The sequence below is a fragment of the Phascolarctos cinereus genome, unplaced genomic scaffold (assembly GCF_003287225.1).
Source record: "Phascolarctos cinereus isolate Bilbo 61053 unplaced genomic scaffold, phaCin_HiC Scaffold_9;HRSCAF=440, whole genome shotgun sequence".
NCBI lineage: Eukaryota > Metazoa > Chordata > Mammalia > Diprotodontia > Phascolarctidae > Phascolarctos > Phascolarctos cinereus.
The window spans coordinates 172,022,885-172,167,063 of record NW_027556402.1 but is presented as its reverse complement, the minus strand read 5'-3'; the positions used below and the strand labels follow the sequence as shown (position 1 = coordinate 172,167,063).

At 35.7% G+C, this 144,179-nt stretch overlaps 2 protein-coding genes across 6 annotated transcripts; both read left to right on the top strand.

Moving 5' to 3' along the window:
* Positions 1 to 33,006: 33,006 nt before the first annotated feature.
* Positions 33,007 to 92,488, top strand: ZCCHC4 (zinc finger CCHC-type containing 4). Of its 2 annotated transcripts, XM_020992370.2 has the most exons (13): positions 33,007 to 33,179; positions 34,475 to 34,593; positions 36,858 to 36,940; positions 42,264 to 42,539; positions 43,152 to 43,232; positions 56,321 to 56,393; positions 64,163 to 64,313; positions 67,940 to 68,040; positions 79,318 to 79,439; positions 79,706 to 79,781; positions 80,506 to 80,557; positions 82,724 to 82,868; positions 90,837 to 92,488. In XM_020992370.2, the coding sequence occupies exons 1-13, from the start codon at positions 33,029 to 33,031 to the stop codon at positions 90,970 to 90,972; spliced, it is 1,566 nt and encodes a 521-aa protein (XP_020848029.1). In that variant the 5' UTR covers positions 33,007 to 33,028; the 3' UTR covers positions 90,973 to 92,488. The 2 variants fall into 2 exon arrangements, with proteins under 2 accessions (XP_020848029.1, XP_020848033.1); XM_020992374.2 differs by lacking the exons at positions 42,264 to 42,539; positions 43,152 to 43,232.
* An 8,026-nt stretch (positions 92,489 to 100,514) lies between these two features.
* ANAPC4 (anaphase promoting complex subunit 4) lies at positions 100,515 to 140,767 on the top strand. 4 transcript variants are annotated; one of them, XM_078148824.1, is made up of 30 exons: positions 100,515 to 100,608; positions 100,737 to 100,862; positions 104,726 to 104,831; positions 108,250 to 108,382; positions 109,691 to 109,765; positions 109,907 to 109,933; positions 110,022 to 110,066; positions 111,144 to 111,228; positions 112,053 to 112,163; positions 113,859 to 113,942; positions 114,631 to 114,717; positions 115,262 to 115,326; positions 115,474 to 115,516; positions 115,901 to 115,977; positions 116,642 to 116,742; positions 116,821 to 116,872; positions 119,327 to 119,382; positions 123,384 to 123,430; positions 126,760 to 126,816; positions 127,174 to 127,230; positions 127,682 to 127,775; positions 132,130 to 132,227; positions 133,613 to 133,674; positions 133,753 to 133,791; positions 133,882 to 133,983; positions 135,084 to 135,158; positions 136,793 to 136,966; positions 138,514 to 138,637; positions 138,966 to 139,080; positions 139,349 to 140,767. In XM_078148824.1, the coding sequence occupies exons 2-30, from the start codon at positions 100,755 to 100,757 to the stop codon at positions 139,354 to 139,356; spliced, it is 2,307 nt and encodes a 768-aa protein (XP_078004950.1). In that variant the 5' UTR covers positions 100,515 to 100,608; positions 100,737 to 100,754; the 3' UTR covers positions 139,357 to 140,767. The 4 variants fall into 4 exon arrangements, with proteins under 4 accessions (XP_078004950.1, XP_020848011.1, XP_078004951.1 ...); XM_020992352.2 differs by having other exon boundaries at positions 138,966 to 140,767; XM_078148825.1 differs by lacking the exons at positions 138,966 to 139,080; positions 139,349 to 140,767 and having other exon boundaries at positions 138,498 to 138,583.
* Positions 140,768 to 144,179: the final 3,412 nt, after the last annotated feature.

The following is a 144,179-nucleotide window of genomic DNA, read 5'->3' as shown; positions in this document are numbered from 1 at the left end:
AGTTAAACAAGAAATTATAAACATTAACTTAATTCTAAAAAAAGAGTAGTTTTTCTAAATCTTTGGTGTTAATTTAATAGGAATGTTTAAGAAATATATTTTATTTTTTAGCTTGATAGCTCCTTTATAAATCTTGACATACGCTGGGGCATAAAGCAAATTCCAGCAAGTGCAGAAAAGTAGAAATATTAAATAGAGGGTTTGCAGGTCATAACACAATAAAAGTTATCAGTAAGGAAAAAAATGAACAAAAGGAAAATATTTAAATGGAGACCTAATGTTAGCTAAATAAGTCAAAGAATAAATCATAAATGATAAATGATTACATTAGAGAAAATAATAGTGACACAATATACCTGAATTTAAAGTATGTAACTAAAACAGTCCTTGAAGGGGAATTTATAGTTCAGAAATAGTCACATTAATGAAAGAGAGATATCTAGGGAATTGTGCATGCAACTAAAAGCATCAAAATAACTATCACAAAGCACAAAAGTAAAAATTCTGAAAAATCAGACATAAAATTAAAAACAAAGACTTTCAAACTTAAAAAGCATGGCTTTTTAAAAGATCAATGCAAATGAGAAACCATTAGTTAATTTTATTTTTTTAAGCAAATCTACATTACTAAGAGAAAAGAGAAGACCGAATCCCCTCCAAATGGAGACAAAATAAGGAAAGTTAGCAGAGACTACTATGTTCAAGTATATGTCACTGGGAGAGGGAGAGAACTAAAATGGATGAATATTAAATAATCATATTGACAAAATAGAAAATAGAGAATCTAAATAAATCAAAGTCAGAAAAAGAAATCAAGCTACAAGAATAGATAGGTAAATTATATCAAACATTTAAAGAACAAATAAATCTTATGCTTCATAAACAGTTTGCAAAAATAGAAAAAAGAAAATCTTTTTTTCCATTCTAATTTTTTAATTAATTTATTTTGATTTATCAACAGTCACTTACATATGCTTTTGAGGTTAAAATTTTTCTCCCCCTTCCTCTCCACCACCCTCCCCAAGATGGCACACAATCTGATATAGGCTATACATATACATTCCACATTCCTATTAAACATATTTTCACATTAGTGATGTTGTAAGTAAGAATTAAAACCAATAGGAGGAACCACCAGAAAGATGAAACAAAATTCAACAGAAGAAAAAAAAATAGCAAATAGTATGCTTCAATCTGCATTCAAACTCCGTAGTTCTTTCTTTGGATGTGGATAGCATTTTCCATCATAAGGCCTTTGGAGATGTCTTAGATCCTTGTATTGCTGGGAAGAGTTGATTTTATCAATATTAGTCATCACACAACAGGAAGAAATAGACAGCAAAACTATACTAGGGAGGACCTCAACCTCCCCCTCTCTGAACTAGATAAACAAAATAAACAAAAAAGAAGTTAAGGAGCTGAATGAAATATGAGAAAAGTTAGGTATGATAGACCTCTGGAGAAAATTGAATGGGGATAGAAAGGAATATACTTTTTTCTCAGCAGTACATGGCACATACACAAAAATTGACCATGTACTTGGGCATAAAACCTTACAATCCAATGCAGAAAGGCAGAAATATTTAATGCATCCTTTTCAGATCATGATGAATAAAAAGTATATGTAATAAAGAACCATGGAAAGATAGACTGAAAAATAATTGGAAACTAAATAACCTAATCCTAAAAAATGAATGGGTCAAACAACAAATCATAGAAACAATCAATAATTTCATTCAAGAGAATGACAATAATGAGACAACATACCAAAACTTATGGGATGCAGCAAAGCAGTTCTTAGGGGAAGTTTTATATCTCTAAATGCTTACATAAATAAAATAGAAAAAGAGGAGATCAATGAATTGGGCATACAACTAAAAAAACTAGAAAAGAACAAATTAAAAATCCTCAACTAAACACCAAATTAGAAATATTGAAAACCAAAGGAAAATTAAAAAATTGAAATTAAGAAAACTATTGAACTAATAAATAAAACTAAGAGCTGGTTTTATGAAAAAAACAATAAAATAGATAAACCTTTGGTTAATTTAATTTAAAAAAAGAAAGAAGAAAACCAAATTACTAGTATCAAGAATGAAAAGGGTGAATCCACACAAGGAAGAGGAAATTAAAACAATAATTAGGAATTATTTTGCCCAACTATATGCCAAAATTTGACAATCTTAGTGAAATGGATACATATTTACAAAAATTAAATTGCCCAGATTAACAGAAGAGGAAGTAAAATACTTAAATAACCCCATCTCAGAAAAAGAAATTGAACAAGCCATTGATGAACTCCCTAGGAAAAAATCTCCAGGGCCAGATGGATTTACATGCAATTCTATCAAACATTTAAAGAACAATTAATTCCAATACTATATACTATTTGGGAAAATAGGTGAAGAAGGAGTCTTACCAAATTCTTTTTATGATACAAATATGGTGCTGATACCTAAACCAGGAAGAGTCAAAATAGAGAAAGAAAATTATAGACCAATTTCTCTAATGAATATAGATGCAAAAATTTTAAATAAAATATTAGCAAATAGATTACAGCAACTTATCACAAGAATAATACACTATGACCAGGTAGGATTTATACCAGGAATGCAGGACTGGTTCAATATTAGGAAAACTATCAGCATAATTGATATCAACACCAAAACTAACAGAAACCACATGATCATCTCAATAGATGCAGAAAAGGCTTTTGAGAAAATACAACACCCATTCCTATTAAAAACACTAGAAAGCATAGGAATAAATGGAGTCTTCCTTAAAATAATAAATAGCATCTACCTAAAACCTTCAGCAAACATCCTATGTAATGGGGACAAGCTAGAAGCATTTCCAATAAGATCGGGGTGAAACAAGGATGTCCATTATCACCACTGTTGTTCAATATCATACTGGAAACGTTAGCTTTAGCAATAAGAGAAGAAAAAGAAATTGAAGGTATTAGAATAGGCAAAGAAGAAACAAAGCTATCACTCTTTGCAGATGATGTGATATACTTAGAGAATCCTAGAGAATCAAGTAAAAAACTACTTGAAATAATAAACAACTTTAGCAAAGTTGCAGGCTATAAAATAAACCCACATAAATCATCAGCATTTCTATATATTACCAACAAAGCCCAAAGCAAGAGATAGAAAGAGAAATTCCATTTAAACTTACTGTAGACATTATAAAATATTTAGGAGTCTACCTCCGAAACAAACCCAGGAACTCTATGAACACAATTACAAAACACTTTTCACACAAATAAAGTCAGATCTAAATAATTGGAAAAACATCAGTTGCTCATGGGTAGCTGAGCTAATATAATAAAAATGACAATTCTACCTAAGCTAATTTACTTATTCAGTGCCATACCAATCAAACTACCAAAAAATTATTTTATAGAGTTAGAAAAAATAATAACAAGATTCATTTGGAAGAACAAAAGGTCCAGAATATCAAGGAACTAATGAAAAGAAATGCAGGGGAAGGTGGCCTAGCATTCCAGATCTTAAATTGTATTATAAAGCAGCAATCATCAAAACTGCTTGGTATTGGCTAAGAAATAGAGTGGTATCAGTGGAATAGGTTAAGTATGCAAGACACAGTAGTCAATGACTATAGTAATCTATTATTTGATAAAACCCAAAGACCCCAGCTTCTGGATAAGAACCACTCTTTAAAAAAACTGCTGGGAAAACTGGAAAAGAGTATGGCAGGAACTAGGCATAGGTCAAAATCTCACACCATATACCAAAATAAAGTCAAAATGGGTTTATGACTTAGATATAAAGGCTGATATTGTAAGCAAACTGGGAGAGCAAGGAATAGTTTACCTATCAGACTTATGGAGAACAGAAGAATTCATGACCAAACAGGAGATAGAGAACATTATGAAAAGCAAAATGGATAATTTTGATTACATTAAATTGAAAAGTTTTTGCACAAACAAAGCCAATGCAACCAAGATTAGAAGGAAAGTAGAAAATTGGGAATTTTTACAACCAGTCTCTCTGATAAGGGCCTCATTTCTAAGATATATAGAGAACTAAGTCAAATTTATAAGAATACAAGTCATTCCCCAATTGATAAATGGTCAAAGGATATGAACAGGCAGTTTTCAGATGAAGAAATTAAAGCCATCTATACTCATATGAAAAAATGCTCTAAATCACTATTGGTTAGAGAAATGTAAATCAAAACAACTCTGAGGTACCACATCACGCCTACCAGATTGGCCAACATGACAAAACAGGAAAATGATAAATGTTGGAGAAGATGTGGGAAAATTGGAACACTAATGCATTGTTGGTGTAGTTGTGAACTGATCCAACCATTTTGGAGAGCAGTTTGGAACTATACCCAAAGGGCTATAAAAATGTGCATACCCTTTGACCCAGCAACAGCACTTCCAGGGCTGTATCCCAAAGAGATCATACAAATGGGAAAAGGACCCACATGTACAAAAATATTTATAGCAGTTCTTTTTGTGGTGGCAAAGAATTGGAATTGAGAGGATGCCCATCAATTGCGGAATGGTTGAACAAGTTGTGGTATATGAATGTAATGGAATACTATTGTGCTATAAGAAATGATGAACAGGCTGACTTCAGAAAAACCTGGAAAGACTTATATGGTCTGACGCTGAGTGAAGTGAGCAGAACCAAGAGGACTTTGTACACAGTAACAGCCATGTTATACAATGACTAAGATTGTTAAACTGAACCCTTCTCAGCATTACAAGGATCTAAGACATCTCCAAAGGCCTCATTATAGAAAATGCTATCCACATCCAAAGAAAGAACTATGGAGTTTGAATGCAGATCGAAGCATACCATTTGCTATTTTTTTTTCTTCTATTGGATTTATTTCCTCTTTCTGGTGGTTCCTCCTATTCATTCTAATTCTTACTTACATTACTAGTGTGAAAATATGGTTAATAGGAATAGCTTATATTAGATTGTGCACCGTCTTGGAGAGGGAGGTAGGAGTGATGGGGGAGAAAAATTTAAAACTCAAAAGCTTATGGAAGTGATTGTTGATAAATCAAAATAAATTAATTTTTAAAAAAAGAGTGATGAGATCATTGTCTAACTCAGATGTGCCAATAATGGTCCATGGACCTTTGAATCAAAGGTAGTAGCATTTATTCTTTTCCTCTTCCTCATGTGGGCTGGTGATCATTGCGCCCAATGCTATAGCAGTCTCCTTGGGTTTATTCTTAATTGCTCCTTACCCTTTTGTGAATCTTTAATTGCCCCAACCTCCCCATCAGGTTTATCTTTGATTGTTTGTGCCTTTGGTTATCCTTGATTGTCTTTGTTCACCCCGAGCTTTCTCAATTAGGTCTTAAGGTTTCCTTTGTGTGAATTGAAACTCACCTATAATAAAGGCTTATTGCTTCTAACCTTACCAACCAACCCATCCTTTCTGTGAAAGACTTGATGTCACCAAACAGCTGCAATGAATTGGATAAGTTTTTTTAATTCAATGTGGACACTTTCTTTCTTTAATTATGCATATTTGTGAGAAGAGTTTTTTTATTCCTTTTGTTAATTTGGCAGGAGCAAGGTGAGGGTGGGAAGGAGAGAAAATGAATGCTTGTTAATTTAAAAAATTAAGATTTATTAACTACTTTTCATTTTAAATTTTGATAATTTCTCTGATCTCAGTAATCTCTTCTTATATGCTTGTTTTAGGTTTATTTATTTTCTGATTTTTAAATTTCTAAGTGACGCTCACTTTATTTAATCTTCTTTTCTCTTTTTAAATGCAATATTCAGGGAAAATAATTATTGCCATTAATAAATACTTTAGCTGGATCCAATACATTTTTGTATGTTGTATTATTATTGTCATTATTTTCATATAATTTTAATGTTCCTGTAAATTGGTCCTTGTCCTGATCACTCCTAAGTCAGTATATTTTTAGTCTTAATTTAACTATGCATCTTTTAATCACATTTCCCTTATTGATTACTATTCTAATTGATTAATGATCCATAAAAATAGTATTTACAATTTCAGCTTTCCTGCTTTTATTATAAATTCTTTATGCTGTGGGGTAGATAAATATTTGTAAATGGCCAGTGCACATATGAATAAAAAGTAAATTGTCTCATAAACTCCTAATAAATTCATCATATATTTTTTATGCTAATTTTCCAGCATTCTGCACAATTCTTCATCTTTTGTATTTCATCTTTCTATCTGACTTAATAATAACAATAACTGGCACACAAAGTATTTTGAAGTTTTCAGAGTGCTAGGCTCATTGTTTCATCTGACCTTCACAAGAACCATATAACATAGGTATCCCTCCAATACTCCAGTGCATGTGACTGGATCTGGGAGCATAACAATATGGGTCCTCCCACTAATAATGTAGAATTCATCAACTCTCTTTCACCCTTTATTTTCAGTTTTATTAGTTGCTGAATTTTATAAGGTCTATCTCCAAAGTATTTCTCTCCTCTAACCTCCTCTGATACACTTATAGGCATTACCAAAGCTCATATCTTCATTACCTCTCACCTAGACTGTTGCAATAGCCCCCTAATGAATCTCCCTACCTTATCTTTTCTCTGTCCAATCCATCCTCCACATAGCTACCAAAATGATTTTCCTAAAGCATAGGCCCGACCATGTCACTTTTCTATTCAATAAGCTCTAATGACTCCCTATTTCCTCTAGGATCAAATATAAACTCCTTTGTTTGATATTTAAAGCCCTTTAAAACCTTGCTTCAGCCTGCCTTTCCCTACTTATTGAATATTGCTTCCCCCACTATTTGGTCCAACCAAACCAGCCTTCTTGCTGTTCCTTACACAGGATATTCCATCTCCCATCTGCCTCTCCATATGCACTTTATTTTGTGCTTTGCAATATTCTCCAGTAGATCGTTCCCCTTTAATTACCCCCCTTTCTAATATTCAACTTCTACTTATATATTAGTTCCTTCTCTACTTCCTTCAAGCATACTCAAGTCTCCTCATTGATAAAAAGACTGCATTAGACCTTGCCATCCCATCATCCTACATCTCTCATCCTTTTATCAGCCAAAATTCTAGAAAAAAAGTTGTCATACTTGCTATCTTCATTTCCTCTTCTCTAATTCATTCCTTGATCCTTTGCAGAATGGCTTCCAACTTCATTAGTTAAAATTGCTCTCTCCAAAGTTTTAAACAGTCTCTTAATTACAAGATCTGATGGCCTTTTCTCAGTCCTCATCCTTCTTGAGCTATCTTCTGGAATTGACATTGATGACCAACCTCTTCTCTTGGATATTCTCTCCTCTTTTCATGATGTTATTCTTTCCTGGTTCTTCTCCTACCTATCTAACTGCTCCTTCTTTTTCTCCATGTTGGCTCATCACCCAGATCATGCCCTCTAATGTTAGATGTTTCCCAAGGCTCTGTCTTGGGCCTTCTAGAGAGCAGGAACAAAAATCTATTTTGTTGCCCTTGTCAGCTCCCACTGGTCTAATTATGATCTCTATGCATATAACTCCCAAATCTATATGTCTAGCCTAGCCTCTGCCCTGAGCCACAGTTACCTATTGGACATTTTAAACTGAATGTTCTGTATTTCAAACTCAACATTTCCAAAACAGGACTCATAATTGTTCCCTCTAAATATACCCACCTTCTAAACTTCCCTGTTTCTGTTGAAGGCTCCACTCTTTTTTTTAGATAACATGAATCTAAAGTGGACCCAGTCAGTATTATTTTGTGATTTCTTCTAGCTTCATTCAGCTCTAGTGAATAGCAGTGAAGGAGGAAAATGGTGGGAGTAAGTCAGGGTTGAAGTTTGGCAAAAATGATAGGGATTAGGATAAAGAGATGAGAGACTCAAAGGATATTGTAAAATTGAGATGGTTTGCTAAAATCAAGATAGAGAAGGAATGAGAATATTGCCTTTCAAGGGTAATGAGAGAAAATGGAGATCATAATGAAGATAAAGATCAGAATAAAGAGTTATGAAGTATAGGGAAAGATAGAATGATAAAAGATTATTATCTGAAAAGGAATTTCAGAGTTCATGAACATGGAAGTGGAACAGTTGAAGGTAATGGCAAGGTCAAGGGTATGACCATTTCCCTGTGTAGATAAGTGGAGTGGAGGATTGAGTTATGGGAACTATGTAGATTGAGACAATAGTGATGCAATATTGGAGCTAATTTATTTCTAGTAAGCAGGAAAATGTAAATTAAACAATTTTGAGGTTCTACTTTACAGCCATCAAATTGACAAAGATAGTTAAATATGACAAAATTTAAGGTTGGCATGGATGTGAAGGAAGAAAGGCGTTCTCTTACACTGTTAGTGGTGTGAACTGTTGAAAAACTTTCTGGAGAATAATCTGGCAATACACAGTAAGATTAACAATACTGATCAAGGTCTTTGATTCCATTATTAGGACTATGGCCTAAGGATGTTTTTAAAGATAATTAAGAACCCACTTCACTTAAATACTTTGATAATCTATGATTTCCTCAGTGTGGTATTTCCTCCACGGAAACAAATCTCAACTCTTCTATGATTTAGTAGATGGTCTATTATGATTTAGTAGAGTTGCTGTTAGATTGTGAATTCCTTGAGAGAAAGGGCTGTTTTTTGGGGTTTTTTTGCTTTTCTTTGTATCCCTAGCATTGAGCAGTGTCTGGCACATAGCAGGCATTTAAGAAATGCTTGTTAGTCTGACAATAACCAAAAAATTCATCACCCAGCTAATGACTTCCGTAATGCTAATGAATCTCTCCTACAACCTATGTATCAAATGGTGGGGGGAAGGGGGGTAGAGGAGATAATGGCTGAATAAAGTAAGCTATAAAAATGTAATGGAATATTATTATACCACCAAAGTTGAAAATATGAGGAATACAAAGAGACATGAGGAACTGTGAAGTGATATAGAGTGAAGAAAGCAAAACTATGTAAACTATAATAATTGACATAACAATAATGACATTAATAAATGTACATGAATTTTTATTTACCTTATCTGATTTGAGCATCACAGAAGCCCTGTGAAATAAGTTCTATAGATATTGTCTCCATTTTGCACATGGGAAAACTATAGCTCAGAAAGGTTAAATGATGTGTCCAAAGTCACACAGCCAATGAGTGTCAGATGGTGGCATTTGAACCCAGGTCTTACCAAATTTAAAGTCCAGTACTTTCCACTACACCACACCACATCCTGCTAAGAAAAAAGAGAGACAATGTAAAAGTTTGGAGTTCATGATTTTGTGGTTGATTGTATTTCCTGTTTCTGTTCACTTATTTGTTCCATTTTTGGTTGAAGTTGTTCAATCTATCATAAAAAATTACTTAAAATAAACCTGGAAATAGCAGCTGAAGCAGCTTGCCAATAAGGGTTGTATGTTTTTCCTCTCCTGAGGTCTTTGTGCTATCTAGCAATAATGCTTACATACATATGACTCTGAGGCTTTATGAAGCTTTTAGTGGCCTTAAGATATTAGCTGAGAAGGCTGTTTTTGCCTTTCCCAAAGAGAAGATAATAACACTCAGAAAAAAAAGTAAACATCTATGGTAAGTTATATAGCTGCTTCAACTTGTTTAACAAGATTCATTGATGTTTACAATTTAATTTCAGCCAGGAAGAAAAAGCTCTTGTTCATTGCAAGTACATTTATTGAGTGGCAGATTCTGGAACAGTACAGTATTAGGAAGCTGTTAGATACTGCAATTGTTTTCTTTAAATTGTGATACTTAAAAGTGAATCACTAATTGCATTTAACCAATATATTAGTTGCAACTACATTTGGTGAGTCTATATATAATATAAATTTGGCTTTAATGTTTTATTGGTGTCTTTTGTTATTTATAATGTCATTGTCATTTTCTCAAACCCTCTCATATCAAAGAGAAACAGTTAAGCCAAACAAATCAATGCATCAACCTAGTAGAATGTGCAACATTCTGAATTCCATAGCATAAAATTCAACAAATGACTCAATGGACATTTTAAAGTACTTACCGTGAAGTCTTGTGATCGAAGCTAGGGATACAAAGACAAAAAACCCAACAATAACAAACCAACAGTCCTTGCCCTCCAAGAACTTACATTCTACTGAGGAAGTAGCAGAGGAGAGTACTACATAGCAAGTATATATAAATAAGTAAGTGGCCCATGGCCAAGATCCCACCCTCTAAGGACTCTGGGCTCACATGGACCTGAGTATAAACCTGGGATCTGACCATAAAGGGTCACTATATCTCTATAATAGGGAGAATGGCCAATAAAGACCCAGTTCTTAAAACATATACAACATTCACATAGGAAGGGAAAGAGCAAGGGAATAAGTATAGAGTGCCTACATACATATTGACTTTACAATAAGCATTTATATAGGCCTATATATGGGAAGTATAGGGTGTTCAAAAAGGACTAACACTTCTGGTGTGAGGGCTTGCCAAGCCCTTTTCAGGGCTACTCATCCACCTTTGATGTCTACCTAGCACTCAGCTCTCACCTGTGGCTCTAAGAAGCTGTGGCATGCACAGCAACCATACCCCAATGAACCATCTTGGCAAATGGAGTAAACCAGGTTGAGCGCAGCTGAAGGGTCTCAAACCTGTCAGTGAGTTAGAGGGGTGTCTCCATAAAACATGAGAAGACTTTTTCCCATGGAAAGGACAGGTGAGAACAATTTGTTCTAAGGACCTGAAGGTGGTTGAAGCAGACACTGTAGAAGGTTTAGAGCTTGGTCAGACATTAAAGACACCAAGCTCATCCACCGCATGCTGGGCCATAATATTTCCTTCCCACACAGCTGTTGTGAACATCATAGAAGAAGGCAGCAGCTAGATGGCACATCTGATAAAGCTCCTGACCTAGAATCAGGAAGCCTCATATGAGTTCACATCCTGCCTCAGACACTTACTCATCCACTCATTCCTCCAGGAGAAGTCTTCACAGCCATGCAGGCGGCTGAAGCATGCTCTTAGAGCTTGGTCAGATACTGAGAACACCAAGATCATCCACTGCATCCCAGGCCATCACCAGTCATCCTGACTTTTGTCTTGCCACTGGACTTTGATGACTCTGGAAGAGACAGTGAAGCTGATGACTTTGTGCAACTCTGCCTCACTTAAATCCGATTCACTGTCCAGTCAAAACATCACCCCATGATGTCACTGGTCCTCTTCCAAAATGAAGGACAAACAACAACATATAAGCCCATATATGTATATATATATATATATATATATATATATATATATATATATATATATAGAGAGAGAGAGAGAGAGAGAGAGAGAGAGAGAGAGAGAGAGAGGCTTTTTATGTTGTGTTTTATAAACATTATCTCATTAGATCCTCACAACGAACCTGTAAGACAGCTGCTGTTATTATTTGAGCATCACAGTAGACCAAAATATTTCCAATTCATTTTCATAGACCCCTATTCTTCCAAGAATAGTCTATCCTCCCTGCCTCTCAGTTCCTAATCATCTTGGGAGCAGAAGCAGACCCATTCACTGAGGAACAATAGAAAAGCCCCTATATCCTCTCTGCAAGGTGCAAGGGCTACCCATATACCTCTATAGGAGTTGCCTTTCATACAAAGGTCCAGACCCTTCAATCTCATCAGATTGATTGGCCTGGACTCTGAAAATGAATCAGAGGAATCTCTGATGAGGAGCTTACATGCATAACACAAGGTAAGTTGAGGAAGGAGAGAGTACTAACCACAGGGAAGGGGAGCAGTCAGAAAAGGGTTTTCACAGGATATGGGGTCTGAGCTGAGTCTTAAGAAAAAGATTTTGAGATGCAGAGAAGAGGAGAGAATGTATTCCAGGCACGGGAAATGGTTGATGGGACTACAGGGAGACAGCAGATGGAGTGTCAAGTTGGGGGAACAGCTGGAACATATTCCACCTGTGGTAAAAAGTATGACACAAGTTTACACATCCTAATATTTTGAATTTATTGCTGGAAGTGTTCATTTATCATGACAGCATCTTTCTAATGCATTCAGGGGCAAGTCTTATTGCCCTTATATTACGGCCAAAACACCTGAGTCAGAGGAATATCATTAGGGCTGGATTACCTAGAAATTCAAGGCAAAACCTACAATGTGGTGTTGTAGAAAACATACAGAGCCTGGTGAGAAAGAGTCAAGATAGCTAGGTTCTATTCTCAGCTCTGCCACTTGCCAGGTATGATTTTGAGCAAATCTCTTAATGTCTTAATGTGTCAGTGTCCTCACCTTTAAAATGATTCTGAACTCTCCATATTTAATATTCTCTATGACCCAAGATCAATTTTATTACCAGTTTTTTCTTCCTTTTTTTTTTTTAACCCATTTTAAAAATATTTAAATTGTCAATTTTGTTAGAGTTTACACAGTGAGGTCTGAATCCAAACCTACTTTTCTCCACAATACTGTTTCAAATTGTGCCTACAGTTTTTTATTTTGAATTTGTAATTAAGTTTTTCTTGGGTGAACAAAAATTGATTTTCTTTCTCCCCCACTTCCTGCATTGAAAAAGAAAAGCAAAACCCTTGTAACAAATATGCATCATCAAGCAAAGTAAATTCCCACATTGTCAGTGTCCAGAGAATACAGGCTATCCCAAAAGGCATACGGCTGTTTTAAACTTTAATATGACTTTTGGGACATCCTATGTGTTTTATTCTACACCCTGAGTCAATCATTTCTTTTTCAGGAGGAGAATACAATTGATATAATGCACAATCTGCTATTTGACAGTTTTTCATTGTATCCTTGAGGATAAATGACCACAAGAGTGTTAATAGATTGCTATATAACTGGAGTGACTTTTGACCCTACCTGGTCAAAAGGAGGCCAAGCACCTCACGGCCCTGTTCCTGAACAATTTATCTTACTCTTGACCACATTCCTCAGCCCAGCTCAATCATGATTCTGTTCTAGAGTTCCTCTATTTCCAGAACTTTACTCTTCCTTGGTCAGTTTTTTCCTGATTTCATTGCTTTCTGGTACCTAGCTTTGTTATTCTCTGCCCTTAAAATCAAATAGCTTGGTCCCTTCTGACCCCTGAACTCAATCAGACACCTACTTTTTCTCCTTCCTTTCTATTCCTCCCTTCTCCTAGGGAAAGATGCCTGGTAGTAAACTTTTTCCTTGGTTCCCTTAAGTTATTAGCCATGTGTGGTGGCCTGCTAGCTGGGGGTCACTGTTATATTTCTCTCAAAGCCCCTGTTGCCCTCTCATGGCTCCTAGACTTACAACTGGCCCAGGCAGTCTAATGGTCAGATTAACCACCTGATCTTTAATTGTAACTCTGTCACTGACAAAGGAACTCAAAACCACATTATATAAAGAACTGAGAATTTCTCATGGAGAAGAGAAGGCAGTAGGTGTATACTTACTGCAGTCTTTGAAGAGTAGTCTCAAGAATTAGACAATCTGAGTAGCACTAGAAGATAACTAGAACCAGTGGATAGAAGTTTCGGAGGAGTTGATCTGGGCTCAGTGGGCATGAAATGGGCTATCTCCTAAAATAAAGAGCTCCCATTTAATCCAACCCAATGCAATAAGCATTTAATAAGAGTTTAACACATACAAAGAATGCTAGGGATAGAGACAAAAATGAAAAATAATCCTTCCCTCAAGGAGCTTACATAATATACTGAGGGTTACAACATATAAACAAATGACTGTTATGCAGGTTAATTGGAGGCGGGAGAGATGACTGTCAGCTAGGGGTAATGGGAGGAGATGTCATGGTAATGTAGGAGATATCACAGGAATTAAACCTGTCCTTAGGGGTGTTCAAGTGAGTCTGAATTACTCATGGCTTGTCAGGGGTGTTGTGGAGGGGATTCTGCATCAGGTTCAGGGTTGGACTTAATGATTTGTGAGGTTCCTTCCAACACTAAAATCCTGTCATTTGGGCCAGGTTAAACTATAAACTTGTTGCCTTAGTGTTTACCATTTGATTGGGGAAAAACCACAATGATGATAATTTCTGAATCTGCTCAGCTAGTCATTTGGTCCTAGATCACAGATCTGGAGCTAAATAAGACCTTAAAAATTATCTATTCCAAGACTCTAATTTTACAGATGGTAAATATGCAAATCTTTAGGGCAAGGGTGGAGAGTCTTTTTAGGGGACTAAAAGTTCCTGCCCATATTCAGGGTGCCCTTAAAACTGCACCAAGACCTTTGGGACATTGCATATACATCAACAGAGATAGCTATAGCAGATGGAGTGTCAAGTTGGGAGAATAGCTGGGACGTGTTCCACTGAATGACGAGTTTACATATTGTAATATCTTGAACTGCAGAAAGGAGCTAATTCACACTTATTTTTCTTCTTTATGGACCTATATTAAATTCACTTGATTTTTAAATTAATAACTGTTAATTAAGTAATAGCTGTTGTTATATAGTTAACAATAATAGCTACCAATTTATATTGCCCCTTAAGTTTCACAAAGCACCTTACAAATACTATCTCATTTCATCCTCACAACAATTCTGAGGCAGGTGCTATTATCCTCATTGTATGCAAGTAAGGAAAGTGAGGCAGACTAAGGTTGTTACTTGCCTAGGGTCACACAGCCAGTAAGTATCTAAGGTCAAATTTGAACTCAGCTCTGCCTGACTGCAAAGCCAGGGCTCTATCCACTCTGCCACCTAGCTATCCAATAAGGAATGATTCTCTGGTGAGGGTTGGCAGAAGCATACCAGAGGAAATCTAGGCAATGAAAAAAATAGCAATAAAATTTTATTTTTAAAGGACAGAGGATTTTAAATATTTTTAGGAAGTATAATAATTATGAAAAAACATACAGTGGAAAGAGTACGAGTCACAGCTCTTCTGAGACAATTTTGTAAAATGGTGACGATATTATATGTAGCATTGATGTCATAAAGTTGTAAGTATCAAGTGAGATAATATTGCAAACCTTGTAGTGGCCATGTGAATAACACTACATAAATAATTTGCTATGTAAAATAAAATGCTATATAAATAATGGGGGAAAGAAAGAAACTGCAAGAAGGAGAAAGCATATTGATGCTCCTCAAATACCTTAATTTCCTGCTTACTCAGTCTACTCAGTTCCAGCCCTTACTCTTCCTCCCATCTAAGAGTGTGATGGTTGTAACTCTTACCTTGTCTTCGCCAAGAATGTTCCATTTCCAGTTTTATAAACTCCAAAATTCCCTTATCTGTTTATAAACTTCAAACCTTAGTTCTAAGGCTTCATTCTGAATGAGGTAACCAGAACATCTGACTAGAGGTGAAATCTTCTTTGTGCTGCAATAGCAATGATCACAAAAATAGCAACCAGAAGCTGGACGAAATCCAGCTGAGGGTCACGTGGAGGGTCTTCCCCACTGTTTTAGGGCTTCACTTTGACATCCTACTGGAGAGAGAACTCCACAGTTCTCTGCCTGTTTAGAAAGGATACTTCCCAAGATATGAATTTTGCCTTCAAGGGCTATTGGTTTCAGCTCCAACTGCATTCCCTGTAGTAAAAGAAGAAAGGAAAGTCCAGCCACTGCCACTGTAGCTCATGGCAGGAGATATGTTTATGATGATTTCATAGCACACCATAGCTGGAGATCACTGAATTACAACAGGATGAGTGGAATTAATGAACAGATCATGTTTGATAACATTTGTTTTGGCACTTAGAGTAACTACTTAGGGGTCCTTGTTTACAACAACAATGGCTTCCTTCAAGGTCATGGTTAAATCTTTTATCATTTAGGCTTTCATCATCTCAGTGCCTTGACTTTTTCCTTCTACTAGATGAAAACAGCATATTAACGTCTAGGGAAAAAAATGGTTTCAGATGCTTTGAGATTAAAGATTCATACTTTATTACAAACTTTCATGAGTCCATAAGGAAGCATTTATTTCATGAGAAAAAATTAAATTGCTTTAATGGAAGTTAGCTAACCCAATGCAGCAGTTGAGAAAATGTGGGAAAACCTTCTCTTAAATCCCCTGGGATTGAGACAAACCAGCAAAGATATTTCTGGAGATTTAAAAAGACACTGCTTAAGGTTTGGGTTTGGAATTGGGTTATCTAAATGTTAATCCTGGTTTTTTTTACTGATTGCCTTGGGCTAGTCTTTTAGGTGAATGTCATTAACTTGGAAGAGAATTAGCCCTACTCTGCAGTCCAAATCAGGATTGGTTTAGAGGAGCTATTATAACATTTGCCACAAGTGTCAAAGAAACAATTACAATTTAGGCAAATACAGTCTTGAGGTATGATGGGTTTTATCTGAGTGTTCCTTGGTAATGAATAACTTCTTTCTACTGTATAAAAAGAAAACTCACTGTGACTTCTGAGGCATAGCATTCAATTCAATTCAACTAATATTTTATTAGGTTCTTACTATTTGCAAGGCACCTTGCAAGGTCCTAGGTCTGCAAAGGCGATTAAGGCATAGTCCCTTCCCACTAATATTTTACTTTCTAGAGAGAGAGATTAGAAGGGACAGAAATACCTATGATAGAAAATGGCATGTAAATTCTCAAGAGAAATATAGACAATGAACTATGAAGATATAAGGAGGAAGAGATCCTTTTTGGATGGGGGCTTTGGAGAAGGTATTGTGCAGGTAATGGCACCTGCTGTGGACAGTGAAAGTTAAAAAGGATTCCAACAGACAGTGGAGTTGGGGAAGAGAGAGAGAGACAGTTCCCATATGGAGGCTGGTGTGAGGAAGGGCATTAAGGTGGAAGAGAAACAGATTTGGAATTACAGTAATCAGCTCAAGAGGAATAGTACGTTCTCAAAAATGAAATTCTGAGGGCAACAGAAATGATTCTGAGGAAGGAAGGAAACATTTATTAAGTACTGACTATGTGCCTGCCAGGCACTGTACTAAGCACTTTACAAATATGCTATTACTTTTCCCATTTTACAATTAAAGCAACTTAGGCAGACAGAGGTTAAGTGATTTGCCCTGGGTCAATGTACTATGGAAGTAAGGTCAAGTGTCTAAAGATGAATGCATGAGAGTAACCAGCTGGGCAAGTATAGTGTTAGGACAAGTAGAAACTTGGAAGGAGCTGAGGCTAATGATAAATGCTAAGGGAAAAAAAAGGATTTTTTAAAAGCTACATTTGAACAAGAAGAAGATTTTTAAAAAAGGATAGAACTGATGCTCATGATGAATGAAACGATATAATGAAGGAGAAAAAGCAAATCCATTCAATTTTTATGAAGGCGAATGATTTTCAGAAGAGGAAACTGAAAACAAAAATGGTTAACAAGGAATGGAAAACCTGAACAACTGAGAAATTGAAAGAGGGGATCTTGTTGCTTTTAATGAGTTTAAGTCACCAATCCTGGATGAATTACACCAGGGGTTCTTAACCTTTTTTGTGTCACGGACCATTTAGGCAGTACAGTAAATGAAGCCTATGGACCCCTTCTCAAAATCATATTTTTAAATGCACAAAATACACAGAATTACAAAAGAAAGCAATTACATTGAAATACAGTTATCAAGAAAATTTTCCTATCCAAGTTCACAGATTACCTACAATCTCTCTACCCCTTTAGGGTCTGGGGACTCTAGGTTCTAAACTCCCGAATTACATTCTGAAGGAATTTCCAGGCATGATTGTTAAGCTGTTAATGATACTCTTTTAAAAATCATGGAGAATGATAGAGGTGCTACAGGACTGAAGGTGGGCAAATTTTTAAAGAAGAAAAGAAAGTAGATTATCCATAATATAGGCCATTGAGCTTGATTTTAGGTCCTGTCAAATTGCATTAATAGAATACATCAATAAAGGATTGGTTTGTGAGCACTTAGAAAGAAAAACAGTAATCACCATTAGCCAATGTGGGCTCATAGTTGTTCCAGACTAGCTTTGTTTTCTTTTTTGACAAAGTTATTATATAGGCATATCAAGTATACACCATGGACATAATATATCTGGAGTTCAGCAAGGTATTTAAAGAAGTCTTTTGTGATATGGAAAGATGTAGACTAGCTTACAATTTTATCATAGTCATATACATTTGGAAATATTTGGATAACGAGAGTAAAGAATGGTGATTGAAGGAATGGCATCTAAGGCTATAACTCTATTATTATTACTAGAGAATTTCCTCTAAGACCTAGATGAAATTCTCTAATAATAATAATAATATAGTAAGCATTTCTATAGCACTTTAAAGTTTGCAAAGTGCTTTACAACTATCTCACTTTATATTCGCAACAACCTTGGGAAGTAGGTACTATTATTATAACCACTATACAGATGGGAAAACTGAGGCAAATAGAGAGTAAGTGACTTGTCCATGGTCACACAACTAGCAAGAGTCTGAGGCCAGTTTTAAACACAGGCCTTCCTTTCTTACCCTGGAGGCAAATTTTGATTCAATATAAAGGAAAATTTCCTTGTAATCTGAGCAGCCCAAAAACTGCACAGGCTGCCTCAGGTGATGGTTTCCTCATTTCTGGAGGCTGTCAAGTGAATGCTTGATCACTTTTCAGATTAGAGATGTTGAAAAAGGAATTTCTATTCAAATATGGGTTAGAATAAATGACCTCTCTAACCCCTCCCAACTCTGAGACTGCATTATTCAAATCCAATGGAATGAGTGAAGGGGAATATGGAGAGATAAAGCTTAAATGGTAAATTGAAATTAGACTTGAATGCTAAGCTATGAAAGTTGAAATTTTTTGGTAATAGTGAACTATTGAAGGTTTTGGAGCAAAGAAGTATTATAATTAGAGCTATGCGTTAGAAAGATTACTCTGAGTTAGTGGTTTAGTATTGTAGTAGTCCTCTTTACTCTCCTTTATTCATGTTAATAATCTTTTTCTAGGGGTAATGATAATAATAATAATTGCTATTTATATGATGATTATAGTTTACAATATATTTTATTTTGGAATAATTTGTATTTTTGTGATGTTTTTTAAATCTACATAAGAATAGTAATTACATAGGAAAATTCACTAGGTCTCTATGAACGAGACTGTTCATATATCATATCATATCATATCACATCACATCACATCACATCATATCACATCACATCACATTACATTATATCATATCATATCACATCATATCATATCATGTCATATCATACCACATTATGTTATACTTCACAGGGCCTGCTACATAGACATCTAGTATTATATGAAAAAACCTCATTGATCAAACTGTTAGTAATCCTTGCCTAGGGTAAATAATAAAGTATAAGATGCATTCTTTCATTTTCTATCCCTTGTTCTTACCCAACCAAGAAAAATCATATTTCACCAATTTCATTATTAAGTTATGTCCCAAATATATGCTTCAGGAAGGTTTTGGCAAGGATGAAATAAGATTAAGTATATTGCTGAAAAAAAATATTTAACCTGGTATGGAAAAGAGATTGTTTGTTGTGGGGAATCAGAGGGGAGTGTGCAGAGAAAGGTATGGTTCCAACTCAGGATCCATGGGAATAGACCTAGTCAATAGTCCTGAGAAGGGTTGATGGGGGGTAGTAATGATTCAGGATCCTACTTCCCCAAACCATATCTATTCTGGACAAAGAAGCAACTCCTGCCTTTGACAATAGTTCAAGTAATGCATAAAAACATAGAATCATGGGAGAAAAAAAATAACACTGGATTCATACTCAGGAGAGGCCTGGATTTGAATCATACCTTGAGCAATTTAGTTATGTCGCCACAGGCAAGTTATGTAACCTCCCTGAGTCTTAATTTCCTCATCTGTAAAATGGTTATAAGTAATATTCCATTGAATATTACATATGATATAGAATATAATGTTGCCAGTTCTACCAATGAGAGTAGTAATAATAACTCTCAGGGGACTGACTGATTGGTTCATTTAACAGTGATTTACTAAGCATCTACAAGGTGCAAAATATTGTTACATACTGAGTAACAAATATGAAAATATTTAAAACATGGTCCCTTGTCCTCATGAAACTTGCACACATTCAGAGAATGTTACAGCTGGATTAGCACTTAAATATGCCTCTAACTGTATGACCTTGGACAAAAAAATTACCTGGGCCTCAGTTTCCTCAACTGCAAAAGGAGGCTGGGCTAGATAGCATCAGAGGACCTTTTCAGTTCTAAATCTATGATCCCATGATTAAATAGTCCAGTGGTTTCCAATTTTCTTTTGTTCTGCAAATCACTTTCAACAACAAAAAGGTGTTGTGAGCCCCCAGAATAATTTAATATACTATTTGATATACTTAATATTCTTTTAGAAATTGTATTAAGTGCTTACAATAACTACAATGATAACCTTTGTCCCCAAAAGCTATAAATTAAAACTTACATTATAATTATAACACATAGTTATGAAAACCCTAAATATAAAATTATGAAACTGATTATAAAATAATTACAAATATTTTAGTGGGAATGTTCTATAAGAATTAGAAGATGTAATTCAGCAAGACCTTATGTACTTACTTTTATCTGCAAGACTGTTATTTTACAAATTTTGTTGAATATAAATAATAATTTTAATGAAGTAAGTTACAACTTGGAAGGTATCTAACAAAATATAATAATCATATATAATTTTAATTTCAATGTTGGACTTTTATTTAAACAAAGGCTTGCAATATTTGGCTCAACAGTAGACAAACACAATCTTAAATCTGGTTCCACATTGAATTTATTTCTGTATTTTGATTTTAAAACAAATTGAACATTACAGCTGTCGGTCAGCTGAGAGAGTAAGGGTGGATATATAGATCTGGGAATCTCCTGCATAAAGATGATAATTGAACCTATAGGATCAAAAAGAGAAGGGGGTCCAAGACATAGTCTTGGGGAAACCCAAGGTTAGAGGGCATGTCATGATGAAGAACCAACAAAAAACATTAAGAAAGACAGATAGGAAGAGAACCAGGAGACAGTAGTGTCAGGAAAACCTAGAGAGAAGTGAATATCCAGAAGAAGATGATTAACAGTGTCAAATGTTTTATCAAGGAGGCTTAGGATTGAGAAAAGGCCATTAGATTTGGAAATTAGAAATCATTGGTGACTTTGGAGAGGGCAGTTTCAGTTGAATGATGAGGTTGGCAGCCAGATTGTTGACGGTTTAGCTGAATGGGAGATCAAAGGAAGTAATGGTACTGATTATAGATGGCTTTCTCAGGGAGAGAGGCAAAAGAGTTGTAGATTCTAGATAAGATTTGTACATTTGTAATCATCAACACCTTCAAAAAAAAATTGCTAAGTGTTGAACATGGTGAACACCAAACATTACAAAGAATGAAACTGATTATATTTTAATATGCAGTTAGGTAAAATTAGTTAAAATAGCTTGGCCAGGTATCCAACTAAGCAAAGGCATCTGAAGGGCATGCAAAAATGAAAATGGAAGCACAAGAAATGGAAGAAAAAGGGAAAAGGAAAGTCTTTAAAAAATATTACAACAAACCTTTATCTATCAAAAAGAGCAGAATCAATATACTTGTCCCATAATATTATAGTCCCTTAGGGGTTCACAGAAGAAGTAGAAATCACAATAAAAGAATAAACAGGAAAAGTGGACTGGAATACATATATGCATGTATGCATGTGTGTTCATATACATACAATATACCTGTATAGATGTGTGGATGTATTTTACATATATACATATACATGCATGTATGTGATCCATGGCAGTGACCATCCAGTTGCAAGGGCATTTATGGACTGATTTACAAGATATATAAAGCAGGTGAAACTACCAGAGGTGCATAGAAAAAATATCAGATCATATTGATTCCAAAAAGAAAAGGGAATTGATTTCTAACTATTAGCCTATATGCCTAATCTCCCAACCATATAAAAGCTTTTTTTTTCATTTTTTTTCATATAAAATCTTTATGAGGATCACCTGTACAAGAACTGAGGTCATCCTTGATGATAATTTTAGTAGGAATCAAGCAGTGTTTTGTGAACAATGTTCAACAATGGACTACATCTTGACCATCTTACAATTGAATGAAATACGTAGAGAATATAAAATACCATTGTGCTTATTGTTTGTTCATTATAAAAACACCAAAAACATTCAGCTTGGTAAAACAAAATTCTACAAGGTATTTCTCATCCAAATATCAGGATCATTCAAGATTCCTTGGAAGATAATAATAGCAGAAATAACCCTTTCAATAAACTACCACTAATGAACATCAATCAAGGCATAAAACAGGAAAAGAAAAGTATGTTTGCCAAAAACATCCATGACTGTGATGGAGGAGATCCAGTTTAGAGTCTAGGTTGAGGAGTGGTTTTCTGTGAATGATAAATTCTTCCAGATGCTCCTATTTGCAGATAACTTTTTGTTGATTGCATCAAGCCCCAAGATATTGCAGAACATCCTGGAATTGATTTGTAGTCACTCAAAGGAATTTGGCCTATGCATGTAGACAGGAAAGACCCAATGGACACAGACTGCAACATGCATCTGAATGGACTGTCTTTTTTTTTCTGTGCTGTATTGCATTTTTATTCATTTTTGACACCTCTGCTCTAGCCCATCTGGAGCACCCCCTTCCACTTTGTTTATTTGCTTATTCGTTATTTATTTTTAGAACTTATATTTTTAAAATTTTGAGCTCCAAGTCTCTCCCTGTCTTCTTTCCTTCCCACACTCCTTGAGAAGGCAAGCAATATGATATCCATTCTGTATGTGAAATCATGCAAAATATTTCCCATATTAGCCATGATTTAAAAAAAGGGTGAAAAATGAAGAAAGTGAAAAGGTATACTTTAATCTATACTCCGTTTATCGGTTCTTTCTCTCTCTCTGGAGAAGGATAGCATTTTTTTTTAATCATTGGTCCTTTGGAATTGTCTTGGATCATTGTCATGATCAGAGTAGCAAAGTCTTTCAGAGTTGATCATTGTTACAATATTGCTGTTACTGTGTACAGTATTCTCCTGGTTCTTCTTACTTCATTTTGCATCAGTTCATATAAGTCTTCCCAGGTTTTTCTGAAGGCATTCTACTTACCATTTCTTATAGTGCAATAGTATTCCATCAAAAACATATGCCATAACTTGTTCAGCTAATCACCAATTTATGGGCCTCCCTTCAGTTTCCAATTCCTTGACACCACAAAAAGAGCTTCTATAAATATTTTTATACATATAGGTACTTTTCCCTTTTCCTTGATCTCTTTTTGGGATATAGACATAGCAATGTTTTGCTGGATCAAAAGGTGTGCACAGTTTTATAACCCCTTGGGCATAGTTCCAAATTGTTCTCCAGAATGATTGGACCAGTTCAAAATTTCACCAACAGTGCGTTAGTGTCCCTATTTTTCCACATCACCTACAGCATTTTCTGTCATGTTAGCCAATCCAATAGGTCTGAAGTAGTACCTCAGAGTTGTTTTAGTTTGCATTTCTCTAATCAATAGTGATTTAGGACATTTTTTAATGTGGTTATTGATAACTTTGGTTTCTTCATCTGAAAACTGCCTGTTAATATCCTTTGACCATTTATTAGTTGGGGAATGGTTCTTATTTTTACAAATTTGGCTCATTTCCCTATGTATTTGAGAAATGAGATCTTTATCAAAGAAACATGCTGCGAAAATTTTTCCCCAGTTTCCTGCTTTCCTTTTAATTTTGGCTGCATTGGTTTTGTTTGTCTAAAACCTTTTTCATTTGTTGTGATCAAAATTATCTGTTTTACTTTCCAGCATCCTCTCTATTCTCTTGTTTGGTCATAAACTTTTCCCTCGTCCATAGCTCTGACAGGTAAATTTTTAAATGCTCCCCCAATTTATTTATGATATCAACCTTTATGTCTATATTATGTACCCATGTTAACCTTATTTTGGCATACAGTATGAGATATTGGTCTATGCCTGGTTTCTACCAAACTGCTTTCCAGCTTTCCAAGCAATTTTTGTCACATGATAAGTTCTTATTCCCAAAGCTTGGATCTTTGGGTTTATCAAATACTAGATTACTATGGTAATTTACTACTATGTATTATATGTCTAATCTATCCCACTGATCCACCACTCTATTTCTTACCTAATACCAGACTGTTTTGATGATTACCACTTTGTCATATAGTTTAAAATCTAGTACTGCTGGGTTGCCTTCCTTCACCTTTTTTTTCATTAATTCCCCTGATATTCATGACCTTTTGCTTTTCCTGATGAATTTTGTTATTATTTATCCTAGCTTTATAAAATAATTCTTTGGTAGTTTGATTGGTATGGCGCTGAATAAATTAATTAATTTAGGCAAAATTGTCATTTTTATTATATTGTCTCAGTCTACCCATAAGCAATTAATATTTCTCCAGTTGCTTAGATCAGACTTTATTAGGGTGAAAAGTGTTTTGCGTTTGTGTTCATATATTCCTTGGGTTTGTCTTGGTAGGTAGACTCCCAAGTATTTAGATTGTCTGTAGTTATTTCAAATGGAATTTCTCTTTCTATTTCTTCGTGCTGGACACTGTTGATGATATACAGAAATGCTAACAATTTATATGGGCTTATTTTATATCTTAAAACTTTGCTCAAGTTGTTCATTGTTTCAACTATTTTTTTAGGTGACTTTTCTAGGGTTCTCTAAGTAAACCATCATATCAGCTGCAAAGAGTGATAGTTTTATTTCCTCATTGCCTATTTTTATTCCTTCAATTTTTGTTCTTGTCTTATTGCTATGTCTAGCATACGATACTGAATAATAGTGGAGATAGTGAACATCCTTGCTTCACCCCTGATCTTACTGGTAAGTCTTCTAGCTTTTCCCCATTACAGATAGTGTTTGCTCTTGATTTTAGGTAGATACTACTTAACATTTTAAGAAAGACTCCATTTACTCCTATGCTTTCTAGTATTTTTAATAAGAATAAGTGTTGTATTTTGTCAAAAGTTTTTTCTGCAGCTATTGATATAATCATATGATTTTTATTATTGATATGGTCAATTATGCTTATCGTTTTCCTAATATTGTACTAGCCCTTCATTTCTAGTATAAATGCCAACTGGTGCCAGTATATGACTTTTGTGAGGTAGTTCTGTAATCTCCCTCCTACTATTTTATTTAAAGTCTTCATTAAGGAAATTGGCCTATAGTTTTCTTTCTCTGTGGAACAGGTATTCTTTTTAATTTTTTAAATTTTTTAATTTATGCAGTAAAATAAGCATTTGCATAACAGTATAATAAAAAAGATGATTGTATATGAAACTACAAATCTATTATGTACAAATTGCTATTTCTTTTAAATAGATGATGAAATTATTATGTAAATTTCTTTTTTTTCTTCCTCCCTACTTCCCCCACCCTAGAGATGGCTACCATTAAACACAAATAGGTATATATGTAAAATTATTCCATACATATTTCTATTTATCAGTCACCCAGAAAGAGTGAAGGGTGATGTACAAAGTGCTTCACTGGTACTTTTGTGATATCAAAAGAAAGTCAGTAAGGCCTTCAGCATATTAGGTGGAGCTATTGTTGAAAATTTTTGGGAGGACATAGATGAAGATCACATAGAATCACATAGAATAGGCAGACATTGATGAGCTGAGATTTGCATATTGGAGGGAACTTCTAATCAATGACATCACAGATCCATTTGAGTATTTGAGAGAGACAGGAAAGACCCATTCATTAAAAATGGACAAAGTGAAGGAAAATTTGCTGTTTTACTTTAAAGTGAAAATTGGTCTAAAATCACAAATATTTTTAGTGGGAAAACATGATATATTTCTTCCTCTTTGACATCACATAACTATGTATAATCCATGTTGTTTAGGTCTTAAACTCCTTGAGTACAGAAATTTTGCTTACATTTTTGGTAACTAAATATTTGTTGACTAGTTCCAAATTGCATCGTATGATTTATCCTCAGCAGGTGCATATTTTCAAAGTTTTCAAATCCAGTTATTAATATCTATAAAGTTTAGGACTATGCTTTGAACATGGAAGGTGCTTAGTATTAGTAAATTTAAGGAAGAAAAAGAAGGAAGGTAAGAACAAAGTAGAGACTTTTATTTAGTTATCTCATTATTTACAATCTTCAGAGTCTTATATTTGGAGTCAGAATCTGTGTACAAATCCTGGTTCTGCCATTTAACTACTTATGTAAACTCTCTGAGCCTCAGTTTCCTCATCTGTAAAATGAAGATGTTGGACTAGATGATCTTTCTAGTCCCTTCCCTAGTTTGAAATCTATGATCCTGTGGTCAGTTATCCGAGGTCTATTCTAGCTTTAAGATTCAGTAGTACTTACTCTAAGATCTAAAAATATATATATATTGCTTGAGATTTGAGTGGAACTAACTGGAATGAGACTTTTAAAAGAGAGATTCATCTTCCTCTATTTGAAAATAACTGTTTTAAAAAATGCTTCTTGTGTGTCCTTGTTCCATAACCTGTTTACCCTCTGTGACTCACATTTTATGCTTGTGGTCACCAAACTGAGTTGCTGACAACAGGCCACTTACCTCATCCTGATTTGCTTTTATCCTGGCCAAGGACTTTCTGTTTTCCTGAATCACCCTCCTAACATTCCATTTCCTTCTTCCCCATTGCAATCAATAGCTCTTTTAAAAGAAAATGAGCTCTATCTGGCATCAGCTCCTTTCCATTCACCTTGTAAGCTTTCCTTCTCTTTCCTCCTGATGATTAGCACCCACTCCTTTGGATTTCTACCCAGAAACTGGCAGACCCCACTGGAGATTACATCTTTTTCTTTAGACATTCCATTTATAGGATTTTACATTTTCAAAGTACCTTCCAATTACTATTAATTTTTATTCCTCATATTGAATCTTTGAAGTAGTGGAATATTGTAGACCTCCTGATAAGGAAAAAAAAAAAAGCAGGCATGCAGTTCTTACATGTTGCATTTTAAACATATTTTTCACATATTTCTTCTCTATTAGATCATGGCCTTCACCCTGGCAGGGACCTTGTCTGCTGTGCATTTTGTAGAATGTAGTCTCCTTTCCAGCAGAGACTACTTTTTGTTTTCTCTTTATATCCCTGGTGCCAACACAATGCCTTCACTGTACACAGAAAGTATTTAATAAAGGCTTATTGAATTTGACCAGATTTCACTGGTTCTGACAACTTACTTTGGTTCTGACTCTTGGGATCTTGTGCTATTTATTTCTTCTCTCCAAGCCTCAGTTTCCTCACAGGCAAATAATACTTTTACTCTCTGCTTTGCAAGAGTGGTGTGAGGAAAGAGTTTCTGTAAATCTTAAAGTGCTATATAAATAAGAATTGTAATCATTATTTCTGTGGTTATTTCCCTCTGATGTCTTCTGTAGTACTTTATAGGAATTTTCAGTAAATATTGGGCTAATTAGGAGATTTAATTAGATTGTATCATAGAATTATAGTGTCAGGAAGTTACTTAAAGAACCTTTACCCTGATCTTCTCATTGTATAGGTGAAGAAACTGAGGCCCAGATTTTTGGTTATACGACTAGTTAATGGCAAAGCCATTAGTAGAACCCAAGTCTTTTGACTCATTGGCCAGTAGTCTGTGCACTACAGAACACTGCTTTTGAGGCAAGGTTTAAAAATTACTTCACCTCTGAAAATTAGCCCCAAGATACCTGTAACTTCACAAGCTTGCTGTGTTTTCTCTACCAGTGTGTACAAATATATAGGCTTCTCATGTACCAGGGAAAATCAGGAAGACCTAAGTTTAAATCTGGCCTCAGCTATTTACTAGCTGTGTCACACCAGCCAAGTCAATCAACCTCTTTCTGCCTTAGGTTCCACATCTATAAAATGGAGATAATAATATAGCACCTATCCCCCAGAGTTGTTGTGAGAATAAAATGACATAATATTTGTAAAGTGTTTTGCAAACCTTTAAGTGTTTATAAATGCTTACTATTGTTATTAATAGGCATAACTAATGAAATCAATTTTAATCAACAAATCACACTTTAACCTATGCCTCTTAATTTTCTGTATGTCATATTCCAATCTCTTCAATCATGCTTCATCTTCCTTGAGAAATTGGCCATGACTGACTTCAGAAAAACCTGGAAAAACTTGTATGGTCTGATGCTGAGTGAAGTGAGAAGAACCAAGAAAACATTGTACACAATAACAGCCACATTGTGCGATGACTAATATTGATAAACTTAACCCTTCCCAGCAATACAAGGATCTAAGACATCTCCAAAGGCCTCATGATGGAAAATGTTATCCACATTCAAAGAAAGAATTATGGAGTTTGAATGCAGATCGAAGCATACTATTTGCTATTTTTTTCATTCTGTTGAGTTTTGTTTCCTCTTTCTGGTGGTTCCTCCTATTGGTTCTAATTCTTACTTATAACATCATTAATGTGAAAATATGTTTGATAGGAATGTATATGTATAGCCTATATCAGATCATGTGCCCTCTTAGGGAAGGTGGTGGGGAGGAAAGGGGAGAAAAATTTTAAACTCAGAAGCATATGGAAATGGTTGTTGATAAATCAAAAGAAATTAATTTTTTAAAAAAGGGTAACATGCTTCACCATCAAAAAAAAAAAAAAGAAAGTGGCCATGATCTTTATTCATGGCCCTTGGTTAACTAAAATATATCTAGGAAAGTTGAAATTTTAATTTTTTTCGTGCTGGAAAACTGTAGATTTTTTTAAATAAAAATGTTTATTGTCATTTGTTTTTGTTAATTCTGAAAATTTTTCTTCAATAATTTCCAGGATTTTAGCATCCAGATTATTTTGTTTTTCTAAATTTTCTGGGATGTTAACAATTTTGTTATTGTTATATCTTAACCTACCCTCTACATCTGTCCCTTGTATATGTATGTTTTTCATTTCTTTCAATAAAGTTATATTTGATAAATTCATTTTCCTACTTTGTCTATGTTGTCTGCAATTTTATTTTTCATGAAAGCAAGTCTTTTGCTTCTAATTTTTTTCAGTTACATTTTTCGTGTTAGTCTTTTTTTAATGATTTCTCCCAAATTGGAGGATGTGTCTTTTAATTAGACATACGTTTCCTCTTATGATTTTTTTCCATGTCTCTATAAGCTTTTCTTTTATCCACTATTATACTGTCCTTGCCAATATTAATTCTTGCTTAAATTCATTAAATATGTCATCTGTCTCAGGTGCATTGTGGTTTTTTTTTTTGCCTTTTTTATGTGTATTGCTTCTATTATTTTAGTTGTTTCAGTTATTCCATAGCATGTTTTAAAAATAAAGTATATTGTCATTCTATTTTTGCTTTGATCATTTTCTACTTTGATAGATTTTAATTATTTTTAATGAGTTTTTGGGAATCTGTTTTTCTTCCCTTTTTTAAAAAGGTCAAATCAACAACCATTTCTTTAGCACTTACTATTTGCCAGGCTCTGTGCTAAGTGCTGGTAATGCAAAGAAAGGCAAAAAACAATCTCTGACCTTAAGAAGCTCAAATCCAATGAGGACAGATGAGAATTTGGTTTCCTTGGAAGCTGTAACTCAGGCGTGGGGAACCTGCCATGTCAAGGACACACATGGCCCTCGAGGTTCTCAAGTGTGGCTGTTTGACTGAATCCAAACTTCACAGAACAAATTCCCTTAATAAAAGGATTTGTTCTGTAAAACTTGGATTCAGTCAAAAGGCTGCACCCAAGTTAGAGTCTAACTCTACCTTTTTCCGTATACCTCATCCATTCCCTAGCCAAGAGTTTACAAGTTAAAATAACAATAATAGTTAATTTATATAGTGCTTTAAGGATTGCACAGTGCTTTGTATATACTATCTCATTTAATTCCTACAACAACCCAGTGAGATGGGTGCCATTATTATTCCCATTTTACAGATGAAGAAACTGAAGAAGAGAAAAGTTAAGTGATTTGCCCATGTTCACACACCTAGTAAGTCTCTGGGGCAGGATTAGAATTCAAATCTTTCTGACTTGAGTACTCATTATGCTACCGATTCAGCTACTTTTTTTTTTGAGCTGTAATTCTTCTGGAGAAATTTCCAACATCATTTCTTTTTAGAAATTACGGTAGTTTGAAACCATGAACATGGAGTCAAAGTGGAGTAGTTTGAAGTTCTGGACCACACATGGTCTACTAAGCAGGAAACAATGATGTAGCAGCTATACTAAGAGGAAGTGACCCCCAGAATAATAATAATGATGAAGATGATAACAATAATTGTAATAAAAATAATGCTAACTTTTATATAGTGCTTACTATGTGCCAGGCACTATGTTAAGTACTTTAAGATTATTATTTCATTTGATTCTCACAACAACTCTGAGAGGTAATTGCTATTATCACCCCCATTTTACAGATGGCAAAAAGAGGTTAAGTGACTTGTCCAGGGTCACGCAGCTAGTAAGTGCATGAGGCTAAATTGGAACTCAGGTTTTCCTGACTCTAGGCCTACATCTATCCATGAAATCACCTCTGTGCAAGCGAGCTGGAAGCCAAGACCTGGAGCCAAGGGTGTAACAGACCCAAAAGCAGTCCACAGAAAGCATGTTGAGAGGAAGCAGTTTCTTCATCCCACCCACACACCCAAAGGCATAATTTCAGCTTCTCCTCATGTTTTCCTCAGAGATTTCTTTCCCATCCTCCACCTTGAGAGATGGAGAAGGTTGTACCTCCTTGTGTATGGAATCAGAGAAAGGGAAAGGAAGCTAGCAAGCATTTAAGTGCCTACTATGTGCCTGGTGTTGTGCTAAGCACTTTACAAATATTATCTTGTTTGTATTCTTCTACTTACTTTCTTGTCTTTATTTACACTATTTAATTAAATGCTCTTGCTGTTGGATTAGCTCAGCATGGTCTGTAAATAGAAAAAAAATTGCATGAGTTGGGGCTTGGAGCACGATTTGAGAAATTTATTGCCCAAAAGAGTTCACAATGAATCTGAGAAAAACAAGCAAGAGTTTTTAGAGCCTGAATTCTCAGAGACTTTAGAGGTCCAGTGTTATTATAATCACGTTAATTTGGTTGAGTCTCCTTCTCCTCTATGGGACTTGGCCTCTCCATTGTTAAAAATTAGGGGGTTAGTCTAAATTATTGGTTTACAAGCTTTTTGAATGTGCAGAATTTCTCAGAAAAAGCTAGGTGGTACAGTTGATAGAGTGATGGGCTTGGAGATAGGAAATTGTTCATTCGTGTCCAACTCTATATGACTCTATTTGGGGTTTTCTTTGCAAAGATACTGGAAGGGTTTGCCATTTCCTTCTTCAGTTCATTTTACATATAAGGAAACTGAGGCAAACAGAGTTAAGTGACTTGTCCAGGGTCACACAGATGATAAGTGTCTAAGGCTGGATCTGAACTCGGGTCTTCTTGACTAGCTGTCCTGGAAACAGGAAGGCCAGAGTTTAAATTCCATATCATACACTTACAAGTTGTGTGACCCTGGGCAAGTCACTTAACTCTGCCTCGGTTTCCTCAACTGTAAAATGGGATAATATTAGCACCTACCTTTAAGTGTTGTGGTAAGGATCAAGGAAATCATATTTGTAAAACTCCTGGCACATAGTAGGCATCTATTCAGTGCAATAAAAAAAATTAGTATCTTTAGATAAAATGCATGACTTTAAAAATGAACTATATTTTTAAAAAATTCATCACAGCCCCTATATACACTTCTAAAATATAGAGGGATAAAGGGGAGGCAGCTTTGATATAGTGGTGCTATACTAAGCTGGCCTTGGAGTGAAGAAGACTCTGAATTGAATTCTGTTTCCAACACATACTAGTTATCTGCATTGGTACGGGGTATTTACTCCCCAGGGGCTCTCTAAGCCAATGAAATCGAAGGTCTGGTAAAAAAAAAATGTAGGTGTGGGACATTATTCAGTACACAAAAGTATGTTTGTACATTTATTATATTTATCCCTTCCACATTGCGAGTCAGTATAAAAAATTAAATGGGAATTTTGGGGGAGTATTGTGGAAGCCACAAGCAACACATGAAGACCAGCAGCTGACACAGAAAAAGTTTAGAAACTCAGAAATGCATAAAATATATGTATAGTATTATATAATATCAACCCAAATTTTACAATGAGGTACTGTAAACACCCCATTTAAAAAAAAAAAGAATGAAGAGAGGGCCAAAAAATTTTACATGGATTTTCCAGATTGCAAGGGCTATTGTGGAAGGTATAACCACATACTGAATCAAGTATATCTCTGTTGGCACTAAATAAAGATCAAAATAATGATGCTCATCACACACACACACACACACACACACACACACACACACACACACTCACACACACACAAACGGTTTCACAGATACTTTGTAATTATTCTCTAGTGGCCCACTGGTTAGGAACAACTGAGCTCACCAGGACTCAAAAGTATAATGTGGTAGCCACAAAAGGTAATACCATGTTAGTGTGCCTTAAGAGAGGAATAAGCTCAGGGCCAGTGATGAATGGGACAGTCCTGTTCTCTGCCCTAGTCAGATCCCATTTGGAGTCTGGCGTTCAGTTCTGAGTTTTTGTTTGTTTGTTCTCTGAGAGTATCAATGACATCAGCAGGGTGATATCTTGATTTGCAAGTGAATTGGATTTAAGTGAGGCAGAGCTGTGCAAAGTCATTAGCCTGGCTCTCTCCTACAGTCATGGAAGTTCAGTGGCAAGACAGAGGTCAGGACAACTGGTGATGGCTCCCAGGATATTGATTGCCTACCGAATGTCCACAGGAGGAAAACCATGACGGTGATGGGCCTGAAGCTTACGTCCCATGGAGATTAGTTAAAGAAACCAGTTAAATCTCTCCAGTTGCCTCTACAATACGTTTTGCTGTACAAATTAAAGGTATTTGGGACACATTCTCAGAAATAGTGAAGTACTATATATTTATCTCCTTTTAAAAGGGGAGCCAGGAGCCTCATTATCTGCCCCTCCATTGTCACCCTAGGGGTAGGAACGCGACGACAGGAGCAGCCCTTGCGGCTGTCGTGACTCCTCCAGGTCCCGCGGGGGCGATGTTTAGCGGCCGGCGACGCTCTAGCCTACGCCTAGCGGCACATCGTCGTTGGTAGCTGAGGCTTTCGGGACAGTAGCGGGAAGATGGCTGCCTCCAGGAGCGAGGAGGGAGCTACCATGGCGAAGGAGGAAGCGGCGGCCGCGGTGGAGGAGGGTCGGGCACGGGGGAGGAGGTCAGGGGTGGAGGTGTTGGTTTCCCAAGACACCTCGGACCCCCCTCCTCAGTGTCCCCACGGTGGGTCCAGGAGCCGCTTCGGCCGGGCACGTGTAGCTCATGGGACGTGGAGGGGTCTGAGGAGTCGGGTTTGTCTCTATGGCCAACCCCCTCTTCTCTGTGTCTGGTCCCTTCACTCGAGTGTAAGAACCTGAATGGGTAATACGTGGACTGCTTGGACAAGTCACTTCACATTTATGGACCTCAGTTTCCTCATCAATAAAATGAAGGGGTTGATTTCTAAGAAGGTCCCTTTCCATAAACCTTGTTCTGCCCCATGCCTTTTAGCTGGAACTGTTCACAATTGCCAAAGGGCAACGTCCCAGGAAAAGCTTCCAGACTCTACGTTTGTTTTTGGCAGGGATATTAGCGATTTAGAGCCCCTCTCAAGCATGGCTAGCATGGCTTTACAAGCATAGGCTTTCTGCTCATTCATGGCAGAGCAAGCTGGACAGGAGAAGGGGGGCTAGGTGCCGGTGACGTCCTTGAACTATTTGTCAGCAACGCCACAGGTTCCTGCTTGTGTTAGGCTATGGGAGAGAGCAGAGTGGGCCAGGGAGCAAGACAATGAGAAATCTTCGCTTTGTAGCCACTGTCTCATAATGAGAATAGTTCACGGTTTTTTATGGTGTTGTACAGTACAGTATACAAATGTTTCTCACAGCAACCCTTAGTGCCAGCACTGATATGCTCAGACAATCCTGGTGTGATGGACTTGGAAGTCAGAAAAAACTGGGGATGGGAGAATTGAGTTCACATCTGCCATTTAATAGCGGTGTGAGTCACCTAAACTTTGAACATCAGATTTGTGGGCTGTAAAATAAGGATAATAATTACACTATCTGGAAGGATGTTTTGAGGAAAGCGTTTTGTAAACCTTAAAGTGCTTTACAAATGTGGATTGTTGTCACCATTTTACAATAAAGAAGCTTCTTTCCACCTCACTAAGCGTCACAGAGTGGCATTCATTTCTAAATGTGTTCAATTTTCAAAAGATGATATGTTTAAATTATTCGTGCCTGAAAATTGTTCCGTAGAAATCATAAATTAATCAAAATGATAGATTTAGCATGATGGGATTTAGTGTCTCCACAGGTGAGAAAATAGTGATCTAGGAAGGTTAGATATTTTACCTAAGGTCACATAGCAAAACTAGGATTTCAACCCACAGTATTAAATTCCAAATGCTCTGCAGTACTGCCTTTTTAACAAAAAACCCTAAAACTTTCACTAAAGTGAAAACTAGCAATTTAAATGGAGCTCTAGAAATGTTTCTTATTCATAAGCTGATGATGCTATTAATTTTTCTTCTGTAGGTCCTACTCTTCTGTTTGTAAAGGTGAACCAAGGTAAAGAAGAGGCTCGAAGATTTTATGCTTGCTCAGCTTGCAGAGATAGAAAAGACTGTAATTTCTTTCAGTGGGAAGATGAAAAGGTATGACGGTCTTTGGAGATATGTTTTTTTCATGTTTCCTGTTATGGCAAGATTGTGCCTATAGAGAGGAAGCTGTATAGCAGATAGAGTTCTGGACTTGCAGTCAGTAATACCTGGATTCAAGGCTGATTTCTGAAAATAGGTATATGATGTGACAGAGAGCCTCTCTGAGCCTCAGGCAACTTTTTAAGACTCTTAAGTTATAACTAGGATCACAAAATCAGTTCCTAGACTGGGATTTCCTACACTGATGAAATCATGGGTCCTTGATGTATTGATATGTGGGACAGTTGTACTGAGAATTCCTAAGAATAACATATATTTTGAATATGGATGTCATAAAGTATTAGCATTGCAGGGGACTTTATGGATCATGTTTTTAAAGATAGGGAAACTTGTGACCCATAGGTATTAAGTGATTTGTTCAAAGTAACATAGCTACTTAAAGCTAAGATTAGAACTCAAGTCTCAGATTCACAGTCCAGTGACATTTTCACTGTCCTGTGATTTAAATTAAGTATGAGAGATCATAGGATTTAGAGCTGGGAAGGACTGTCAAGGTGATGTGATCCAATCCATTCATTTTACAGATGTAGAATCCGAAGCTTAGAGGCTACAACGATACTTGTAATACCTACATATTACAAGCTTATTGTGAGTTTCAAATAAGATAACCTATGTGAAGTGTTTTGCAAATCTTAAAGCACTACATAAATGGTAGCTATTATTATTATCACCTAGGGCCACACAGGTAATAAATAGAAAAACCAAGATCCAAATCCAGGTCTTATGATGTCACATCAAATACATCACTTTCCATTATACCATGAACATGGTGCCATAGCCTTTTATTGCTAGAGATTAGAGTTAGTGAATTTTTATTATTGACAAAGATATTAATTACTGGTCAGTAAAATTGTCTTGAAAATCTAGATCTCTTTCCATCTTTTAATGCTTGAGTAAGATTTAAAATCCATAGAAAGATGATATAACATAGATATTTATGTAAGTACATAAGATGATGTGATACATATAATACATAAGATTATATAACAATACAAAATAAAAGCTTTCGATTATTATTTTTCTCTGTTTGGCTATGTAAATTCTATTTCCTTTCACCAAGATTCTGGCAAGCAGTCATTCCTTGAAAGATAAAACAGTTAACATATACAAAACTAGGATTAAAATGAAGGCCTCCATCAATAGGATTCAGCCTTAAGGAATCAAGAACTCATTCTCTTAAAAGGACATTTAAAGTTGCAACAATATCAGAGTTAAGAAGAATCCACACCTTCTCAACCTGTCATATTCTTACACACAGAGAACTTGCTGGAGACCTTCCTTTAGCTCTTTTTATGTTGTGCGAGTTCCAGTGTTAGTACTGACTCTCCACATTTTACTCCCTTACTCTCACCATATGAATTTTAAGAATCATATATTTACTGAATGTGGTCTTTTACAGTACTTCTTTCACATTTCGTTGTTGGAACTATAATGCAGTCTATGCCCACTCGTTTCCCCGTTGCCCTTTAGGTAATCTGTAACTTATTTTTTCAAGATTATAGTATTCCAAACTACATCATTATTGGGACATCACGGTTATTGAAAAAGATAAGTTTTTGTGTTGGGCAGCAGCTTAGGATCATTAAAAGCACACTTTAAATTTCCCTAGTGCCATCCAGCTGCTCTCTTTCTCCTGTTTAGTTCTGGGCCCAGCTCATTGTTTTTCTGCGCTGCCTGTCATAAATATATGTACTGATGTACTAACTCAGTAGACTGGCTACTATTTCCCTAAAGAGAAATTGAGGGCTGGTCATGACCATGGCCAACAAAAAACTCCACTTTCAGTTATGCTGAAAATGCCTTGTGATTAATTTCCTATGATTCATTTCTGAATTTTGAATGATAAATTCTAGTTACATGAAGACTGAGATAATGGAAAGAATGTTTGTGGCATAGAAAACAATATAAAAACTCTTAACACTTTTAAGGAAAAGTTTTTAGCATTACTGCTTTAGAACAAGTGAATCCTGTTTACAGTTTTTCTCCAGTCAAACAAAAATTCTTACATGAGTTAATTTTAGTGCTTTCAGAGGTTAAAAAAAAGGCCTTCCTAAGTTTCTTACATTTCTTTTTGAAATGAATAGACAATGCATTTTAACTTTAAACTTTATGTTTCTTCATGTAAAAAAAATGCCTGCAGTTTAAAATAGTTGAATATTTGAGAATTTTTGTTTACATGATCTGTGCTCTTTTTTCAGTTGTCAGAAGCTAGACTTGCTGCCCGAGAAATTTACAACAGACGTTGCCAACCTCCCCTGTCCCACAAGCAGTACATAGAAAGGTGCTGATATTGTATTGCTTTTAAATGTTACTTTAACTGTAACCTCTTCCCTTAAAACTAACTACCACTGTGACCAAACCTTTAAACAACACTAAAATATCATTTTTTTCCCCCTGGAGGCTAGGGAAGTGAAAGGAGACCATGAAACTGTAAAATATTTTACTTGGTGAGTAAGAATGGATTAGTGGATTTTATTTGGGGCTAGGTGGGATAGGATTGAGCAGCTAGATGCTGTAATGAGCAAGTATTGGGCCTGGAGTTAGGAAGACTCATCTTCCTGAGTTCAAATGTGACCTCAGACACTTCCTAGCTGTATGACCCTGGGCAAGTCCCTTAACCCAGTTTGCTTCAGTTTCCTCATCTGTAAAATGAGCTGGAGAAGGAAACGGCAGACCACTCCAATATCTTTGCCAAGAAAACCCCAAATGGGATCAGGGAGATTTGGACACGACTGAACAACAATAAAGCAAGATAAGATTGAAAAGAGGTTAATGTTAAGTTTGGGATGGTTATAAAAATCTAGACAGTTTTGTTATTTTTCTTCAGTGATAAGGATCTTGGTCTACTGTTGTTAGAGCTCTTAAATTTCTCTTCTCAGAGTGCAGTACTTTGAGGAAAAAAAGGAATTACAGGAGATTAGCTGAAGTTTGCATACTTGATGCCTTCTTTTTCATGTAAAGTGCTCTCGTGAGATATGAAATATTGGATAGGAGAGGAGGGGAAGTAAAAGACTCCCAGAAGGAGAGTGTTTTAGCTGTTTACAATTTGGTAGTATTCTTCCTTGAGAGTAGTTTTCAGTTTCTTTATGATTGGTGGTATCCATAACCTTTTTACTTAAAATACTTCTGTTGTCAGCTTTTTTGTTAAACACTTGGGATTCCACAGTCTAGTGCCAGGATGGACCTTAAGAGTATCTGTTTCACCTGCCTTATGACATCTGTGTCGAAACTGAGAAATATTTAGTGACTTGGTCTGGGTCACACAGATAGTAAAGGAAAGAGTCAAGATTCAAACCCTGGTCCTCTGATTCCAAATCCTGGCTCTTTTGCCTATTCCTTACTTGTCACCCGTTATGTGCTAGATAGAGTTTTAGTCTTCAGCTAGAAGGCTGATGCCTGCAAAAACTTATAAACCAGTAGAGGAGACATTACACATACAATGATAGTATAGTTGAGGGTAATATGTGATAAGTTCCATATGAATAATCAGTTAGTAAGCATTTATTAAGTAACTAGTCTGTGCCAGACACTATGCTAAGCACCTACAAAAAGGAGGGTGTGGGAATCAGAGATTTTCAGGATCAAGTGCTATTTCAGCTGACTCTAAAGGATTTAAAAGTTTTTTGATAATATAATTTCATTAATTTGGTTTCCATTAATTTGAACTTTGCTAATTTAGGTATCTTATCACCAGAAGCTTGGCTGTCAGGTGATTATTGTTTTGATCAGAACAGTTCATGAAATTCTTTGCTAAGGTATAGAAGAGTTGTGATCTTCATAGGTTAGGGAGGTTCCCATATCAATGAAAGAAATCATTACTCTTTTTAAGTATTGAAGGATTCGGATGTAGAATACATGATTTACTTTGAGTCAAGAGTTTGAAATAGTTTCTTCTAAATTTTGGCTTTTTCTAAGACTTAAGAAATTAAGGATTTCTTTAGTGTGCTTTGGCTTGCTTCCTTCCGGTAATTCATTTTTGTCTGTATGTTATGCAGCTTTGATGCTTATGATAACATCAATTATCACAATGGGGTTGTGATTTTTGAATTGTAATTCTTTTTTCAAACTTATCTGTGCCTATTCGTGTATTTCTTTGCTTGAAAAGAATGAAACCAAATTTCTTTTAAAAGATTCTATGAAGGAGAATGTTCTCTAAATCAAACTGGTCTTTCTACTCATTCTTAGTTAACAAGGTTTTCTTGTGCTTTGATTAAATAATTTAGTTTTAAAATTATGGCAAAAAAAGTGATGGTAGGTAAAAAAGTTAAAACCATGTGTTACCTAATTTGTATTAGGGAGATGACAGTATTGCCCGCCTCTCTGAGTTCCACCAAACAGAGTGAGGATCATTCTTCTTACCTCTTGAACTCTTGGGATGAGTTCTTAAGTATAGTATTTATTTTTGTGGTTAAGCAACAGCTTTTCCTTTTGGTTTTCAGATTGCTTCTTGAAGGTGTGCCATTACGCCCTTACCAAAGATATTGACACACTCTCACTGTGACCTATAGAGTCCTAGTAAGAACTTACATGGATGCTAAAATCAGCATTAATTTATGTGCATCCAGATAGCTTTATTTAGTTGATATTTCATTTGGTTGTTTTTTTTTTTCATTGCTCATTTAAACTCGGATTTTCAAAGTCTGCTATTAGGGAAATACCATAAACATAATTTGTCTACTCCGGGAAAGGCAAATGGAACATCAAAAGGAGATCAATAAAAATGACATTTCAAAATGCTAGCCTGCAATTTGTGAATCATGCTGAGCTGAGCAGCAGAATGAATGTTTTTTTTTCCTAGGTATGTGTAGTAAATATGAATAAGGAAGGAAAATGGAATAATCAACAGTTCTTCAAATCTTCACATTTTTCTGACCAAATTTTTAAAAACCTGTATCTGATTATCTTAATTTAGTGATTTATTCAAATGATTACATTATCTTGAGAGAAGGAAAGCATACACAAGAAATATCAATTAACAATCCCCCCCAATAATAAAACTAGTGCCAATAGGAATAAATGAAGTTTATGCCAATAGGGATAAATATTTTCTAAAAAAAAAGCACAATAAGACTCATATGCTATAAACTTGGAATAATATCAAAATAAAAACATTTTAATGTAGCTAGTGATTTGAGTGCAGTTCCAGATTTTTTTCAGCAGTCTCATGGTTTAGCAATGTGCTCTTTAAAGAAATGGTCATTGTATGTCCCTTACAGACTTTTAGTGTAAACATTGAAACTGACGCTGTGTAAAGACTTGGTCAGTTTTTTGCTTGGATAGAGACTTAGACAAAGCTTTTGGCCTTTTTATTGTAGAAAAATACCAATGAGGGAAGTTCTTCTGCCTGTGCAGATCAGCAACTGTTTTACAACATATGGTCTTAGTTGTTTGGAACACTGCTGAGTGATTTGTCCAGGGTCCCACAGCCATATGTATCAGAGGTGGGTTTGAACCTAGGTCTTCCTGACACTGGCTAACTCTCAGTGTAATATATCACACCCTTTGTAGAGGAAACAGACGGCTGTTATTTAAGTAAAGGCAAGCACTCATTCTATAAACTAGTACTGAAGATCCCACAGCTGAATTGAATTTGGATAATATATTCATGTTCCTTGAACATTAGATTAATTTTTGGTTATTCAGAATTTCTCCATACTGTACATTTGTTCTGTACATTTGTTCAAGCTTAGTAGGAAAGTCTAGCCCCTCATTCTACAGGTGAGGAGATTGAGGTTCGGAGAGGTCAAGTCCATGTATTTTGCCTAGAGTAGCACAGCTAAGTAAACATCTGAGGCAGGCTTCTTTCTGACTCCAAGTCTAACACTCTGCTATACCATGTTGCCTCAGATAGCTAGCTTTTCCTGTCTTACCTGAGGAGGTTCTAGAATTCTCAGATATCATGTAGATTGGTCTTATCTGTTGAACCTAAGGAAGGTCATGGGAGAGCAATGTGAATTTTTTTTTTTTTTGGTGGCTAGAGAATGGGGCCCTTGGCAGATTGTTCATCTCAAGACCTCTGATCAGTTCTAAGATTTTGTTAGAAACTCCTTGAGGTGCTGATTGAACAAAAGTATAAAATTGTAGGTGAAATCTGCTATTGGTTTGCTGAGTTCTCACTTCTCCCTTGATTTTAATTACTTAGTGGCCCTTTTCAACCTACTGCTGCTTCAGTTCTGAATTACTGAAGTTTCTTCTGATATATGGATAAGGTCATCCAAAGGGCAATTCTAGAAACAGAAACATTTGTGTTATTGTCATGTCAAACACTGTGTTGTATTAGAAAAAGGTTATCAGATTTGCAGTCAATAAATCTGGGTTTGAATCCAATTTCTTTATCTCTTTGTGATATTGGTGTAAGGTGCTTTACCCATTGGGTCTCAGTTGCCTCAGAGTATTGAACTAGGCAGTCTCCAAGCTTCAGCTCTGAATTTGTTTTTAAGGTTTTTTGACATCGGTGCTCCAAAGAACCTCTGTCAGTGCCAAGGGTGGTTTGACATAAGGCTTGGTGCTTAGATGAAATTGGAATTGATTATACTGACTTTATGTTTAGTTCATTGTGTACCTGGTGAAGTCTCAGTAGTTAGCTCCACTGAAATCATAAGAATTTACCCAAACTCTAGGGATCCTTTGGAGGACCAATTAGATTTAGATTTAGATTTAGACATTTCTAACCATCTGCCATAACCCTAGTGGATTTGCTCTCTCCCTCTCCTCTTTTCTCATAGGTTAGTGAACCCTGAATTCAGGCACAGTGCCTGGCCCATAGTGAGTGCCTCATAATTGCATCTTCTTTCTTTCACTTCAAAACTGATGTGCATTGAAAGCATGAAAGCAATCTAAATTTTTTAAACACTGACAGTGACTAGTTGTTTTTCTCTTGGCCAGCATCTACATGAGAACAATAAATTATAAGGAATGTCAATTTTAAAAGTGGATGTAAAAATGATTGGAAACGTCTCATTTGGGCCATATGACAATTTCCTTAAAGAAAAAAAAAATATCATGTCAGCTCTTTCCAGGGGTAGACTTTGAACATGATCTGGATTATAATCCATTTCTATCTTCTGGGACAAAGGGTTGGGGAACATAATCACCTTTTAATTGGGCTTCATCAATATTGCTGAGAATAGAATTCCTTTATAGCAAACATCTGTTCTTTAGAAGGTTATTATTCTTGCTAAGTATGCCATAAGAGCTTGAAAAATGACCTTAACTTTTCATTTTGTAATGACTAACACACTGAGTAAGACTGTTTTAACATTTAAAGCCAGAAATACATAGATTTGTCAATAGTTTTAAGCATTATATTTGTAGTAGTGACCTGAGTTGGAGTTATATATTAAGTTCACATTTGAAATAGATATTGATCTTCACTCAGTGGCTAAATTGGGGCATCTTCATTCTTATGAAATTGCTGATTCTTTTCTACTTTGTAGTTATTCAACTAGATATAAATTATAGCCAATGTATTTTTCTTTTCCATTTTTCAAATAATTATTTGGGGTTTTAAAAAGTACTTTTTGAATATTAAAATATTAATAATCCAGTGTCATCCATAGAAACTGACTTAAAATTTGTTCATCTTGTTGAATTGTGTATTGAAGATATTGGAAGTTTATTGAGCTACCCTTATCTCAAAGAAAGTTTTGCCGAAGATGTCAACAGTTACTGTTACCAGATGATTGGGGAAAGCATTGTGATCACCAGGTACTTTGTGATATCTCCATTGCTCAGTTAAAAAGACCCAGTCAGCTCCTGTATCCACTGGAGAATAAGAAGACAAATGCTCAGTATTTGTTCACAGACAGAAGTTGCCAGTTCTTACTAGACCTAATTTCCACTCTTGGATTCAGGAAAGTGCTGTGTGTTGGAACACCAAGGTATGTTAATTTTTTAAAAATTCCATCATCACTAGAAACAAATCTTTATGGAGTACATGACTTGCCACAGGGCATATGAGATATATAGTATAGTTCTTAACATGAAGTAGGTGGTAGCAATCTATTGTTCCTTTTAGAGAAACACCTCTAGGCCAACAGGGTGGTAGATGCCAAAGAGTTAATCATTTTGGAGATTTCATATATGCTATCATATTCTCTAACATAGCTATACTTGCCAAATGTTGATCAGGACATTGAGAGAAAGGAAAGGTATACTTAATGTTCATTTTTATTTTTTTTATTCTTTTTCTTCCTCCCTCTCCTTGGAAAGGCTTATGTGTTCTCTCTTATTTATGAGATTTTTTTTGTCTCTGCTTGGCTTTTGCAGTTTCAGAGTTCTGTGTTTCAGATAAGGAAAGGCCACTGTCTTTTAAAAATTAACAAAACTGATAAGTTGATTTTGAAAAACCTGCCCAAATCCCATTGCTTATTTCATTGAAAGTTTTGTGGAACCGAGCTTTCAAACATTGGAAAAAATTGATCATTTCAGCTTTTTTAGCTGTCTGTGGTGTTGTTAATTTCTTACTAAATTGCTTTCATTAATTGCTTCAGGCTGCATGAGCTGATCAGATTGAAAGCATCAGGCGACAAGGAGTCTGACGTTAAAAGCCTTCTGCTGGATATTGATTTTAGGTAGGTTTACAAGACATGATATTTGTTCTTTTTTTCCAAACATCTCCTAGTTTTTGCAATTTTCTTTATTTAGTTTTTTTATTATCTCTGTTTTCCCCTCTAATTGGGTCTCAAAGGCAGTAGTTGTTTATAAGATAACTTTTTGGTTGTTGGACACAAAAACTCGATCCCTATTCTGTTATATTTTGTATATTGGGAGACAAAGTCTGTTCCTGTGCTTTGCCTAATCTGTTTCCTGCAAAACATAGTTTTGTCTTGTTTTTAAAGTTTATTATATTTTGGCTTCCTATTGAGTGAAACTTCTCACTCATTTCATTCTGAAGTGAATGCTTGAGCTCCTTCTTACTTAGCCAAGAATTTGTAGAATTTTGCTTCATCACCAGATCTTCAAGTTATATCAAAACATAAATTTTTTGGTCCATTTCATCTGGAGAAGAGTTTATTTCCCTCCATTGGCTGCTTATTGGAGTGAAGGGGAAGACCAACTAGAGAATAATTGATTTGCTATGATTTCATTTTCTGGCTATTGCAAACCTTTTTGTTTCTTCTCAAGTCTTCCATGGCACTCCCTCCCCTCCCTCTCAGATGAGGGCTTTGCTATGTACTTCACTGAAAATATTGAGCCCATTCTCTAAATGGTCTCTTTTCTTCCCTTTTCATGTCATCATGCACATGCCATCCTCCTCTATCTCCTCCTTCAGGAGAGGTGGCCCTCCTTCTTGCCCAAAGCCAACTTCTCTACATGCACACTTGATACCATCTCCTGTCTTCTGCAGCAGATTGCTCCCGCTATTATTCTGATTCTCTCTATTTTTCAGTCTCTTGAGGTCTACTGACTCCTTCCCTGATGCTTACAGACCTGGCTACATACCTCCATCTTTAAAAAATTCTTGCTTGATCTGACCACCCCCACCAGCTATCATTCCATCTTTTCTTCCATTCTTGGCTAGACTCTTTTTTTTGGCGAGGCAGTTGGGGTTCAGTGACTTGCCCAAGGTCACACAGCTAGTAAGTGTCAAGTCTTTGAGGCCAGATTTGAACTCAAGTACTCTTTTTTTTTTTTTGGCAGTTGGGGTTAAGTGACTTGCCCAGGGTCACACAGCTAGTAAGTGTCAAGTGTTTGGTCTGAGGCCGGATTTGAACTCAGGTCCTCCTGACTTCAGGGCTGGTGCTCTACCCACTGCACCACCTAGCTGCCCCGAACTCAAGTACTCTTGACTCCAGGGCCAGTGCTCTATCCACTCTGCCACCTAGCTGCCCCTTGGCTAGACTCTTGAGAAAGCTCTCTACATGCAGTGTTCTTGTCTCACTTCTAAACCTGTCCAGTCTGCCTTCTGACCTACAACTGCTCTCTCCATAGTTGCCACTCCTAGCTACTGTCTCCACACTAAGTTTTCATGACATCGTTCTCTCCTGGTACTCCTTCTATCTGTCTGACCATGCCTTCTCACTCTTCTTTGCTGTATCTTCATCTAGGTCATGTGCACTAAATGCTTATATCCCCCGGCGTTTTATATTGGACTCTCTTCTTTTCTCCCTCTATCCTATTTCACTTGGTGATCTCTTCAGCTCCCAAGGGCTCAATTATCGTTTCTGTGCAGCTGATTCTCAGATTAATGTATTCACCCCAATCTCTCTTATGAGTTACAGTCACCCATTTCCAGCTGCCTGTTGAACATCTTGAATTGGATGTTCTATAGGCATTTCAAACTCAACAAGTTCAAAACCCACTGTATTATCTTTCCCTAAAGTTCTTTCTTCTTCTCAACTTATCTTGTACTGTTGAGGGCACCACCATCTTCTGAGTCACCCAGGCTCAAAACCTCAGTATCATTCTCAATGCCTCACTTTCACTCATCCCACATATCCAATCTGTTGTCAAATCTCGTTTCTACCTTCCCATTGTCTCTTGTATATCTCTCCCCTCACACAGTCACCACCTTGATGTAGGCCCTCATCACCTCTTATCTGTTTGAAAAGCTATTTCAACAGCTCGACCTTCCTGCTTCAACTTTCTTTCCGCCTCAATTTATTTTCCACTCAGCCCACAAAGTAATTTTCCTCATGTGTAGGTCTGACCCTGTTGCTTCTCTTTTCAGGAAACTCTGGGGCGTGTTACCTCCAGGATAAAATATGAAGTCATTTGTTTGGCATTTAAAGTCCTTAGCAGCCTGACCCCTTGCTGACTGCAGTTTTCTTCTCCATGTGCATGCTCTGTAATCCAGCCTTGTTGGTCTCCTTCCCAGTCCTCACACATGACGCTCCATCTCCCAACTTAGTGCCTTTGCACTGGCTACCCTTCATACCTGGAATATTCTCCTTCCTGTTCCCTGCTTCTCAGGTTCCCTGCTTCCTTCAAGGTTCACCTGAAATCCTACCTTTACAGGAGGACTTTCTCAGTCACCCCATACTGCTAGTGCCTTCGCTCTAGAATCACCTTCCATCTATGCTTGTATATATCTTGTATGAAAATAGTTATTTACATGCTATTCTCCCCCTCCCCCATTATAATGCAAGCTCCTTAAGGGCAGGGGCTGTTTTTGTCTTTCTTTGTATGCTCAGCACTTAGCACTGTGCCTAGCATATTGTAAACATTTAATAAATGTTCTTTCTCCCTTCCTCTCTTTCCCTCTCCCTCTCCTTCTTCTTCTCCATCTCTCTCCCCCCTCCCTCCTTCTCTCTTTCTCTATCTCTGTCTCTCCTTTCCTCTCCCTTCCTCCCTCTTTCCTTCCCTCCCTCCTTTTCTTCCTCACTCTCTTTCTGAGGGACTGAGGTTCAGGAGAGAGACAAGAGTTGGATATATAGACCTTGAAATCTTTTGCATAGATATTATATTTGAACATACAGAATCTAGGAAGTTCTGACATGACAAACAAAAAATACAGTCCTTATCTCCAGGTACCTTACATCCTCGTAGAAGACATGTAGAGGAATGTTGAAAAGTATGGGATACTCCATACTTGGAGGATAGCTACATGTGGGAAAGGAAATTGAAAAGCCTGGAGAAGGAGGAGTGAAGCCAGGAATCAAATGAGCATGACCTGGGCTCCTCTTGAATGTGAATGGCTCTCTGGGCCAAGGGCTTAACAGTCAGAAGAGAGGACCACAAGGAAATGGAATGTGGGAGGCTTGAGGAGGGAAGAGAAGGTTTGGAATAGCTTCCAATGGGGAATCAATTAGGGAGGATTGCCTTGTTGCAGCGTCTGTCCCCGTAATGCACTCTTTTATCCCCTTATGCCTCAGAGAATCCCTGACTTTCTTCGAATTTGATTGAAGTGTCACTTCCTGTAAGCCTGTGCTGACCTTCCCAGTTGCTAGTGCCTTTAATCTCAAAATTCCTTGTATCTACTTCATATATCTTGCATTTGTTTATGTGTGTGAGTGACATTTCCCCTCAGTAAAATGGGTGCTCTTTCATGGCAAGGAATCATTTTATCTTTGTATATCCAGCCCCTGGCCCAATGCCTTAATAAGTACTTTTATTATAAAGCTGTTAGTGGGCACTTCAACAATGCTTGTACAGAGGGGAGAAGGAGTCTGAGAGGATGGAAATGATTTGTATAAGGTAGTACAGGCAGTCGGTGACAGACCTGGGATTTGATCCTAGGTCTGCAGACTTCAAATCCAACATTCTTTGCCCTCTATGGCATTGCCTCCCTGTCATGGAAAGACAATGACATTCAGTGTGATTCTTGCCATGAAACCTTGGAAAAGTCATTTTACTGCTCTGGGCCTTAGCTTCCTTATCTGTAAAAATCATCTCTTAGGCCCTTTCAAGTTCAAAGTCTGTCATCTTTTAGCTTTAATAACAGAGGCACAATCAGAACTCAAGTGCCTCATTTCAGTAACTTGGCTTTGGGGCTTCTGTAGTGTTGTAATGTTACAGGTATTGCTAAGCAGAAGCATAGAAAATGTCATTCATCAGAAAAGGAAATGGGCTTATCTTGGAAAGAGTGAGGGATAACAGACCTACTTTGAGTGCTCCCCTGGTGCCCACATACTATGTCAATACTCAGAGAAAGATTCCCATCATATTGAGTGGATCCTTCCTACAAGAATGTGAAGAAGAGCACCCAGGATATGGTTGAGCGGCTGGGCTGCAAGCCTCACTGTTGGAGGGAGCAACCTATGTCAGCGAGATCTTTGATCACTTGAGTATCATTGAGTGATAATGTAATGTGTTATTCTTGCATTTGAATTTAAGTTGTACAGTGATGATGATTTTTCTTTAATGTTCTCAGGACTATAGTAGCTTTCAATTTGGTCTATTCTGTGGTGTAGGTTGAAGAATTCCAAAAAGAAACCAGAGGGAATTCTAATGGCTTATGAGCATAAATAGTATCAAGCAACTTGTTCAAATTCTAAGAGCCTTAAATTTTCCCATGAGTCTGATTTCATTTTTATCCAGAAGACTAGCATTGACTTTTATATAATGTTGTAGAGAGTGGATATTTCCTCTTTAATCTCTTGCTTTGTGACTTTTCCTCTTTGCAAATGTAGTCTAAACTTGGTTTTAACTCAGAGAGAAAGGGTTATTTATTAATTAAGAAATATTCCTCAAGATATTTATCTAATTGGGGGCAGCTAGGTGGCGCAGTGGATAGGGCACTGGCTCTGGATTCAGGACGACCTGAGTTCAAATGTGGTCTCAGACATGTAACACTTACTAGCTGTGTGACCCTGGGCAAGTCGCTTAACCCCATTGCCTAGCCAAAAAGAAGAAAAGAAAAGAAAAGAAAAGAAAGATATTTCCTTAATGAATATTTCTTTTAAAAGGAGGTGGGGGAGAGAGATGGTCAGATTGTTATAAATATATATTCATGTGTTAGAAACAAACAGATTCAGGTCTATCTTCCCTAATTTTTCAGCCCATGAATGCTTTAATTCTGGGGAGATGTCGTTTAAAATTTATGGCAGCCCCAATTAGTAGAAACACATTTGTAGCCACAGATGAAATCAAACTATGGATCAGCTTAACACTCTGTGATTTAAGTATATAGTCATGTATAACTTTGCACCAAATCCCACGGTGCCCAGGAATTGCATGAGGGATGAGGTCATTCCTAACATAGCTCTTCCACCAAAGCAGAGCTTAGCTCCAATTTATCACTATGGCACAGGGTGATGCTGGATCCTTGAAGGCTGGTAGGTTCTATCAAGCTTGAAATTGTTTGAGTATGCCTGTCATCCAAGGGTCAACTTGGCTAAATGCAAAAGAGGCTGATCACCAGGTTGGCAACAAGGGCATGAGTTTTTTGACCACAGCCACTCTCAAAGATCATTTATGAGGGTTTGTGATTAGCACTGATGGAGGGAATGCCCAAACCAACCAAATCACAGATCCTCGGAGTATTGATATACCTTGTGTGGGTAGCATCAAGCAGTTCTTTTGCCACTGCAAGTCGTTGGGTTTTGTGCTTTGTAGAAAGTCAACTCAAGGGCTGCTTAGACTGATTACAATTTCATTTTGGTCATATGGATATGGCATAAGGATTCTTTTTTGGGAAAAGTAGAGTTAATATTTGCTACAGGATAGATTCCTGCAAGCTTTAATTATAAATTTAGCTTAGAAGATATGAAACTGTATTTGGCAACCTATCATCTGAATATAGTTATTTTTGAAAAATGAATCTCTTAGGTTGATCTCATGAACTAATTTCATTCAGTTCTTGATTACATTTCCTGTGTATAGTACATGTTTCACATTTGGTAACGGACTCTTATTTAAAGAGAATGAATGGCCAAATTAAATGAATGTCCTTTTGAGTGGCTTTCTAGTGTATTCATCCCTGATTGGTTTTGTTTGCCTTATTCAGTGTAGAGAATAATTCTTTGTGGCCAATTTCATTTTAAGAGGGCATTGTTGAGTGATTTTTCATAATTTAAAATATGAATAATTATGCCCACTTGTTTGTAACTTGATGAAAGCTTGGAACTGAAATCTTGGCTTCTTCTTTTCCACTGCTGCCTGTAATATTTTGTCCAGGTGCCCTATGGTACTATTTTTATTTAGTTCTTAATTTAAAAAAAGACCAAATGGATGTTATTAAAAGAGGGTATTAAACTTTTTATGAGAGTGGGGAAAAAAAAGACGAGGTTAGGTAATAGGAAAAGATGCCTTTTTCTAGACTTTGAAAATGGAAGAAAACTATCAACTATAGGATAGCCTTCTTTCCTGTTACTCGTTTTATTTGTATATTACCTATTAGAAATAAATAGGTTAAAATTTAGTTAAATCATTATACTAACATCTTTGTTTATGAGATGGTGATTAACAGTGGCATTATATTTGTTTCTTCATGTCCACTTGAACAGTATTTTAAATATTTTCCTATTCTTTAGGCCCTTTGTTCATTTCATCAGTGTACAAACTTTTTGTAGTCAGTAGATATGTTAATATTGTATTCAGAAATATTAAGGGATATTATACAGAGAATGGTGATCAGTTCTTTTGGATCTCCATTGACTACAGAATGAGAGGAAGTAGGTTTTAACCACAGGAGAAAGAATATTGGTTAAACATGATGAAAAACATGGGGATAATGGTATTAAATTAGCATGACTAGGAAAGACTAAGGGTGTCTAGCACAAGACCCATTCACCAGTAGCAAAGCGGGATCAAAGGTTCTCATGGCGTGATATCAACAATTTCTGGTTTTAAATCAAGTAAATAAGGACTTCCTTTGATCTTTTCAAACTTTCCACCTGAGTCTTCCATTCAACAAGATGATTAGACCTTGAATATGGTGATCTGATTACTGTAGAATTAGGATAGGATATGGATCAATCAGGTACAGCCTCTGAGGAAGGCTGCAAGATAGACCCAATGGCTTCCAGAGGGTTGTTTGGGTTTGTTTTTTTTTAATACTGATTATTTTCAAAGGTATATGTTTTACTTGAGAATGGCAGAATGATGTAGTAGATGGAGGATTAGCATTGGAGTTGGGAAAACCTAGATTTAAGTCTTGCTTCTGACATATACTCACTTTGTGAACATGGGAAGGTCACTTAACCCCTTAGTGCCCCAGGCAACTATAAGATTATGGTAGGTAGAATGACTTTGCGTACTGAAATTCCTCATTCTGGAATTCCATTCTCGAAACTCCTTTTTTCACAGATCTGAGGGGAAAAAAGTTGAACTTTAGAAACTATTTAGAATTTTTAAAAATTTCTTCAGTACTTCAATAATGCTGTGGTTTCATCCTTTTGGGTACTCTTCCCAGTGGTGCATTTCACAACTCATCCATACTTTTTTATCTTATGTACTTCTTTCCATATTCTTTCATAAATCTTTTATACAGGTTTTCCTCAGGCCACTGAAGGTCTTCCTTTTAACTTTTAAAGGTCTTTTAACATTTTATTCCATTTAACATTAACAATGTGAAACTTGAGTTGTTCATCAATCTCGTTACATGACTAACTCATCTTCTTTTCCAGTCATATGTAAAATCATCCTCACAAATATCATATAATAATGAAAACACATATATGGATCATTCATTGCTAATGTCCTCTTGGTCATTTTTTATAATAATATCATCCCAGTCATTTGATATATTCCTTTCTTTTGAGATACCTTGAAAAAATTGTTCTCTTGATGCTTTCAAAATCGTTCTCTTGCATGAATTATTCTAACCTTTGTTTAGACAAGTTGCCCTTCCTTGCTTCATTTCTTTAATTGCCATTTCTACTTCTTCATATGGTATACATACACATGTATATACACACACATATATAAATGTATATATATATATGCATATATATATATATATATATACACACACATATATATGACTTATGTGACTGAGGCATTAGAAACCAAATAAGATGGTTTATCTGCCATTAAGGATGAAATTGCTACAGAAATCCTGGAAGATCTGTTTTGTTTTGCATCTGTTTGTTGTACTTTCAGTTTAATCTACCAATACTCTAGATTCTGATTTAATTGGGTATTGTGTCAACTTTCTGTAACCTTATTTTTCCTTTCATTGCTTTTAACTGTTCTGTGAGGCAGTATTGCTAGTAACTGTCCACCTTCTAATTAGTTTACAAATAAGTATATTCTAAGCTAGTGTTTTCTTTGGCTCCATGGTGTCTCTCTTTGGCAAGATGATTTAAACATTTGTTGACTAAGTTCCTGGGCCTCTTGTGATAATAGTGACTATTTTATATTGGCTAAATATCTATAATAAATGATAATCAATTGACATAGTTTTCTTCAGCTATTTACTATTTTTGAGTCAATAGCTTATTTGAATAGGTCTGATTGAAGCTATTATAATCGTATGTGGTATCTTCATATCATCTTGGTCCCAATTTGATATTGATTTTGCCCTTATCAGTAGGTAGTCTGTGATCTGACTGCACACATAGAGATGATTCAGAAATGAGTCCTTACTTTGTAACCAGTTGTTTCCTGTCTGTTGAATTATTGAGTTTCCATTTTTTAAAAGTGTTTGATGCTTTTTTCGTGAGGCATCTTATTCCTCTTCTTTAGGGAAGTGTTCATGATATACGACTGTGAGGCTCCCAAGTGCAAGCCTTTGGCCTTTGTTTCTTAATTCTGAACATTTTTTTTTGCTGTCTTCTCCGTGCCCACCTTCATTCACGTCAATGTGATCAAGTATCACAGTGTTTGGTGACTTGGTTTGGAAGTTCTTGTCACGTTCTTTACAGAATTCCTTCATCCTTTGCAATAGATGATGGCACATAAGCTGCAGTTATCTTCACAGAGGGCTTTTGAATTATGCCCATTATGTATATATACTGTGTGGTGAGATGGTCAAGTATCTCATGAAATGATGCCTTTTGATGCATGATGAGGCAATTCTTCTGTTTGCCTCTTCGAGGAGAATCTGTCAGCTGTATATTTCATGTAGATGTAGCTTCTTTATGTCTTCTGGCTTTATTCATAGAGAGAATGTCAGTACTGAAGTGGTTCAGTTCCTGTAGCAGTATGTCACCTCTTTGGTTGTTGAACAAAGGTATCACATTTCAAGTACCAAGAGTTCAATGAATATTTATAAACAATGTGTAATTCTTTGGACTCCCTCCCCCTGCCTGTGTTGCTTTTCTACCACCCATTGCTGGAAGTGGAAGTTAATAGGGGAGAGGTGGAGCTCTTAAATAAGCTTGAAGGACATTGATCATATAATGGCTTAACCCAGCAGTGATGAGTTTCTCTATTCTTAATTTGGATAGTCTTGTAAATCAGACACAGGCTGCCTTTTGGACTATACTTGAAGCATTTCCAGCTTGGGAGAACTTGTTTGAGTTTGTGCTTTAGTGGCATAAATTTTGAGAACCCAAGGTCATCCTCACACCACTGGGAGGCCTTGTAGTAGGACTTCTGTGAGCTTAACAAAATTGTCATTAAAATTGTAACGTTCATGTGAAGTAGTTGCTACAGGAATTAATTTGATAAACAAAAATCAATCAGTCAGCAAGTATTTGTTGAGCCTTTACCGTGTGCCAAGCATTGTGCTATATGTTGGGAATAGATGGGAATAAGGGTTTAAAAATGAAACAATATCTGCTCTCAAGGAACAGATATTCTATCTGGGAGACAACATATGTAAGTATAGACAGAATAAATACAAAATAAATACAGAGTAGTTAGTGAGGACACTAGCAAGTTGAGGAATCAGGAAATAGATCATGTAGAAGATGGTGCCAGAGGATTCCATAAGGAATTCCTTATGAGGTTTCTCAAGGTAAAAATGAGGAAGGAGGGCATTCCAGGCATTCAGGATCACCAGTGTGCAAAAGCTTGGAAATAGGAGATATTGAGTACTGAATGCAAGGAACAGATAGAAGGGCAGTTTGGCTGGATTGTATAGTCAAGTCAAGAAGCATTTATTATGCTTCTTGCCTGTTATGTGCCAGGAATAGTGCTGTATGAGAAACAAAAGGAAGGGGATTGACTTATGAATCTGGAAAGGTAGGTTGGGGCCAAGTTGTGAAGAGCTTTAAATGTCAGAAGAGTCTAGAATCAAATAGGGAGTCACTGGGGTCAGTTGAATGAGGGGAGTAACATGTTTAGCTTTGCTCTAAAGAAAAAAATCTCTTTAGGATAGAGAGCATTACAGAATGTAAAATGAATAATTTGGATTACATTAAATTAAAAAGATTTTGCACAGACAAAACCAATGCAGCCACAATTAGGAAGAAAGCAGAAAACTGCGGGTGGGGGTGGGGGGTGAGAATTACAGCAAGTTTCTCAATAAAGGCTCACACAGTTTCTCACACAGTGAACAGAGCCAAATTTTTAAGACTACAAGTTCTTTCCCAATTGATAAGCAGTTAAGTGATAGGAACAGGCAGTTTTCAGATGAAGAAATCAAAGCTATCTATAGCCATATGAAAAAAATGCTCCAAATTACTTTTGGTTAGAGAAATGCAAATTGAAACATTTCTGAGATACCACCTCACACCTATCAGATTGGTTAATATGACAGAAAAGGAAAATGACAAATGTTGAAGGGGATGAGGGAAAATTGGGACACTAATGCACTGTTGGTGGAGTTGTGAACTGATCCAACCATTCTGGAGAGCAGTTTGCTCAAAGGGTTATAAAACTGTGCATACCCTTTGACCCAGCAATACCACTACTAGATCTGTATCCCAAAGAGATTTTTAAAAAGGCGAGGTGGGGGTGGGAAGGAGCTACCTGTACAAAAGTATTTATAGCAGCTTTTTGTGGTTACAAAGAATTGGAAATTGAGGGTATGCCCATCAATTAAGGAATGGCTGAACAAGTTGTAGTATATGATTGTGATGGAATACTATTGTGCTGTAAGAAATGATGAGCAGGGTGTTTTCAGAAAATAAAATGGAAAGACTTACATGAACTGATGACAAGTGAAGTGAGCAGAACCAGGAGAAGAGTTTGTACATTGACAGCAGTATTATACAGTGATCATTTGTGAATGAATTAACTATTCTTAGCAATACAAAAATCCAAGACAATTCTGAAAGACTCATGATAAAAAATGCTACCCACATCCAGAGAAAGAACTGATGGAGTCTGAATGCAGATTTAGGAATATGATTTTTTACTTTTTTCTTTTCTTTTTTTTTGGTCTGTGTTTTCTTTCACAACATGACTAATAAGGGAATGTGTTTTGCATGACTACACATATATAACCTATATCAAATTGCTTGCCATTTCAGAGAAGGAGAGAGGGAGAGAATTTGGAACTCAAAAATTTTTTTAAACGAATTTTAAAAATTATTTTTACATGTAATTGGGAAAAAATAAAATATTCAAAATAATGTGGGGAAAAAAAAGAAAAAGAAAAATCTCTTTAGCAGCCATGTCAGTGATAGATTAGAAGGGCGAAAGACTTGAAATAATAGGTTTTTTCAAATTTTGCAAAACATTCAATGGAAGTAAATACCAGAAGTATTCCATCAGTAATTTCTTGATTGTTTTCCAGGGGAAACAGTCAACACATTCAGCTTAAGGTTACTGAATAAATGAGGTATCCTTCAAAACTTTAATACATCTGATTAAATTGATTTCATCGGTATGGTTAGTCCCTCTATTAATGCATATTGTAATTTTTTTTATATCTTCTTATCCTTTTTGGTTCTCGTTCATGTTTCTCCATATATAGGTAACCAAGTGTCCACCCAACGTGGTCTAAGTCTTTTTACATTTCATAGGTCCCACTGGAACACCCATCAGAAAATGAACATGCCCTGCTTTTACGAGATGTTGTCACTTGCTTTTGCCTTGTGTCCAGTCCACTTTTTTTTAATAATCCATTTCCTAGATTATATTTCATATGCCACTTCTTGAGTGTAGGTTATACCTTGAAACAAGTTGCTTATGTTCACCATCCATTTTTCTGTTATTCTTTGAGTCTTCTGCTAATTGATTCTTTGAAGATTGCAGCATTCCATGATCTACAGCCACAACAGGATCATTGTCACTTGTGGGAGAATGTTTATGTTAAAAAAAATGAGTCTTTGTGTTCAGACCTTGCTCAGCTTCCCAAATTCAATCTAGCCCATTCTCCAGCTCCTTTTTAATTTTGCCCTTGTACAGTGCCCAGATATATTTTTATTAATGGACTAATTTAGTGAACTAGCCATCTAACTATATATTGTATCTGGGTGATAATCATATTTTATACTTTTTAATTTTTCCTATATGGCTTGTTAGGCTGATTTCTTTTAAGGAGGCCCAGTAATGCGTTACACTCAGCACAGTATCTTGTAACCTCGCTATTCTGTTGGAAATTCCTCTTTTTTGGGACCTTGTCCAAGATATCCTACCTGATACCTTTGGTGAGGGTATATCTCACTGTTTTATTGCTTATTTAACAATAATCAAAGGAACATTAAACAGTTGTTCTTTTCTAAAAAGGTCTACTAATTATGCTTTCAAATAAATAAGAGGATTAACTGTTAGAAAGTAAAATAATCTAGTTAGAAAATACATTACTCTTTCTAGGTACTGATTGCATTGAATATAGTATGTACCAACTTTTTAATGTATTGATAGCCATTAAATATAAGGCTGAGCTGATTAATATTGGAAAATAAAAATGTTGGTGTTGAATATTTTTTCATACTTAATCAGAAATGAATGTGACTAACTGATGCTAATCAAATGTAGTGGTGCAGTGTTTTCTAAAGTTCCTAAATATGTATGATGTAAAAAAAAAATTCCATTTTTATTCACTGTCACACCTTGACTTTAATTTGTGTAATGGGCTCAGATAATTTTTTATATTCCATCTATTTACTAGGTAGAAGGAATATTTTCATGCTCTGTTATTCTTTAGCTTTGCCACTGACTTCTTACACTTCGGAAAATTTTTTTTTCTATATGTATATAACAGTGAACAGAATGATATAATGACACAACATTTTCCATCTCTAGTTATTGTGAAAATTAGTTTGATGTTTGGAAAACACTTTGATTTCCTCAGATGAAAAAATGGTTGAGAATAATCAAATCCAGCCAAAAACCAAATGTATTTTGATACTAAAAATCACAAATCCTTTAAATTGTTTGAAAACATTTGCTCTAAAATATTTGTCATTATTCAAATAACCTAACAAAAATTATTTTATAGGTATTCACAGTTTTATACAGAAGAGAGCTTCTGCCATTACAACATGTTTAATCATTATTTCTTTGACGGAAAGGTAAGAACCATGGTTATTTTTTACTTGTAAATCCAGCATGGGGTTTGGTAATTTGATAAAGTAAAACTTTTTAAAACCCAAGTCCTGAGAGAATGGGATGTTTTGGTTAACATTACTGGCTAACTAATTATGCCTAGAGTTGTAGGAAGACAAAATAAAGCAAAAAATTTTCCTTAAAAAGTGTGCTTTTGGCACTGCAAAATGAGATTCACACCGTTTTCAGAATAAAAAAATTAAAGGGTTTTTTTCCCCCTCTCAGTTGAAAATGGAAAAAAAAAAGAGACAAACTGTGAATGAATGTGTTTGCCACCCCATGGTGAGATTTTTAAAGCCACTTCATGTAACCACTTATACCAACATTTACCTTTTTAAAAAACTACAGATGTGTGGGTTTTTTCCTCCCAAAAGTAGTAGTATGAGCAACAGATAAGCTAGATCTTTGCCTTACAGAGGTTGCATTTTCACAAAGATATACAGCTATATATTTGTATTTCTCCCTGATTACTAAATTGTGTTGAATTGTAATTTGAATAGTTATAAATTGAATAACTGAATTGTATTGAAAAGTAAATTGAGTGCATTGGTGCCTCTATTGGTATTTTTTGGAAATCTCTTAATAATAGAATTTGGCAAAGCTATTTGAGGGGAACAGATGATATAAAGTAGTGAATTATAAAAAATAATATCTATATTTGCTTTTGAAACTCTGTTGTAGAAAAACACTCAGTTTCATGTTTAAATCAAAACATGATATGTGTGCACGTTCCTAAAGCCTCAGACTCAGACTCTGTTTATGCATGACCTCTAATGCTTGTTGATAGGGGTCAGATAGGCATAAGCCATAGGTAACCACAAATTTAATCTCCTTATGAATAACTGGAAAAGGTGACTATAATTCTTAACCATTACCTTCCATACTTTTTGACTAAATTGTGCTGTTGGCTTATTGCATGTAAATCCCTTAATTTCTTTGGGCCTCAGCAGTCTCCTCTATGTAATGAGCATGTTAAATTGTAAGATACCTTTTCCCGAGGTTCTGCCCACCTCAGACTTAATGTTGTCCTGTTCTACAATCAGACTTTTTATGGCTGTCCTATATTAATTTCCCTAAAATCTTGATTTTCTGTATTTTCAATTAACATCACCTCTCAGGAGAAACCAGTTCATTGCCTTTATTACTTTACGATATAATGTAGAACCTGTTTTATTCTGTAACCTGTTTTAAGCTTTGAGGGGTAGCTCAGGTAGCCTTGAGTTTTAATATTCCTATATTTGGTGAACAAACTGTGAATAAATCTTTAATGATTTAATGGTTTTCTAGGGCAAGTGGACTATAAAAAGCCTTTTATTTCTAGAAGTTCTGTCATATTTTAAAATTCATTATTTTACCTCAGATCTCCTTTTAGGAAATACTTATCTATCCTTTATTTCATCCATGATGCCAGAAAAAAAAATCTGCCTTGCTTACTTATTAATAAATAAGTTTGAGGTAGAGCAGTAGTAGAAGTCAGTAGCAGAAGAAGGGGCTTGGTCAGGTCCTTCAGGCATGTGATACAATAGGGAGGGAGGGCGGGAGGGAGGTGGACAGACAGGAGTGAACTTCAGACTGAATTAGACTTGCCCATGTAGAACTAGAAGGGACCACAGTCCAACCCCCTCATTTTATAGATGAAGAAACTGAGGCCCAGGGAAATTAAGTGGCTTACTTGAAGTCACAAAGATATTAAGTGTCAGAGGCAGGATTTGAATCCAGGTCCTCTGACTCTAGAACTCATGCTCTTTCCACTGTACTACAATTCTTCCTCTCCAAAGTGAATGTACTTCTAAGACCTACGAAACGTGAACTAAGACCCAGGAAAAATTAAGGGTGTTGCTCAAGGTCACACAGGTAGGAATTGTCAGCTAGGGTTCAAACTCACATCATTTGACTGAACAACTAATGTTGTTTTCACCATACCATGCTCCTTCAATGCCTCATTACCCCTTCAGCATGAATTTAAATCAATTGAGTAAATCCTTAGATAAGGGCTGTTTACATTAACCTTTATTTCCAATTATACCATATCTTTCTCTCACAATATATGAGGTATGGATATTTGTGTAACTTAACAGTATTTTTCTTCATTATTGGGTCCTCTCCATTTATGTCTTCACTCGTACATACCTATGAACAAAGGTCAAAGGATTACAACCTTCTTTCATTCTTTTTAAAACTGCTATTTTATATGTATGTGTGTATATAAGGACACATACATGTATATGTGTATATAGAGACAAACACGAAACCTGTATATGTATGTATGCTATGTGTGTCTGACACATGCACATATAGATTTTTTTGTGTGTTTATATATACATATATACATACATATGTGTGTCTGTGTATCAATGTATGTGTTCTTTTATGCTATACTGAGACACCCGGGTATACTAATATGTGTGGGTATATGTGAAACACCACAGATTAAGGCATGCCCATTTCTCCACAGTAAGGCTATATTATGTGCTTTTTGTTGTCTATTCCTCTCTGCCCTGGTATTTCCAACTGGCTATCTCATAAGCATCTCAAATTTGTTATGTCCAGACCAAAACTTGTGATTTTTGTCCCTAAACCCACATTACTCCTAACTTAACCGTTTTCATTGGAAGCACCATTATTCATCCATTTGCCCAGGTTTACCACTGAGGAGCTGTCTTCAGCTCTGCACTCTGACTCACCTTCATGTTCTTTCTATTCTAACCTTCTAAATATGCCCGAATCCTTCTCCTTGCTCCACTCATACCAGAACCATCCTAGTTTATAACGCTTCACCTGTTCTCTTGCAGTAGCTTTCTACTTGGTCTCCCTGCCTCCAGCCTCTGATCTCTCCAATCCACTCTACACCTGGATGCTAAATAGATAATCTGGTTAACAAAGCACAGATCTGACCATATTACTTCTCTGCCCAAGAAGCTTCGATGGTTTCCCATTGCCTTTACACAAACTCTTCTGTTTGGCATCTAAAGCCCTTCATAACCTGGCTCCAGACTACCTTCCTACAGTGATTACATACTTCTCCTCCTCACATACTCTACAATATCCTCCTACCTGTTCCCTGTATGCAAGATTTCACTTCCTTTTGCCTTCAGACGTTTGCAGAGCCTGTCCTCCCATGCTTGAATGCTCTTCCTTCTCATTTCTGCCTCTTGGAACCCCGAGCTTTCTTCAAGATTCAGTTGTAGGGTCACCTCCTTCAAGAATCTTCCTAATTACCCTCTTTATTATTCTTCCCCCCACTTTGTTTTTGTTTTTGTTTCTATATATTCTGCCTTTCTTTATCTTAAATATGTTTTCTCCCCTCTCTTTGAGAGCAGGGACTGCCTCACTTTTTTTTTTTGTATACTCAGCACTTATCATAATAATGCCCTTTGGTCCTCTCTGGACAGTACTGTGCACTCATCCTTTTATATGTACCTTTGTCTCAATTGGTTTCATAGAGTAAAGGTAAATAATAGTATTATTAAAAATAGTAAAGAAGTTTAGTAGACACACGTTTCCAATATCCGTTATACTGTATGCCTTTTAATTTTGAACATTAGAGACAAAATACAAATAAAATTAAGTTTGAACACCCAAAGATAGGCTAGCAAGGAAAGGGGAATGTGATAATTTAATCATTTTTTGCTAGGAAGTTTTTTAATCTCTAATTTTTTATTACAGATGTAGTTATTTAGGTGGACTTCTGAGACTGACAGATTTCATTTCTTCTTCACTAGAAGAAAGAAATGTCATTAGGCCTTGCTATTCTAGGAGCTGCCTTTAGATAATAAATGTGCTATTGCCACTGAAAGGAGTAAAGCATAGAAAATCATCACCAGCTGGTGATGATTGTGGCTGTTTAAACAGTACTAAAAAACAATAGCCAAGGATGAAGGAAAGAATCCAGAGGGCCTGTCAGCAGTGATAGAGAGCAACTTTTGTTTATGAGCACTTGTTTTCTACAGATGCTCAACAACTGTATTCCAATTGACCTTGAGCCTGTTAAAAAAAATAATTATTTTTTCTTTCACAACATGACTAATATGGAAATATGTTTTGCATGACTGTACATGTATAACCTTTATCAAATTGCTTGCCTTCTCAATGGTGGGGGGGGAGCAAATTTGGAATTCAAAACTAAAAAATGAAGGTAAAAAATTGTTTTTACATTTAATTGGGAAAAAATAAAATGTTGAATTTTTTTAAAAACAACTTTAAAAATTATTTTCCTGATTAAGTGTCATTTACTTTTCACCATTTCTTTGGAAGCCATTGCACTCTGACACTCCAGTAGTGGATCTTCCTTCTCTAATGACTTCCAACACACTATATTATGTAGCTAGAACATTTATTAAACACTTGCTTTGTGCTAGGCACTGTGCTAAGTGCAAATGGTACAAAGACAAGCAAGACAGCCCCTGCTGTCAAGGTGCTTAATGTGGGAAGACAACACATAAAGGGGAGCAGTAGGAGTGATTGGGTCTGAGTCCCTTATTGGAGTCCAAAATCTTAAGGGCAAGGTTCTGAAGGGATGGGAGGATGAGGATGATGACTGGAGACTAGGTGACACTAGGCCAAGAGGAGGAGAAGCCATATTTCCTACTCCTTCCTGCTACTTCCAGACTATGTCTTTGACATCCTCTTTGACTTGATGTTCACATGTTTCTAAATCCCAACACTGTATTCTCTGCTACCATTGATTTTTTGTGCTTCTACTTAAGCATTGCTAAAAACTACTCAAGAATGTCTCATAAATGTACCAACTGGGTTTACTGCAAAGTTATGATTTCTCATCTTTGCCGAGCACTCTGCTATTCAGTAATCCTTTTGTTTTTCCCTGATTGACTTTCTCTCACACTCCTTTCAGCAGCTATTCCAAATCTTCCCCTCTCTTCCTCAAGCCACCTACATTATTACCGTCCTCTTTCCTCTTAGCAGAGGACCTCATTTCCTAATTTCCTAAGAGAAAATCAGGGTCATCTGCCATGGCTCTCTTTTCTCTTATACCACTGCTAAAAATCCCTCTATACCATCCCTCACACTTTACTTCTTTATTCCAGTCTCTGAGCAAGAAGTTATCCTTTACCTTGACAGGATTATACTTGTGTTATTAACCCCATCCCTTTCCATCCCTTCTGGGCCCTTTCCATTTGAACATTTGATCCCTCTCTCTTATTTAATTTATCTTAACTACTGATTTTTTTCCTTGCTGAGTACAAATATGTCCAAATCTCCTAAAATACAACCCTCTCATTTCATCATCCAAATCTTCCCTTTTATAGCCCAACTCCTAGAAAAAGTTATCTGTATTTGCTGCCTCTACTTCCTCAGTTCCTACTTACTTCTCAACCTTTTGTGAACGGTTTCCTGACCCTACCACTTTACTGAAACCGCTTTTTCCGAGGTGAGACAAGCTGCTAAATCCAATGGCTTTCTCTCAGTCCTCATCCTACTTGACTTCTATGTAGTTTTTAACATCAGCAGTCACCCTTTCTCCAGGGTATTTTCTCTTTCTTGTCTTTTGTGTGTCTTTCTCACTTGATTTTCATCAGTCTCATTTGATGGATCATTATTCAGCTCCTCTTCCCAAAGTATAGATGTCACTCAAGGCTCTGTCCTGGACCTCTTCTCTTATACTTTCTTAACCTATGTTCAGGGTTCAGGGTTCAGGATGACTCCCAGATTTATATATATACACCAGGTTGCTTTTCTGAATTCCAGTTCTACATCTCAGCTTCCTCCAGGACGTCACCTGTTGACCCAGTTTCGCATCAACACATCCGAAGCAGATTTCAGTATTTTCCTTGTGAACTTACTTCACTCCCAAATTTTCCTATATGTGTTGAAGGAACTACCATCTTTCCACTAACTCACTTTTGTAACCGCTGAGCTTTCCTTAACCCTTTACTCTTCTTACCCTACCTTATGAGTTATCTACCAGTTCTTATCAGTTTTGGCATTACATCATCTCTTGCATCTGGGCCATTCCTCTACTTATGGAGCCATCACACAAGTTTAGGTCCTTATCAACTCCCACGTAAACTATTGTGATAGCCTTCTAATTTGTCTCTCTGATTCTAGTCTTTCCTCTCTCCAGTCTGTCTTCCATGAAGGTGGTAAATGAATATTCCTAAAGCACAGATCTGACAGTGTCACTCACCTGCTTACAATATCTTCATTGTTTCTCTATTTCATCTGAACAGATTTTTCAGTGTGGCATTTCAGTCTCTTCACTCTCTGGCTTTTATCTACCTTCTGGATTTGCTTCATATTATCTTCCTTCATGCCCTATATATTTGAACCAGATTGGCCAACTGGCTGTTCCCCAAGCTCAATATTCTCTCTTCTCTCTCTGTGTCTTTGCACAATCTGTCTTTTGTTCTTGAATGAACTGTTGTCACCACAGACTCTTAAAATCTATAGATTCCTTGAAGAATGAGCTCCAGTGCTACTTTCTACTCGAGGGCTCTTTCCTGACATCTCATTAACAACTGATCAGTGCTCTTTTATCTCCTCCAATTCTCATATTTATTTATTTTTGTGCACATGCTATCTCCTGAGTAGAACATGGACCCTTTCATTTTTGTCTTTATATCATCAGTGCTTATTATAGTGCTTTGCACACAGTAGGTGCTTAAAAATGTTTATCAAATTGAATATGGAATTTGAAAGGATTTCAGCATCATTATTTGTCCCTACTCCTTTATATAGGAGGACAAGCAGAAGAAATGAGTTAGCTGAACTGAATGGTAATTAACCTTTTTGATGAATGAATGAATAAACTAACCATTTTGTTCTATAGGAGTTCCATTTGGAAGCCTATAAAAATTCTTCTAGGGGGAAAAGAATATAGATATTGAAATTTTTAAAAGTCTGTCAAATATTTCTTCTAAAGTGAATCAAATGTAGAACAGTGCATCTATTATTATAGAGAAAATATACAAATATATTAAATTCTAAAACCTGTTATTTTGTCTTAAAGTATAACTTTACCTTCACAGAAAGCTTCTTGAAATGTGCTGTAAAGTCAGTAGCTTAGAAATGTTAGTTTTATTTGTTTCCCAAAACAACTTACACACACACACACACACACACACACACACACACACACACATATATCATAGAGATTATGCCAGTAAGAGGGCTTCTGGGCAACATGTTCAGAAAATTATGTAACTATGTTTCTGGGACAATTTAATGGATGGGGAAATTTTGTAGATTATGTATTTTGTGTATGTGGTATGATGATTATGATGTATATGACATTGAAATGTTCTAAATATAATAAAAGAAAAAACTTTAGAAGGAGTAGGGTATGATCCTGTGTTTGGCAAAATAGAGATGCTAGTTGTAGATATTAAACTGAAATTATGGTAGTAGGTGAGCTAGTAAGGAAATGATAATGTTTTTGGTATTCTGTATGGGTAATAAATTTAATTTTTGAATGTTATTACTTGAAGTGTTTTGCACTCTAGCAGTTATGATACTAGAGTATTCAACTATTGGAATTTAAAAATACAAAACAAAACACTTGTTTGCCAAGAGAAGTCAAAGATAGTACCATATGGACACTAAGTAAGAAAATTTTTTTTTCCCTCAAGGATAGTAGTGAAGCATGCTGAGATGGCAATATGGGTGTTTACTTTGATGACAAGGTAACTGAAACTTATTCTAGGCACATTCTTGTCCAAGTAAGAGTAAATATTCATTTGCAGTATGGATTTTTAAAATGAACCTGTATCTTTTGTAGGCTGCTCTTGAAATTTGTAGAAAATTCTTAAAAGAAGATAAAGGTGTAGAACTCATTCTGGTGACAGATCCTCCTTTTGGAGGCTTGGTAGAATCACTGGCTGTTACCTTCAGGAAGTTTATGGATATGTGGAAAGAGGAACAAAGCACAGGTATGTAATTTATACCAACTGCTGAATAAATACATAACTACTTCCACTGTCAAAAAGATAAGTTTAGCTCAGTGAAATTACTTTAACAAACTATGAATAATTTCTGAAGTTCTTACTTCGTTAAAAATGCTCTTCTGATGATATGTTGATTTGTCATGTGAATGTTTTGTATTTGTTTGTACTTTGATAATTCAGTGGCTCTGTGATCTCATCAGTATGTGTCAATACTCTCTCCAGTGGCAACTCAGCCATGCTTTTTGATTCTTTATGACTCATGGCCATGTCTCCTGTACATTTGCTATAGGAGCTTCTCCCAACATGCTGAAACCCTTCTTCTAGCTCTCTTAATATTGTATGCATACCAGTAGAGTATGTAGACTGACCAGTTACTCATTTTCGCTACGTACATTTCTTTTCCAATTATTCATTTCTAGGTGTCATCCTTTCTGCTACTTTTCTTGCACAAATCTTCATTTATAATGTCTTATAGCTGAATAGCTAGCTGATCATGCTGACCACGTCCATCTTCATTGCTTTGTGGGAGGATGGTCAACTTTAGCTCTTTGGAAATTGTGATAGTCCATGACTTAAAATCATGCAGGATCATCAGAAGAATGTTTTTGTTTTAAAAAATGGGCCTTTGTTTCAGGGGGAAATTTAGCTTCATTAATGGTACTACATAATTTCTCCAGTTCCTCTTAGCCCACTCTTTTCTTCCTTTTCATAGAATTGCCTAGAGCACTGAGTGTTTAAATGACTTGCCCAGTGTCACAAATCCAGTATGTGTCAGAAGCAAGACTTGAACCCAAGTCTTTCTGGCTTTGAGGTTAACTCTATTCACTCTGCTACCCTGCCTGGATGAGATCCATAATCACTGAAAAAAAGTGTTATCCTGATCTTATTTAAAAATAGCTTGTGAGGGGCAGCTAGGTGGTGCAGTAGAAGGAGCACCGGCCCTGAAATCAGGAGGACCTGAGTTCAAATCCAGCCTCAGACCAAACACTTGACACTTAATAGCTGTTTGACCTTGGGCAAGTCACTTAACCCCAATTGCCTTTAAAAAAAAAAAAGCTTGTGGAATTTTTTTCAGTGGAGGGGAGTTACATTAGGAGCCTTAACATAGCTGTCAAATGATTAAGAGACCTGTAGATAGCCAGGCAAAGAAGTAATTTACTGGTTGGATATTGTACATGTACATCTATTCTCAGTAGATTCCCAGAGGCTACTTAAACTGTGCCTTTGTTCATCATGTCCCTTCCTAGCACCTCTAGGACCTTGATGTGGCAGGCATATGCTTTCACAAATGTTCCTTCTCTGTTTCTCAGATACCTTTGACTCCATTCATTCTCTCTTTAGTTCCTTGCAATTTGGCTTTTATCACCAGCACTGAACTTAAACTGTTCTTTCAAAAGTCATCGGAGACCTCTTGATCACCAAATCTGAAGGCCTTTTTTCCATTCCACATCCTTCTTAGCCTCTCTACGCAGTTGATCTTTTTGATCACTTCCTACTGGATACCCTTTGCTTTAGAGAAACCTCTCCTGAATTCTTTCCTACTTCTCTCAATTGCTTATCTCTTTCACAGGGTACCTATCCTCTGTCCTCAAGATTTTCTTTCTCTGCATCTTCTCCTTTGACAACTGTTTTTCCCCCAAACTTCATCTGTTACCTCAGTGCAAATGACTCACGATTCCATATCTCTAGTCCTGACTTCTTTCCCACATTCCAGACAGACCCACAGTTTCAATTGACTCTAGGATATATTATCTATCCTCCTAAATCTTCAACTAACATTTCAAATTCTACATGACTTTAGTTTAGCTCATTATAATTCTCCCCATCTTTACTTCTTTTAAACTTTACTATTTTTATCAATGGTACCACCAGTTCACCTTGGCTCTGAAGTTGAAAATATTGATGTTTTGTCTCTCCTCTCTTCCTTACCTGTGAAGTAAAATCCGCAGGACTTGACTACTGATCAGAGAATGAACAGGGGAGGATAACTTTGAGGCTGCAAATCTGTGAATGAAAGGATGGTGGTTCCACCTTCAGAATTAAAGTTACTTGGAAAAGAGGTGGCATTCCTCTATGTAGCTGCAGCTTCATTTATGTCCTTTGGTTTTATTTATAGTAAGAACATCAGTATTTCTGTGGTTTGTTTGCTTCAGTAAAATATTAACTAGTCAATTGACAAAGATGTCACTTTTACAGCATGAATTGTTAATTTTTGTTTGTAGATTGTGTAAGTGCTGTATCATCCTTAGTTTCCTCTGCCCCGTTTGTACCATTCTAACATTAGGTGCATAGGACTGAGATGCTTTTTTAATTTTTATCTATTTAATGGGTCATGGATAAAGAATGCATCACTAAACTGCCAACTTCACTATGATGAGCATGTCTTCAGTTAGGCTGGTCTCAGGCAGGAGATATATCATCTTCTGCTGACTATACTTAAAGCTTTTCTGACCTGATAGAACCTTCCAGAATTTGTTTGAAAGTCATATTCTTCAAGAACTCAGGATTATATCCATACCATGATGAGGGATTGAAGTAAGGTTTTCATGAAGGATATTGACTTAAAAGTGTGTATATGAGAACCAATTAGAGTGTATTTGTGAAATACTTTGAAATCCTGCACAAAATGTTTTTTGAATCTTGTTGGCTGAGAATCTGTTTTTTTGTTTTAAAATTAGCGTTAAGTAAAGTAGTTGCTTTTAAAATGTAGACTTGTGTTGTTAAATAATTGTATATGTTGTTCAAGAAAAATATCCATAATAATGTATATAAGTTAATTTAAACATCTTTTTGGTATTGGTTGTTGTTCATTTGATATAGTCTTAATCAAAAGATGGTGCATATTTGAAAGAAAAACATTTTTATTGGAAGAAAGTTTACCTTTCATTGCCTTCACATGAATCTCTTGCATTAATAACTAACAAATACATAAATTCATATCAGTTTTCATGATGGAGCAACAATCTACAAAAAAAAATTTTTAATCACTTCTTTCAAATATTTATTTCCCAAAAATTAGATGTAAATTTTTGAATTGTGAAGAATATGCATTAGGGTGATATCAAACCTATCTATACTTGTAAAAATTGATCAAATCATCTTTTTGAACAGTGATTTAAATTTTCTTCAGTGACTGATCATATTTTCCATATACCATACTTTTCATAATGTGACTAAGCATCTCAAGTGATTTTCCTTTTAAAATATTTGTTGTGTTTTCTTAAAAAACAACTCTAGTATACCAAGATCCTATTCATTCATTCTTTGCAACTGTATTTGGGCATAGGCCAAAATTCCCAGGTCAGTAAATGACAACATAGTCTGTTTATATGGGACTGTTTTGTTCTTATTAAGAATCTGTGTGACTACTGGTTGATTGATCCACTTCATCCCTCAAGTGTCTTCTACAAGTTGACACGTTAGATCCTGTGGATAAAAGCCATGGAACATCTAGCTGTTTTCATATCTTCTGTCTAGGATTTAGCACAATGAACAGAACTCAGCACTGTGCCTGTCATATAGTAGATGATCAATAAATGTTTTTATTTAATTGATTTGACTGACTGTTTTGCTCTTTAAAGTCCAGTTGTTTTTTTTCTTGTTGCTCTTAGATAATAATAGCAAGGAACTACCATTATTTTGGATTTTCCCCTATTTTTTTGAATCTCGAATTCTTCAGTTTTTTCCAAACTTCAGCATGCTGGATTACCAGGTACAGTTAAACCTATATTTCCTAGTATAGGTATTCTGACAAAATAAATATTTGATTAATTGCAACCTACTATATATGTTATATACAGGTACTGGTATGTTAAAATACTATACTTTGCTATAGTATACTATTATTTGTTATGTTATTTTGTTTGTTATATAAATATAATGTGTTATATACGCATACATAATACCAAACTTACTGTGAACAAAATCTTATCTTTCTATAATGATCCAGAAATTACCTCAGGATTGTGTGATGCCACATCATGTTCATGATGGAGTTCAATTATTATTGTATTGTACATGTGCAAAGTTAATGGCAATTTCTGGTTGATAGGCTACTCACCAAATAAATCCTTTATTTTAATCATTCCTGGCAGGTATTAAAGGATATGGGGAGTTACATGCAAGAGCTTTGACTTGTGTTAGAGAGATGACTCAGTGATATGAATGGTGGGGTGTTCATTCCTGTTCTAGAAAAGAATCGGTACCATAGTTTTCATTGCCCTACAATGGGCAATGGGGAAGAGATCCAGTGGGCTTACCTCTTGGGCTGTTGTGAACTCTCCAGACTAGCCTTGTTTCCTGCATTTCCAGATCCGTGAATGAGGATGGCACATTCTGGTTAATTAGACTAACCTGCAAAGATTCTTACCTTGGACTTCAGGGCATCTTGGCCTAATATTTCTAGGAGTCGTGTGGTCTCAGTGGCAGATGTTTCTTTTACTTAAAACTTCTTAACATCACGTTTATTATAAGATGCATCCAGAATCTTATTTTCTAGTTCTTCCTCTTTCAAAACTCATTTTACCCTTTAGGCTGTTCTCTGAGTTCCTGTATCTTTTTTGAGGTGTACCTACCACTTTTATCTCCTTCACAGAGCAGAGACAGTCCTGACTATTCTAGCTTAAGCTAGATTTGTGATTACCGGGATCACATACTTGCCCTAATTCTATTTGATGACTCATCATTCAATTATTCCCAGTGATGGGGTGAACTCTCTTCACTTTCTTTTTAATTACATTCTTAAAATGTGATATTTTAAATGTAACTGATTGGATTTTTTTTTTTGCTTTCCATTTTGTTAATCTCTTCTTTGATGTTCAGAATTGCTTCTTCAAGATTTATTTGGGGGTTTTTGATTAGTTTCTTTTCTAAGTTTTTTAGTTGTATACTCAGTTTACTGATTTGTTCTTTTATTAATGAAAATGATTAGAGATATAAATTTTCCCATTTGGACTACTTTAATTGTATCCCATAAATTTTGGTGTGTTCTTTACTTGTCATTTTCTTTGATGATTTTTTTTTGACTGACCAATTCTTTGAGATTATGTAATTTAGTCTCCAATTAATTTTTAATTCTTTCTTCAAAGGCCCTTTATTGAATGTTTTTATTACCTTTTGGTCTGAAAAGGATTTGTTTAGTATTTCTTTGGGATACTTTATGTCTCAGTACATGATTAATTTTTATAAAGGTGCATTGAATGACTGAGAAATATGTAGAGTACTTTTTCTGTCTATTTGGTAATTGCAAGAGATCTGTAATCTCTGATTGTTCTAAAGTGCTATTCAGGTATTCTGGTCTTTAGTTTCTTTTTTGTTTATCTTTGTGTTAGATTGTCTAGGTCTGACAGGGGTATACTGAAGTCCCCTTACTTGTATGGACTTATTTCTTCCTAATTAGATTAACCTTTCTTTAAGTATTTAGATGCTATGCTCTTCTGTTTTTTTTTTTTTTTTGATGAGGCTATTGGGCCACCTAGCTGCCCCTCTTCTATTTGTTTTCAGCGGTACTTTTAAACATAATGTAGTTTCCCTGCATATCTCTTTTAGTCATGTCTGTTTTTTACTATATTCTTATCTGAAATCATGATTACTTCTAGTGCTTTTAAAAAAATTTATCGGAAGCATAAAGAATTCTGCTCCAGCTCCTCATTTTAACTGTATCGTTAATCTCTATGTTTCAAGCATATTTCTTGTAAATGGCATATTGTAGGACATTGCTTTCGCATCAATTTTGTTATCTTATTCCTATTCATATTTATAGTTGAGTATTTCCTTTCAATCCTGTGGTCTTAAACTTTTTTGTTTTTGTAACCCATCATCTCTTTACAAAGAGGAAGGTAGTGAAAGAGGAATTTGCCTGATATTTGCGATCTATAAATGATGCTATCTGTTAATAAAAGATGCTACCTTATTTTCCCCCTATTCCCATCACAGATTTTTACTCTTTTTTTCTTTCCTTTTAATCTGCCTTTATGTCCCCACACTCCACTCCCACCCCTCCAGTATTGGAATTTCTTTTGACTATGACTAAATTCCCCACCTAGTACTTCCTTTTAATACTCTCTTTCCCTGTGGCCACTCCTTGCTTATTTTATTCTTGAATTTAATGCATTTTTGCACACATTGTGTGTGTGTGAGAGAGAGACAGAGACAGAGAATAGAGATGGTGACAGAGAAATACAAAGAGGGAGTGGGAATGTATTTGCTCAACTTTTTCTTTGTCCAGTTCAGATCAAAGTAAAAGATGTTTATTACCTCCACCCTTTCTCTAGGTTTGTATTTTCTTCATACCATGCACTCCTAATATAGGAGATAGTGAAATCCTTCTTCTTTTATTCCTCCCAAGTATAGCCTGTCAGGATCCTTTTTCTAAGACAAAAACAAACAAACAAAAATGCATCAAACCAGAACAGAATAAAACAACCCCCAGACCTTCTGCCTGTCTTATTTAACTTTGTCTGTGACTTTTTTTAAAAAAAAATTATTTTTAGTTTTTTGAGTTTCAAATTTTCTTCTTCATGTCTCCCCTCCCCCCACCCCAAGACAGTGTGTAATTTGATACAAGCCCTACATGTACATTCATATTAAACCTATTTTCACATTAGTCATGTTGTAAAGAAGAATTAGAACTAATGAGAGAAACCATGAGAAAGAAGAAACAAACAAAAAAAGAAAAAGGAGAGAGTGTAAATAATATACTTTGATCTACATTCAGACTCCATAGTTCTTTTTCTGGGTGTGGACAGCGTTTTCCATCATGAGTCTTTTGGAGTTGGCTTAGATCTTTGCATTGCTAAGAAGAGATAAGTATCAAAGTTAGTCATCGCACAATGTGGCTGTTACTGTGTAAAATGTTTTCCTGGTTCTGCTCACTTCACTCGGCATTAGTTTCTATACGTCTTTCCAGGTTTTTCTGAAGTCCGCCTGCTTATCATTTCTTATAGCACAATAGTATTCCATTACATTCTTATACTGCAGCTTGTTCAGCCATTTCCCAACAGATGGGGGATCCCCTCAGTTTCCAATTCATGTCTATGACTTTTGAAGACATTAGAGTTCAGAGATGATACTTCTTTTTCATCTGTTAGCAAGTAAACAATCTATCTTCCCATTATCCTTTTCAGTTAATCATATATGTGTAGCTTTCTGTGTTTCTGTTGGTTCCTGTATTTCCATTTCAAAGTGCCTACCTAGTTTTGAACCTTTCATTAGGGAAGCTTGGAAATCTATTTCATTAAAGGTTAATTTTTCCACTATAGGTTTATCCTGTCTTGTCTGATAGGTTATTCTTGGTTGTCTGTTTCTTTTGTTTTTTAGAATATTTTTTTCTAAGCTCTCCCCTACATTATAGGAGCAGTTCTGTGATCCTGACTATGGCTCCTTGGTATTCAAACTCTTTTTTGGGGGGTGGGGTGGGGACAGGGGTACTGCTTGCAGTATTTTTTTCTTTGACATGGAAGCTCTGAATTTTGGCTATGGGGCTCCAGGGAGTTTTCATTTTGAAATTTCTATTATAAGGTAATTGGAGGATACTTTGTATTTTCACATTGCCTTCTGGTTCTTTCCTTTTTTTTTAAATTTTTTTTTTATTAACACTCATTTATTTTGTTTCCCTACCACCTTTCTTCCAATTTAAATGTAAAACAAAGAAATAAAAACAGACTCTTGTAACAAATATACAGCCTTGTAACAAATTTTCACATTGTCTGTGTCCAAAAACATAATGGCTCATTCTAAATCTTGAATCTATCATGACTGTCAGGTAATGAGTAACATAGATCCATCATTTCTCTGGAAACATGATTGGTTAGTGCATTGATGAGAGATCTAAAGTCCTTTGAGCTGTTTGTCATTACAATGTTGTTTTCATTGTATAAATTGTTCCCCTGGTTCTGCTCCCTTCATTCTTCATCAGTTTACACAAGTCTTTCCATCTTTCTCTGAGCAGATCTCTTTCTTCATTGCTTATTGCACAGTAATGTTATTATGTCTTATTTTGTCCATATACCTTGATTTGTTTAGCCATTCCCTAGTTGATTTGCCATAAGGTTTTAAGAGACCTGGAGTTTTCATATGTGTTTCTAGAAATATAGTACCTAAATTTGTTTTTTAATTTTGGCTATAATTTTTCAGATAGTTCAATGATTCTTAGGTTATCTTTTCTTGTTCAGTTGTCTTATATTTTCTTCTGTCTTGATATTTCTTATTGTCTCACTGAGTCTTTTTCTACTTGGGTCATTCTCACATTTAGAGAGTTCAATTGTTGGTTAAGCTTAGGACAAACTGTGCTCCCCTATTCCTATATGGTATGGATAGGCCCCATTTGATTCTGAACCTGGGTAAGATGAGGCTAGAATTTTTCAGGAATTGTCTGGCCATGTCACTTTCTCCTGTGGTTCAGGCCCAGGATGCCTGGGTGTTGGGTTGCGATAGGGTTGCCTGGATGCTAGCTTAGGATAGACCTGCCTGGATGTTAGGTCAAATTGGCCCTGTCTCTTGCTCACAAGGCTGCTTTTGACCTTTCCCTTCCACCTGCCTTGGCTCATGCCTGCTTAGGGCTTCTGTAGGATTCTGACCATCTTTTTGTAGTTCTGTAATAGATAGAAGAGTTTATAACTGATTCTCTTTGGTTTTCTTTATCATTGTTAATTCTAGTGCTTTTTTTTTCCTTAGGCAATTGGGGTTAAGTGACTTGCCTAGGGTCACACAAGTACTGAGTGTCAAATGTTTGGTCTGAGGCCAGATTTGAACTCAGGTCCTCCTGAGTTCAGGGCTGGTGCTCTACCCACTGCACCACCTAGCTGCCCCTCTAGTGCATTTTTTAGACCTTTACTGGGATGTTTGTGGAGGTCTTAACATGCTGCCATCATTCCATAATCCATAATCCTCTATCACAATACTTTGGGAATCTTTTGAAGACTCTGAAAGTCTTAGGTATTATAGAAAGAGATAGGGCTAAACTTTGATTTCAGTAAATCTAATTCAGAACATATTTCACTAAAAACATCTGAATAAAGGTAGAATTAAAAATTAAAAGTCAGAGAGATTTTAATGTTTTCATTCTTGAATAGAACTTCATCACATTAATTGGTTCCATTGGGTGAAATTTTCTTTTTGTAAAAGCCTCTCATTATCACTGTGAGTGAAATATCAAGGATAATGGAGGAAAAATGGCCTGTCAGCATCACCAGTAGTGATATTCAATTTGTAAAATGGTGTCTGCTTTCCTGCCCTTCCATAGGAGGCTCATTTTTGTAGCTCAAGCTATGAAATATGGATGTATGTTAGAAGTACATTAATTTTCCCTAGCAGCATGCATTTTACATCCCATATGTTTATGGTTAATTAGTACAACAACACTACATTTAAAAATAATAATAATCGCAATTAGGTTATGCAAAACTGTGCAATCAACCACTTTCCAGACACATACATTCTTTGACTCCTTGGGTAACCATAAAGAAATTTTCCTCTTTTTTTCCCCTTTCTTCCATCTGCTTTCTTTTGTATTGCATGGAACTTGTCGTATACCAGCAAGTATTACCATTCTAAAATTTCATTTTCCAATGCTTCATAAGCTTTCAAAAACTTTCTTAGGAAGAATATTTCTTTTTTCCTTTTGATATGTATATGTGTTTAAAACAATTTTGGGGTTTGAGATTAGTCATGAGCTGTAAACCTATAAACTTAAATACTTTTGAAAGGAAAATTATTTGGATTTTAAACTTTTTGGTTAAGTATGTATATATTTTGAAGTAAAGTTCTTTAAGTAAAATGTTTTTTGAGAGTTATGTTTTTATTTTAGTCTCTAAGAGGTAAAATTAGTTGGCCTTATTTAAAATATATGTTAATCTTTTGATGTTTGCTCTAAAAAAAAAAGAGGGGTAAGTCTGCTGTCCTTATATAGGGCAATCTCCTTACGTAGATAGGGAACAGTTGTGATGCTTTTTACATCTGTATTTAAGCTGGCCTTGGTAGAATCACCACTTCCCCCCTAACATTTTAATAAAGAGATAAAGCATTTTGTAGGATCTTGGGACTTAATGCTGGTAGAGATCATAGGGATGATTTAATCCCAGTCTTTCATTTCAGGGATGGGGAAACTGAAGTTTAGAGAAGATAAATGACATTTTCTAAAGTCACGCACCTGTGACTCCAAATCCATTTTAGTTCCCATTCCATCACATTGCTTCAAAGTGATTTTAACCAATAGTGTGGATATTACAGGTTTAGCACTTTTCATTCAGCCATGGAAAATGTGGAAGGAGCAAGCTTGGAATCTTGTGTCAACTGAAATAGATACATATAGTAAATCCCTAAATTACAAATGGCTTATTTTCCAAAATTTCATTTGTAAATCAGTTCTTAACTTAGAAGTACTTTTTCTTTACCCACAAGCCCAATTTGTGTGTATTTGTGAGTATGGATATATGTATACATATATGTATGTGTATACACACACATATTTATATATATACAGATACGTATTAATATAAATACATACCATGTCTATGTGTGACATGTATACATATGTGTATATGTCCACCTATACAATATATATATACACCATATATACATATTTACATATACATACACGCATTCCAAGACATGAAAGCAAAAATAGAATGTACCTAAAATTTGGCGTTGATAGTATTATAGAACCTGACCACTGTTTAGAACAGTGTTTCTGTGGGAAAAGTATTCCCAGTTGAGACATGAGATACCAGCAAGACATCTCCCCGAGGAACATGAGCTAACTAGTTCTAGTCCTTTGGCAGTAGTTCCTGTGCCTTTGGATAGGAGCAGCGTGGTAGGAGTCAAGATTTGGGGATATGTAGTGGGACATGTTTAGAAAACTAAGGATAGGGAAGGACTGTAGGTAATGGTGGGACAGGGAATAGTAGTTATGAGGTGTGGCATAGAGAGGCAGAATATAGCCAGTATTGGATAGGGTTTTCCTTTCTCTCCTTCCCGCTTGTAGACATTGATTCTGCCACAGTCCTTCGGGCAGTGTTTGAGGTGGAATGAGAAACAGAGGTGAAGTGTAGTTCTTTTCTCTTTTTCCCTACCGTTGGTCCTAGCACCTCAGACCCTCTTTCTAACTAACTAGCACTGGGGCAAAGTTGAAAGTGAAGTCACTTCGAATGAGCTTTGCCTTTTTGTTATTTCTTCCTGGATTGTGAAAGAGCTCCCTTCTTTGTCTACTTTATGGTCCTTGGTTTTATATTTTTATGTTACTTCTTTATGTATCTTTGATATTGGATCAGAGATATTTGGCACAAAGGTGTTTCACCCAGTTAATAGTTTCTTTCTTAACCTAGCTGTGTTGGTTTTTATTTGTGCAAAAGCTTTTCATTTATATGTAAGTTAAATTGGTAATTTTTATCATTTGTATTTTCCTTGATCTTTTGTTAAGAAATTCTCTCCATAGTTATAGTAGTAAAAAGTAGCTGATCTTGTTCTTTTCTGTTTTCTTATGGTGGGAACTTATATATTTATACTCTATATCTCTTTTGATTTAGTCACATACAGCATAATTCCTGGTCTGAACCTAATTTCTCCCCAATTGCTTTTCAGTTTTCCCAGTAGTTTTTGTTAAGTAGAAAGTTATTCCCTAAATAGTTATATTCTTGAATTTGCTAAACATTGAGCTATTGAATTCATTTGTTTCTGATTCTTGCTTTTCTAATCTCTTGTATTATCTACTCTTTAATTTTTTAGACATTACCAGTTTTGATCATTACTGCTTTATAGTATAAATTGATTTTTGAAAGTGCTATTATCCCTTTATTCCCACTCCCCCATCCCCATTATTTCCCTTGAGATTCTAGATCTTTTATTCTTCTGAAATAATTTTACTATCACTTATCCTAATTGTATAAAGTACCCCTTTGGTAGTTTAGTGTAGTACTCAATCTGTAATTGAGTTTAGGTTATATCATTATCACTACCACCACCACCACCACCACCACCACCACCACCATCTTCATCATCATCATAACTAGCATTTACAAAGTGCTTTAAGTTTTACAAAATGATTTACAAAGATCCATTTATTATCCTCATTACATATGAGGAAACTGAGGCAAACAGAGATTAAGTGACTTACTGGTTCACAATTAGTAAATGTCTAATGCTTGATTTGCACGCAGTTCTTCTTTACTCCAAGTCCAGCACTCTATCCACCTGTCTATGTATATATGATAATGATTTTTACATATTGAGATATGTAAATCTGCAATATGTAAATTGAGATACGTAAAAATATGAGGTAGATAAGTAATAGCAGTCCTTCAATTATTTGAGTTATTTCTTTAAAGAATATTTTGTAATTGTTTCTACCTGAGTCTTGAGTATGCATTGGTTAATTGACTCCCAGATATTTTATACATTTTATAATTAGTTTGAATGAAATTTCCCTTTCTAGTATTTCCTCTAGGATTTTGTTATTGCTATACAGAAATGCTGTTGATTTTTGTGGATAGACTTTTGTATTCTGCTTTTTTGAAGGTATTAATGGTCTCTTAATTTCTTTGCTGATGCTTCAGAGTTTTCTAAATAAACTAACATGTCTGCAGATAGGGAGAATTTTATCTCCTTTTTGCCAAAGTGTTTGCTTTTACTTTATCTTGTTTTATTGACATCACTAACATTTCTGGAACCAGATCAAATAATAGTGGGGATAGAAGAGGCATCCCTATTTTTCCTCTTTATTTATTGAGAAAGAATTATGACATATAAAAAGTTTAAGAAACATAGTTTCTGGGTAATTGCTCATTTTATCAATCATCCTAACATATAATTAATAAAAGGGGTCAGTGACACTCTTGAATGTCAAAGACCCCTCATGGAACCCACTCAGTGCTTATATGCCCTTGGAAGAGTGGGTCTTCCTGAGAGTGGTGATCATCTCTGATCAGTTAACAATTAGTGAGAAGAATGAATAAATGAGAAGTGGGCCTATTCTAATGAGGAGCTGGCAAATATGACTGATCACTAAGTCTTAGTCAAAGAGATTTATCTATACCTACCCCACCTAGGGTAATCTAGACAAAAGGGAGAATTCACTTTTTCCCCAGACCTGTCTGAGTAAAACACAATGGGCCAGAATCCATCAGTTCACCTAAACTAAAATTTCTTTATCTTTTGAACAGATCTGAGTTTTCCCTCTATTAGCCCAGCACTTCAAAGGTTGCCTGAATAACTTTAGGGTCTGACTTCTGAATAAGGAAGTAGAAAAGGGGAAAAACTTTAGTCCTAATTCAATAATTGGTTATTAATACAAGAGAGAAATAATAATTTCTCTCAGAATCTAGTTGCTTTACTTTTGCAAATAATACTAGCTTTGGGTTTTAGATAGATACTTTTTTTAAAAAATAGCTCCTCTCTGCTTAATGCTTTTTAAAATTTTGCCATTAAAGAGTGTTGTACTTATGTTAAAGGCCTTTTTTGCATTTATTGACATAATCGTGTGGTTTTGGGTATTTTGTTTTTAATATGATTACTTAGGGTAATTGTTCTCTTAATGTTGACCCAAGACGTAGTTGATATAGTTGATAGAGAACTGGCTTCAAAGTTAGGATGATCTGGGTTCAAGTCCTGCCTCTCATGCATATTGTATTGACTGTATGTGACCCTGTGTAAATCACTTACCTTTTAATTCAGCCAAGCAACCAGGCTGCAGAGATAGTGCTAATCTTCTGCATTGGTAGAAGAAGTTCCTTACCAGGAACTGCCTACCTTAATGAAATCATAAACTGACTTTAAAAAAAAAGTCAGAACCATCCTTGAATCCCTGGTATAAATTAATCAACAGCATTAATTAAACATTAACTATGTGCCAGGCACTGGGCTAAGCCTTGGGGATACTGAAAAAAGGCCAAAACAAATTTGTCTCTGCCCTCAAGGAGCTCACATTCCGAAGGGGGAATCAACATGCAAATAACTATATAAATCCAAGATTTATATCATGTACTTGGAAGGTAATTTCAGAGGGAAAGCACTAGCAATGGGAGGGACAAGAAATCCAGCTTTTGTTCATAGTGAAATACACAGACATTCACACATGCACTCACTACTACACACACATCTCACTATAGTCTTGAGGTCCATGAACTTGGATGGGAAAAAATTCCATTTTTATTTTCACTAACGTCGAACTGAAATTTAGCATTTCTTTTAGTATTTAAAAAATATTATTCTGAAAAGAGATCCTTAGGCTTTACCAGACTGCTACTGGGGTCCATGACACGCAAAAAAGGTTGAGAACCCCTGCTGTAGTCTTTTTGCCAGGATTTTATTTGATTATTTTTACATTCATTAAAGTTATTGATCAGTAGTTCTCTTTCTTTGCTCTATCCTTTCCTGGTTTAGGTGTTAGGACCATATTTGTCTCATAAAAGGAATTTTGTAGAATGCTTTCTTTCTTGATCTATGAGATTAATTTGTATAGCGTCAAGTATTAATTCCTCTTTAAATATTTGATAAAATTCACCTGTTAACTTTCTTTGGACCAGGGTTTTTTTTGGTTTTGGGTTTTTTTTCTTCAATTGCAGTGAAAAGATGGGATTTTCTGGGATTGGGACTCAGTTTTAAATTCTTATAAAATCTCAGTAAGGAGAAAAAATTTCAAAAGTTAAAATGTAAAAGGAGCATCATTGGATTTGCATTCAGATGAACTCCCAGGTTCAAATCACAATTGTTCTGTTCATTATCTGTTACTTTTGACAAGTTGCTTAACTTTTTTTATGTATAAAAAATAAATTTCACCATCTTCTAATGACAATTCACTGCACTGTAGGCCTCCTTGTCACCAGATTAAAAATTAACTGTTGCTTTTTTCATATTTTTTTAGTATTATGGCTTTTCTTAATTTGCTTTAATTTATAACTTGTTATTAAATAGCTTTTACATTCATTTGTTGACTTTAATAACAATGTATGTTCTTTTATTTAAATAAATTCTTGTGCTTGCATTTTTAACTTTCTAGGTAGATTATGATAATCATGCACTTTATAAACATGGAAAAACAGGTCGAAAACAGTCTCCTGTGCGTATTTTCACCAATATTCCTCCCAACAAAATAATTCTTCCAGCAGAAGAAGGATACAGGTAAGGGTTCTAAGGAGACTCAAGTTTCCTTGAGCTATTACAATAAAATTACACTTCAAGATCAGTAAATATTTTTGGCAGCCTACTCATTTATAATGGATTTACCCTTTTAAACTTAAATTCCTTGTGCAATTTCATTTTTTAAATGAATTCATAGATTACTCATTTGGTATGAGTAGTGTTTCATGTAGTGCTATTCATGCACCCTACAAAAACTAAATAAATATTTGTAAGTGACTATCCAAATTAATTCTGTCTCTTTCTAGGTTTTGTACTGTGTGTCAGCGTTATGTTTCTTTAGAGAATCAACACTGTGAGATCTGCAATTCATGTACATCTAAAGTAAGATGTTTCATGTTGTTTAAATGCTTATTTGATATATGTGAGTGTATGTGTGTGTATATATATATAATATGCATAGATACACATGTATGTATGTATATGTATATAAAATGTGTGTGAAACATGTAAGATTTGATGTTTATTTGTCTGAGAAGCTATTTTTTGTTATGTGTTGTTTGAGGAAGGCAGTAGAATTTTACAGCACACCTAATAGCAATGACAACGCTGCAGAACTCAGTGTAGTACCATATTCAAAATGATTGATAGCTGATGATAATAATGACCATGTCTGTGGTCCAGTGAAATATTGTTTTCTTTAGGAAGTTAGCATTAAATTGGATCTTTAAAATAACAAGAAAAACTAGATTGTGTCATAAAAGCACAGTAAACACCTATCACCCTCTCCAAAATGAGTAGTAACTTATAATATTGGTAGGGCACACCCTTAGGAACTTTGAAACTTACACTGTTTAGTTAATATTCAGCCTTTAAGTTGGTCATTATATGTAACCAGTGTAACATATATTTTATAAGGATATATATTCTTTTAATTGGTTCTGAATTCGTCTGCAAACTTTTTTGGGGGAAAAATAAACTATGGTATATTTAAATTTGTATACATAATATCCTCTCATTTGTAAGATTTATTTTGATTTTGATTTGTAGCATTTGACATGCTTAACACCAACTAATAATATCCTTTTGAAAAAATTATTTTTGGTAGGATGGCAGGAGGTGGAAGCATTGCCTTCGTTGCAAAAAATGTGTCAAGCCCTGTAAGTACTGGAGAATATTTTTTCTTTGAAAGATTATAATTATATTTAATTTGCTATTCTCTTAGTAGTAATAAAAATATTCACTTGAAAAAAATTAAAATTAAATAAATCAGCTTCTTTTGGTTGTCTCTAGAGTATGACATTTTCTAATAATTTGTTTCTGTGGTAGAGACTGAGTATAATGAGCGTTTTAGACTGAGTCCAAGATACATCCCTTTTTTGAAGTACTTACTGAATTTTGAGAAATTGGGTTCCAGTGTTTATCAGTTGTTTTGAATATGTTTGGATCAGATTCTTTATATTCAAGGCTGTTTCGGTATATTGAAGCCGAATTTCAACGAAGCCCTTCTTTTTGTGGGAGTTTGTAATTAAGAGCCACAAAAGACCTATTTTGTTGCCTCATTGCAGTTGTCTAAGGAGGTGACTCTGGCTTCCGAAAAAACTACACCTTTGGTTTTTTTTGTTTGTTTTTGTTTTTTTAAGTGAGGCAACTGGGGATAAGTGACTTGCCCAGAGTCATACAGCTAGGAACTATTATGTATCTGAGGCTGGATTTGAACTCAGGTTCTCCTGACTCCAGCGCCAGTGCTCTATCCACTGTGCTACCTAGTTGTTCCAAAAACTATGCCTTTGGACCACAACATTTGGGAGAGTCTACTTAGATGGAAATCCTTTTGGAGCAGGCATAGCAATAGATTGCCATATGAAGACCAGTTTAACTAAGTACCAATGGGCTCATCATTAGGAGGTTTGACAGCAAAGTTGTGTATTTTTGAGTAATGTTGACTCATAATCTAATTCTTAAATTTAAAAGAAAATAGCCATTTATAAATTTAGTTATATATAAGAACTTAATGGTCTTGATACATTTAAAATTTTAGTATGTTGCTTCATCTGGACAATACATTGATTTTGTTTTATGGTGGGTTTATGGAGGGGAGGGGAACCTATGATTTCATCAGAGGAGAGAACTTCTGGAATGAAAAATCTCCACTGTTGCTGATTGGCAACTTGTTCTTAGAGATTTTGCTTGACAAACTGAGAGATTAAGTTACTTGCCCATAATTACATAGCTAGTGGAAATTAGAAGTAGGACTTGAACCCAGGTTCTTCCTGGATTAAAGACTGGCTCTGTGTGTCCACTATGCCACTTCTTATTATATTTCTTAATAGAGAAATAAGTAATTTAGGAGTTTGAAGACCTCTGTGTTGTTTGCCATTATTGTGATGAAAACCAAAGATATGGTTTCCTTTTTTTAGGTTTTTAAAAAAAATTTATTACTATTTCCTTTTTTTATTGTGAATTTAACAACTGCAAACATTTCAATATACAAAGAACTGGAAAGAATATTGTATAGGAAACTAAACTTCTGTTCTGTACAGATTTTTTTAATAGAAGGAGAGAGATTATAATTATATATGTTCATATATAATAACATAACATGTATGTTATAATATTCAAATATGTGATATAATAATTATAATCTACCTCTATCTGTAATTTAACAAGGTAGTAAAAAATTGTTCTCTACATTTATGTCCCCTTCTCTTCCTTTTTTCTTCTGTACATTAAAATATGCTTTCATGGTGCTATGTTTTACACATCTATAACTACCCACTATAACCTCTTCCCATCAGATAGTAGTCATCCCTTTTAACAGACATATTATGTATGTATATATGGTGTGTGTACATATATGTGTGTATCTATAGTATGTGTGCATCTGCATCTATACATATACCCATATGTACACACACTCATATATACACACATACATACATATATATATATGTGTGTTTCATCTCCTGCATTTTACAAAGTCAACACAACTGATTTTTTTCAGTAGGACATTTGTTTTCATTTTCAATGGTAGTGATGGATTTGTATTAGTTAAGAGCCTTTTAATGTCCCTTATGACTAATGGCACTTTGGAAGGAATATTGTTGGCTTGGTTAGAGATACATATAGTATATGGTCACATAATATGATAAAGCCATTTTATCCACATGGTATTCTAATCTATAACCTTAGCACTAATACTTTAAGTTAAGTGAATAAATGACCTGGTCATCACATTGCTTAAAGTAAGATATCTTAATGTCTGTTAAAATTCAACAGTGTATTAAATTAGAATTGTATTCTAAAATCTAATTTTTGTTTTGCAGCTTGGATTCACTGCAGCATTTGCAATTACTGTGCACTTCCAAACCATTCGTGTGCGGGTGCTAAAGATGTTTGCTTTATATGTGGTGAAGCAGATCACAAACGTACTATGTGTCCTAATTTCTCTACATCTAAAAGAGCTAACAAGTTAGTTGAATTATTTGAATTATTTTGTTTACTAGGAAATAAAAACCATGATGTTCATACTTTTCTCAAGTAATTTTGTAAAGATAGCTAAAAATTATTAAATGGTCAAGAAACTTAAACATGTTAAATCAATTATTTCTATTTATGAGAAGATACTAAATAGTTTTTCATATAATTTTATTATGATCACTTACATAGTAGGAAGATGGAAAATGTGGTTATACCTTTGTCAAGCTTAAGAAAAAAGTTTACAGTATATGTACTGATTTTTAAGCAAGTTTATTTTTATTCTTTCTATAGTTTTCCTTTTATTCCCCCCCACATACCTCCCACCCCCCATAAAATGCCTCTCCCCTCTTCTCCCTAACCTTCATTTGCAGACAAGTTTTAACAGTGAGATATTGTAGTAATGACAATAAGCTACTTAGAAAAAACCTTATTATTTCAGCTAAGTAGATGCTAAATTGACATCTTAGTTTCTGGAAACATGGAATGTTTTCAGACCTGAAAAAGACCTTAGAGGTTGTGTTATTCTCCTTTATTCAAGGTTTCTTAAGATATAACAATAGAGTTGAACTTATTTGAACACTCTCTGATTATTAATATCAAACAGAAAGATGTTTCTGTCTAAATATCTATGTTTCTGTTGAGGACACCATCATATTTCCACATTCCAGCTGTGTAACCTCAATTTTATCCTCAGCTCCTCATTGTCCTTCACCCCATATTTGCCAAATCTCAGTAGTTCTACCTCCATAACATCACTTACCTGTACTTACATAGCCACCACCTTAATTCAAGCCCTCCTTACCCCTTATCTGGACTTTCAGTGGCCTCCTAATTGGTCCCCCTACCTGAAGTATGTTCCCACTTCAATCTATACTCCATATAGCTGCCAGAATGATTTTCCTGTGGATTTCTCATTACACATTACTCCTCTTTCTTGATCCTTAACCTGTCAGTGCCTGCCCTCCCTACCCACCTTGTAGTTATATTGTCCTTGTTTCATTTTAATAGTCTCCCCAAGAGAATATAAGCTTCTTGAGAGCAGGGACTGTTTTATTTTTTGTTTTTGTATCTCCAGTGCTTAGATAGTACCTCCCATTTGGTAGATGTTTAATCAGTGCTTATTGATTTATTGATGTATGCTCACTAAAGGGATTCATCATTGTCACAAAAGAGAATGCATCACAGAGTCCGAATCAAAGAGGAATTCCCTGTACTTGGTAAAGTCCTCCAGATACTCCTGGTTTTAGTTGACACTGTATTGATTGTATCAAATCCCTTTACATTGCAGATCCTCTTCCTAAATTAAATCCATAATCATCTAAAAGTGTTTGGCAAGATTTATCTCTATAGAAGTAGCTATATCTATATAGATAGATATGTTTCTCTAGAGAGAGAGATCCATCCATCTGTTTATCTCTTTCAAAGACACTGCAAATGTGTACTGAGTCAGGCCCAGAATTAAACAGGAAGAGAAAAGTATACTAGATTGCCTTTGGGAAATGGCTAAATTCTTTTAATGATCCCTATCTTCTCCCTGAAATAAAGGCCCATATTGATAACATCCATATTCTTCTGATTTTGTTTCATGGCTGTGAGTCATTAAAGTTGAGCATCATCCAGAGGGTTAGTGGAAAGGAACTTTGGTTGGCATGAGCAGGCTGTACGACACATTATGTAAGCAAGGGTTATAGAGCAGAAACAGTGTAAAGGATTTCATCACAGAAATGTACAACCAAAAAAGATGAACAGGTTATACTGTAAGAGTGAAAAATTGATTGACAGCCCAGCATCAGGGTATCAGAAGAATTCAAGAAAAATTCCTCAGCATGTTGCTGGGTGGGAGGGACCCTTCTGTGGGCAGATTTATGGGAGGCCGTGGAAGAGAGGGGCATGGGATAGACATATACAGATCAGTTGCAATCAGTATCATTCAAAGAACACTTATATAAGTGACATCTTAGATTCATTGAAGTACTGCAGTATCTTTATGCTAAGTAGTTCACAGGGTTGTTACAAGGAAACTGCTTTGTGTCCCTAAAGGCATTCTGTATATGTGAGCTATTGTTATTTTTCTTCAGTTTTCTTCACATCCTCTGTTACTAGTTCTCACTTCTTATTGATTTTAATCTTCCTTTCTGTTAAATCAACACAGAATCATAACTAAAGCTTGAAGGGATCCTTAGAGATCATCCAATCAAATTCCATCAATTTACAGATTAGTAAGATTAGTAAGCAAACTAAGTAGATTAGTAAGTAAACTAAGACCCAGGAAGAATAAGTGACTTGTCCTTGTCATACAGGTCATAGTAACTTCAAGATAACTGAGCAGAATCACATTAGAATATTTTTCTTTGGACCTCTTTAGGAATAAGATACACATTCTGTTGTCTGGATAATTTAAACAAAGTCCTGCTATGGCAGACTGTCTGGACTTTGCCTTTTGAGTTTTTTCCAACTCTGTGATTCTCTGAACAACAGGATGCCTGAAAATGTACTATATATGTTCACAACACATTTTTATTCTTTGTTGTTTCTCGTAAATCATTCTGTTTCTCTGAATTTCCTCCCAGGTGGCCTGTTTGATGGCAGTACATAGCACTTTAATTGAGGGACATCATTTAGTAACTCAGATTACTCAATTTTATTCATTGTTGGAGATTTCATCATCTCAGTATGATATAAAGAATTAATCCTGTAGGAAGTGATATGCTTGAATAAGTCTAAAATAGTACTTTATTTTTTTTCTCCCTGAAGATTCCTGCTTATGTTATTGTTCCCAATTAACCCTAAGTATTACTTTCAGAGTATTTTAATTATAGTGAAATTACAATGCCTTGTTTATAGTAGGAGTTTAATATATGTTTCTTGACTTGAGTTTTATTGATTTCTAGGCTAAAATGGGAAGTGATTATTTTTGAAATGTTTTTTAAAAGATTCTGTAATTCTAGCAAGAATTTTCATGCCCTTTTGCTGTGAATATAAACTTATACCATTTTAAAAGCAAACACATTTTTATAGCTGCTAATTTCTTTTGTGAAGAACTGGAATGAGACTGACTCCCTCTTGTGGCTGTCTATCCAATTTTTAAAATTTACCCAAAAAATCATAAAATTTGAAAGGGAACTATTGCATATGTATCGATTCGTAGGATATGTGAAAAAGATTGATTATATAAGTTAATTCATTGTCTTATTTTTCCATAATATTTATGGGCTTTATTTCTGGAAAATCTTGTTTTATCACTAGTAAATTTAGGGTTTGATGGCCATTTACTAGGTATATTTTTATGGGGTTTTTTTGTTTTTTTTGGCTAGGCAATGGGGTTAAGTGACTTGCCCAGGGTCACACAGCTAGTAAGTGTTATGTGTCTGAGGCCGGATTTGAACTCAGGTCCTCCTGAATCCAGGGCCAGTGCTCTATCCACTGCGCCAACTAGCTGCCCCACTAGGTATATTTTTAAAACAAAATTGAGTTTGGTTTTTTTCAAGGTATCACTGAGTTTGCTATACCATTATTTTTTTTTCTTTTCTTTTTCTTGCTAAGTCTTTACTTTTTAATTAGGAAATTTTCCCATATCTATTGTGTTTAAAAAAATTAAGCAAAACAGTGGTTATATAACTGGCACATAAAAACTTAAAAGATTTTTTTTTCTCCTGAACTATACTATGAAATGTAAATATAGGGAAATATAAAGTAGAGTTGCTGAAACTCTGGGCTCATCAGAGTTACAGATGACACTTAAGATGGGAGTGATAGCTGTCACTCTAGATAAGTCAAGCTCTAAAAAAATTTTGACATACAAGCATTAGAGTGAATCTAATAAGATGAAATTCAAGAAGGTTAAATAGGAAGTCTCATACATGGGCACACACACACAAAAATCAAATTAACAAGTACAAGGTGGGTTAGATATGGTTAGACAGCAGTTTATCTCAAAAACAATTTCAATGCATGGTAAATTCAGTATGAGTCACCAATATGATGTGGCAGCCAAAGTAGCTAATTGAATCTTAAACTGCATTTTGGGAGGTGTAGCTTCTAGGGATAAGGAATGATAGGCCCCTTAAACTCTGCCTTATCTGATTTGTCTGAAGTATTGTGTTCAGTTCTGGGCGTTTCAGTTTAAGAAGGATATTTATAAACAGGGGAGCATATAGGAGAAGGCAACCAGGATGATGAAGGGCATTGAATCTGTGCCATATGAGGATTGGTTGAAAAAACCGGAGTTTTTTTTTAGCCTGGAGAGAAGATGTAGGGGACCATGAAAGCTGTGTACAAGTACTTGAAAGGCTGTCATGAGGAAAGATTGGACTTGTTCTTTTTAGCCCTAGAGGACTGAACCAGGAGGAATGAGTGTCAGTTGGAAAGAGGCAAAGTTAGGTTTCACTTGGAGACAGTCAGAGCCATCCAGAAGTTAAGTGGCTTTCTACCATGAGACATGGTGGGTCACCTTTCTTGTCGGTCTTCAAGCAGAGACTGGATGGCCACTTCAAATGAATGCTGTAGGGGAGGATTCCTTGTGTGGGGTATGGATTGGCCTGGATAGCCAGTGAAGTCCCTTCTGTTCCCCAAATTCTGTGATTCTGTGAAATGTAAACCCCCAAATATCCTTGAAAATTAGCAAATATTGGAACTGGAGCATAAACACAAACTAAATTGTTACCCACAGTCACTTGGACATACCATTGACCTGTAAAAGGTTAAGAAAAGCTAGTGTAGCCATATACAAGTTATACCCAACATCATCTATTTATGGCAACACACAGCAGCAACATGAAAACCAGCTGTGTTGTACAATTTGACAGTGAATTTGACCCTCTCATATTGCCTATTAGCTACAGGAACATTTATTTAGAAAAGCAATGTTTTTTAATAAATGTTCCTAGACCAAATACTACAATTCCTCAACTAAAGGGAGTGAAAAGCTCTCAAAATATAAAGACCTGTTGTTGGAAGAAATTAAAACCACTTGAGAATAGGATGAAGTATGAAACTCTGCTGTCATTCTGTCTGCAAGTAGAAATATCCTGAAGTTATTTTCAGTGATCATGAAGAAGTTAAGCTTATATCCCAATACAGTTATCCAATTACAAAACATAATCATTTCTCCACCTTGTTGAACATTAGACCCAAAAGAACAAAAGTAAGATAGTAACCTGTCATAGGACTGCCTCTGTTGGAACTCCTCAGATGAAGAATGAGAATAGCAACAACAGTAATAATACAATAATATCTACTGACATATCGCTTTAAAATTCACAAAGCTTTTTGTTGTTGTTGTTCAGTTACATCTGATTCTTCATGACCCCGTTTTGGGTTTTCTTAGCAAAGATACTGGAGTGGTTTGCCATTTTCTTCTTCAGCTCATTTTACAGATGAGAAAACTGAGGCAAACAGGGTGAAGTGACTTGCCCAGAGTCACACAGCTAGTAAGTGTCTGAGGCTAGTTCTGAATTCAGGTCTTCTTGATTCCAAGCCTGGCACTCTATCCATTGCACCACCTAGCTGCCAGAAGCTTAATAGCATCTTATTTGAGCTTCACAACAAGCTTGTTATATAGGTACTATATGGTTATTATTCTTATTTTACACATGAAGAAACTGAGACTCAGAGTTTAAGTGACTTGTCCATGATTACATAGCTAGTAAGTTTCACAAGACAGAATTTGAACCAAGGTCTTTTTGACTCTAAGGCCAACACTCTTGTGTACCATGCAAGGTAGCCAGGCCGTTGACTCTTTACTTCTCCACATACTTTATTTTCCATGGCAATGACCCTAAATGGGAAGAGCATGTTTTTAATATTGGAGTGCCAAATTCTCGTCATTATTCCACTGCCATGCTTTTTGTCTGCCTCTATTTACTTCCAGGAGGTAGAGAATTAGCAAGTGAATGGGCGGAGGGCTGGCTGGGATATTTAAATGTACTTGCTAGGCATTTTCGTTCTGTTTGGCTAGGTATTTTGAAGACATTTATCATATTTGACTAGACTAGAAAATATTTAGGGCAGTTAGGTGGTGCTATGGATAGAATGCCAGGCCTGAAGTAAGTTCAAATCCAGCCTCAGACATTTACTAGCTGTGTAACCCTAGACAAGTCACTACACCCTGTTTGCCTCAGTTTTCTTATCTGTAAGATAATTGGAGAAGGAAATGGCAAACCACTCCAGTATCTTTGCCAAGAAAACCCCAAATGGGGGCAGCTAGGTGGCGCAATGGATAGAGCATCGTCCCTGGAGTCAGGAGGACCTGAGTTCACATCCGGCCTCAGGCACATAACACTCACTAGCTGTGTGACTCTGGGCATGTCACTTAACCCCATTGCCTAGCAAAAAAAAAAGAAAGAAAGAAAACCCCAAATGAGGGTCACAAAGAGTCAGACATGACTGAAATGAAGAAAATATTTTAGGATAAAAGTTTCTAAGCTTAAAAAGCTTTTGAATACAGTTACTTATTTTTAAAAATGTAGTAGAACATGGCAGCATAGCAATAAAAAGCCTATGTGCTTTCCCAGAGATCTGTAACACAGGCCACCTGAGCAGAAAACATTCACTTGCAGAATGTTTGGAGTTTTATTCCCCCCAAGCAGTTTATAGCAGTGGTTTTCATTAGTATTTTCTTGAGGGTCATATTCAGATTTTGGGGATAGATAGAAGGTTCATTATCTATTTAGAATGAAATTTATAAAATTTTGCATTTGCTTAAAAAGACACTTTAGTAGTTTTAAAGCAAAAGATGGTATTACCTTTCTATACTTTTTTTCATTTTGTTCTTTTTTTCTTACTTACCTTCTATCACTGACCTAGACCCTTTCAATCAAAAGCACATAACTTCTAAGGAAGGATGGGAAAACCACAGTGAAGAGATAAAGGAATCAGATACAAGCTGAGTTGGAGTAGCTGACAAGCTTGTGAAGTCTTTAAATACACTTGAGCCCTTGATGTAGGTGTTACCACCTTTGACACATCAAGAAAAAGCTTTGCCTTTGGTATCCTGGGACTTGCTGTGTTTTGTGAAAAGTGAATCCAATTCTTTTTATTATAGAATAACTATGGGAAGTGGACACTGCTGTTAGACTGTGCTCGTGACAAATTCATAAACATATAAGTTTGTTCAAAAATATGATAAGCTACAAAATTATTTTGTTTATGTGAAGTCTTTCTTAACCACTAATTGGCTCATATCAGTCAATCAATAAGCATTTATATAGTGCCTACTGTATGCCAGATATTATATAAAAAGAAGCAAAAGACAGTCCATGCCCTCAAAGGGCTAACAATCTAATGTCAGTTTGGAGAACACTAGATTGAAAAGTTCAGTGTTTTTTACTCTGGTTTCATACTCTTGTAGGGCAAGTTTCAAGTTAATCCTTCTTTAGGTCATTGGTATTCATTATTCATTGCTTTAAACTAACTGCAAGATTCCAGGAGACAGTGACCATGTATTTTATATATTCTGTGTAGCATTTGTCAGAGTTGTTGGATTTAATAAGGAATGGAAAATTAACTAGAGAGCTTATAAAATGGGCCCTTCAATTGTCATCCCCATCTGTTATGCTTTTGCATTTTTTTTTCACTCTGCTAACTTCCCAAGTCTTAGTTCTTTTTCTAGAAAATGTAATTCAAGGATTTGAAGATTGAAGTGCTGAGCTGAGCAGTATGGATGTTAAAAAATAGTTTTTCATTGGCCTGTCTGTTTAACTCTGTGCTGTTTGTTCTGGATAGACTGATCTGAATCACTAGTAACCATCTTTCAAAGAAATTTGTTTTCCCAAGCAACGTTTTGCTTGCTCAGGCCTCTAACTCCTTGTTATTACTGTTAGATTTTTATGGGCATATATTATACAGTAAATTCTTTCAACTCTGGTACTTGCTTATTTGGTTAGCTGGTTAATTGGGTGGCAGTGTGTTTGTAATTCACTGTGCTTTTTCTATAACATAATTTAACACCTTGTTTTGCAGGGCTGTCAGGAAACAGAAGCAAAAAAAAAGTAACAAGATGAAAATGGAGACCACTAAAGGACAATCTATGAATCATGCAACTGTTGCAAGGAAAAAGAAAAAGAAGAAAAGAGAACATCAATATCCTTGCTCCTAAATGTCCAGTGACCTGAGAATAAGATTGACAGCTTAACCTTTGGAGCCATTTTCTGAAAGTGCAATACTGGACTTAAATTCTGTACTTTCAGAGATGTGCATCTTGAGAAACTTAATATTGTCAGGCAGTGTGCTCTCTCTAATATAGGTGTTTGTAACCTCTTTGTGTGTCAGGGTCCCCTTTGGGGGTCTGTGAACCCGTTTTCAGAATGATGTCTAAATGCATAAAACAATCCATGTTATTAAAGAAACTGATTATATTTAAATATAGTTATCAATTTTATTTTTATTTTTAAGTTCACAGACCCCTGGTTAAGAGTGCTTCATCTGGTAGATAAGGTCTATGGTAACCTGTTAGGAACCCAGATTGTTTCTTTGGTTGGGTTGTTCTCTTGGTCACTTTATTTCCAAAAATCTCAGTACTTAAAGCCCCTTTACTCTGTAATTGGGCATGATTAATATAGCATTCCTATACAGAAGAATCTGGATAAGGATAAATGTGAAAGCCTATAATGTTTTGTCTACAGTGACCATTAGAAGTGTAATAATAAGATTTTGAAATAGTGATGTCTATTTTTTTCCACAAATTTTGACCCAAAGCGTTAAATAACAGCAACAACAGTAATGCATTTACAACTCCCTTAAAAAGTACAATGAACACATACCATTGTTTTCAGATGGTATCTGATATGACTCAGTATTTTGAAAGAATGCTCTAAAAATGTAAAGATCGAATAGTTACCTGATTAACATATCATTTTTAAAGCAAAACTGTTTAGATGTCTGCTGATATTAGTATTGAAACATTTCTTTTTCCTTTTCAAACTTATACATAATGGTCCTACCAGCTGTCTATCTCTATCCAAAAATAGTTTTCCTTACATTTTATTTCCTCTGTATTTTATAGTCTCGTGGAAATTCTGTGAGCTTACTTTGATGGCTATGCTTTTTTTTTTTTGCAAGAGCAGCTCCTTACTATGCCTTCACACACAGTGGAATTCTTATCCATGTCTCTCTAAAGTCTCTATAGAGGATCTATCTATTGCACTGGACATCTTACTATAGTTCACTTAAAATTTTTTTAGCTGTGAGTGCAAGCTACCCATCAACATGTTATTTCTCAGTTTCATTCATGACTAGCCTACTTCCTTTGCAGATTATTCATGTCTGTGGTGTAATATCTCTTACATGGTCAAATCTGTGCTTAAGGAAAATCATGGAGGATGGACTTGAGTTGGGAGAGGGACAATTAGGAGGCCATTGCAATAGTCCAGGCAAGAGATGATAATGTCCTTGAACTAAAGTATTGACTGTGTTAGTAGACATAGGAGTTAAATGCCAGAAATGCTGCAACTGACTGGATATGTGGGCTGAGGGAGACTTTATCAGGCTCCCTAGATAGAATGTGAACTCCTTGAAGCAGTTATTTTCATTTCTGTCTTTGTATCCCCAATCCCTTTTACAGTGCCTGATGTATAATGCAAATGTGTAATAAATGCTTGTTGAGAATAAATGAATGAATGAATTAAAAAAATTTATTAAGTGCTTACTAAGTGCCAAGCACTGTAACAAATCCTGGATGTTGATAAAGAAAAAAAATGAGAGCTTCTTAAGAAGTTCACACTAATTTGGGGAGGCAACACATAAAAAGACTTCAGCTGCAGGGTGGATGGAAAGACCTAGAATTCAGATTTCGTGGAATGGAAAGAAGGCCAGTGTCACTAGATCAAAGAGTAGTTGTGGGGGGAGGGGAGAGTAAGGTGTAAGAAGATTGGAAAGGTGGGGGGGTTGGGGGAATGTTTTGAAGGGCATTAAATGCCAAACAGAGGATTTCATATTTGATGCTGAAGTCTTCACTGGTGGGTCCTTAGGGTACTTCACTGTGTCAGATGGCAGTGGCCAGTAGCTAGAGGAGCAGAATGGCAAGGCAGGTGGCAAAGCCCAGAGTATTTCAGGATACTGTGTCAAGGCAGGTTAATACAAGTATCTGAAGGGATTTCACATGGAACAGGGACTTGGCTTGTTCTTCTTGGCCATTGAGGAAAGAATTAGAGGCAATCAGTAGAAGTTACAGAGGTGCAGATTTCAGCTTAGGAAAAGGAAAAGAAAAGCATCCCAACAATTATAGCTGTCGCTAAGTTAAATGGACTGCCTTAGACGGTACTGCTTCCCTCCCAAAGCAGTGCTGGTATATGCTTCACAACTAACTGGCTCTCAAATAAAAAATGTATTCACAACACACTTTTAGTTTCATCTGTATTATTAACATTTTCTCCACTTTCTTAAATCTAAACCAATCAAGCCCTGATATGTAGCATTTGCTGATTTCTGGGGTGTTAATGCTCATTCTGAAAGCCTGCTTCCTCTTCCCTGGAGGTCTTCAAGCAAGAGATGGGATTATCCCTTTGCAGGCATATTGGAGAGGGGATTCTTTTCCAGGTATGTTTTTGACTAGATAGCCAGGGAGGTTCCTTATAACTTGAAATTCTATGATTCTGTGAAAATTACACGATTTAAAATTTTGAAACCCTAACAACTTTAAATTTGAATGGGGAAGTTAGTTCTGCTAGCAAGTACTTTAGAGAATGTAAAACAATGGTTCTGAAACTTTTTGCTCATGGTTCAGTATGCTTTGTAGTAAGGAACCACGGCACATTGAGCAGTTAAGTTGGTAACGTTATGGGAGAATAAGGAGATTGGAGCATCTGCAGTTTTCCTTCAGTAATAGCAGCTGTTTTTGTTGAGGTCTTTGGGAGTTCAAGGTCTGATGTGTTTTGAGGTTAGCATAATAGGCAAGTTTTGTTTGTTGTGTGAAAACTATTCTTATCATGTGGTGTATGCTGGGTAAGTAAAATTTGTATTAAAATTATTTATGCTTTGTTTTTTAGATGACAAAATCAGCAACTTCACAGCACACCTAACATAACTCATGCATGGCACAGCCTTTGAAAATCACTCATATAAAGGAAAACCAACTTCATTTTTTAAATGAGAGGTTTTTAATTGGTAAATCAGGACAGTTTAGGTTAAATCATGTACGGTTCATCCACAAAAGCCCCTGCAGAGACCAGAAGATAACTTATTCTTACTGTTTGAAGCCCTGCAGGATTTGTGATCTGATACAGATTGTAGGAGACAGCAGCAACGTAAACCAAGCAGATCAGATCTCAACATTTTGAAAGCTAAATTCAATCCATTCATCTAGTCAATAACAGTGATTCTTAAAACACCTTACTTTGTTGATTGAATCCATTACCCCATAGTACCATTTTACATTTGCAGATTGCTTCGCAATTTACAAAATGCTTTTACTTTTCCATTGAGAAGGGAGTTGGAGGAAGAAAAAGGATTGGAGTAGAGCGGCAAAAAAGAAGTCAGGGTCATTGAAGCATCTTTTAAGTAAAATGCACAAAAGAGAGCAAAAGGAAGAACAGAAAGAATCACAAATAGGACAATTGTGAAAGTTAGATGTTGAATTTTTTTATATGTCATATATAACATGTATATTTTAAAAAATGAGTTGTACATAGAGATCTGCAGTTTCATTTACTACGTCAGTCCATAAACAGTACCTACTATGTGCCAGGCACCATGCTCAACATTGGGGATATGAAAAGATGCAAAACAGCCTCTGCCCTTAGGGTGCTCACAGTCTAATGGGGGAGACAGCAAACAAGGCACATGCAGGAAAAATAGGAAATAATTTTAAAAGGGAAGGCACTAGAATGCAGAGGTGTTAGGAAAAGTTTCCTGTGGCAAATGGGATTTTAGTTGGGACTTTAAAGGAAGTCAAGGAAGCCATTAGGTGGAGATGATGAGGGAAAGCATTCCAGGCTTGAGGGGACAGTCAGAGGAAATGCCCAGAGTACCAGATGTTTGTGGAACCAAAAGAAGGCCAGTGGTACTGTATCAGAGAGTAGATGGTGGGGAGTAAGGTGTAAGAAGATTGGAAAGGGGTGGGGGGGCACTTTTGAAGGGCTTCAAATGCCAGAGGATTTTATATTTGATCCTGAAGGGAACCCCTGGAGTTTATTGGGTAGAGGGTGACATGATCAGACTTGCACTTTAGGAAAATCACTTTTTGGCAGCTGAATGGAGGACAGATTGGCTTGAGGGGGCACTTGAGGCAGAAGTTCCAACAATGATATTTTAATAGTCCAGAATGAGGTGATGAAGCCCTGCACTAGAGTGGTAGTAGCTTCAGAGGAGAGAAGGAGGCATATATAAGAGATGTTGCAGAGGGGAAATTGATAACTTTGGCGATTGGATTTAGAGGGTGAGAGATAGTGAGGAGTCTAACTTGTGAGCCTGAGGAATTGGGAGCATAAGATTACCCTTGACAGTAATAGAGAGGTTAGGAAGGTGGAAGGAGTGTAGGGTTTAAGGGTAAAGATAACAAGTTCAGTTTTAGACGTATTGGGTTTAAGATGTTTATCAGACATCCAGTTTGACATGTCTGAAAGACAGTTGGAGATGTAAAATTGGAGATCAGCAGAGAGGAGGTCAGCAGATTAGGTGGATTTGAGAATCATAAGCATAAAGATGATAATTAAATCTATGGGAGATGATAAGGTCACCAAGAGAGGAGAGCTAAGGACAGAGCCCTTTGGGATACAAGGTAAGTGGGGGGGCATGATGACCTCGATGAGGACCTATATATATGAAAATGATTATTTTATTTGGTATTTAAGTTCAATTAAGTAAGAATCAATAAAATCTTTAGAAATAAATTTTAACTATTGATTTCATTTGTGCAAAACCTTTTCAATTTTATGTAACCAAAATTGTTCATTTTCTCTTATGTTATCCTCCGTCTCTTTTTTGGTCAAGAGTTCTGCCTTTATCCAAGGTTGTGAAAGGATCAGAAATTTTGACTCATCCAAGATAATATGTAATAATTGGCTGATCTGGAACTGAAAGGAAGGTCTTCTGACTACTATTCTACTGCTCTTTCCACTATACACTTCCCACAATGGGAAACAGTCTGTATTTGTTGAGAAGCCAAATCATTGAATGGCCAAAAAACAAACAAACAAAAAAACCCCCAAAGGAAACAACTGAAATTTATGTGAATGTTGTTGCCCTCTTTTGTCCATCACCATTGGTAGTACTGGCAAAATAGCTATAGGTAAGAAGCCTACTAATAATAATAGCTAGCATTTACATAGCACCTACTATGTGAGCACTGTGCTATGTGCTTTACAAATTTTTTTTCATGTTATCCTCACAACTAGATATTATTATCCCAGCTTTACAGTTGAGGAGGCAAATGGAGGTTAAATGACTTGCCTAAGATCACACAGCTAGCAAGTGTCTGAAGCTGGATTTGAACTCAGTTGTTCCTAACTCTAGCCCCAGCACTCTATCAATTGTACCACCTAGTTGCCCCTTGTATTCATTGTGGTACATAGTAGTCCAAGGATAAATGTCCTACCCTTGTTGTTGGCCCTGCTAATATTATTGGCATTCATTAGCATAGTCATAGGCTTAGGCTTAGTTCTGGAAGAGAGTTTAGAGGACACCTAGTCATAAAATCATACACTCAGAGCAGGAATGGGAACTCGGAGGGCATCTTATGTAGTGCCTTCATCTCACATAAAAGCAAAGTGAGAAGCAACGTTGCCCAAGCTCCCCCAGAAGGTAGAGTGGTACATCCAGTGTTCAAACCTAGATCTTCTGGCATCCAATCTGGAGCTAGTCTACTGCATAATGGAAACCATGTGGCTTCCCTCAAACACGTTCAGTTTAAGATGGACGCTGCTTGGATACCAATGGAACATACAGGCACTCTTGGTACATGACCCACCCTGATAGCATTTTTTATACCACTTCTCCCAAGTAATTCCCATCTACAGCCTACTCACATCTACCATGTGTGTCTCCGTTGCTCTTTGGATGACTTCTGTCTTTAATTCTTCAGAGGCCGCATCATTTGCGGCCATATAACATAACTGGAAAAATTGTGGTGTTAAAAAATTGGGTCCTGGTTTCAGGGAGAAGCTTCTACTCTGCCAATTTTGTTCTGTCTGGAGGCTTTCTTGTGCTGCCCTTTGAGATCCTGAACGTCTTTCAGACTACATTAAGGGTCAGTAGAGGGAAAGGAGTGAGCATTTATATAGATAGGGCCTACTACATGCCAGGCACAGTGCCAAGTGCTTTTACAGATATTTATTTGATCCTCACAACAACCCTTAGTGGTAGGACAGATACATCATGCTTGTGTGACCCTGGGCAAATCACTCATCCTCTTAGTGACCCAGGCAACTTTTTGTGACTAAAATGTCCTAAAGAGTTAGGTGCAGCTCTACATTGGTAGACAGAATTTCCTGACTGGAGTTCCTTACACTAATGAAATCACAATTCCAGACCAAAGATAGATTGTTGTTCAGTTGTGTCAGACTCTTTGTGACCCCATTTGGGGTTTTCTTGGCAAAGATACTGGAATGGTTTGCCATTTCCTTCTCCAGTTCATTTTACAGATGAGGAAGCTAAGGCAATCAAGGTTAAATGACTTGCCCAGGGTCACACAGGCAAGATTTGAACTCAAGAAGATGAGTCTTCCTGACTCCAAGTCCAGCACTCTATCCACTGCACTTTATCCCTGTTTATCTAGATAGATAGACCGACAGATAAAATAAAGCTATCAAGGTTTTTACAAGTGTCATTGTAAGAGCCTCTCTTTTATATCCAGGGAGCCTGACTCCATTCTATTGTTATGAGAGAAATATCTCCTCTGAGTTCATGGGGTAAATTACTGGTGCTGAAATAAATCTACCATAACACAGAAATTATAAAGGTAAAAACCTTGTTTTATTATGTTTAAGCACAGGTTCAGGACTTTAAAAAAATAACCCTGAACAAAGACTAGGACACTAACAAGGCTTTTTATAGACAAAGTTACATTAGAGAGACAGAGAAATAATTCTTTTACATATAGCAATCTCATACATTCTCTTAAGGCATAAAAGTTAATATGTATACACATATATACATATACATAGACACACACAAACACACATATATTCATAATCCCACGCTTCATGCAGGATCATAAAACTTAAACAAATTATATTCGCATACGTGGCTTAAAGAAACAAGTCTAGTTGAACAGACTCTATAGGTAAACTAAGGTTACACATTAAACTACATTTAGAGGGTTCCCAGTGGGCTGATTGGGAAGGGAGATTTCCATTCCTACAGTCAAGTGAATTCTCCCTCAAATCAGGTAAGTCAAATTACTTGCAGAAGCCTTGACTCCCTTTTTGGCTTCTCAGAGGAACGTTTCAAGCTTTAGGTAAAATTCACATTTTATGGGATAGGTTTCAGCCTGCTCAATAACCTAAGAGAAACAGTCCTGAGCCTCCTCCCCCCCCAAAAAAAATTAATAAAAGGAAATCAAAAAATTTTAAATTCTCATAAAACTATACACAGATGCCTCCCTTCTCAGTACTCAACCAGTTTAACTTTGACTACCAAAACAAATATTAAGAATAAAACTGACATTAAAGAGGTAACTTTTATTCACAGTTCTTGTTGCTGACGATCCGAACTATTTTAAATCCTCATATGTTTTTCCCCAGTGCAACAACTCCAGCATTGTCATGTAAATAGTCCTAGAAGCTTCACAGCTCCTCTTGATTGTTTAATTTGGGGGAAGCCCATTGATTCTGAGGTAACTACAAAACTTTCTGCTTCCCTCCTGCAAGAAACCTCACTCATCCCAGCAAGTCTTTCCTAATGTGCTTTGTATTGTTGATCACCTCAAAATAGCAAACTAAGTTTCTGGCCCCAACTTCCTGCTTCCTCTTTTGAAAGGAATTCAAGTCTCTCTTGGGGGTGAGGGGGAGAAGAGGATAGGGATATCCATCTATTCTGCCTCCTTTGAAGACACAGAGCACCCTCATGGTACATATGCTCTCACTGCACTTGCTTCTGTACTGCCTTAGGGAAATTTATTGTTCATGGGCCTAATCCAATTAAGCCTTTTGGTAAAGTCCACATTACTTCAATAGAAAGAACATTTTCTTGACTCAGGGGTCCTTAAACTGGGGTCTCTGATAGACTTCCCCCACCAAGAATCCATAGATAGATTTCAGGAAGTCCCTGAGATTGTATGGGGGAAAATTACATCTTTTTTTTCAATATATTTGGTCTCCTTTATATTTTATGCATTTAAAAACCTTATCCTATAAGGGGTCCACAGATTTTACCAAACTACCAAAGGCTTTCATGGCACAAAAAAGGTTAAGCACCCCTGCACTAGAATAACATATGCCTAATCCCCTTACTCACCTCTGGTAGTTAACAAAAGCAATCTACTTTGGTAGTGTAGTAGCTAAGTAGTTGTATGGAATTTCCAGAAGGAATATATTTATATATATATATATATATATATATATATATATATATATATATATATTTTTTTTTTTTTTTCCAAAAAGGACTATCTTGTCAGCTCACATACTCTGTTAGTTTGGAAAAAGCACGTCTTTCAGCAGATTTTTAGGTAGTTAATTTTTGACATGGAAGGCATTTAACATTTAAGATTGTGAAGGGTGGCATCATTCAATTCATTCAATAAACATTTATTAAGTATCTGCTATGTACCAGACACTGAGCTAAGCACTGGGGATACAAAAAGAGGCAAGGAGCTTACAAACTAATGAGGGAGACAATATGCAAACACATATATACAGAGCAAAATATATTCTGTAGCAACTGGAAAATAATTAGCAGAGGGAAAGTATGGGTTGGGGAAGCCTCCCTGTAGGAGGTGGCATTTTAGTTGGGACTTAAAGGAAGACAGGGAGGTCAATAGTGGAGAAGAGAACAGAGAGCATTCCAGGCCGAAGAATGGGGTTTTAGGAAAACCAGGCTTCATTTTTAAGTGATTCAGTGATCTACAGTCATCCCTTTTAGAAAATATAAGGCTGCCTGCCTTATGCTGAACCCCCATTTAAAATATTGGTTTTGCAGTCTGCCCTTTCAGTGCATATGGAAGGAAGGCCTGGTCACAGCTGTTTCTGTTTTTGAAAAAGCAGCTATTAAACTATAAAAACTTCCCTGCAGTTTGAACTCTAATTAGAAGGAATCCAAAGCTGATCATTGCATTGCCAGGTGGAAGGGTGCAAATAATGAAATAGGAATGATTTTCTAAAGCAGGAGCTCTTCACCTGGAGCTCATGAACTTAAAAAAAATATTAACTATTTCAATATAATTGGTTTCCTTTGGAAATATATGAGATTTACTTATTTTATGCACAATGCACCGTTTTTCACCATTGCAATGTTTGTAAGAATGAGTCTTCTGGCCACCAGTGGCGGTTTTTGTTTGCTGTTTGACTGTAAGCTCCATGAGGGTAATAACCGAACCTTCTCTAAAGTGAGCTCAGCACTGGCCGGTGAGAGCCAGAACAGAGCTGAACCCTATCCAAGGACCCACCACCTCCCCGCAGCGGGCCACGGCGTCATCCCAGATCGGGCGCGCGCGAGAACCAGACGGGCGCGCGCCCGGCACTGGCAGGAAGTCCCGACCCCGGAAGTGCCTCTTACTGCCCGCCGGCAGCCGCGGCTCGCTCTGCTCGGGAGCACAGGATACGCGGCCCTATTTCGCGCCACAGCGAAGCGAACCCGCCCGGTAATACGTCTGCGCGGGAGGCGGGGGGCGGGGCTGGGAGACGGCTGCAGGGAGTCTGTGGAGGGGCCGGGTGGGCGGGAGAAGAGGGAGTCGGGGTCCAGTTTGAAGAGGGGTGTTTGTCATTGCAGAACCCCGCCCCCCCCACGATGCCGGCCTTCCGACAGGTGGGAGAGAAGCAGCTGCCCCAGGAGATCATTTTCATGGCCTGGTCTCCCAAGAGGGACCTCATTGCCTTAGCCAACAAAGTGGGGGAGGTAAGTGAAAGAGGGAGGGATGCCCCCCCCCCGCGCTTGCCTCAGTTTCCCCCTTCAGCCCTAAGTCTGTGATGATACCCCGGAGCCCCTCTCTGGGGAATGGGCTGTGCTAGGTTCTGGGAGGAGCACAGGAGAAGAATCCTTAACTCATGGATGTCGTTATAACACTTTTTCCTCACAATAATCCAGTGAAGAAGCTTCCGAAAAACTTAACAAAAATAAACATTGATATAGAAGACAAAAGTTCTCCCTTTTTCTTTAGAAATCGAATTTGCTTGTATTTAATTTTTTTCTATTTAAGAATTCTTTCATACAGAAACAGCTAATACAGTCATATATTAAAAGGGAGAAACAGTAGGTACTGAAATGGAGAAAGGAGCAAGTTGTGCTTTCCTGTGCAAGTTAAAATATTTTCCCCAAATGCAGCAATATATAGAAAAGTTACACATTACACTTTTATCTATTGTCTGCTCTTTAAAATATCTACATGAAAAGACAAAGGAAAGGCAAAAAAAAAAACCCAACAAGCAAACCCTTTTACTGTGCAAAGCATCAGGTTAAAAGATTGTGTTATGTGCATTGTAGATGAGGAAACTGAGTCTTAGCCAGCATCTGCGAAGTGCTTCAAACATTGTACTAAGTACTGGGGACACAGAGAAAGGTAAAAAACAGCCCCTGCTTTGCCTCAAACAAGTGAAGTGATTTACCCAATACATGTAGCAAGTACTTGGCAGAATTGTAATTAGATTCCAGGTGCAAAATGTTCTGTGTTTTTTGGTGGGGAGGATGGTGCTGGAACAGGGAAGAGAGTTAGGGTTCTCCATCTGGGCCTTAATGAATTTTTAGGTATTCAGTTGGTAAAGAAAGATGCAGGGGAAGAGCAAGTGAAAGCATGGGATTTGTATGGAAAATTTGAGTAAGTGATTTTGTTGGCCTATAGAATATCACACTGGGTTTGTAGTAAAAAAAAATTGCTTGGGTTTGTACCTCAATTCTGTGAACACTTACTACCTATCTTCTCACCTTTTGGTGTGTCAGTCTGCTCAGTCTCCTGTCTTCATGCCTTGTGGTAGCTATCCCCCTTCTCTTTTCTGCTTCTTGGAGTCTGTGTTGCTTCAAGATTCAGTTCAAGTGCTTCTTCTACATGAAGCTTTCTCTTATCCTCTCAGATACTAGTGCCAACTTGTATTCATTCTCCATGTGTTATGTATATATTAATATGTGTACATTTTGTCTCCCTCATTTAAATGTAAGCTCTTTGAGGGTTAGGACTAAAGTTCCACTTTGTTTTTATTTTTTCAGTGCATAGCTCAATGTCCTGTGCATAATGCTTAATAAATGCTCCTTGAGTGATGGCTTTAAATCTTAGGAGCCTATGAATATGTGAAGGGGAGTAGAGTCTGGAAAGGTAGGCTGCTTGTAGTGAGAACTACATTATGGAGGATCTTGGGCTTTTTTTGACCTTTGGTTTCATCTGTGTAAGGAATTTGAGGAAATTTTTCTCCACTAGTACTGATGGGCAACTCTGAGGTGCTGAGAGGTTAATTGATTTCATGGTTATGCATGTGTCAGAGATAGTAATTGAACTAGAATCTTTTTGACTCAGTAGGGCAACTTTGGAGAGTTTTTTAGGGTGATGGGACAGAGTGAAAGGAGGAGACAAATGCTAGAGGCATTGAAGAACACTTAAATATTTATGTCATATAGATGTAAGCTCCTTGAGCACAGAGGATAATTTTATTCGTTATATTTGTACCCCAGCATCTAGCACAGTGTCTAGCACATAGTAGTAAATGCTTATTGATTGTTTTTTTAGCATACTGGATATCTAGAGACATTTCAAACTCAACACATACAAAACTCATTCCCTTTTTCCCCAAACCCATCCTTCTTCCTAACTTTTCTCAGTTTCTGTCAAAGGTATCACCATTCTTTCAGCGTCCCAGGTTTGCAACCTTCCTTCATACCCTTGCCCCAATCTGTCTTTTCAACCACATTGTACATTATTTCCCCTCCACCCTCTGGGCTCTAGCCAAACTGATCTCTCTGTTCTTTACACATGATGCTCCATATCCCATCTCCATACCTTTGCACTAGTTGTCCCCAATAAGTAAGATACTTCTTCCTCATCTCTACCTCACAGAATCCCTCTCTTTCTTAAAAATGCAATTTAAACACCACTTTTGACATGAAGCTTTTTTTAATCTTCTCAACAGCTCATGCCATTCCTCTCAAACTACCTTGTAGTTAATTACTTACTATTTATTCTTGTTTATACTTAAAAAATGTTTGTCAGATTGAGTGCCTTAGGAGTAGGGATTTTATTGTGTTTTTTATTTATTTGTTGTGTTTGTGTCCCTAGTACCATTCCTGGTCTATAGTAGGTGCTTAATAAATGCTTGTTGATTGATTGATTGATTGATTGTGACTTCTTAGGATCCTAGTATCCTATGCCCTGGATCTTAAATGATCAACTTTTGGAGGCTAACATTAAATTACAAAAATCTTCCTTTAGATTGAACTTAATTAGTGGTAGCCTAAATTTGATCATTGTATCCTCAAGCTTGGGAAAAGCAGTTAGTAAAAGCAAGGATGAGATTTTCTAGAGCAGGGGTTATTAACCTTGGCCCAATGAACTTTAAAAAAATTTTGATAACTACATTTCAATATAATTGGTTTCCTTTGTAATCTTATGTATTTTATTCATTTAAAAACATTATTCTAAGAAGGTTCCATAGGTTTCATCAGGCTGCCAAATAGGTCCTTGACACAAACCTGATTAAGAATGGCTGTTATAGTCTGATTGTACTCAAGGATGAGTCTAGTGTTGTCAGATTTTCCCAAAATGCACTGATTTCCCTGTCATAAAATAATTTGGATTACTAATATTTATTTCTGCAAAAGCTCTTATCCGAAGTGCTGCCAGAATTAAGATTTATTGGAACAGGTGTTTGAGGAAAACAGTGTACTCTGTCTACCTCAAACTAAGCCATCTGCTGCCAACCTCCTTTTATAACAACTAAAATTGTCTTTTTTTTTTTATTTTGCAGGGTGTTTTTTAATTTTTAAAAAATTCTTGATGCACTAATATTTCTTCAAGAAGTCTCATTTTGTTAATCTGTCACCAGCAAAGCCACCTTATGTTGCTTATACATTGAAGCATATGTAATTATTTTCTGCATACTAAAACCACTAAAAAACTTTAAATTTCAGTTGTGCTAGATGTAGTGTTAATTGTCATGGACTGAAAAGACGAATACTTATATTCCTTTGCATATGTAATGCTAATATTGAAACACGTTTACATTTATGATATTAATTGTTGCCCTTCTGTTGACAAAAAAAGGTTAGTTTACTGGATTCATAATTAAATTAGATTTTCTCTTTTCTTCAGTTTTTAAAGATATGTTTTTACAATTCTTTCAGACAGTACTGTCTGTGAACAGCTAGTTGATGACTTAGGAAATAGGAATTTTAATCTTTATAATTGGCTTGCTTTAAGACTCAGCTCAAGTTCCATTCTTTACAGCGACCTTTCCTAGTCCCCTCTTACTACAACTACTTTCTCTTTGAGATTACCTTCTCTCTGCTCTGTATATATCTTGCATGCATATAGCTACTAACATATTACTCTTCCTTTGGAATGTGAGCTTCTTGAGGTTAGGAGCAGTGTGTTTTGCCTTTTTCCACATCCCTAACCCTAATCACAGTACCTGGCAGATAGTAAGCACTTAAAAAATGCTTAGTGACTGACTGAGTTTATTATTTTTTTATTATTAAAAAATTATCTATTTAAAGAATCTGTTTTATACATGTAAAATAGGAAACTTTAAAAAATATCTGACATTTTGTCTGTTTCTCAGGTTTTACTTCATCGACTAGCAAACTTTCAGCGAGTTTGGAGTTTGCCACCAAATGAAAACACTGGAAAAGAAGTGACATCTTTGGCTTGGAGACCAGATGGAAAAAGTAATGATAGTACTATTGTAGAAATTTTTATTATCATAGAAGGGAGTTTTGGCAGAAACCTTGTTCTGAGAAAGAATTTTGTGCCCGTACTATGTACTAGAGTTCTTAAATGTTACTTGATTCTTTTAAAAAGCTCTCAATTTCATACAGCTCCAAGTGAAATTTTAATAATTCCTTTCTGCAAAGATATTGCTTACATGAAATATAATTGAACATATACAGATGTTTTCTTTACCTTTTCCATTTGGCCTTACCGTTTCTTGTATTTAGCTTGTTTGCTTGACATTTCCCTAGCCTATTCTTTTGGACTTTATGGCATTTAGGAGTTATGTGGCACGTAAGCCTCTATATCTTTGTAAGTATATTCAGCTCACCTTGTTTCCTTCCATTTTTTTCCTCCACAAAAAAATCCACATTGTGGTTTGGAAGTAGCCCTGGGTTTTTGGAGGCTGTGTCACTAGAGTACTTGCTTTGGCTGGTTCTGCCAAATTGGAAAAACTTCGTATGTGTCTCTAGAGATAATGTATCTGCTGTTGGAGAACTCAGAGAAGATCATTGGCTACAGGATAGCTGTTGCATGATGAAGTATTTGTCCATGCTAATTCTTTGAAGAACTTGACAGCATCCTCCAAACCAGATCAACATTTACTTTGATATTTGATGACTTCAGTTTGGAGGTGGGCACAGGAAAGATCTTGAAAATTGTACAATAATGTTTGTGAAACAGTTTCTGATGTGGGGCTCATTTCTGAGTTAGCTACCTCTGTATAGTCAGGTCTTGGATTACTTAGCATAAAGATCGAAATACCAAATATGGAGAAAAGATGAAAATGTATATAGTCCTTTTTCCCAAACAAGCTTGTATTTAATTACTTTGTATATATGCACTTTATGTGTTTTATATTTATATAACTACTTATTTTCTTCCCTGTGAGACTGTAAGCTCCTTATGAGTAGAGATTAGGTTTTTTGGTACTTGTATCTCCAGTGCCTGACACATAGTAGACCCCTAATAAATACTTGTTGATTGAGTATTATGAATGAATGAATGAATGAATGTGTATGGGCAAAATGCAGCCTCAAAGCCTCTTCCCTTCACCTCTGTCTTATGTATGTGTTAAGATGGTAAAACTACTAAAAGCTTCTTTGATAGATGAAACCACAGCGATAATTTGTTCAACAGTTTTGTTTCGGTTTTTTACTATATTTAGGAAGGCATAAAGTGTGTGTGTGTGTGTGTGTGTGTGTGTGTGTGTGTGTGTGTGAGAGAGAGAGAGAGAGAGAGTGTGTGAGAGAGAGAGACAGAGAGAGATTAAAAATCCAAGTGGATGGGTTATTTCCTTTTTTATTCCACATAGGTATTGAGGTTCTACAGTTGCTTGTTTGTCAGTATGCTGATTGTTCTGAGCCCTGAACAGTGCTACAGGGCTTAGATCCACAACTACTCAAATGAAATTAGCCTAAAAAGTCATATTGGAAAAAAAAGCAAATGAAGAATAATCTGGAAAATTATGACATGCAGCAGCCTCTTGATTTAGTCCATTGGTACATATGGCAATTCATATAGACTGTGAATTGGGTCCATAATTTAATAAGATGAGAGTGAACTGAATAGCATTTGGGAAATTGCATAGGACTTCTAATAATCATATGCTCCATGTTACCAAAACAAATCTTCCAGTTTTCTCTAGTGCTGTTATATAATGACAAATCCTGTAATACGATAATCTCGTAAGAATTAAAGTTGAGGGTAACCAAAAGAGCAAAATGGAAAGACATAACATAGGCACAAGTTTACTGCAGTCTATTTATTACCAGCAATGATTTACATAGGAGAAGTTCCATAAAAAATGTCATCAAGGACATTTGTGACCAGAGAAGATTTGTTTGTCATATACTGAGAACTAATAACATGGTCTGGAGGTTTTTATGAAATTCAAAAAACATTAAGAGATCTAGAAGTATGTTGGAGAGATCCTCTAGAAAATTCATGAAGGATATTAATGAGAATCACACAGGATGAGAAGGCATGGATAAATGGCAGAGTAGCCACACTTCTGAGAACAGATACATTGAAACACCAAAGAATATCTCTAATTTTTATAGTAACTAAAAATTAACCATCATTAATATCATTAATATGTTAGTGGTTAGGGTTCTTCTTTGTCCCTTTGCACGTATAATATGAGGGATTTTGTTCAGTTGCATTTTATTTGTACAGTGTGCTTGTCTTGAGAAAGAGTGAAATTAACAGGTACTGTTAAATCAAAAAGTTTTATTAATCATTAATTGAGTATCAAGTATCTGCTGTGTACTAGGCATTGTACTAAGTGCTAGAGAAACAAAGGCTTATGAAAGATCACACAATAAGTGTTGGTTAAATAGTGAGCAATAGGTTATCACTAAAAAAATTAAATATAAGTGTCTCTGTCAAATAAAGACTATTTGGGAGTTATTTCAAGTGGTTTGTTTTTAGGAAGGAGAGGCAGGAATTTACAAGGGCCTTGTACAGATTTGTACATTAGTAAATATTGGATGATATTATCTGAGTCCATATTTGAAATTCAGTGAAATAATTTGTTGTATTAAAGATATTTTTAGTGACCCATTCAGAGACTCTGCACTGTAAAATTTAATTGTCGTCAAAGAGGAATATACTTCTGTTTCCCATGTTTGCATTTGGTAAAGAAACTAAAGGGTAGAAAAAGTGTTAAAAACTAGACAGATCAAATTATTCCTTCTAGGCTTGTTTATAGATTCCACTATGTCTTAGCGATAAAGAGCAGTCATGTAGCAATATATTATTGTTGTTTATCTGTTAAATGCTTTGTACCAGATGACACACATGGTTTTTAATCTAGGAACTTCTAATATGTCAGATGTTTAATATTGTGTATGAGAAAGTTTTAGATCTCAAGTGAAAGTTTCAGATATATAAGTATATACAAATACATGTTATATTAATGCTATATATGAAAATGTAATAGGTTCGCTTTTAAACTAACTTATAAAAATCCTTTATGGCCTTTTTTTTTTCCTTTAAAAATTTCTCGGGGCAGCTAGGTAGTATGGTGGTCTTGGAGTCAGGAAGACCTGAGTTCAAATCCAGTCTCAGACACATGACACAACTAGTTATGTGACCCTGGGCAAGTCATTTAACCCCGATTGCCTCACCAAAAAGTGAAAAAAACAAATTTCTCAAGAGTTGAACATTGCGTTAGTATTATCATAAGGTAGAATTCTTAATTCTAACAATAACTGTGAAGATGTATTTTTAATAGATAAAATTAAACAGCAAATTAAAAACATTAACTATTCAGGATTTTTGAGCCAGAATTCACTTTACTAACTTGTTTTTTTGATATGGTTACATTTTTCTGTGCAAATCACCTCATGTTTGATTGTCTTTTCCTTGTAGTTTTAGCCTTTGGTCTTGCTGACACCAAGAAAGTTATTTTATGTGATGTTGAAAAGCCTGAAAGCTTGCACTCTTTTTCTGTGGATACACCTATTACTTATATGCATTGGATGGAAGTAACTGAAGAAAACAGGTAGGTCAAGAAATTTTAAAATCTGCATTAATATAAATTCAAACTACATGTGAAAGGTAACTTTAAATTTAATTTAGGAGTACCTTTGGGGTCATCTTTCTCCCTAACTTTACCAAACTTTACCATTTTTGTAATACTCCACTAAATTCTTTTCTTTTATTAAGCAACAGTGTCTTAAGAACTGTGTGTGTATGCATGTGTGTTTATGTATTACATATATACGAATGTATAAAGTCTGATCATCTCTACATTATGAAAGAAATTAAAATTACTTTCTTTTTGGGGAGGGGTAGGCAATGGGGTTAAGTGACTTGCCCAGGGTCACACAGCTAGTAAGTGTTATGTGTCTGAGGCCAGATTTGAACTCAGGTCCTCCTGAATACAGGGCCGGTGCTCTGTCCCCTTAGCTGCCCCAAAGTTACTTTTAAAAATGCAGTACAAGCTATTCTTATAAATTATTATTTCTAAATAATTAGGAGTTTATTGTAATTCTTTTATTTTTAGGAATTTTTTAAAAAACCATTACTTCAGTAGTGATGATTCATATGCCAATTTATAAATGTTATGCCGAGGATCCAAGTGTGGAATTGCTTATCAAGTCATTAAATTGGAAGTTTGTGTGTAAACCACAGAACTGACCACTAAGGCAACATAATTATAGCAGTATACTTTAAAACAAATCTTTCTACTTAGAACTATGACATGGACTCTTGGATGAGCATTTAGAATTCCTAAACTGTAATTCCACATCCTTAATAGCAATTTTATGACCCTAGATAAATCATTTACTTCTATTTTTTAATTTATAAAATGGATACATTTTTCCCTTGCAAGACTAAAGCTCTTTGTGAATAAGGAAAATTCTTAATATATTTTTTGTTATGTTAAATTATCCCTTCTCATGGAAATTGCTGTATAGTTGTTATAAAACTTATTGCTTAACCTTACTTATTTTACCTAAATCTTTGTGTTATGTTGATTTTACCCAAATCAATCTTACGGTGATTTTTTTCATAACATAAATAGTAGCTATAGATGTTTAGAGCTTGGGTAATATTTCGTTTTTACTGCACAGCATTTATTTTGAGCTGAGTACTGAGAAAATTACATGCTTCTCATTGGAGAAAAGATATGAATATTTTATTCTTAGTTTATACCAAATATGATGGCAAGATTTTTATTTTAAGTGCAAGACCTGACTACTGTTAACTTTGTGCATTTCTTTCTTTGAAAGATTAAAATATTTCTAAATTGTGAAAAAAAGTCACATCTTTAGTGTTTTAGAACATTCTTTTTTTTTTCCTCTAGTGTTTTAACATCCTTTTATAATGCTGAGGATGAGTCAAATCTCCTTCTGCCTAAATTACCTGCCTTGCCAAAAAAGTAAGTAGCAAATCAGGGTAGCTTTGTAACTAGTTGTAATTTTCTTATTCATTTGAAATTTGTTATTAACTATGTTATGAAAATATCTTGTTTAGTTTTTTCTTTAAAGTATTACTTTTCTCAATTTATATTCTTATTCAGCTATAGCACTACTGCAAAAATTTTTAGGTAAGAAAAGTTCTTTGGTATTTTTTCAAGTAAGAGAATTATTGTTTAGTATGAAAATTGAGTTGTAACAATTATTTTCATATTTCAGTGAAGAAAAATCAGATGAAATTATGAAGCTCTTGGGTGATGTCAGGTAAATTTTCTTGGAAATACCTATGGTGGCAAGTATGGGTTTCTTAGATTATTCTTAATTTGAGGAGGAAGTTTTAAATGGACAGATCTTATGTGTTTGTACAATTGTTTTGCTCACATTAAGCATTCTTTTAATATCTATCATTTAACTTGATTTTATTCTATGGCCTTTCATTTTGTCAATTTTAAAAATAGTTTTAAGAGTTGGTAACATCCCTTTCCTTTTTTCTTTAAGAGAAAAAATTTTAATGGAGTGAAGAAGTCAAAAATGACATTTTATCTTTGAATTTTAGAGCTAGCAGCTGCTTTGCATTTTTAAAATCTTCAGGACCCATCAAATATACTTACTGTTGAGATGGAGGCAGCATATAGAGGAAAGAGCTAGGGACATGGTATGGACAAATCAGTCAACCTTTCTAAACCTCTGTTTACTTATCTGTAAAAAGCAGGGATAACGATAGTTGTGGTAACTACGTTGCAGGCTTGTTATGAGAATCCAGGGGCAGCTGGGTGGCGCAGTGGACAGAGCACCGGCCCTGGATTCAAGAGGACCTGAGTTCAAATGTGGCCTCAGACACATAACACTTACTAGCTGTGTGACCCTGGGCAAGTCACTTAACCCCATTGCCTAGCCAAAAACAAAACAAAACAAAAAGTTATTATTGTTATGAGAATCCAAAGAGCTAATGTATGCAAAGGGCTTTGTAAATCTTAAAATGTAAGTGTCAGTGTCACTGTAGTAGAGTTGTGATGATACTAGCCACAAATAGGATAAAACACTGTATTGGGGTTTTAATTATAATTTTTACTGTTTTTATTTGCCTACAGCCTGATTTCTTCCAGGTAGCAGGCCTTGCTAATTTGCACAGTTGAATTTTTGTGCTACTTTTGAAACGACTAGACATGTTTAGCTGAGTTTGACCAACAAATCAGTAGACTTGTTTTGGTTTATCAGTTTCCACTGCAGGAGAGCCTTAATGTGTAGATTATATAGGAGTAGTCATTTAGAGCTGAGTTTCAGAACTTGGTTATTTCTATTGTTGATTGGTCCTCAGCTTGTTGCCTTACTTTTAATTAGGCTTAATGCTCTTGTCCTTGGAGGAAACTCTGGGTTCATTGAGATCTACGCTTATGGAATGTACAAAATTGCTACTGTTACAGGGGTAAGTTTTCATTTTATATTTTCCCTACAATTTCTTTTTAAATGTAGCAGCTAATTGGTTTATGAGAAAAGATTCAAACACTAACTTTTCTCATTTCCAGTAATTGAAATTACTATTCCTTAATGTGTATTTTTTTCTGAAAGGAATGATAAATATTTTCTTATAATCTTATAAATTGATTAAATTTGGAAGTTAGGGGTTTCACTTACAATTCATACAAAGCATAAAAGTAAGAGATGTTACCCGTAAAGAGCAAGAGCTATTAGTTGCTAATGGAATTAAAGGGAACCTAAAAAAAAAAAAAGATTGATATGCTTGTTGCTTTATAAACTCACTTTTTTTTTGCCAGTCTATGGAGAATAAAAGCTAGAATTTGTGGTTAAAATGCAGCTAAGCTAATGCTTAGCACTGAACTTGCTCCCTTTTAAGTTCAGGGCTTCTCCTGTACCTCCTGGGGAGAGAGGGAAGAATTGGTGAAGGTTGAGATGCTAATTTCTGCTACTAAAACTATTCAGTTGTGGAAGCTGACTTTAACTAAGGTAACCAAAGGGGAGAGGACAGAGAAGAAATAGAGTGAGAGCATTTCCTTGAATTGAGTCTGTAAATGTGCAGATAGGTTTGACACCCCTAGTATCCATAACAGAGAGAAGGCAAGAGCCTGAACAGTGGAGATTTAGGTTGCCTGAGCTGTTCTGTTTTCTAGATTTTACATAGGTTTTTGCCTCATGTATTATACACAAAGATAAAGTAATGCATTAATATTAAAAATGTTATTTGAGTAAAATGAACAAATAAAATATGACTGGAATCTTTTACCTTTTCAGGTTTCTGGTTCATGTCTCGGCTTATGCTTATCAAGTGACTTGAAGTCATTATCAGTTATTACAGAGATAGGAGATTCTACCAGTATTATATCAGAAATTTCATATTTTCAAGTGAGTAAAACTGAACTTCAGAGCAGTGTGAAATGCACTGTATTTCTTGTAGACTTGCTGTTCATACTTGCTGATTCCAGTGGCTAAAGACCATTTTGATGATCTATAGTATAATAATATTAATAGCTGAGAGTTATAGAGCTCTTTAAGACTTGCAAAGTTTTTTGCCTGTATTATCATATTTGAGATTTACATGACTCTGAGATAGGTATCAAAGGTGGTATTATCATCTTCATTTTACAGATGAGAAACTTGGGGTTCAGAGAAAAATGACTTGTTCATAGTCACACAGTAAAAACAGTTTGTCCACACCCATAGTCTGTCAGAGACAGAATCTGAATCCCGAACTTCTTCCCTGATGATAAAACTGGCATATAAAACCATGCTTCTGTTTCTTTCATTGAAGAAACATTAGCACTTCTTTAGAATTCCTTCATCTTTTGTAGGTAAAATACCATTATGGGAATTGTCCTTTCAACAGAGGAACTGTATGTTAGAATTGGTTCTGTGTCCTAGTGTATGGCCCATAGAAATAGTAGCATTGTTAGTCTGGTTATGATGAATTCTGCATGTACCAAATAATCTTATATTTTGAGTCTTTACTGTGGTGACTGTGTAATAGAAATACTCAGTAATTTAAAAATTGAAACAAATAGAAAATGACAAAAACTTTATTGTTATTCATTTGCTTTGTAGGTATGGGTAAGATAAGTAATGCCTGCATTAGTTAAATGCCTTGTATGTGCCAGGCACTGTGCTAAGTGCTTTACAGATATCTCATTTGATAGGCTAGGAGAACTGAGCTGTGACAAAGCAGAATTGTTTATGTTTCAGAAATCCTACCATTAACTAGAAATTTCTCTCCCCCAAATATGGAACCGCTTAATCAGATACCCACATAAACTCCCAAACTACCCACAAAAACAAAACCTTTGAAAAGATCCAGTGAGTGGCACGTATGCCTAACTTCCTTCTTCACTTCAGTTCAGCAGACATAATAGTAAGTACTTAGTGTGTAGAACAGTGTGCTGTAAGCTGGAGAAGATAGAAACATTAGATGAAACACAATACTTGCTTTCATGGAGCTTACAATTAGAAAGGTATTATGATATATTAAAAAAGTGCTGTGTGTGGTAAGAGATGTATATTTTGATGACTGTATTTTTTAAATGAATCATCTGTGTGAATTTGTAATCTGTTTTAGATAACTACTTCCAATAATCTTCTGAAATAGGTTGTTAACAATTATTTTAATTTTATAAATAAGAATTGTGATCCAGAAGGGTTGACTACTTGCCCAGAAGATAGATTAGAAAACTCTTACAATTTGCATTGCTTTGCTCAGCACTGAAATACTGTGTTTTGAAAGCCAACGTACTGTTTAAACTGTTTCCAAAATATTCTTTTCTAGATTGACAAAATCATTTAATTTTACAACTAGAAAAGGATTTTATGTGATGAGTGTATGAGTGTGTATTATTTAAAGTTAGCAAATACCAGTCACCTGTTGATAACTTTAAAAAATCCTGTGAGATTTGAAGTAGGGGATGTTGTGTTAAATGGTCTATATTTCTTACAGTATTCTGTGTCTCCCTGGATACATCTTTTGATAGTGATTTAGCTTTAAATAAAGTTATCTGTCTCTGTAAGCAAGTATCTGGTTTTCACTGCAATTTCTTCTGTTGTGCTTTACAGCTTGATACTAGCCTGTTGTCTACTTACTTACCTGAAGTTACTCGGATGGCCAGAAAGTTTACTCATATTTCAACTCTTTTGCAGGTATTTATTTAAAACTTGTTTTATGCAACTCTTAAGTTGTTGATTTCTTCAGTTCTTTATGTACCAAATGCATAAACTTTCACTTCTTAAGGTGCTTCAACACTATGGTGACTTATGTTAGGGTCACTTTTTATCAGTCTAAGGAATGGAAAATTTATTGATACTTTCTAAAAAAATAATTGAACGTTTTTGATGACAGATCAAATACTACTTTAAGAATTTTTAAAGTTTAATTTGGAAAACATCTCATAGGATGTTGTAAACCTTACAACATCTAAATTTAATCTAAAAATCTAAATCTAATGTACTTGTAAATGACTGTACTTTCAGAGGTCAGTATCTAATCTAAAGTTCTGTTTTAAAATTGATCATTTATATCAGCCTACATGATTTGACCAAACATTCATTTTGGCAATTAGTATAATCTGAAATATGCTTGTAGAAAATTTTAAATATGGTATTTCAGTAGAAGATAGTAGATAATAGAACAGTCTTTGAAATGTATCTTGACACTGGCTGCTATTATTTGTTTTTATCTTTTTTCTATGAGGCTCAAAGCTAAATTCACTAGAAGATAAATTTCAAATTATTATGAGTCAGATAACAATAAAAATGCATATTCATAATTAACATCTTAGGTTAAAATATTTTTCATTGCTTTAATTATTTTTGCCCTTTTCATTTATAGTATATAAGATTATCATTGACATGCATGTGTGAGGCCTGGGAAGAAATATTGATGCAGATGGATTCTCGTCTTACCAAATTTGTACAGGTATTATTACTGGAGCCCCCAATTGAAAAGTTAAAGGATGCATTAAATTCCTTACTTATTTTTAGCTCATGTCTCAGGCATTTAAGAAAACCCATAAATAGAACAATATTAGCTTGAGAATAGCAATTTTTCAGTGTGATATAGCTTCTCAAGTAATTTTAAAAATAAAGCAATAGTTTATACTTTAAAATGTCATTCATGCTTTCCATTTTGACTTAAATTATATGAAATGATTGGCTTATTTGTTGTGAGGGTGATGTATTCATCTGAGGAAAGTTGGTAGAGAGGATTATTAGATAGGGATTAGGATGTCAGATAGGTAGTCATATAGAATAAGAAAACAAATTGGAGAAGTAAATGTTATAATAACTAATTAATTCTTTCCTAGTCACTGATATGTAGTGACCAACTTAAATATGAATTTTTAGGGAAGGCTTAGTGATGATGTAGAAATTGTATTCTTTTGAATAAATGTTTAAAAATTCTAAATATTTAATTTCTTAGTAAATTAAAAATAATTATCACAGTAATATTTGACCACTAGGAAAAGAACACAACGACTTCAGTGCAGGATGAATTCATGCAGCTGCTATTATGGGGGAAAGCAAGGTAATTGGATAATATTTAGTTTGTACATTAAATATATGCTATTCTTTCATGGAGTTTGTGTACCTTGAGTTTCAAAAATGTAAAGGTGAAAAAGAGGTTTAAATAGAGAAAAATTATTAAAATTCTTTTTTTTGTTTTTAATTTTAGCCTTGAACTTCAATCCCTCTTAATGAACCAGTTAACAGTAAAGGTATAGTTAATAATACAGTATATGTGTTTGTGTTTTGAGATGGCTATGAATTTCAAAGAGTAAGGATTGGACCTGTGCTTTCATTGGTATAGGGAACTTCCAGATGAGAAGTTCCCTTTCTGCCACTGTCATTTAGCACCTTATATGCATAGTCTCAGTGTTATCTGGAACCCTGAGAGGTATTGTGGTTTGCCAGAGGTCACAGAGGCAGTTTATATGTCAGAGGTGGGACTTGAACCCAAGTCTTCTGAGTTTTAAGGCCAGCACTTTATCCATTATGCCAGGCTGCCTCTTGTGAATGTAAAACACACATTTTATTGCTTCCTTTAAAGACGTGTATTGTCTCTCAGGTGCATGCTAAATTATTTCTGTTTTCTTAATTAGGGCTTAAAAAAGCTTGGGCAGTCTATAGAGTCTTCATACTCCAGTATACAAAAATTGGTCATAAGTCATTTGCAGAGGTATGATTATTTGGAATGCTTTAGCATTGTAACTGTTGAAATTGACTTAACTAGAATCTTGTAGTGGTTTATCACCTAGTGACTACTATCCCTTATCCATGGCTCCAAACTTTTACATCTTTTTGGACTGGTCATCTTGGTTAATCAGTCATTGAATTGAATATAAGAGTAGAATTTAAAGAGCCAATTGCTGAGCCATCTGTCACTCCATACTGTTTTCTCCACCACATGTAGATTGACTCTTTTTTTTCCCCCACCTGTTTTTAGTAGATTTGGAAATGGACTTGTTACTCTGCCTTGAGGAAGTGAAATAAATCAGGAAGTAATGTTGAGTTTAAGATTTGAAGTATAGTGAAAACCTACATGTAATGTTAGTGGTTTTGACCTTTAAATTTTCGACTTAAACATAATAAGATTGTTTTATAATATCAGCATGAAATATTATAATGTGATTTGAATTGCATTTAAATTTCATCCCTCAGGAGGACAGATTGATACATTCAAGTTCTTAGGGGTATCTTAGACAATAAAACCCAAATTAGACTTATTGTCAGTTTCTAGTCTGAAAAAATTATAAATTCTTAGGCTGTGTTTTTAGTACCCATGTTGATGGTAGGTAGTGATGGGAATAACTGAAAAATTATGTTTTCTTTTACTTTTGTAGTGGCTCTGAGGCTTTATTGTACCATTTGAGTGAATTAAAAGGAATGGCTTCTTGGAAACAAAAATATGAACCTCTTGGACTCGATGCTGCTGGAATTGAAGGTAGTCAGTTTATTTCTCAGTAGGTTACATTAAAATTGTTTTTGCTTATAAGTAAAATCTTGTCTTTTTTTTCCATAGATGCTATTACTTCTGTGGGTTCTTTCATATTAAAGGCAAATGAACTTCTTCAGTAAGTATCAGAAATGTACAATGGTTTTTGTTTTTCCTCCTAATAATACAGTTTAAATAATAAGATCTCAATCTAATTTATTTTTTGAGGAAGAGAAAAAAATAAGAAAGCCAAAGGAAAAAGATGAGTTTTTTCCTGAAAGTGGAGAAATCTTATTTTAACAGCCTAAGTGCAAATGCATTTCTTGGTCAGTCAGTAAATATTAATTGAATGAAGATAATTTTGCCAATTTTTACATTTTAATTCTCTTTTCTCTGAGGTAATTACAGCATAGTACTTTTATTCTGTTTTACAAATGAGGCAATAAGAGTTAAATAGCTCAAAATCATTTAGCCAAAGCTGCTAAATACTGTATCTTATGCCTATACTCAGGTAGTTTAGATACAGTACCTAGTTGAAGAGGAAGAGATGCAATGAAACTTTAAATGTTAATTAAATATATTAAAGTGGGGGAAGAAATCTTGGCATATCTGTTGAATGCAGACTCAATGTAAGTCGACAGTGTGATGTTGCTGAAAAAATAACTAATGTAAATTTGGGTCTCGTTAATTCATTTGTTAATTATCTACTACATGTAAGTATAGTGGTGGTGTGGTGTAGACCAAAATGTTAGGCTTGGAGTCTGCAAGACCTTAATTAAAATCCTTATGCCACTTCCTAAATGTGTCACAGTGAGCAAATCATTCAACTTTTTTCCCTTAGGCAAGTTCCTAGGACTTATATTTTACTACCTGTGTGGTCTTGGACAAATCATTTAACCTCTCTGAACCTCATTGTTCTCATCTGTAAAATGAGTGAGGTTGGATGGGATGACCTTTCATATCTCTTACAGCTCTAAAACTGATTTAAAACTTACTAAGTAACACACAGGTGAGGAAGGGTGTTCCCCATACTGGTGAAATCATATTCATATAGCTTATCTTGTATGCGCCATTATAATGCACATAGTAGAATTATAATGACTGGAACAGAAAGTGATAGTTCTACTCTATTGTATACTGATTGATTACATCTTGAATATTGTGTTCTGTTCTGGGTGCTGCATTTAAAGCCAGTGAATACTGGAGCATGTCTAGAAGAGAGCTAGTCAGGATGGTAAAGGGAGTAATTTGTCATGAGGAACAGTTGAAACAAAGGAGGGTATTTTAGTGAAACCTTGGAAGAACAGTATAGCTATCTTTAAATAGTTGAAGAGCTGTCATCTGAAAAGGTGGTTTAAATTTTTTCTGTGTAATTCCAGAGAGTAGAGGTAGGATCAGTGGGTAGAAATTACAGGGAGAAATTCACCTCAAGGCTGGTCATGGAATGTGCATTCTCTTGAAGTGGTGATTCTCCATTGCTAGAGGCCAGATAACCACATGTCAGTGCTGTAGCACAATACCCTGCACCTGGTAAATGCTTCATAAAAGTTTGTCGAGTTAAATAAATAGGATTCCTGAGTGGGGTGGAAGATTAGGCTTAGATGACCTCCAACATCTCTTCCAATTCTTGGGCTGTGGTGTTTTAGTCTGACGTTCCTGAACTCATAGAAGTGATGAGAATTTCTTTTTCTTTGAAATAGTAGTGTTGTGTTCATGTTGGTGCTGATAGATGTTGCTCAGGAACCTAAAAGAAATCACCTAGTAATTTCTTACTTCAGATTTCTTACTATATACAATAATAAGGTCAGTGATACTGACCTAACCTCCCTAGGAGTATTATTCGATTTAATGTTTGCAAAGGACTTTGAGATTTGGAGAGGATAAGTGTAGTACAAGTGTCATGTTTTTTACTTTGAATAATGATCTTAACATGTATAAGCTTAAATGACTCCTACTTCTATATCCAGAAGGGGATTTAAACAAAATGAAAATTGCTTTATAGAACTTATTTTTGGTTTAAATCTGTGTATAACAGAGGGAAATTCACTTTTTGTAATCCTTTTAGTACTCGTGAAGATCAGAAATTATATTCTAAAAATAATGTCTTTTGAGACCACAGGAATTGCCACAGTAGAAATTCCACAATAATGATTTTCTCTTGGTGTTGATGTTTTTTCTTTATACTGACCAATGAGCATATTTTTGTATTATGAGGATAATGCTGAAAACAGTTTTTCTGATTTCCTTTATTTGCAAAATTAGAAAAGGATTTCACACTTTACTGAATGCTTGGAAAGAATGTTATATTTTGTGGCAAATTTTCTTAGAACCAAGTATAATCTGAGTTATTTGCCTTGATGTTAAAATGAAAGTGAATTTGCTCTTTTGGAATATAATTTCTGGATTTGTTAAGTTTGTGAATTTTGTCCTTAAAGCCCTAATTGTCATGTAGTTAAGATGAAATATAGCAATGAGAGTTTATGCACATTAAATTTTAGACATAAATTCTACCTCACTGTAAGTAAAAAAAAATAAGTGGAACCAACTACCCAAAATAAATGTATTACTAATCCTTTCTATTCTATTTGTTTAGAGTTATAGATAGTAGTATGAAAAACTTCAAAGCATTTTTCCGGTGGCTGTATGTAGGTAAGATTATTTGAATATTTCTTTCTGCTTTATTTTAATTCTTTCAGTTCTTGATGGGTAGGGGTAATAATTTAATTCTAGAGTCACTCTACTAAAATAATTGTATTTTTTCAAGTGAGAGTAAGTAAGAAATAATAAACGCTCTTCTATATAAGAGAGATTTTAAAAAATCTCTCTCCTCTGTACTCTCACATTTATTATGTATCTCACTCATTTTGACACTTCGCCTTATCACAAGTTCAGACCAAAGAGAACATACATGTTTATTCATAACAATTCCACATATTTATGTATATACACGTGCAAATAATACATATGCTTATGTCATGTATTATTGTCTTGTATTTTTTTTAAATCAGCCTCTTATTTTTTATGTATGATTGTCTTATTATATTTCCATTTTCTGTGCAAGGGAGAATAATGTTTAGATAGGAATGAACAGGACAAAAATGGCTAATAGAGATAAGTAAGGAAAACAGCCAGTTGCCCTGCATGAGCTAGTCAGCAGATCCAGATGAACTCTTTCGTGGAATACTGAAAATGGGGAAGTTTGATTGCTGAGTTACTGTCATTGGTATTTGAAAGATCATTGAGAATGGAGAGGTGCTGCAGGATTGAAGAAGGATGAATTTGTTTGAATTTTCTAAAGAAGGAAGAGAATGAAGGCTGAAAACTATAGACTAGTTAAGTGGTGATCTCAGAAAGCCTCAGGACTGGATGTGACAAGCTAAGTTCATTTCCTTTTTTTTTTGACAGAGCTACTAGAAGGGCAGGTCAGGAGAATGCTGTAGGTAGTTACCTGGATTTTAGCAAGGCGTTTGACAGAGACTCATATTGTCAAATGACGGTAGAGATGTGAGAGAAATACAGTGTTGTATTTTGGTGGATTCAGAGCTAGTTGAATGGCAAGACCCAAAGTGCCCAGTGTCAGCTAGACTCTGGTTGCATTTGCGCTTCATGAGTCGGTGCATGGCCCCCTTGTCTAGTGAACATGTTTGTCAGCTACTTCGGGAAAGGTGTAAGTGACATCTTTATCAGTTTACTAGGAGGGATAAGTAACATACTGGATAATAGTTTCAGGATCCAAAAACATATTGACAGACTGGAATATTGGGCCAAATTTATTAAGGTAAAATTTAATGAGCATAGATGTAAAATCTTACGTACTTCAGTTCAATAAAATTAGCTTCATAAATACTATATGGAGAAGGCATGGCTAGATAAGCAGTTCGTTTGAAAGTGCCTTGGGGGTTTTATTGTAAGTTTGCTATGAGTCAGTGGTATGATTTGGTAAGTCCCGAAAGTTAATGTAATTGTAGACTACATTAGGGGACAGAGTCAACTACATTTAGAGTATTCTGTTCCTTTTGGGTGGTACCTTTTAGGAAGGGACTGTGCTCATCTGAGCAGGATACACTGGCAAGCATAAAGGTGAAGAGCTTCAAGTTTGTATTGTATGAAAGTTGGTTGAAGGAATGAGGAAATACTTAGCCTAGAGAAGAGATGACTTGGGAGACACAAGAATTTTCTTCACAGCTTTAATGTCACGTTCAAGAGGGAGTAGACTGGCAATGGGTAGAAGTTACAAAGAAGTGAATTTAGGCTTGCAATAGCAAGAAAAAACTTTATGACTTCCTCGAAGTAGAATCCTTTAGGATATGATGGGTTCCCACTTGCTGGAGAGAGGCAAAGTAAAAGGCTAAATCACTACTTGTCAAGTGTTCTGTAGAGGGGTTTCTTATTTGGGTATAGGTTGAATAAATACAGCCCCTGAGTCCCTTCCAACTCTGAGATTCTGGGTATATTAGCTATTTGCTGTTAAAATCCTGAAATAGGAAAATAAAGATTAATAACCTTATGTGCAGTAATGTTCAAAACTTTCATTTCTAGTAAAGCCCCAAACCCAAAACGATAGCATTTATGACTTTTTACCTGATAGCTTTGCTTTGTTCCCAAAACAGATATTAGCCCTTTAGCTCCATTTATGTCCTGCTGTGAAGCTTCTGGTTGATTCCATCTAGTCCTAGAAGGAAGCATATTTTCTCAGTGCTGTATCTACATTACATATAGTGCTTTAAGTTTGTGGAGAGCTTTGTATCATTTTAGCTTCACAACAGCCCTGTGAGGTAGGTGCTGTCATTATCCTCATTTTACAGATGAGGAAACTGAGGCTTAGATCAGTGAAGTGACTTGCCCAGGTCACTAACCATAGGGGGAAGCCAGAGGGTCTTTACTAGAATTCCTATGTAATAATAATACTGGATGTTTATGTGGCACTTGAAAGCTTGCAGAATTCGTCACATACATGATCTCATTTAAGCCTTAGAACAATGCTTTGAGGTAGGTACTCTCTTATTCTCCCTCTTTTATAAATGAGGAAACTCAGGCAGGAAAAGGTTCAGTTCCTTGTTCAGCTGGCAAGCATCCTAGGCAGGCTTCTAACTCTAATTTTCCTAATTCCAAAATCACTATCCTACTTTACAGACATGTATTTTGTGCATTTGGTGGGGGGGTCCAGACCTGTGATTTTATTTTTGTGGGGGTACTCTCAGAGTAGAAACTCCTTCTGCCAGAGTAGGTTGGCACCTTATTTGTAACTTGTCTTAGAGTGTTGCTTGGGGAATACTGAGAGTTAAGTGACTCACCCATGCTCACATAGCCAGCGTGTGTCAGAGGGATCATTTAAATTCATCTTTTCCTGACTCCAATACTGGCATCTAGCCACTATACCACACTGTTGTGACTGCATTTTACAATAGTAATTGGCTATTTCTTTCCTCAAATTCCTGCTCTACTGCCTTATGGTACCATGAAGGTGAGCCTGGGTTCTGGAGTGTTGTGCCAGCTATGCAAGCTGGAAAGGCTTTAATGGTAAACCCAGCAACAGACTCGGTCTTTTGACTAAGGATCACCCTAGTTAATCGTGAAGGGGCTTAGAACTTAAAGTTTGGCCACTAAATGATGAATATTGCTTGGTTTCTGCAGCTGTCTAACACTATTTACTAAAGTGTAGGAGTTCACAACCTTTGCTGGTTGAGGAATTACACTCTGATTAAATCAAAGATCATTGAAGTAACAGTTTTTTATATTTTTTCTTCATTGCAAGTCTTAGTTGTAACCAAAAGAACAACAGAAACCAGTTTCTGATGAATTGTCATCATCATTGTTTCATATGGGGAAAAAGAGTAAACAAGATGTTAAGAGGCTTAGGTCCTATTCAGTCTCTGCCACCAATTTGTAGTTTGGCATTGGGCTAGTCACTTAGTTTTCTAAGCTGTGAAATGAAGAAATTGAAGCAGATTATTTCTTAAGTCCCATCCAATACTTAGAAGCCTTAAATAATGATTTGTAATAATCATTGTGTTGGGCATTGCGCGGAGTGGGTGTAAAGAGTCATGACATAAACTCCTCTTAAAATATTAATTACATTTAAGTGAATCATTTATATATATATAACAGTGCAAATATTTTTGGTGATGCATTGAAAAATTTGAAAAAATTAAATGTCTTACAGAGAAGAAAGCTTTGTGGAGAAAGTGTGATAGTTAGATTAAGATTCTCTAGCCAGGAGGGAGAAGCTGTTGTAAAAATAGGTATCATCATCATCACAGAAGCTAACATCTATATAGTGCTGTAAGGTAAAGCACTTCACATGTATTATTTCATTTGAACAAAGGAAGACAGAATTCAGAATGGAAAAATAGATGAAAAGTCAGTGTTGTTTGTCCGAATGGAATAAAAGGATTGAACAGAATAAATAAAGAGTAGGTCAGGGCATCTTTGAACCAGGGATAAAGAACTTCATACTAATTTATAGTGTCTAGTCGTAGAAGGAAAGTATTTCTTCCTGAGGTATAAACATTGGATACTCTGTGCTAGAAGGCACAATTTTGAAAGAAGAAATTTGTTCCATGAAAGAAAAGGTATATACTAAATTTCTTCTTATTACTAAAGGTTTCTGTAGTTTTCATTGAAAGATAATTTTAACTTTATCTTTCCAGCAATGTTGAGAATGTCAGAAGACCATGTGCTTCCAGAACTGAACAAGGTAGTATATTTTCCTAGTGCAAGTAATTACAAGGATTTAGAAAGCCCGGCTCCCCTGGCAGTCCAAGCAATATTATATAATTAATCTAGAAATTCAGTAATTGTCAGGTACTTATTTCATAGCAAACATTGTATAAATACATTATTAAAACTTTATCTAAAAGGAAATTCCTGCAAAATTTATATTCTACCCCATAGAGATTTAAGATTGTTATGGTTTGTCAAACTAACTCCTATTTGCAAAGTGTTATAATCATTGAATTCTAACCATTTATGCTTTAGTAATTCAAAGGATCCATGATCCAGTCATTGTATATACTCTTTTCTATGGTGCTCATCACAACCCATTCATGTCTTTTTAATCTCATGCATTTTTTTGGGGGGGGGGTGAGGCAATTGGGGTTAAGTGACTTGCCCAGGGTCATACAGCTAGTGAATGTTACGTGTCTGAGGCCAGATTTGAACTCGTATTCTCCTGACTCCAGGGCCACTGTGCTACCTAGCTGCCCCTCATGCATTTCTTATACATGTCCTTCCATGAATCCTCTGTGGAGAATCTACCCAGCACACTGGAGGCCTTTCAGCAGTTGTAGCACTTGAGATATCCATCTGTTATCCCTTTCTTTTACTATATGACTGGTCCTTTCTTTTTTCTGATTGTACATTTCCTGAGTAATATCTTTAACACTGCTTGTTGCATGTAAGTCATCATATGGCCTGCATATATCTCTGTTTTTCCTTTGGGTCACCGGCAGTTTTCATTCTTCAGAAATTGTAGGATTCTCCTGCCATAGTCATATAGCATCACTGGCAAAAACCAATGCTCATTGGTGTTTTTAAAAATTGCTTTTCATGTTAGGAGCAGCCTGAGCTCTTTGAAGACTCCTTATTAGTCAGTAAACATCTACTGAGTACCTACTATGTGCCAAATCCTGGGCTAAGCACTTCACAGTTTTCCAAATATAATCCAGTTTACTTTTTTTGTTCAGTTCTCTGCTCTGAAAGTTCATTGGCTGTCTGCAGTGCTTGTTTAAGATACACTTACTGTTGTGTTATTTCATTGGGCTGCCAGTTCTGCTGCTTGCCATAATTGCGCCTGTAGGCATTTTTTGTCATTTGGTTTTTCTCTTTGTGGATTGTCAGGCTTATCTCTTTAGAGTAGTTGTGGATCTTGTTGAGGAAGCTTAATATAATTATTTTGTGGACTGATGCAATCAGCACAATATCATCTGGAGTATATCTTGATCTCTAGGGAATACCTCTCCCATTTAGACTCTAGGATGCCCTTTGGCGATGGTAGATACCTTTGATGAACATATATCTTCATTTTGTACCTTATTTGATATTAATCAAAGAAACTCTAGATAAAGTTATCTCTTTTGTTGTTTCTCAGTGAATTTTGTGTGATCGTAACATGCATAGGATGCACTTTGTTGATATTGCTGGAGAGCAATTTGGAACTATGCCCAAAGGGCTATAAAAATGTGCATACCCTTTGACCCAGCAGTAGCACTTCTAGGGCTATATCCCAGAGAGATCATACAAATGGGAAAAGAACCACGTGTACAAAACTATTTATAGCAGCTCTTTTTGTGGTGGCAAAGAATTGGAAATTGAGGGGATGCCCATCAATTGGGGAATGGCTAAACAAATTGTGGTATATGAACGTAATGGAATACTACTGTGCTAGCAGGCAGACTTCAGAAAAACCTGGAAGGACTAGTTCCAAATGCTGTCCAGAATGGTTGGATCAGTTTGCTTTGTTTTCTTTTGTGCTGTTTCTGTTTATTGGTGTAATACAGTGAGGGCTATGATGTTAAGGTCCAAGTGTCAGTTCCACTGTCATTGAAGATGAAAATAGCTTGTTATGGCAGTGCTGACATATCTTTTCCTTTTTTTGTTTCTTTGTTGTTCTTCCAGTTTTACCTATAAAAGTTCTTAATAGTCTGTTTTGGTTGGAGCTTATCCTAAGCTTTCTGTAGCCTAATTTTCCCTTCAATAGTTCTTTTTTTCATTTTGGAGGGAATGTTGCCCATAATTTTATGCCCTTTAACATTTTTGAAATAAGTTTAAATGTTCCATATTGGCATTTCTTCTGTCTACCATACTGCTTGGCTTAGAAAGGAGATCATGTGCTTGCTGGCTTAGGCATTTTCTTGGCTCTTTGACCAAGTTATCGCAATTGCCTAGACTTCAGTAGAAAATAAAAATCCATGTCAATTTATTTTTCTTTATTGATTTCCAATTTTTCATTATTAGGTTAAGTTAGAATGTTTTTGTCTTCTCATCTTTATCCTTTTAGTTTGGTTTTGATTTTGACCTTTGCTCTAATGAATCAATGGTCTCACTATAAGCAGAACATGTATCTGTATGGTTTTCCTTTTATGTTTTTGAAGTCTCTTTTCCTTTGTGGCTTCTCTTGATGATAAGTGGATTAAATACTTTAATTAATACAATACAGGTTTGGTTCCTGGTGATGAAAATTTTTGCTTCTAATTCTGAGGACTGTGAAACATTTAAATGGCTTGGCAGATGTGACAGTGAAATCTCCTTCCCCTTGGTACCTTAAAAAATAGTGACTAAGATGGGTTAGGTATTGTCTAGCCTGGAGCCAGATGGACTAAATCAGCCTTAATTGAACAAGCTCAATCTCCCTAATGCTCTGTGCTCTGTATGCCTTGTGCAGGATTGTTTTCAGTCTGAGTAATCAATCAGTCAATGAGCATTTATTAAATACTTACTATACACCAGATGGGTTACCAGTTTTCAGTTCTGTTCCTTGTAATAGCTTCAGAGAACTGCAGTTGGGTTAAAGAAGGTCACCCGGTCACTGCTGTATCATGGCCTCTAAAAGATGAAAGGTGAAACCAGAGTCAAGCTATTTGAAGCTGCCATACTTCATCAAAAATAGAATGAGAGAGATAGCGTCAGGGAAACCAATAATGCTGTAGTGAACGGTCCTGAGCTATCTTTTGGAGTTGGAGCTGGCTCATTCTTGATCCTGAGAGCTTCCTTCAAAGACCTGTTAAGGATATAAGGAATTTAAGAGCTATTTGCTTGGTTGAGTCAAGGAATAAGTAGGTTTTTCATTTCTTAATACATGCCTCTCCAAGCCTCTTACAGCCCTATGAATTCATGATCTTATAACTGTATGAACTTTAAATGTTGGAGCTTAATCTGGAAAAAAAAACAATTTATATGAGTTTCTGTATCATTCATTAAGTGACAAAATGATGCCTTTTATTGTTTTAACATTTCTTTTATTTGAGAAGTTCCGTTTCATATAGATGTTTTATTCTTAACATTTTGTTCTTTTTCTTTTTTTGGCAGATGACTCAAAAAGATATCACATTTGTTGCTGATTTTCTTACTGAACATTTCAATGAGGTAGGGACCAGAATTTTTTAGAATATTGTCTTTCTTCTGAGAACCAAAGTAGTGACCCTGTTTAATTAGAAAGATGTAATAAAAATTATTCTAGTTTAATGAAAGCTTGAATCAATTTTAAAATAACTGAAAACTGACATCATCACAGGTCCATTTGACTATTAAGTAAATCAGTAAACAATAATGCTTGTTTCTCACACATCTAACCTTTGAATAAGCTGATTTGAACTGTATTTGATCCCATGTTTGATAATGAAAAATGCACATGCTATGTTATAAAACTATGACTGATAATTTACTTTTAAGTAAATGAGATCGACTTTGTGTTGAGTCATGTAATATATTTGTTTTCTCTAGGCTCCAGAGCTTTATAATCGAAAAGGAAAGTACTTCAATGTAGAAAGAGTTGGTCAGGTAAAATTTTTATTGAACTTGGTTATCATGCTACTTCTCTAATAAAATAAATATTTATGGTATATTAGTCTTAATTGACACTTATTGAGGGGTAACAGTAAGCTAGATCCACAATAGATAATGATCATTTGTAGACAATTGTGAAACAATTATTAACTAATAACATGATTAAAATTTATTTTCTAGAAATAGAGCATTTCAAATTTAAGCTCTTATTCTCTTTTTTACAGAGACTATAGGATGTAATAATCTCTATTTACTTCGTAATTTTATACATGGTATGGTTTGGTCACTGATTTTGTATGGCTAATGGTAATGAATCACTTCCAGGGGATCTAAAAGTGAGATGGATGATCCTCTACATGTGAATAACAGTAAATAGAAGCACTTCCTATTCTTTGACAGAATGTTTTGGTTTCTTGAGTTTAAGTTCTAAATAATTTATTTCTAGTATTTGAAAGATGAAGATGATGATCTTGTGTCACCACCTAATATCGAGGGAAACCAATGGTATGATTTTCTTCAGAATAGCACTCACCTTAAAGGTATTTAATGATACTGTTAGTACAATAAATAGTCTTTGGCCACATTTAAATCTATATAAGCCCAGTTAAATAATCAACAAGTATTTAATGAGCACCTGTTATAGCCCTGTCCAAGCTCCTTTGAAGCTAGTAATTCCTTTTGTGTTCATCTCAGTTGTATGAAGAAATAGAGCAAGTAAGAATCAAATAAGAGATCTGTGTCTAGATAATATTATTAAATTGTGTATATCTCTAGGCAGTTATTCAGTCATGAGGCATTTATTAAAGGCCTCTTATATGCTAGATACCATACTGGGAACAAAGGATGTAAGTACAAAGAATGAAGAAAGGAGGTTCCTTGAAAACTGAATGATCACAGATCTGTTTGACTACTGAGTAAATCAGTAAATAGTTTGGTTGCTGGTTTACCACACATCTGACCTTTAAATTGCCTGATTTGGGCTGTATTTTTTAACTCATGTTCTATAATAGAAAATATACGTGCTATATTGTATTCTAGTAAGGGAAGTAACAAATTTGCTTTTAATATGCACTCATCCACCCCCCCCCACATATATGTACATCCCTATATGTGAAGTTGAATGAATACAAATATATACAAAATAGTTCAATACAAGGTAGTTTGGGAGTTGAAGGAGTTAGGGAGATGAGGAAAGACAATGAAAAAGATGCTGCTTGAGCTACATCTTAAATGAAGAGAAGAGAGACTCTCTGGGGTAGAGTTGCATGGGAGGTAGCTAGTGCAAAGGTGCACAGAGGCAGGAGGTGTGATGGACCATATGAAGAATGTAGACAAGACCAGTGTGGCTGGATCATGGCAGGAGAGGGGGGAGTAAAGTCCAATGAGACTTGAGAGAGGGACATTGGGGCCAGTTTGTGAAGAGCTTTAAAAGCTAAACTGAAGAGTTTATATTTGATCCTAGAGGCAATGGGAAGCCATCGACCTTGGTTGAGTAGGGTTGTTGCATGGTCATATTTGTTCTTAAGGAAAATTTCTTTGGCAGAAGTATTATTGGATGGCCTGGAGTGGTAAGAGACTTGTAGTAGGGAGCTCAGTTAAGAGACTATTTCAGGAGCAACTAGGTGGCACAGTAGATAGAGCACTGGCCCTGGAGTCAGGAGGACTTGAGTTCAAATCTGGCCTCAGATACATGATACTTACTAGCTATGTGACCCTAGGAAGTCGCTTAACCCCAATTGCCTCACAAAAAAAAGAAAAAGAGACTATTTCAGTTATCTAGTTGAGAAATGACGAGGCCCTAAACTAAGGTGGTAGATGTGTGAGGAGAAAAGGGGTCAGTCAGTAAACATTTATTAAGCACCTAATATATGCTAAGCACTGTGCTAAGTATTGGGGATACATAAAGAGACAAAAGAGAGTCCTTGTCCTCAAGGATCTTATACTCTAATGGAGGAGACAAGCAAACAAATATGTACAAACAAGCCATGTACAGGATAAATAAGAAATAAGTGAGAGAGAAGGTGCTAGAATTAAGAGAGTTTGGGAAAGGCTTCCTGTAGAAGAAGAGATTGTATTTGGCACTTGAATCAAGTTAGGGAAACCAGGAGGTAGTGATGAGGAGGGGGAGCATTCTAAGAATGGGGGACAGCCAGAAAAAATGCCCAAAGCTGGAATGTCTTATTCATGGAACAGCAAGGAGTCCAGTGTCACTTCATTGAAGACTACTTAGTGGTAAGTAAGGTGTAAGATGACTGAAAAGGTAACAAGGAGCTGGTTTATGAAGGGCTTCGAATGTCAGAGGATTTTGTATTTGATCCTGGAATTTATTGGAGGAGGAGGAGGTATATGATATGGTTGAAATTGCACTTTAGGAAAATCACTTTGGTGGTTTAATGGAGAATGGATTGGTATGGGAAGAGGCTCAAGGCACGTAGACCCACCAGCAAGCTATTGCAATAATCCAGGCATGAGATGATCAGGGTCTGCATTTAGGAGATGTTGCAAAGGTGAAATCAACAGGCTTTGGCAACAGATTGGGTATGGGTATGTGTGTGAGATAGTGAGGGATTGAGAATGACTCCTAGGTTGTGAGCCTGAGAGACCTGGAGGATTGTGTTGCCTTCTGCCATAACAGGGAAGGTAGGAGGTAAGGAAGTATTTAGGGGAAAGTTCTGTTTTGAGTTCTGTTTTAGACATGTTAAATTTAAAAAGTCTGTTGGACATGCAGTTTGAGATGTCTGAAATAGAGTGGGAAAGGCAAGATTAGAGGTTAGAGAGGTTGGGGCAAGATAGGTAGATTTGGGAATCATTAGCATAGAGATGTTAATTAAATCCTTGGGATCAGATGAGATTACCAAGTGAAGTAGTGTAGAGGGAGACGAGAATAGGACCCATAATAGAACCCTGAGGTCCACCTACATTTACAATGCATGATATGATTGGAGAGAAAAAGAAAGAATGGCTCATGTAGGGGAGATGGCCTGGAAGAGGATTGAGGGGTCAAGATATTGAGGATGATGGTAAGGATGGGGAGTAGAATTTGGTAAAGAAAGGCAGAGGGAGAGGTGAAAAGTCAATTGATTATAGATGGATAAGGAGATTTCAGAGTTCTTGAATGTGGAGGTGTTATACCTCCACATGTGAGTGTTGGCAAGATCAAAGGTATGACTATTTTTGTGTTTGGCTGAGTTAGGTTAGAGGACTAGGTCTTGGGAAGCAAGAAGGGATAGAGATATTGTAAAGGTAAAAATGGCAAAATTTGACAACTGATTGGATGTGTGAAGTGAGGTAGAGTTATGAGACAAGGATAATGTTGAGGTTACTAATTTGGAAGAATGGTGATGCATTAAACAGAAATAAGAATGTTTGGAAGAGAGAAGGGTTTAGTTTTGAATGTTGAATTTAAGATGTTGAATGGGCATGTAATTTGAAAAATGGCCAAAGATCAGTTGTTGATATAAGACTAAAGCTCAGGGGAGAGACTCAAGTTTGTTATATACAGTTGTGAGCCATCTGCATTGAAAAGATAGTTAAACCCTAGTAGCTGATGAGGTGTCCAAGGGTGAGTATAGAAGGGAAAGAAGGCCCAGGACAGAACCTTCAGTTATACCACTTGCTGGAATGTGATACAAATGGTGAGTTAATAAAGGACAAGGAAAAGCTGTTGAACAGGTAGCAGGGAGACTCCTTGAGAGCAGTGTCTCAAAACCCCAGAGAGGAAAGATTTTTGTGGGGGATAGGGTGGCCAACAGTATGAAATGTAGTAGATTGAGAAAAGGCCATCAGATTTAGCAATTAGAAGATCATTGATTCAGTTGAATGATGAGATCAGAAGCCAGATTGCAAAGGGTTGAGGTGTAATTGAGAGTGAAGAAAGTAGAGTCAGGGAGAATAGACAGCTTTTTCAAGGAGTTTGGCTAAGAGTGAGAGGAGAGACATAGGATGATAGCTTGAGGGGTGCTGTGCTTTTTTGAAGGTTTATTTTCAGGATGGAGGTGACTTGGACATATTTGATTATTTATTCCCTAAAATCCTAGTGTTATGCTAGAAGAATGTTGCTTGATTATGCCTTTTTATCCTCCACACAAACTGGCATTCCTGGGAATAAATCTATAACTAAATTCAATTTTTTTTCATTCAACAAACATTCAAGACACTGCTAGGGATACAGAAAAAAAAAATTTGAATGACATAATCCCTGCTCTCAAGGAACTTATGGTCTGGTGGGATAGGAGAGATGATAGTATGTGTCTGGATTAGTATAACTTTTAAAATTATGAGATTATCATGATTTTTTTTCTCTAATATAAGACTTTTGAGAGCAGTGATTCACTCTTTTCTGTACATACTGTGAGAAATAGTATGACATACTAGACAGAGTCTTAAAGTCAGGAAGACATGAGTTCATTTTTCACCTCTGACAGAACTAGCTGCTTGAGCCTGGGCAGTGACTTAACCTCTCAGTGCTTCAGACAACTCTCTAAAGTGCAGAAAAAGGTGCCTATCTACTTTGGTAGAGAGTATTTCCTCACCTGGGAGTTCCCTGTATCAGTGAAATCAGAGATCCAGTCCCTATCCCTATGTATCATAGCACTTATGAGTTTTTTGTATGTTAATGTAAAATATTCCACATAGTTGAATTTTCTAGCTTATGGTTACCCTCCTGACAAAACTTAAAAACAAATTTATCCAGTACTTATGGAATTCTTTTTAAAATGTATTCAATAAATTAAATACTTGTTGACTTATTGAATATAATTAGTCTGTGTGAGACATATTGAAATACCCAAATTGAATTCTGTAATGATAGTAGGACTGTTGGTTGTGCCTACTTAATGGTTGATACTATCTTCTAATCTTTTTATATATTAAATCATAACTTTTTGTTTACAGAAAGTCCTTTGCTGTTTCCCTATTATCCTGAAAAGTCATTGCATTTCGTGAAAAGACAGATGGAAAGCATTATCGATCATTGTTTACAAAAACCAGCAGTAAGTTTCAAATAAAATTCAGAGTAGGTTGGAGCCAGATTATGGAAGACTTTGAATTCTAGAAGAAGTTTTATTTTTATCTGATAGACAATTAGGAGGCACTGGTGATTTTTAAGTGAGGGAATGGACTTATGCATAGGAGTATTCTTTTGACAGTGTCAGGAAGGATTGTTCAGGACCATGAATATCTATGTATCTTACTTATAAATGATTAATTATTGTTGTCATTTAAAAAATTGGGTAGGAAAATTAGGAATCGTTTCAAAAGCATTAGAGTATTTTAGTCACTGAGCAACTCATTATGAATAGTAATAGCATAAAGAATTTTGATTAGTATGCCTCAAGCCTTAGTTTTTTGTTTAAAGGACAGTGTGAGCTTAGAGGAGGCAGTTTTCTTCTGTTTTTTGCTCCTCTGCTACACTCATTGAAGTTACTTGAGAAAAGAGGTATGGTCTTAAGAAGCAGTGTGATGATGTTTATTGAAAACAGTATTGGATTTGGAGTCAGAAGATTTGGGTTTGAGTCCCTGGCCCTAACTCTTATTAGTTCTTCGCCTCTGAGCCTCACTCCCAACTCAGTAAACGTCTTTTAAGCACTTTTTGTAAGCAACATATTGGGCCCTTAGGGATTGGAGACATAAAGAAGAAAGACAACATAGTACCTGGGAGCTTGACATCTAGCAGAGTGGAAGAGATTTGTATGTAGTGGATTCACTTTAACAAGTTGGAGTATAATTTAAGTGAGTAGAAAAGTTTCTCAAACTATTGAAGGAGGAAGGAATTACTTTTAGATGAGAAGAATTGAGAAAGCTTGATGGAAGGAGTAGTACTGCAGTTAGTCCTTTAATTTTACAGGCAGGAGATGAAGGGGATCACATGCAAATACTTGTAGGCTGGATGCCACAGGTTAAGAAATAGTGAGTAGCCTACTTTGACTGAAATGGTTTAAAGTATAGTCGGAAAGGAAGGTTCGGCCACATTGTGATAGTCCTTAAATGCCAGGCCAAGAAGTCTGTTCTGTTGAGTAAACAGTGGGAAACTTATGAACTTTAGAGCATGAGAATAAGACTTGTGCCTTAGGAGCATTATTTAGGGTGCACTTTGGAAAAGGGGGAGGTTAAAAACTGGAAGATTAGGTGAAGAGTTAAAGAAGTTTTAAAGAAAGATAGTAAATATGACTGATAACTTTATTTTTCATACTTCATGAAAGTCTTATAGGAAAGTACTTTGTAAAGTGTTGTATAAACAAAACTCTTATTATTAGATAATTTTATACAGCAACCGGGCTGTAACTGTCACTTTTTATTATTTGATGTTTTTCTTAGAACACCTGTGTATGTCTTGAGAAACATGTTCTATTCAGTTTTAAAATATTCATTTTTATAGGATGTTATTGGAAAATCAGTGAATCAAGCTGTCTGTATTCCCTTATACAAAGCTGCTAAAAGGTATTTTTCTCTACATTTTCACTGTATAATTCAACAGCAAATTTGGAATTTGCCGACTTGTTTTTTCTTTTGTTTCAGTGAGGACTGTACACCTACATTGTTCAAATTGCCCTTCCTGTAAGCCTTTGTCTGTTTCATCTTTGACAGTTTTTCTTAGTAGAAGTTACTAAATTCCATTTTAAAATTTATTTTACTTTTTTTTTTCAGCTGGAATGACAAATCTTCAAATCTACATTACGTACTCTTTACTATGTCAGGTAGTTCAGCTTCTAAAATTTACATTTTGAGGAGACATACTGACATATCAAGGTCAGTATTAACTTAAAATGAAAAAATAATATGATATGCATAGCCTTGTTCTCAAACTGATGGAGTTTTCCCTCCCTGTCCCTTTATATTCTTAATTGAATATAGCTTTTGCTAATTAACTGTATCACCTTGAACAAATTACTTCCTATCTTTGGGTCTCAGTTTCATCATCTGTAAAATGAAAGGTTTGGATTAGAAAATCTCCAGTTCTGCCATTCTTTAGTGTATTGGAAAATACATTGAAATCCATCCTTTAAGTGTAACCTCCTCTGCAGTAAGGGGAAACAAAACAACCCCAGAATCAACTATTTTGTTACATATTTCTTCTGAACTCCCTGAGAAGCAACAGAGTTTGATTATTTATTGCCTCAGGGAGAGATCTTAGATTCTGTGATCTATATCATTGAACTATATCATTGAATCTAAGGCCTTCATTTCATGAATGAGAGAACTGAGGGTTCATTTCTTGAAAGGGATAAGTGACTTGACCATTAGTACACAAACCAGTTAGTGGCAGAGCTAGGGAGAGAGTCTAGATTTCCTTAGTATGTCTGGTTCTCTTTTTATTATAATACTTTCTATATAATATTATAATACTTTCACTTCAGCTTTCAAAGTTGCCTTTTAGTAAATAAAGGAGCAGCAGCATGCCCCACTTCCACACTGTTAACAGCTTCTTTTGTTGTGCTGAGGCCAGTGATAGAGCTAAAAGAGCAGTGATTCCAGGGACTCTCAAAATTCTCAGGGACTTTAAAAAATGGTGGGGTTTATGTCTGAGTTTAAAGGAAATCTCATGAGGCTAAGATAAGCCTGATAAGAAAAGAAAAAAAAAGGTTGTTGGATATCTTTCTTAATTCACTCATGACCTAATGTTCTTAGGAGTTATAAAATATTGGTGGTAGGTTCTATTTATCCTGATGCTTTAATCCAACTAATATGTTTTCTGCAGGGAGAGTTAAATTTATATTTCTTTAGGGTAGAATATATTATGTAAGTAATGTGCTGGATTTTCCAGTCAGGTCCTTGAAAAAGCTTATAAAGTGTTGAATTATCCAAATTGTCCCACAGAATATTCTGTCTTTTTTCTTCCTTTCTCCAAGGTCTGTCAATAATGGACTACTTGCTGTTGAGTTTGGAAATTTCTTGAATACAACAAATGAAAGCTTCGAAAATAGGTATATCTCGAGCTTTGTCTAGAGAACTCACAGTTAATTAGTAGTAGTCGTTTACTTGGGGCATATTTTGTTCTTCAGTACTAATATTTCATGTATATTTCAATTAAGTAAAATTGAACTTAAGGAGCATCAGTCATATTATAATGCTTCTAGTATGTGCCATATTGAAAAAAATTCTTTACATTTTGTTTTGTCCATGGGAGAATGGTTTAATCTGTAGTTGAACTAATTATGCTTTGGTAGAATGTTTCATAAGGATAGTGATAGGAACTAGACCAGTAATTTCATTAAAGGAAACTCCCAGATGAGAAAACTCTAGCAGTACCAGTTGGCACCTTCTTTGCAACTTATTCTTAGGGAGTTGCCCAGGGCTCTGAGACGAAAGTCTTCCTAACTCTGAGGCAGGCTCTCCATCTGTTGCCCATGCTGCTTCTCAACATACTTGATAAGGTGTGTAGTAATTAGGACATTTAAGCTTTGTGGGCCAAGGAGGCAGTTTTGCCCTGGGGATTAAAGAGACAGATAGTATGGATATTGAAAGTTCTGATTCTGGCTATAGCAGATTTACTGTGTATCCAATTCCAGATATACTGTAGATCTCTCATTACTGTGCCTGCTTTTCCTTATGTACATGATTTGGATAAAAAATAACTCATCTTCCAGAATTATTATGAGAGTCAGCTGATAAAAGTGAGTTAAGTAATGTAGAAAAGCTAACTTTTAAAAATCTTTCAAAAAACATTCCCTGGAGCCGCTAGGTGGTGCAGTGGATAGAGCTCCGATCATCGAGTCAGGAGGATCTGAGTACAAATCCAGCCTGAGACACTTGACTCTAGCTGTGTGACCCTGGGCAAGTCATTGAATCCCAATTGCCTCACCAGAAAAAGAACAAAAAATAAACCAAAAAAACCATTCTTTTGTTGTCCATCCTTAAAAAAGGAAGCCATTAGTTTTTGGCAAAGGCTTTTGAATTGTCTATCTTTCTACATGAAATCTCACTTTTACCTCCCTGTTAACCAGTTTGAGTGAAGCTGAATTGCCTTTAAACCTAAGAATTGGGGCAGCTAGTTTGCACAAGTGATGGAGCACCAGCCCTGGAATCAGGAGGACCTGAGGTTCAAAACCAGCTTCAGACACGTAACACTTACTATCTGTGTGACCCTAGGCAAGTCACTTAACCCCAGTTGCCTATCCAAAACAAAAAACAAACAAAAAACCCCAAAAAACCTAGGAATCACCTTGGTGCCAGTCAGCTCAGTTTCCTATAAGGCATACTTTACACTGAATTCTCTAGGGCTCTCCATAGAAGAGGTGACTGAATAGAGTAAGGGCTTAAGTCTGAACAGTGATCTCAAGCAGGTTCTGTTACCATGAACAAATTTGTCTCTGTACTTTTGGCTTCATGAATGTGTAATCAAAAATCTTGTTAGACTTATTTATCATTAATTAGAGAACAGCAAGTCAGTAGGAATTTAGAAGAAAATAAAATGAATCCAAGTATAATGAATCTTGAAATATATTCTTAACTGAGATGTGACTTGATCTTTTTCTTTTTCCCTCTCAGTGCCTGTACTTAAAGTGATCACTCAGTTAATGGATGACCTCTAAATATAATAAATTCCTTTTTACTCCAGCTCCTACAGCTGTCTTGATGCACATTTTTATGATGATGAAACAATAACAGTGGTTCTTAAGGAGAATGAAGAACAAGACGGCAAAGAAAGAGTCTTGGCTCAGTTACCATTGTCTTTGGTATATACTAAAGAAGGTACTCCAGAGAAGGAGTTCAGTGGCACAACTTGTAAAAGGTACAGGAAAACTGACAATGTTACTTCTCTCAGCTGATAGTTAAATGTATTTTTACAATGGAGGTAGGCTCAATTATTTAGGGTATAGTTGATAAGTGTAGTGTAATATTGGGTAACTGAAAAGCAGGAAATTCCCATCTATTCTTTTACCTTCTGAAACAGAGGAGAAGTTATCAGAAGAAGGTGAGATGTACTTGGATGGGTTGAAGTGATTTCTTCAAATACGCATCCCAAGAGAGCTGTGAAGCAGCATTACCACAAAGTTAATGGGAGGCTAGTTATTCTGAATTTGACTATATTCCTGCCTCTAGAATTTACCTTTTGGAACAAAGACGTCTTCTTTCAAAACAGGATGCCAAGTACACGATAGAGTAGAGGGAACTCCCACTTTCTACTCTTTTGCTCACTGTAATAACAAGCCACACCCACTAATCCTAAAGGTCATAAAAAACATAGGTTGCCACCTTCAAAAAAAAAAAGCCTTGGATGACTGAGGCTTGAGGAACCGGATTTTTCCTTCTTTTAAAACTTCATTAGCTAAGTTAATATTACAAGTATTTTACCTGTTTGAAATTACAGCATTATGAAGACTAAAACGAGGATAAGTTGGTATTGGAAATAGAGAATAGTGGAAAAACGAGAGAATATTTGGAGAGATTACATAGGTGGTGGTGATTGTTTTCTCAAAGATGATTTCCTAGGCTAATTTTTGCTTTAGCCAGGTCAGACACCTAGATTTGAATCCTGCCTTTGATGCTCACTAATTGTGAGAACTTGGGCAAGCCTTTAGTCTCTCTGGGCCTCAGTTTTCTCATCTGTAAAAGAAGGGGATTGAACTAGATGAATTTTGGGGTCTTTTCCATCTCTAGATCTATAATCTTGTGGTGCTGAAATTGTAGAATTTTTTCTTAGTTTCTCAAGAGAAGCATTCTAGATGAATTTGGACAGAAGATGAAGGTACAGGTTTAACTCTCCACCTCTTTTTTTTTTTATCATTATTAATTTATTTGTTTTTAGTTTTCAACAATCACTTCTTGAGCTTTTGACTTTTAAATTTTTCTCCCTCTCCCTCTACAAGATGGCATGCAATCTGATATAGGTTCCACATACACATTCCTGTTAAACATATTTTCACATTAGTCATGTTGTAAAGAAGAGTTACAACCAATAGGAGGAACCACAAGAAAGAAAAAACACAACAGAATAAAATAAAGCAAATAGTATGCTTCAATCTGCATTCAGACTCCATAGTTCTTTCTCTGGATGGATTTTCCATGGTGAGACTTTTGGAGATGTCTTAGATCACTGCATTGCTGAGAAGAGATAAGTCTGTCAAAGTTAGTCATTACACGGTGTGGCTGTTACTGTGTACAACGTCCCCCTGGTTCTGCTCACTTCACTCAGCATCAGTCCATACAAGTCTTTCCAGGTTTTTCTGAAGTCTGCTTGCTCATCATTTCTTATAGCGCAATAGTATAATACCCCTCTTCCTCCAACAAATGAGGAAAAACAATGATTTTGTTTATTATAGTTTTTACTCTGTGTAGGCTAGATGAACAGAATGATATTGTACCTACACATACTGTCTTCCTGGAGAGTCAGTGGAGAATACTGGAGAACATGAAAGCACAGTATGTTGCTGTGAATGGTTTTCGGAAAGTCTCTTGTGTAGTAAGTATTTAAATTTTAACAGGATTTTAAAAATTGATTATGGCATGTTTCATGAATTCTTTAGATCCTTAGCTATTTTTGTATTTGGAGAGTATTAAATTAAAACCTTATACTCTACATTTTTATAATCCACATACTCCATTTATACATTGGAGGGCTAAAATTTAGTGATTTGGTATAAATTGAGATAAATGAGTTATTTTCCTTTTTGAAAAAAACCACTTTTCAGTTTTTGCTTCCATTTTATAGGATTGCTCAAAGGTATTGATTTAAAATTTTTTAATGTTTTAAATAATCTTTAAAATGGAATACTTTTATGTTTCTTTAGTTAAGCTCAAATCTCCGTCATGTTAGAGTATTTGAAATGGATGTAGAAGATGATGGGGAGGCAGAAGAAGAAGATGAAGAGGAGGAGGAGGAATCTTCATCCCATCTTGTTCCTGGTGAGCAAGAAGAATTAATTCAGTCTTCAGATAACCAAGAAAATGTTGGCAGTGGATCTGCTGGTCTGGTGGATGCAGTGGAAGAGCACGAATCTAACCTAGATTCGTAATCTGGGCTGCAATTATTTTGTATGTTCTCATTATGTTAGTAAGGAAGTGGACAAAGATTTTTTTTAGAACACCTTAATTTTTCTTTGTACCAAAGAAATAAACAGTAAATTATCTTGTGAACAATGCATATTTTCTTTAAATCTGTTTCATCTTCCAGAAGTATAACCATTGGAAGGACATTTCCCTTTGCTGATGTTTCTTTTTAAAACTGCCTGAAGAGCTGTAGTTTTTAAAAAAGCAAACATAAATTCAATTTGAGGAAGAGAATTCAGTCTTTTTCACTTCTCAAAAAGTGACAGGACTTATACCTGTTAGCACAAAGAGTTTACGTTTAAACAGTTGTCATTTGTTATTGAAGGAGGCTATTCAGCTTCTTTAGTATTAAAAAAATTTTAATCAGCAATATGTAATACTCTTTTTATTTCATTTCTTCTTTGTAAGACCCCTGAATGCTTTGTATTTGTTATTTTCATATTTTTCATTATCAGTTTAAAACTGTGAATGCTTGCAGTGCTAAGCTTGCAAACTGTGAAAAGATTGATGTTGTTCTTATCAGTTAAATAGCAAAAATACTACTTGTCCCAAAATTATTATCTTTCCTCATTCTGTTATTGTACTTGAGCTTTTGATTCTTTGAATCAACAATATTCACAGCTAGAGCTATTGGGTATTAAGGACATGAAGCGGACATCTGCACAGTTTTACTCCTTGGGAACATTAGGAGTAATAGGTTCAACTAAATATAATTTAGCATTAGTGTTAATGAACTCCTGTGCACTGTTGATTTCTTAATGTTCTTTCCCAATTAATGGATATTATTCCTGTGCAGCTGTCAAATAGCTTTCACCTTTTACCTCAGTCCTCGCTGCAGCATGGTGGTCCATACATAAATCAGTTTGTAAAGACTTAGGATTTCTTCAGGCTGGAATGATCATGTGTAAGACTATTATGTGGTTTGTCTTGTTGTTTAATATATTGTTTCTTTCCTTACACACTACTAATAAGTTGGTCAGAATGTGTCTCTTGGTTCCTGCTTTGGAGGAGTGAGTGAAACTGAAGAGAATTGTCTTTGTGATGGACCTGAAACTGCAGAACTAAGTTCTTCTGGACTATGACAGACTGTCTAGCACAACATAGCATGCCTTCCACACAGAGGATGTTCATATATTGATTAATTCATAGTTAACGAGTATTTAGGTCGTAGTGCAACACTTTTTTAGTTATAAAATAGGATGAGATACTTGGAAGAAATGTGGCTTTTTTATATCACACACACACACACACACACACACACACACACACACACACGCACACATGCACGCACGCGCGCGCGATGTGATGGAGCTAGGTCATCCCGGCTTCTGAGAGCTGATGGTTCCAGTTTTAGGGTGAGCATTTATGCCTTGGGAACTAGCCACTGCTGCAAATCAGGGCTTGATTTATTGTTTTGTTGATTATCTAGATTTAAGAAAGAAATGGAGAAAATGTTAATAATGCAGATTAAACTTAAAAGTGTCTCATGTGTACATTTGTTTTGTTTGTTTTTACAGAATAGAATATTAAACATTTACCTGCACGTCCCTGGTTTTATGTGTTGAAAATGTTTCTTGATGGTCAAGCTGTATCAGGGCTTGATTAGGGAAAAATTAGGGGAAAAAAAACATTTCTGGGTTTGAGGGCAAATTAGAATGAATTTTGAGATCTTAAGGAGTTATTGAACTCTAAAGTGGTGTAATTCTCTGTTCATTTGATAACTGCACTGCTGGGTACAGAGTTTTGATTCATATAGTCTTTTTGAAAATGTTCTGAACTGGAAAAAAGTTGAGATTAAGCCACCTAAGTTCCTTGCTTTAAGATGAACCTATAAAACAGAATGAAATGATGTGACTGTAATTATTTAAATACTGAAGATGGGACAAATGAATGGGGTCAAAATATGGCTGTGATCATTTTCAACTTGGAAGTTTGTTCTTTCTCCTATATCACCATACAAATTTCTCCTTGAAATTGGTTAAAGTATGAGTCATATCTAGTTTCAAATAGGATTGTTTTCATGAAAAATTTGAATATATAGGTTATGTTGAAGATAGAGGGGGATAAAGATTGTGATCTAAATCTTACTTTACAAAACATGAATAGAAAATTGTGTTTCCCTTTTTTTAGTGTTTTTATACATCTTTTATAATTACCCTTTGACAAAAACTTTATTTTTAGTATTCCAAAGCCTTTTAGCCATTATAGAAGTTTGTAAGCATATACTCATAAGCTTATGCTAAATTTGGTTTTGGGATACAGAGGACTCCAGGAGATAGGAATTTTAGTCAAATCCTGTTATTACTAAATGTTAGTTAAGTCAGAACTTTTGTTTTACTTTTTTTTCCATGCATAAGACATCTTTTTTTAATTTGTAATAGGGAAAATAGCATTTAAAAACTTGTAGCATTCTTGCTACAAGTTCAGGGAACCATATAAAGCGGTATCTCTTTAAAAGTTTTTTTTTTTTACCAATTGTAATTCCCATTTTATAAAATATTTATCTTTGTGCAGTAAATTTCATAGTGTAATCCACAGTCATCTGTATCATTCAATCTATCTCATAGTTAAAGTTAAAGAAATAGTATTATATTACTTTTATTTAAATGGCTTTTTTGCCAACTAAATATGATAACACCTTCACTATAGTACTTCAAAATTTCTGGGTTTTCATCAATGTGTAGTTTTGACACTGACACAGATCACAACCTCACCATACCACTAAAAGTGCTAGATTTGGAACCAGGAGAACTGAATTCTGTACAGCTCCAACACTTAACTGTAAGTATGGAAGGGAGGCAGATGCTATTATTATTCTCATTTTACAGGAAACTGATGCAAACAAAGGGTAAATGCCTTACCCAGAGTCACACAGTTAGTAAATGTCTGAGACCAGATTTGAACCCAGGTCGGACTCTAGACCCAACACTCTTACCCACTGTACCACGTAGCTGGGCAAGTTAGTTAATCTCAGCATATTTTTCCTTAATTTAAAATGGGGATAATATATGTCTAACAGGATTGTTATAGCTCAAATGAGATAATGTATATAAAGTGCTTTGTGAACTATAGATCAGTGTCAGTTTTTTTTTATACCATAATTCCAGGAGTTGCTGTGGCCGCATTTATGCAGTTTGTCACCACTGATGACTGACCTTCTTATGTGAATCTCTGAATTTAGCTAGGTTGGTTCTCTGGTGCTAGTCATTATTGACACCTGTACCCAAAGCCTTTGTAAGTAGGTAGCAGCTTAGGCTCCATCGGCATAATCTTCGGATTCCCTGGGTCCTGTCTATCTTTTAAAGAGCAATCAGATTTGGACTTTGGTAAGGGGTGACTAACAGCTCCCCTTGGAGCTGGATATTTTGTTTTCTTTTAAAGTGCTTATTTTATGTCCTCCAAAAAACCTTAATTATCCTCTTTCTTCACAACATTTAACATTTACAATGGTGAAGAAAACTACTGATTGAAAAAAGAATTACAATAGAACGTTGAGTTTATGGGGCTATAAAATCGGAATGTTTATATACCTGTATCTGCTATGTAAGGATGAAAAGTCAGTTAATACTTTCACATTGTTAATAGAAGTCCAGCCAACAAACATGTGCTGAAGATTTATTTGTATTGGGATCTCGTACCTAGAGCCACAGGTTGTGTGATTTCAGCAAGAATAAACCAGATTCCTTTCAGTCTGTGCTATCTTTATGACAACTATTTATACACTACATTTAGTAAAAGCACATTTAACTAGCTTATCGATTTTAGTTCTCACTGGAATTGATCGCAGGGAGATAGTACTTGGGTCAAGGACATTACATCTTATAATAAAAGAGCACAACGTAAATTAGCAAAATGGGTAGTAGTTTAATTCTTAGGAGCAATGTATAATTTTAAAATTCTAATACACTTTTGTCTTTAAGAGTTAAAGAATTAAAGAGTATGAATTTTAATAAAAAGTAATTAATGTTTTATTCACTGAATGAACAACCTTTTACTTGTTACCCTTCCGGTTTCTAAGCAAAAGCTGTTGGTGGAAATAAAACTAAAAATGCTGATCAGTATTCAAGTGTAAGTACAGAAACTATACTCCTAGATTTACTGAAAATTGATTTTTTTCATGAACATGGTCCTGACTGGTATGTTTAATTACACACACAAAATACTCTCAGTTCTATAAACCTGTTTACACAATGGTGTTCTTAATTGTACCCTGACTCCCTTTATGAACTCTGGCATTTGGAAATTGATCCCTCAAGGCCATGTTTCAGCCCAGTGACAATTATGTTCTGGCTGAGTTGTAGATGAATGAAACAGTTGGGTGTATATGGGCAAGGCTGATAAGCCATTAAGGCTAGTAAGTGACGCTTTTACTCTGGTGTGTGCAATGAGACTGAACTTACAACATTCTAAGACATGAAGCGTAATATTATGGTTACCGCTGTATGGGTGATAAATCTGTCCCATGCCATGACTACAAATGAAGCTTTTGTTTACTGCGCCAATGGGAAAAGTGTAGGAAAGTGTTAAGATGGGAAAATGTGCTGTTTGTATGGTAACTGTTTCAGAGAGGTCAAAATGCTTTTATAGGGTTCTGATATATCCTAAAGTATTCTTATGATTTATATTTTTTGAATAGAGACATTGAAGCACATGGACTTTCTCAAGAAAATAGTGTCAGAGTCTATTCTGATGAATTGGCCTCATAGCTATATACTACTACACTATTGATTCTGAACTTCTTTTGATATGTTGATATCTCAAATTGATTTTTGTTGACTTGGCAGCTACCTACTTCATGTAGGGCACTGTCCTAGGTGATATATTCCAAGGGTGATACAAAACAGTAGGATCTGTGGGCAGTCTGCTACATATAAATACATAAAACACTATTTTGAGACTCAAGACTATGTTTCAGACCTGTTCTTAAGGATCTTGCCAGAAATGAATTTTCTTAA

What these genes read in the sequence shown, in the direction of transcription:
- ZCCHC4 (XM_020992370.2), top strand. Translation starts at nt 33,029, where the DNA reads ATGGCTGCCTCCAGGAGCGAGGAGGGAGCTACCATGGCGAAGGAGGAA. An exon ending in CTGTGTGTTGGAACACCAAG is followed by an intron (nt 42,540 to 43,151) that starts GTATGTTAATTT and finishes TAATTGCTTCAG; the next exon opens with GCTGCATGAGCTGATCAGAT. An exon ending in ACATCTAAAAGAGCTAACAA is followed by an intron (nt 82,869 to 90,836) that starts GTTAGTTGAATT and finishes CTTGTTTTGCAG; the next exon opens with GGCTGTCAGGAAACAGAAGC.
- ANAPC4 (XM_020992352.2), top strand. Translation starts at nt 100,755, where the DNA reads ATGCCGGCCTTCCGACAGGTGGGAGAGAAGCAGCTGCCCCAGGAGATC. An exon ending in TTGGAGACCAGATGGAAAAA is followed by an intron (nt 104,832 to 108,249) that starts GTAATGATAGTA and finishes TTTTCCTTGTAG; the next exon opens with TTTTAGCCTTTGGTCTTGCT. An exon ending in GAATAGCACTCACCTTAAAG is followed by an intron (nt 127,776 to 132,129) that starts GTATTTAATGAT and finishes TTTTGTTTACAG; the next exon opens with AAAGTCCTTTGCTGTTTCCC.